Genomic DNA, 144,179 nt, shown 5'->3' with positions numbered 1-144,179 from the left:
AACAAACAAACTCACAGAAAAAAAGAGACCAGATTTGTGGTTACCAGAGGTGAGCATAAGGGGAGGAGAGACTGGATGAAAGTGGTCCAAGCATACAATCTCTAGTCATAAATATACACTAGGGATGTAGTATACAACATGATAATCAACACTGCTTATGTTACATACAAAAGTGATTATTAGAGTAAATCCTAAGAGTTCTCATATCACAAGGAAGTCTTTCCTATTCCTTTACTTTTGCATCTATATGAGATGGTAGATATTCACTAAACTTACTGTGATGATCATTTCACAATGCATGTAAGTCAAATCATTATGCTGTATACCTTAAACTTATACAGTGCTATGTATCAATTATACCTCAATAAAACTGGAAGAAAAAAACAAAGAAATCATGCACCCGTGATGCTGCCTGAAACCCCATAAAGTGTAAAGTGGCTTGAGTGAAATGACCTTATTTAGAAAAAACTCACATACACATACATTTATATACTTACATTTTTTAGTGACCTTATATAAGAATATACTCCAAGCTTTAAATGAAGTTACCTCCAGGGAATATGACTGAGACAAAGTGAGTTGGCAGTATGTGAAAAGAGAGTTTAATTTTCTGCTTTATGAAACTAGTTATAGCTTAAATCTTTATATCTGGCAAATATCTGTTTTATAGTTCAAACATGAAAATAAACAGATTTCAAAAATTATGTTTCAAATAAAGACATGGGAAGCAACTCACAATGTTTTCTCAAGTGAAAAAAATACAAAACAACATGAACAATGTAAAAATACTTTACAAACTTTGTAAAAATAAATCATATATGGCATAGAATGTAACAGAAATATAAAGAGCCAAAAGGAATGAAAATATATCAAAACATTACTGGTTAGTTCTGAGTGGTGATATTAAGATTCTTTTTTTTAAATTTTTCTGAATTTCATAAATGTTCTGCAATGAACATAGCATAACATAAAAAAATAAATGTTATTCTTAATACATTTAAATTTTTTTCAAACTGTCAGTTCAATAAGCTAATGGTATTTGCTTTTCTAATGCTAAGATGTATACACTCTGCCAACACTGACACTCACTTTAAAAGCTAAGCAGTGCTATTCTGAAGCTTGAGATGTCAAATTTCTACAGACAAGCATCCTTGTAGCTCGCTATAATGTGCTTGTTCTAATAAAGACATAAAATATTAGACAAAAGAAGTGACCTTACGTGGCAGACCGACATGCAGCTAGCGTAGCTGAGGTCCAAAGAGTTAAAGTGGTTTTCCAAAAGCTCAAATCTTTTCGTTTAATGGAAGGACTGAGACGAGAATTGATTCTCCCAGTCCAGTGTTTTTCCATGACATGAGACTGCTATGTTTTTGGATGAGAATCACTGAAACCACAACAAAAATAGCACTTTAAGAAATATACAGCAAAAGGGCAAATGAACAAAATTTGTACGTAGCTTCATGGAGAATTGTTAAATACAGCAAAACTCCAGGTTCCACTCTCAAAATGCCATTGGCTTTTCTGAAAATTCTATCTAGAAAAAAAAAAATGATTAGATCGGACCTAGAAGAATACTTAAAGAAAACTTGATTTTTATTTTAATAGTAACACAATTCAAAACTTAAATGAAAACATCTGGTTTCACTTTCTTTACTGATTATGATAGCTAGAGATTCTGAGACATCAAGCATGACTCTGTCGTTTATTTGATATGCAAATAAAGTTCTTGGCTTGAGTGTAAATCTCATACTTTCAGTTGTGCCCCTTGTAGCTAATTATTTTTTATATCCCCCCCTTGGGTCCAAAAAAGTTAGAGGTAGGGTTAGTCATTAAGAAATGCATCCTTCCCACAAAATGCCTACAGGCACTATTCCCCCCCACCAAAAACAAAGTAGAATAAAAGTAGACTTTAATTAATTAGAATCCAGATCACTGGGATAACTGCCAATTCTGCTTTTTTCCACCCTTCCACAAAGGTTGTGACCGAAATCTCAAGAGGAAAGGCCAAATTTGGGGGCAGGGGGTGGAGACAGGGAAGAGGCAACCGCGTGGCAGAGGGATCAGTTTATACCATAGCGAGGAAACAGCCACTCGTTAAGAGCTGAGTACTGTGCTAAATGAGAGTCAAAGATTACCAGGTTCAGATGAGAAACTTGGGGTTGTTCCCAAAGGGATCAGACCCCCAGAACTGTTCTCACACTGCCTGGCTCTCACCAAACACCCTCTACACATACACACACACCAAAACAAACAGAAACATCCAAAACTATCAGCCGTCTCATTAACCAGATAGGTTTGGGCACTTTCACCCTGACCAGTGAAAACCTTGCTTTGGTTCTGTGTATCACAACACAAAGTGAGTAATTCTAGATCTCAGTGATAAACTACTACTTCTGGGACTTGCTGCAACACATCCTCACCCTTCGAGGGCTTCAGGCCTCTCTTTTCCTCCTAGTTGGGATCTGTGCCTGTATTCACTGACAGTCTCAGGGTACGAGAGTATGACTGTGTATTCATTCACATCAGGCAACATGACATTTCAGAAAATGGGGGCCTAGTAGGGCCCTCTCCCTCAGTTTCTATTTCACCAGACCTAGATATAAAATTGATAATTCCATCTGAACCAGAAAGAGACACTGAGAAGAAAACCCAGATAATAGAGTACAAATATATACCTTTCCATAGTCAGTCATCTCACTTCACAATACTCCTAAATTTAGTGTAGAGGAGGAAATATCCAAAATATTCCTTCATTTATTTAAGCAAACAGATATTAAAACAATGGGGGAAAAGAAATGACCCACAAATCACAATTAATTATTATTTAACTTTTTAAAAATAAACTAACCAGTACATGTAGCTAGAATTTTTAAAAATATGTCCTTCAACCTCCTTTTATGAGATGAGGGCAAATGAACAGTATTTCAACTGGCAACAGGATATTAAAAGAGGCAACTGCCAGGTTATACCAACTAAATTTGTATACATCAAGCCCAGTCCCCACATTTCCATGTCTGATGCTGCACGGTAGCAACTGCTGCTTATAACCCATTGAAGTTCACAGTAATAACTGTGATGTCCCAAAATGGCTACTAAATAAACCAACTAGATTAAATTCTCTAGTATCGTCATGCTGATCGAGAGATCTCATATTTTTTCTCAGATTTTAATTGATCATAAACTGGCAAGCCACATACAATAACAAAGTCCTATTAGTTTAAAATAGCCCCGTCCTGAACATTTAAAACCACACTGACTTAACCTACTACGAATATGACAAGTAAAACAGAAAAAGAGACCAAACCACACTGACAAACCAGGAAGCTATATTCACTACACTGTCTCATCATCTAATATTACATGCTGAAATATTTAAGTATGTCCCGACTTTTACATCCGTCCAGATCTCACATCCGTAAACAGACATAAACTATTTTCCAAGTGCAGAAATCAAGCTGGTTTCTTTTATTCTAGCTTCCTGAGAATTCTGACCACTACTCCCCACCTCCCTCAACTACTCATACATTTTCACCACTTGAGACATTGCAGGGTGAGGGAAAGAGAAAGAAAGAAGTCTCATGACTTCTGAAATTGGAAAGAGGAATTAAGTTCTGAAAAGGAGAAAGAGAGTGGCAGTTTTGCTTAATTCAAGGATTGAGTAAAATATTGTTGTTTAATTATTTTTCAAAAGATACACTCCAGTGTAACAGATAACTGAAGTAATTACTTTTTTATTTCAATGACAGTATTTTTCATTTCTAAGATTTATAATCAATTCTATTTTGTATTTACCTATTTTGTTTCATTTTTGTCTGGTATTGATTAGTAATTTGTTGGTGTTTAAAAATGGGGAAAAAAAGATACACTCTTTTTGGCCATCTCTTTATTTGATTTATAAGAAATGAAACTGTAATGTAATGAAACTTGACCACACACAAATCACTTTGCTTCACATACCTGACAACATCCCACCCCCTCTCACCCCCCAAATCACAGCTCAAGTGATAGAACCTCCTTTGTACTCTTAAGTATGAAGGAAACTAAATGTTAAAATGAAGAGTCTAACACGGTGGAACTGGGAAAAACACAAAGTGGAAATTTATCCCCTTTGCAAAAATAAGTAAAGTATATGTTAAGGAAATGGGTAATTCAGGGAACCAGAGTATTTAAATAAATTCCCAGATGTTTGTGCTGCTGTCTGAACATTTTAAAAAGGAAAGAGCTTTTTCATGACTTCATGACTCCTCTCATTTTGAAGATGATTTCAAAGCCCCCAGCATTCAGCAGAGAAAGTCTATTCTCAGAGCTGTCAGGCTCCTGCTGCGTCTCGGGCACCACCAAGGTTCCAAGAACCCACAGAGAAAGTTCAGGCCTGAAAAATGTCTGATTTTGACCTCCCAATCCCCAAGTCTGTGTTTATATAATTCATGATTAAGGTGGATTTATGAAGCTCAGATAAAGTCACATTTCATATTTCCCAATCGATATCTCAAAACAAGTAAACCAACAGTACTTTTAACATTACCTGCATGGATAGGACAGTCATAAATCCTCACACCTTCCCCTGCACCTCACATGCCTCCACTGGGAAGCTTTAACTACCTCTGGCAGTGCCAATGGATGTGGTTAAAAATTAAGCAGAAAACGCCCAAATGTGCACACTCAGCTACATGATGTTCACTGTCTAAGACTCAAAAATTTTTTTCTCAAACAATTTTCACCCAATTGAGCTTGCCTTTCTTGCCTGTAAATTGCAATACTGCCAAGTTACAAGTTAAAGGTTCTGCCAATTTTTCAGTTTTGCAAGCAAAAAAAAGAAAGTCAGTGTACTTTCCCTAAATGGGTAATGTGTGTATATTGAGTTAACACTTGGTTATAGCAGTATACCACAATGACATATGGAAATCTTGTTCAAAATTTCCAAAATAACACACACACACACACACACCACTTTTGTGTACAGATTATTTAAAGAAAAAGTCAAACCCAGACTGAACTGAGAGGACTGGGAAAGATATTGTTTGTAAGCTATAAGTGATAATATCCATTGCCATTATTGATGCAATTTAGGCAGAACAATTTACCACCCTCCTAGATCTTTATTCTAACATGACTCATATCACACATGTGGTCAAGTGACTAGTTTCAACCTCCACATAAACAAATTTAACTTCTAGAGAAGTCCCCAAAGCAAATTCACAGCCAAAGACAGACTCAGTTCAGAAGTGGTGGTGGTCATGGTGGAAAAAGTTCTTCTGGGGTTCTTCTCATTTAGGCCCAAGCATGAAGCTCCGAAATCAAGATGAAAACACTCAGAACACCCTGCAGGCATGAGGCAGCAGCCACAGAACCAGCTAACCAGCCTTCCTCAGACAATGCTGCATTTTAAGAAAAGAGCAAAATATTGAGATAGATTTTTAACTGTAAATATCTGAAAAATATCTCTACTACATCCAGGGCTTTAATAGCCTCCCTTTCTTCCCAAAGCTAGGAAAGTGGTGTGTTCACTATCAAATAACCAGTTCAGACCATAAATAGCCAGACTGTCATTACAGGGTGAGTAGCAAGAACTTGCATCCATTGTCAGCAGGAGTCCAACCATTCTGGGGGGTCAAAAGCCTTAAAAAATATGCATTCCTTAAATACTGAGACACAGACACACAAAGATTAAAGGACACTCAGCGTCACGCTCTTCAGACTAGTGGAAAAATGGAAAACAATCCAAATGTTCAACAATAAGAAATTAGTTTGACAAAACATGGTACTTTCTTTCATAGATTATAATGTAGAAATTTTAAAATGATGTTTTAGAAGAATACTTAATGACATAGGAAATATTCATGTATATTATTTAATATAAAAGCAAGTTTAAGACACATTAGGATGTGATCCTAATTTAAGGAAAAAAAGACTACTGTATAGGGCTTCCCTGGTGGCTCAGTGGTAAAGGGTCCAGCTGTCAATGGAGGAGACACGGGTTTGAATCCTGATCCAAGAAGACCCCACATGCCGTGGAGCAGTCAAGCCCATACATCACAACTACTAAACCTGTTCTCTAGAGCCCGTGAGCCCCAACTACTGAGCCCATGGGCCCCAACTACTGCAGCCCAGGCACCCTAGAGCCCATGCTCAGCAACAAGAGAAGCCACTGCAATGAGAAGACTGTGCACCACAACTAGAGGAAAGCCCACCCAGCAACAAAGATCCAGGATGGCCAACAATAAATTAACTTTTTTTAAATGTTTAAAAGACTACTGTATAAAGATACGATTGGAATGATAATAGCATTATCTCTGGGTAATGACAGGAAAAAGTAACTTTTATTTCTTTCTTTGCACTTTACTGTATTTTCCAAACTTTCTATAGTGAAAATATATTATTTTCATCATCAAGTGAAAAACAAATTTTATTTTTAAAATTAATCATGTGACATTCTTACAGAGAAATGGTTTCCTTTCGTCATTTCTGTCCTATCCTACTACCACCCTCACATACAAGTCAGCCTGCATTTTGCCAGTTTTCCTGACTTCACCTGGGTTCTTTTCATGACTAAGTCAAGTGGAAACAGTCCTAGAGGAAATTAGACTGTAAAAACCAAATGCTTCATAAATTCATGTTCAAAGAAGGCAAGTAGGACCATTACATGGCCAAAAGAATTTGCAGATGAAAATGAGCCACTGAATGTATTATTTACTTTAGTCTTTACTGATTAAAAAAAAAAAAATACAAGCTTTGCATTTCTCAATTACATTTTGAAACAGAAATGATGACATTTTACTCATTTATTCACTCAGTCATTGTCTTAATCCATTTGGGACTGATATAACAGAATACCAAATACTGGGTAATTATAAACACAAGAAATGTATTTCTCACTGTTTTGGAGACTGGGAAGTCCAAGGTCTTGGCGCCAGCAGAGTCAGTGTCTGGTGTAGGTCAGCTTTTTGGCTCATAGACAGAAGTCTTTTCACTGTAGCTTTGCCTGGTGGAAGAAGCAAGGAAACTCTCTGGGGTCTCTTTTACAAGGGCACTAATCCCATTCACAAGGGCTCCACCCTCATAATCTATCATCTCCTAAAGACCCCATCTCCAAAATACCCACACATTGGTGTGGGATTAGGTTTCAACATAGGAATATGATAGAGAGGATACATTCAGTCCATAGGAATCATCAAACACTGTGCACTTACGTGCCCACACAGGGCCAGGGCTTGGAACACAAGCCCAGTCCTTGGCTTATGTCCCTCACAAGCTGCTGAATTCACAGCTGCACTTGTGGTTTTCAGAGAACCCACCTCTTCCTCACCCATCCTTTTCTTCAACCACAGCAGTTCTTTATACGTCAGGCTTCCATTAAAGTTTCATTGGAATAAAAGATTCCTTGACCTAAAAAAAAAATAAAAGTGCATTTGGAACTCTCTACTCTACTCTTATTTAATCAACTAGATGGAGTTGAGTGGCATACACTCACAAATTTTAAATGAACTCACGGGTAAAACTATCAGCCAAAATGTTCCCCAATATAATGTGTTATAATTGTATGCCATCATCATCATCTGTTTTGAAAATTTCCTGTCAAACTTTCCTACACTTTAGCACACTGAATTCCCTAAGTGGGTTTGAATTCTTAACTTTTGATGGTAGGGTATAATCACATCCCAGTTAGGCACTGGGGGACTGTTTTCCTTTAGGCCACTTTGACTGTAATCAAGTGGTCTAGTTATTTTCTCCAAATTCTGGTCTAGAACTAGAATAAGAGCTATTAGAGAATTTGTTTAAAATGAAGAGTCAGGCCCCACTTCTAGAAAACCTGATTCTACAAAAGTGAGTGGGATTTTATGTTTTTAATGAGCCATTTCAGTATTCTTGTCTGGAGAATTCCATGGACAAAGGAGCCTGGTCGGCTACTGTCCATGGGGTCGCAGAGTAGCACATGATTGAGCGACTAAACACTTTCATTTTCACTTCTCAATGAGCGGCCCAGGTGTCTTCTAGATCGACAAACACTTTGGGGAGACAAAGGTTCTAGCCTTGGTGAGGGAGGTGCAGAATACTGTTAGATCTCAAGGAGACCTTGGGCCTCTCTCTTAGCACATTTTCATAATCTACCGTTTATATATTCTCTTTCACCCACTAGATTTGAAGACCCTTTCTGAAAAGTAACTTGCCAGTTTGTATCTACAGGCTCAAGGCAATTGTCTATGTCCAATAAATGTTTGGCATTACAAGTAATTAATAAAACAAAGAACAGCAATAATTCATCAGATTCTGATCCTATTGGGTTAGAAGCTTTTTTTCCTCCATCAATAGATTATTAGTAATAAACCTGCTACTAGAGTTTATATTATTTTTCTGTTGTGAGAGTCAATTAAGCTAAACAATCAGGATTAGCTTTAAGGAAAAAAAAAAATTCTTACAGTGCTTTTGAGTTTTAAGAGTGCTCCATGAAGTAAACAGGATAAGAATAGTTATCCAGCTGTTTTAGTTGAGGACACAGGCCAAGGAGGGATAAAATGACTAGCAAGTACACACAATTTTTAGTCTTTGCACAGTCAAGAATGCAGTGTGTTTTAGTGAAAATACATACTCTTTATTGCTGTGCTTGAACTGGAGCTCTGCCATTCACTAGCTGTGTAATCTTGAACAAATTATTTAAATTTTTCTGAGCCTCTATTTTTTTGTGCAGGTACACTACGCACAGGGACAAACAGCAGGCTTTTCTGAAGGAGTAAATGTGTCTAGGAGGTTGATGCTGGGCACATCAAACCAGGGAGAGTGACCTAGAGACTACAAACTGGGAAACAAAAAGGGAGTTTCCATTTAAATATAAGATAGAACGCTATACATGTGTGTTTCTCTGTATAATAAAACAAAACTAATACAGCAGCATCTCTTTATTCTGAAATTTTTCTAGCAAGCAAAGATGGTAAAGACAAATTAATCACATGTGTGGATTTAGTCTATATAAAACATTCCTACGTATTGTGAGCTCCTTAATTTTTATATTAGCAACCCTGTAATAACTAATAGACACTATAAGTTCACCCAACCTTGTTTTTTTCTACAGGGATTGAAAGCCCTCAGATGTGAATTCTCTTAACATGATTTTCGTTTCAAGGCTCATCACCCTCTGGGTTGGGAAAAGACCTCATGAGAAGAGTCAACAGAAAACAGAGTTGAAGTCAGATAGCTCTGCCACTTATTTGTCAAGGACCTTGCATAATAAACCCACTAGGCCTCAGTTTCCTAATCTATATAATGGAAATATAGACACCTACTTCAGGGAGTTGTTATGTGGGTTAGAAAAGGCAATGTATGTGACGTGCCTGTGAAACACAGCCGGCACTCAAAAAGACTCTGATGCTGGGAAAGATTGAGGGCAGGAGGAGAAGGGGACTACAGAGGATGAGATGGCTGGATGGCATCACCAACTCAATGGACATGAGTTTGGGTAAACTCCGGGAGTTGGTGACAGACAGGGAGGCCTGGCGTGCTGCGGTTCATGGGGTCACAAAGAGTCGGACACGACAGAGCAACTGAACTGAACTGAACTGAACCTGCCCCTGCCAAAATGCTATGAAAGGATTCAACAGCTCCAATTAAAGGTACAACACCTAGGTATTTTCATAATTAAGCACTGGGACGTTAATGTAACATTTCTTAAACTCTAGTTAGTTGCAAGACTTTTCCTTTGTCCCTCTAGAGCAGAGTTACTAACTTAGAGCAGTCCTGAGACTCCCAAATGTCAAGACGGCTCCAATATTTTCTGAGAGGATAAGGGCTGTGTCAATGCATGAAAACTTTCTCTTTCCTCTGAATATGCTCCAAATTTCTCCATGGGACTTCTCTGAACTACTATGAGCTAACTGCCCCACTCCATGATCTGGTTTCTGAGAGTTTAAAGCCTGCCCTGCCTTCTGCCCTTTATATATCAGAGATGCAGAACAGCTTGTATTTATTTCTCTGTATCTTCCATTGTATTGCAAATTCATGTGGTTAGAACAGTGTCTTCCTCACTACATTAGGGTTCACTTCAAATATCAATTTTCTAACTTCAATATTCACAAAATTTTCTACTAGATGAGTTCTCTTAAAATCAGTTTTTAAGGTGAATTCCCTGGAAGTCCAGTGGTTAAGACTCAAAGGCCCAGGTTTGATCTTTGGCCGGGTAACTAAGACCTCACAAGCCTCAAGGCATGATCAAAAATAATTTTTAAAAAATTTTAAATTATTTTTAGGGGCTTTTTATTTTCAAGGTCTGAAATATTACCATGTAGGTAGAGTAAGCATAGATATGTTTTATTAATCTATACATGCACCTATATTGGGCTTCCCTGGTGGCTCAGATGGTAAAGAATCTGCCTGCAAAGCAAGAGACCCAGGTTCAATCCCTGGGTGGGAAAGATCCCCTGGAAGAGGAAATGGCAACACACTCCAGCATTCTTGCCTGTAGAATCCCATGGACTGAGGAGCCTGGCAGGCCACGCGGCCCATGGGGCCACAAAGAGTTGGCCGCGACCCAGCAATTTACAGTTGCACTTTCACTTGCCTCAGCAGATGGTAGCACAGAATACCAGGCCCCTTATTAAAATAAAAGTGAATCCTTCAAATCTTAACACCAGAAGGGAAATCTAGAGGGTATCTAATCTAAAGCAGCACCAAGGCCTCCTCAGCATCATTTCCTGTGCCACCACCAGGACAGACCCATGGTGCACTGCTCTCCCTTTAAACTCCTCTCTTGGGTCCAGGCTAATCACCCACACAGTCCTTCCCTCTCTATGTTCTAGAAATGTTGAATTTCTTGTTGCTGTTGTTCAATCCCTCAGTTGTATTAAGACTCTTTTGTGACCCAATGGACGGTGAAACCTGTCAGGCTCCTCTGTCCATGGGATTTTCCAGGCAAGAATACTGGAGTGGATTGCCATTTCCTTTTCCTGAATTTCTTACAAACAGCCCTAAACCGTCCTGCTCACTTCATCATATATGCATCCACGTGTCCCTTTTCACAGCATATTTTAATTGCCTGTCTTTTTCTCTATATAGAGAAAATTGGATGGTAAGCTCTGTGAGGACAGGAACTGTCCTATTCATTATCCCATTCCTGCTCCAGGCATATAGTAGGCTCTCAATAACTATCTGTTTAAAGGAATGACATCCTTTTGGCAAGATTTTCAGAAACACTTGACTAAAGAGTAAACAGAAAACAAATGGGAAGGGATTAAAATAAAAGAAACAGCCAGGAAAACAGAGATTTGCCATCCTGGTTTGGTCTCTGGGAGCTGGGGCCTTGCCTCACCCACCTTTAGACTGGGCATATCCACCTTGTCTTCCTAGTCCAAGCAGCAAGGCTCCACAGGCCTCTTTTTCTCAGGGAGGAGGCTGCCCTTACCACCCCCAGCCCTCCACACACAGCTCAGGCCCTCCCAGGCCTCCCTGCTGTCCTCCAGGTAGGCCTCCCACTCCCATCAGGCCAGTGTGGCAGGGAAGCCCACCTCCCCGCACAGTGCCAGCGCGGGACCTGCCCCGCAGGCCCAGCAGCGTGTGGGACACAAGGCCCCAAGAAGGAGGCACAGACCTAACAGGAGGAGAAGCGTGAACGGGCCGGTGGCCAGCTCACGTGAGGTTAAAGAGGAACGGCTCAAATTCACTTCTACAGGCAAAAATACCTAGAGGATCCTAAGAAAGCAGTCGGCCTGGAGCTCACCGCAGCTCTGGGAAACTTGGGTCATTCTTTTTTGGTGGAAGCAGAAACCTGACTCTGAACTAACCCCTTCTCAGAGGCCGCTGGGGCCTGGAAATACCCCTGTGAATTCTCCGCGTCTAGGCCGGGGCCTGGGGGTTCCCTGCTGTCCGGCCATCTGCAGGGGCCTCCCTGAGGGCCAGGTTGGCCGCGGCTGTACGACCTGCGGCCAGACTGCGGCCCGCACCCCGAAAGCGGAGGCCGCCGCGTCGCCCGGGCCGGGAGCGCCTCGGGGTCGCTCGGGCCAGGCCCGGCGTGGCCGCTGCAAGCTCTGAGGCTCCTGCGACCCTCACCCCGAGCGCCTCCGCTGACCCTCCGAACCCGCGGAAACAGAGAGCGCCTCCCCGCCCCTCTTTCCCCTCCCCTCCAGACTGGCCTGCGCCTCGAAGATCGAGAAGCGGTTCCCCCTGCGCGCCTCTCACTCCAGGCCGAGCTGGGAAGCGCCTCTGACTTCGCCGCGGCGCCGGAGCCCGCGTGGGCTGCCCTCGGCCGCAGCTGCTCTGTGGCCCCGGCTCCGCGCGCGACGCCGACCCCGCTGCCCCGCGCCCCTCAGTGCGAGGCCCGGCCGGGACCCCGGGGGCCCTGGGAGCCCTGGCCCGCCCGACCCCTGACCCTCCAAACCAGTGAGCCCTGGAGTTATTCCCGGCCGCGGGGGTGGTGGAGCATGGGGACTCTATTCACGTCTCGATTTGCAACACTAAGGACCCGTCCACCCCAGCGAAGGCCAGCCAGTGACCCCGCCGGCCCTTCAGGCACGGCGTCCAGTTTGCGCGAAGTCCAGTAACCACCAACTGCTACTCTCTGGGAAGGATTTTGAGTGGGAGCGGGGCTGAGCCCCAGACAGCAGCTCCGGGCCGGACTACAAATTTATATCTTATCCGATCTGACCTGGATCCGTGGCTCTGAACTTAACGTGACCTCGGCGGCCCGCCTTGGGCTCTGCACTAGCGGGAACCTTGGTGCAGGGGAGGGGCTTGCAGACCACTGGAGGGCAAGTCGGGGAGGTATTTGTATGGTGGGCTTCCGTACGGGGTATTTTTCTAGAACGAGATATATAGATCTCAAAAGTAAAGACCTGGTCCCGAAGCACGACCACGCCCCTGGGTCTCTCCACAGATCACCCCGAGCGCTTGTCTGAAGAGGAGACTGGTGCCCCAGGTTTTCCTCCCGCGCGACGCGTTGAACTTGGGCGCCGCTCTGGAGAAGCGCACGCTGTGCCCACGCGCTCACCTCGGCGCGAGCCACGGACCAATTCGGCCCCCGGGTTCTCCCGCTCCGCCGACGCGGCAGCCAGGCTCCAGGAGGCTGAGACCTGCCGCAGACACCGAGGTCACCCATCGTGACCCGCCTCGTCGTCATGTAGGAGAAAGGGCCAAAGGGCTGCTCGGGACACTTTTAAAAATACTTAACAATTTGAAAGAGGAGCCTGAAAGCGGAGACGAACGTGCGGGAATTCTCTGTTGTTTAAAGAGCAGTGCAAACTTGCTAGGAAACTCACTACGACGTGACTGTTTACTCCGAGCGAATGGGCCCCAGAGAAAATATGCCCGGACCAGATGACCGGGCGAGATCCCCAACGCCAGCCGCTCCCGGCGACTCTCCTCCCGAGAGTCCGACACCCGGGAGGGACGTGTGGGCAGGTGGGTTTCCTCCGCCCGTGAGTGCCACAGCCTCCTTCTCTATTTTTCTCATTTTATTTTTTTTAATTGAAAAGAGAGAGAGAGCACAAGTCTTAAAAGTGGATAGCCGAGTAGCGTCCGGTAAAATTTGCGCAATGAAAAATATGAGGTCGAGATAGATCAGTGTGTGGGTGAAGGCTGCTCTAGCAGAAACGCGAGAAATGAGCAGGAGCCCACAATTTTCGTTTTTACTGTAGAAATCGGTAAACGAAATCGAATGGTAATGGTTTGCCTATTACGACCACTGAGAAAGTTTGAAATATTTTAATGTTTCGGATTTATATGTGTGTAATCACTATACTTTTTATTTTGTCTAGCTATTTCCATTAAGTTTTAATAAGCTGTTAAAGTTCCCTGGATAAATTTTGTGAGGTTTTTTTTCTTCTTTTGAGTGAGTGGAGATTACATGAACCAGAAGCGAAGTTTGAGCATAATTTCCTTAGCCACTGGGAAGTCTGTATCTCCTGCCAAAATTTCCAAGCATGTGGAGAAAAGAAGACGAAATACTCATTGAGTACCTACTATGCGCAAACACCCTGGTAGGGCTGGCTTTACAAATTTTATTTCATAGTAATAATTGTTGATCAATAGGTGCTCTTTTTAAAAAGACCAAACCCTTTCTTCTGCATCCAAGACCTCAAGTGGACAGCTTCCATAATTTTATTTTATTCGCAAGAATTTCGTTTTTATTACTTCCTTCTTCGAAGTGACATTATTGCCAAGATTAATGGAGAGATCCATGTTTAATGATATTAAAGCCTGTTGGTTTAACTGATTACATCGTTTAGTGCTAATCCTGTGGTGGGGGCGGGGGCAGCATAGGTGAGTCAGCACTCGCCGAATTTCTCCTAACTCTTTAGGTCCGTGTAAAAATAAAGAAATCTTTATTATGTTTGGCAAGAGAGGAAACTTGAACTAGGAAGAGAGCGCTGTCACTGAAAGCAATGGGGGATGGGGGGAGTGGGGAGGGAAACATGCAAACCAACACTTTTCCGTCTCTGTGGATCAAAGGAACCGAAAACAAGACTCGTTTTGTAAGGACTACGCAAACACTGTGGCTTATACAGACCACTGACAGAGGCTGAGTTAGACTAGAGGCTTCGTGTGTTACAAAGGATACGATGAAGTTGAGTATCCGGAGCTTTAAAAAAAAGAGAGAGAGAACCGAGTTGACAACCAGATGAAGTGGGAAAGAAGGGGAGGAGAATACACCCAGGAGCCTGAGCAGGCAGGTAAATCATCAAAAATTCAGTTCCTGCAACTAATGAAAAAACCAATCTCACTGTAGTCCAGGGGAAACGGTTCGCTGACGCAAGGCTCGATGGTGAGTCTATTTGTCGTGCTTCTTTTCCGGACTATCAAAAAAAGTTATTTCGAGATTCAGCCAAATGTTTTGACTGGGAGACTGAAAACTGGACGAGGCGTTTCCTGCCGTTACGTCCGAGCCCGCAGCGGGGCCCAGCGCTCAGCGCGCCCCGAGCTGCGCGCCTGCCGCCCGGGGCGGCTCAGAAAGGACGCTCCCCGCTGCCCTGGGAAGAAGCGAGCCCGAAGTCAGCCGGCGGGGGCTGCTCGGCTTCCCCGCGGGGCCTGAACTGCAGCCTTCCTCCGGAGTAACACTCCTCTAGTTTTGTTCTGGAAGGGGAAATGGGCTCAGCTCTTGGAGAGATCTCAGGATTCCCAGTCGCTGGACAAACCTGGAAACTCTGGGAAGTACTATACTGAGTTTCTCCGGTTCCCTGAGTCCCTTTCTTTCTTCGTTTCTAGGGCTAAAGGGCCGCTTGCCGAGGAGGGGTGCTTCTTTAGTTTTTTTTTTTTTTTTTCCACTTAGACTGGAGACGCGCCGCCGCCCGCTCCGAAGGCGACTTGCCGACCTCAGCGCCCTGGGCTCGCGCGGCGCACCGCCCGCCCCTTCGCGCCCGCCCGGCCCCGCTCGCAGAGTGCGCGCGAGGGGGAGTATCGTCTCCTCGGGCCGGAGCTCGGTGCCAGGACGCTTTCCTGACATAACCCGGCCCCAGGGCGGGCCAAGTCGGGCACTAACCATTGCTTGGCTTCCCTGCTGCCGCTCGGGTCCCCACTACAACCGTCAACTGCCTTTGAAACCCACCCCCAATGGCAGACACTCTGGCCTCACACCTCCCCTTGGTCCCCGCTTTCCCGGCCCTTTCCGGGGATCCCACACCCTCACCCTACTTCTCCCGCTCGTCGGGGCCGAACACTGGCACCTCTCCTCGCGCGCATTCCGCCGCGCCATTTTAACCCCTTCGACGTTTCCGCTGCGGAGGGGGCGGAAACGGAGGAGACCCATCCTCCCCACCTCACCCCACCCCCGCCCCACCCGCGCGGGCCCTCGCCTAAGGCAGCCCGGAGGGGATTGTGAAACAACCCGGTGGCGGGCGGGGGTGGGGGACACGCTACCTCCGGGCTCTCCAAACTTTGGCAAAATCTCGGGAACACTGGTGCTCCCCCACGACAGTTTTCTTCGCCTCGCGGCGAGCGCGGGGTATCCGAGTTTCTCGGCACTAACGGCAAAGAGCTCTCCCTTTCCCCAGCCCCTTTAAGGACATCTGATCTTCAGTCTCTTAACTTTCTCCTCGGGTCTAACAGCTTCATCAGCCGCGGAGAGCGACCCCAGGCGAAGCCGGAAAGGGAGAAAGCCAGTGTGTGGGGCTCACCCAAACCCGGGCGCCCAGAGGTTGGCTGAGGCCCTGCGGGTCGAGGCCCCGCGCGCTCTTGAGCAGGAGGGAGCCCCGGGGGATCTGCGCGAGGCACGTTGCCGCGCCTGAAACAGGCGTTCCCTTTTCCAGATCATATTCCCCATAAAATCTAAAGCCAGATACATCGCTTGGGCAAGTTCCCATTTCACCGCGAAAAGCACAGAGTTGTTTCCAAACTGGACTCCAAATCGAGGTTTCGGGTGCGGGCTCCAGTGGCCTGGGCAAGGTTGCGGTTTCGATGCCTCAAGGGACTGCCCGGGCGGGTAACGTTTTAGATACTATAGTCTGAATCTAGCCCAGGCAAAGCATCATTTGCGAATGCGGAGATTTAATTTTTAAAAAAAGGGGGGGGGGTGCGAAGTAAAGACAACTACGGGCTTTCAAAGCTGTGTGTGTACTTTTTAAGTAAGGTGGAGGAGAAAAGATCAATTTCATCTATAGACGCCCAGTTTAGCAAGATAACCTGATGGAATCTCTGTTTCACAGAAATAAGTTACAAGGGGGGGAAACTTGCAAGAAAGTGAGAACAGTGGCCACATATGAAACCAAAGGGCGAGCATGGTGAAAGCAGGCATTCTAATCACTCTGTTGAGTCAAAAAAATAGCTTTTGCTGAGGTTGCTTTTCTTTTTTTTTTTAAAGAAATAGAAGACTCCTTCCCAAAGTAATAGCCTAAGGGTCTATTTCACCTGCAGGTTTCCTCTCATTATTGCATAAAGAAATTTGGGTGGAGTGGGCCATGTTTTTCACAGAACTTTCTGGTATTTGCAGTTGTGGTGAACAGGGAAGGAATAAAAACGAACAGAATTAGTCTGGGATTGACTACCCCCTGTTACCGGCATAACATCAGCAGGAAATCAAGACTGCCTTCCCGAGGTTCACTTATAAGAATTCAATTTTGCATCTTTTAAAATTATAGCCGTTTTTGAGTCCTTTTGGTGAAATGAATAACCAGCGATGCAGTACCTAAACAATGCACACAAGCACACAATTCCAAGTCTTATTTACGGAGTGAAAAGGTGCGGTGCCAAAGCGCCCCTGCACGGGTTGAGGTGTCACGGCTGTGGGCTGCGCCGAGTATTAGGTGCCAGTGAGAGAAAGCACAGACCCAAACTACTCGCACAGAAAACTGTTTCCACGTTTGACTCATTTAGGATCAAATGGTATTTTTAACACTTGCCAAAGCCCACAGCTATTGCGACAAGAAAGGTGGCAGGCAAGAATGAAGTTAGTTGTTTATTAGGGCAAGGTGGGGCTTTTCGCGCTTTTGGCTACATAAGTGTACCCAAGTGACAGGGACAAATGTATCCGAGTGACAGGGCGAGCATCTTGCAGGCCAGTCTCCCTGTGTTGGTTCATTGCAAGGGAAGGTGGGGGGAACAGGACGCCTTTTAGCAGATCAGACTCTGGCTGTCACCTGTGACGGGTGGTAGTGGGGGGGGTGGTTAACTTCATCCTCCTCTTAACTGAGGCCGCGAAGGCCGCCCACAGAGGCCGCGCCTTGTCCAAATCTGCTCAGGCCGCCTTTGTCCCCGCAGAGACTACCGAGAGGGAGGGGGGGCGGGCGCGGAGGTCGTCACCAAAGTTTCCTGAAGTCTCTATACGGCGAAGAACTCTAGGTTTTGCGGGTAAGCAGGCTGCCTATCCAATCTGAATGGAGTGACAATTCCGTGGGCCTCCGGCCCCCGGCGGCCTCCGCCCGCCCCGGCCTCTCCCCCGGATCAGTCGCCGGGGGCCAACGCTCGCCCCCGCGCCACACTCCTGGGCCCCTGGGTCCCCTCCGCACCGTCCCAATCAGTCTCGAATTTCAACTCAAGACCCAGGCCAAACTTTCCCTTTGGGGCTGGTATATTTTCACACGCGGACGCCTTTCCCAGGGGAGAAGGAGCGATGGCGCTCCCGGCAGCTCCCGGGGGCCCTGTGAGGACCACCCGCCACCCGGTTTCCACGCAGCCCCCGCGCCCACCCTTGCCTCCCGACCCCAGACCTTGACCTCCCACGGCCGTGCTCAGGGAAGCCGCCGCGACTGATGCACCCCGGGTGCTTTCGTTTTGCTTTCGCTCCCTTCTCTCCGCAGCTGGGACGACTGCGGAAGAACAAAATAGGGGTGGAAAACGCGTGTCCTGACAAAAGTGATGGGGACACCGCGGTTCGGTCCCAAGCTGGCCGGGGAGAGGGGGAGGCTCAGGCTGAGGCCTGGGTACCCCTGTCCCTTGCATGGGCGAAAAGAGCCAGGAGGCCCTGGCTTGTTTTCTTCGTGTAAAGAAACGTTACTTGTAGATACTGAAGCAACAAAGTTGGCGCGGAAACGAATTCGCCTGCTTAGGAGGGCTGTGTCTTGCAGATACAGAACAGGCAGAGTAGAAAGGCCGGAAGAGGGGCGGCCGGAGCCTTTCACTAAATTGGAAGGAAACTGAGAAAAAAGGTTCGAGAGCCGGAATCCGGCTCCCACCCCAGGCTCTGAGTACCATCAGGTGTGAGGGGGACCAACGCCCAGTCCCATTTGCTGCTCGTCCACTCAGCTCTGCGCTTGGGAAAAACCCAGCAACCACTGCACAGGCTCGCTTCACTTTATCTCGCCTCTCTCTTTATGGTGAGCAAAGCACATGTATCCTAAACTGATAAACTCATGGCCTAAGGTCTCCCCCTTTAAAAAAAAAAAAAAGCCAAACCTGGAAAGGTTTACTCAAATAGAGGCAAACTTGTTGCTGCCCCGAGTGGCCCGTGCGAAAGCTCTCCTAGGTTTGCACGCGCCCAGCGCAGGGCCAGGAAACGCCGCTCCCGGGCAAGGGCCGGGGCAGAGTCCCGCCCTCCTCCCCCGGCGGCCTGCACTTGAGCCCGAACGAGGGTGAGTGCAAGGAAACAGTCTCTCCAAACTCCTTAGAAAATAACTCTTGCAGACTGTTTACCACACTGTCCAGCTGCCCGGAAAGGTCCGACGCGTTTCCTGCACTCGTCCCAGCTCAGTTCGAACTTTACTCCACCCGTGATCTGAAGGGCTAAATTATTTTTATTCCGACTCTGGAAAGTTAAACTAAGATCTAAATAAGTCACTATGGTAAATGACCGGAAGCTGCGAAGGTAAATTACACTCAAACCAGCTACTTGCACTTGGGTGTGTGTGTGTGTGTGTTTTTTTTTAATAAGGCCTTCCTCTAGTATTGACCGCCCTCCTTGTTTACATCGAGCTCAGGAACAGCAGCTTTAGGCCAGCGAGGGAGCTCAGTTTCATTTCGGGGCGTATGGCGGGGCCTATCACTTCGTCATCAGGTTTGAGAAAAAAGTTCGAATGTTTTTTGTCACAGATTTAACTTCCAGTAACTCCTCAGAAACTCCAGTACCCCCACGGCGGCTCAGGTCTGCAAAACTCCTCGGTCCGCAGATGTCCGGGAGGCAGTAAGTGAGCTCGCGCGACGCCCGGCTGCACCTGCGGAGGAGGCAGGGCGTCTCCGCGCGTCTCGGAACGGCCGCACCGTACTTCCCGCGCTCCGCCCGCCACCCCGGCGTCCCTCGGTCCCCCGCCCACAGCCGATCGTGCGGGGTGGGGGTGGGGGGGGGACTGGCATCCCCTCGTCTGGGGAAGCGGCCGCGCGAGGGCCCAGTCCGGCCCCCGGCTCGCAGCGAGGCCCGAACGCGCGCACACTCGGCGACCAGGGCGGTGGCGCTCCCGAGATCCGGCGGGGTGGTGGTGGTGGGGGGAGGTTTGAGGAGGGCGGAAGCGCGGATGGCTGGCGAGCACTCTCGAGAGTCGCGGGCCCCGGGTGACTAGGGTGCGGGTGCCCACGCTGTGCGCGACGCCTGGGCCACTGGCTGGAGCCCACGGTCCGGGCGCACAGCTGAGCGAGGCGGCCGCCGCCACGGAGCCTGGCGGGCGGCGCGGAGCCCCGGGGAGCTGGTTTTCCCGGGCGGGCACGTGACGGGGTTGGCAGCGCTCTGGCCAGGGCAGGGAGGAGGGGGAGGTGGCGAGCGGGAGGCCGGGGGCGGGCGGGCGGCTGGCGCGCTGTGTACTTAGGTCGTGTGCTGGGGCTTTTCTCTCCCAGGAGCCGGCTGGAGGAGGGGAGGGGGGAGGGGCCACCGCTCCGCCTTCTCCTTTTCGCAATGTTGACGCAATCTATAAATAGTGGAACAAAAGGACCAACTTCCTCGGAGCTTTGCTGAAACTGCACAAAAAAATCGAGCTGGGGGGTTCCCTGGTCCCTGGCGATGGGGCGGGGAGCGCGGCGCCCGGGGGAGGGGGCGGGCGCGGCCGCGCGGGCCCCGCCGAGGGGGGACACCTGGCTGAGGCATTGCCGCCGCCGCCGCCGCGCCTCTCCGCGCGAACCCAGGGCTCCGGTCCCTGCGCGGGCTCGAGAGCTCGCCCGGATCGGGGGGTCTTCCTCCTCCGCCGTTGACAGGTCAGTCCGCACCGCCCCTTTCTACACTGGGTTTTCTCTTCCCTCCCCCAAGCCTCTACTTTTAGAAGGGAATAAAGGGGGGAAAAAATAGAGCGAGGCGCAGCAGTGACAGCCACCCAATCTGGAAGCCCAGCAGTGCACGGCGGGGTGGCCGAGGGGCTCTGGAGATGGTCAGCGCCTGGCCCCCCTCGTCGTACAGCCGGTGGCCGCGCCGTGGCCGGAGACGAAGCAAGGACTAGCTTGCGCCGCCCAGGCGGCGAGGAGAGTGGAGGCGGGAGCGCCGCGGAGGCGCGAGCGAGCGAGCGAGGGAGCGGTCGACGGCGGGCTCCCCGCTGCAGCTCCCGCCTGGGGTACCGACCCCCCAGGGGCGACGCGCCAGGACCAGGGGGCTACTGAGCTCAGCTCGCCCCCTCGGAGCTCGGACCTAGCGTCCCCACCTCGTCCCGCGCAGCTACCGTGGGAGGGCTGAGCGGAGAAGCGCTGTCGCCGCACGCCACCGCACACCCCTGGCTCCGGTGCCCACGCGACCCAGCGCGCCGGTGATTGGTGGGGGGCGAGGTGAGGACAGAAGGCAACGCTTTCCTCCGGGGCGCCTGGACCCGAGCGCGAGCGCCCGCCGCGCCGCCGTGGCGGTTACACTGGGCGCGGGGGAGGGGGCGGAGCTGGCGCTGTTGACAGCCGCGCTGGAGCGGGGAGGGCGAGAGCTGGGGAGAAGCGGGTGGGGGAGGGAGCGCGCGCGCGCGCGCGGGATTCGGCTGGGAGCGGGGGGGGGGGGGGGTCACGTGATGGGCAGACGCCCCCGCTACAGGCTGACAGGGGTGACGTCACCATCCCCTGACTGCAGGGGGTGGCACTTCCGTTCCCTCCCCCCGTAGCCCCCGAAGCAGCGGCTGCAGCCATTTCGAAGTGTGGGAGTGGGCGGGCGGGAGACGGGCGGAGGGGGTTTTCGTTGCCGCCCCAGCTCCTGGCTGCGTCCCCAGCTGCCCGGAGCCCCGGGCCCGGGCCCAGAGCAGTGGCCGAGGTCGCCCTCCCCCGACGCGCCCCATTGTGTGAGCGGGCGGGCGGCACCGCGCGGAGGCTGGTGCCGGCCCCCTGCGGCTCCCAGCTCCGGAGGGGGCGGGGACGGCCCCGGACGGTCGGGGCCAAGTCTCGGCCGCGTCCCGAGAGCGCTGGGCGCGCTCTGGAGGTCCGACTCTCAACTCCAGGCTGGGACTTAGGCTGCCGTGCCCGCGTTATCCAGGAGCCGGGTGGCTGGGGACCCAGCTCGGCGGCGCAAGCCTAGCGTCCAGCCTCGCGGGTGTGTGACAGGCGTTTGTCACCGTTTCGGAGGACTCGATTCCAGCAGTCGTTATAAAGCTATTTGGGGAAACTCCGGGTTTTGGTGACTCAGCGCGGTAAGCGCTATTTATAAGTTGGTGCATTAGTAGCAGGGAAATACACTTCGCTCAGATCTGTCCGCCCAAGGAGGGAAAAGAGCTCTGTTTCGAGGCAGCAATTAAGGCTTAACTTTTTCTGAACGAGTAAAAGGATTGAGTTAAAAGCCTGTGCTGTGAGAGAAAGCAGATCTCACAAGTACACAAGTGTATCTCAAAAAGTAGGAGCGTCTTACTGGGTAGATGGAGAATTTTAAGGACACATCACGATGTGTTAAACCTTTTTGGGGCGGTGATGTTGCGTGAACCATGGAGAAACAACTCAGACAAATGACCCAGCAATCCTAGTACATGGCAGAATATCAGAACTATGTTTATTAATTTCAGTATTTGTTAAATACATAACACCATTTGGTGGCTGGGCATAAGATAAAGGAAAATGGGATGATGTTGAAAATTCCTGTATGAAATTCTCTTAACAGGAAGGTGTTTCTTGTATTTATCATCAAAACTCTGGGGCAAATATAAATGACACGTTTGCTACCCAATCTCTCCCTCCTAAGAAAGCACTACCAAAGTGTATACTACAGCCTGGGATGATTCTTCAGTGTGAGCGCTGCACAATTTATTAGTCACTGCTTGTTTTACAGGTTTTACTTCACGGTTTTATGTTCTTCCCACCTCCACCGCAGTTTGGAAATCCAAGAGGTAGACGCTAAGAGAAAGAGCAGTTGCCAGCCTGACTTCAGGAAGGCAGGAATTCACACCCAGCTTGCTTAGCCTGAGCAGCTTTCTGTAGGTAGCTGACCTGAGGTGCTTCTTAAAAGAAAGAAGACGGTTTCCTGGATGGGCAGAAGTTAGACCAGCTAAGGAAAGAGTTTTCCCAAGCTGAACAATCAAAGTAGCAGGTACAAAGGCCTGTAGTGAACAACTACAGCCAAGTAAGAATGGGTGGGCTGTGAAAAGGGAGAGAAGGGAGGCTGGATGAAAGGCCAGGTCACACAGGACTTTGTAGTCCATGCTGGGGAGTTTGGAATGTAGCCTGAGACCTACAAGTTTTTAGCTTCTGGGGTACGCATACCCTTTTGAGAACCTAGAGAAAGCAATCTGGTCTCTCTCCAGAGTAAAAAGCACCTACAGAGTAAAAAAACCTCTACTACAATTCAGCATACAATCTCAAGTGTTTACTCTGTGTGTAAATGATTATTGGGCCTCAGGATTTAAACCTACAGAAAAGGGAAAACTATAAAAGGATTTCATTTTTTTAATGGAAATGCATGGTCAGGTATGAAAAGAATACAGGTCCTTGAAAAGATTACACCAGTTGGGGTCCTGGAGACAGGAAGATGGAAAATAAAATAGCCTGTGATCTAAGAATCGATTTGGGCCACTGCTGTATACCTAGTGGCAGTGGGGAAAGGAGAGGGGTTCAAGAAAGCCAATTTGAAAGAGTTGGTGGAATGGGAAAGTGACTGATGGGCCAGATCAAGGGATCCCCATTCTGGTCTGGGCTGTGGACTGGGAGGAGAAATGGGCCTCTGGTTCAGGAGGAGGAACTCTGTTTTGCTTCCTTGAAAAGGAATGAAAAGCTGTGGCTGAAAATCCACTGAAAAGGCTGTGTACCCTTCCAGAGAAAAAGAAAGCACCTACCCAAAGATTTGAATTCAGAAGGGAGATGAGGGTAGGAGAGGATTAAATCTTGCTTTCCTCTCTTTTTAAAAAAACTATGGATAGCTAGAGAAGAAGAAAAGGAGAGATAGATGGAATCAAGCTTTGCTTTTGCCCTGCTCAACCACTAAATCTTCAAGGAAAGGGACGTTGGCTAGAATGAATTCCCATAAGGGTGGTATTTGTTTCTTATGGCCCTTCAAAAACCACACTTAATCATACACAATTAGTACCCAGAAGGGCTTAAGATCTCAGTCTGGCTAGGGAAACAACAAAAAGTGAAGGGAAAGGTTTCCCAGTTGTCACAGCTAACCTGAGCTAGAGATTTAATGGAAGCAGGGACTCAGATACAAAACAAACCACCCCCAGAACTAATGGTTTAAAAACAAGACTTGCTCATGAATATGCAGTATGGGCAGGGCTCTGCAAGACTGCTTGTTTTCTAGTCCACAGGGAGTCAGCTGGGGCAGCTCATAGGCTGAAGGCTTGCATCATCTGAAGGGGTGTTCACTTCCCCATCTAGCAATCCCTGCTCACAGATGGCTAGGATCTTATATAGGGCTTTCAGCCAGAACACCTGCACATGACCACTCCTTGTGGTCTGGGCTTCCTCACAGCATGGCTCTGGGTTCCCAGGGTCCCAAGACTGAGAGCCAAGTGAAGCTGTAGAACCCAATCCTACAAGTCCTGTCCATCACATTCTGTTCATCTGAGGCGTATCACTTAAGGCATACAGATTCTAGAAGGAGAATCAGACTCTGCCTTTTACTGGGAAGAGCGTCAAAGAATTTGCCATGTGTTTAAAATCACCACACATTTTAACTTCAGATAAACAGATTTAAACAATACATTGCATATAAAAACTGTTTAAACATAACAAATCAAATAAATATCCTTTTTTGATATTAGAATGGAATATAAAAACCCAAGTATTTCATCATTACAGCAAAGCTAACTGAGCCAGTCTAAGTGGGCAATCTCATCATCTTCCCCCCTTTTTCTCCTTCATGACCATTCCCTCCCCTCCAGGTCAGGCCTCCATATACAGACTCCTGTCTCTCCAAAGCTAGGTAGGACACTCCCAGTGGCTGCACTTTTCAAAGAGATGATCAGGTCCTAGAAGTTTTTCCACTGCCTCCTTAAACTGTCCCTGACTTTGGACATTACTAGATCATTGGCAAGACTCTCAGTGACTTCTCAAAGTTTAAAAGACAAAGCCTATGGAGATTATTCCATTAAGTAATTTTATAATAAATTCATGTTACATAATTAAGACAGAATGACAGTTCTTAAAAAGGGTTATATGTTTTTAGATATCAGGATCTTTTTTACTTGGGCTTGTTGATTCATAAAACTCAGTGTACTTCTAAAGAGATGGTTGAGATTTTGGGTATAAGAATCTGCATGTTTCCTTGAAGTGATATAAAACTTGATTATTACCATACAAGATTTGAATAGCTCTTCTTTCACTTTTACAATGTCTACTGCCTGAACTTCATGACATACTATTATTCAGTTGGTAAAGGAGCTTAAGAGTTCTCTAAGGAACTGAAAATACCTTTCTCTGCTCGATCTTTTCTTTTCTTATAAATAGTCTTTTCTTATAACCTGGTATCTTTTTAAATTCTCCCAAAGCTGATATTATTACAGTTTATATACCTTTGATGTTCTCATAGAAAACTTCCTTTATGACTTAGAGAAGGAATAGTACTTAGGCTGTTTTAATAATTCATACTCTCCTAAAGGCTGTGCTCTATATACATTTTGGTAATTTTGCATAATTACTTATAGTTCTATTGGGTCAAAATCACACTGTGAATTCATGATGTACAGGTTTTAAAATAAGCACATTTAGGTAATAAGCAAATGTACATTTATGATTGCTTTGTGTTATATTTCATAATTTTGAAGTAGCAAGCTCTTTTAAAAAATAAAATGAATCAATATCTTTGTTTTTAAACTTCCTTATACAGCAATGATAAAAAAAGAAAATTGACAGTGTTCACATTAAACTAATAGACTTTGTTATCAGGCCCCAAACTGTTGCTAATTCTCAGTGACTTCATAGCTACCATGGAGGCAGCCCAAAGGAGCTTAAGTAAACACTTTAAAATTACGTAATGCAGTTCCAAAGGAGGAACAACCCCAGCCAAACTGTGCCATATAGTTTTACAGATGCAATTTTGCTGTATGCCAGAATGCTTATTAACCTATCTATAGAATGACTTCATAGCAAAGATAACAAGTAAGGAAGTTGGAAGTGAGCCAGTCTGTTTCTAGGCCTCTTGAATGAAGGCAGGGTTGTGGAAATTATTTCAAAGTAGTTATCCAGTGAATGTTTTTCTTAACCTTATAGACTAAGTATTTCAAAGCATTCTGAAAAGTTCTATAGTAAAAATGGCACCTTAAGCAATAAATTCAATGTGATTTCCATAAATACGATGTTGCTGGTTGATAGTAATAATGCTCTACTACTACATTAAGAATTGAAGACTACATGTGTCTCTTCCCTCTTGGACCTCCCTCCACCCCACCCCTACCTCCAATCCCAGCCATCTAGGTCATCACAGAGCATTGTTTTGTGGTCAGAATATGGCCTGTACAATTTTTCCTTTCTTGTACTGTGTTGCACTTCCTTTGTGCCCAAGAAATAATTGATTGCATATATATTTAATGGAAATGTAAAAAGAAGCAGTATTCTCCATTTCTATAATGGAAAATCAATTTATATATTTATTAAGCTTCTTAAACGATCATAATAAAACTTTCCTGTTTCTAAAAAAAGAAGAAAATTAAATACAATCTTACTTTTTATTAAGTAAAATAATTTGGATCCTTTTTTATGTTACTTTTTCCTCACCTTTCTATGTGTTCAAAATATAATTTATCTTAAATGCTGCCAAAGCCAATAACAAAATATATTTTCTTCAATATCTTGGCAAGGCTCTGTAAAGAACTGCAAGTCCCTAAAATGGCAAAGTTATTAATATGAGTGTATGAACAAAATGCAACTTTATGTAAATTACAGAAAGGGTCTTTCCATCAGATTGGCAGAGACTGAAAATAAGTGCTAATAACTGTTACTAAGAATGTAATTTACACACCCATCTATTACTATATTACCTTTCTGGAGTCAAAAATGTCCAAATCTTTGATACAGTAGTTTCACTTGCAGAAACCAATCCTGAAAAAAAAAAATCAGATATGAAATCAAAGATTTATATATGTTTATGACAGTATCTATAGATAGGAGACCATCTGAATATTCAATAGTAAAGGAGTGATAAAATAAACCAAGGTACATCAATCTAATGGAATTTTTGTAACCACTAAAAATACTGAATACCACAGAGAAATGCTAATGTTTAATGTACAGATAAATCTTTTAGGTTATAAAACTATTTCTCCTCAAGGGCTAGGGGGAAAATATACCAAAGTATATTATGTAATTATGGTAATTTTTACCTTATTTTTTTTGCATTTTCTAAAATGAGCATATATTTTAACCATCAGAAAAAATCATTAAAAGATTTCTTCCCAAATATATAAATCAAATGACACAGTTACATTCTTATAACACTAAGATATTTAATAGTTATACAATAGTTACTTTTTACATGCATCTTTTTATTTTGCATATTTATAACAACATCTGCCAGTGAATGATCTCTGTTTATAAAACTAAATCAGATAAGATACAAGCAAATACAGAGTATTATGTGAAGGGTATAACTTGAGGAGTAATATTTGGTGGAAAAGTTGATTTGGGGAGAACTTTGGATAGTCAAAATCCATCTGGGAAGCCATAATGGCTGGACCAATTTTATATCATAACTTTTATAACAATATTTTTTATTTTCAATTGTGGTAAAAAAATACAGTTAAAAAAACACATAACATAAGATTTACCATCTTAACAATTTTAACATGTACAGTTCAGTAGTATTAAGTATATGTGCAGTATTACATATAATAGTATTTTAAGGATAGTGTTTCTGTTGGTTTCATAAAAACAATACATGTTCATTTATAAATAATTCAAACAATATAGAAAGTTACAGGAAGATTTTTAAATCTCTTCAGATCCCAGATTTTACCATCAGTATTAAGTGATCATCATGGCAGGCATATTTCTATGCACTTATACAAATAAGATAATCTTATTTAAGATGAGAATGTGTACACTATTTTTAAATTTTTTAAATATTAAATTTAAAATTATTTGAATATGATAGTACTATGATAAGCTGAAGGAATTGCTGAACTTCCAGAACATATGTTTCTTTGCAACAAAAGATCTTATTTCCTAAAAATATCCAGTTTAAAAAATTAAGAGTTTGGAGATTTTTTTTATCTGTATGTTTCCAATTTCGAAACATAATGTGCTGTGAAAAAATGTATTTTTTTTGTCATTATTTTAAGTGAAGGTTTTAATGTTTCTGTTTTGTAACCTTAACTTCCTTTGGTCATTTGGTCATGACCTCTATTTTAAAATCCAGTGGTCACAACACACCTCAATTCTTAATTCCTACTTACTAATTTTGATTCCTCACTTATCTGCTCTTCATTAAGTAGTTTTGTTCTTGTTTTCCTAGCAGGGATTCACGGATGCTGTTTGCCTTTCTTGGTCAATTTCTGAGTGACACTTACGTAGATATCATAGTTTGGGGTCCTGCTGGCTTTGCCTTAAAACTATAAACATTCTTGCTTTGAATATTGCTTAGAGGAAGTCTAAGGCCAGCATGGTTTCCTCCCTCTTATATGTTACTTAGTTTTCAGCCTAGAGGTCTGAAGTGAGTTCTTCCTTCATTCTTCATTGTTAATAGCTTAACCAGTATATACCCTGATAGTGAATATTTGTCCCTTTTTCTTTGAATATTTTATTCTGCATATTCAGTTCTTTCATAATTTTGTGGAAATTCTGTTAATCTTTTTTTCCTTCTGTTAATCTTTAAGTGGTTTTTCTGATTCATTTGTTGCATTATGTACTCAGGGAGTGGAATCCAGCTATATTGTGCTGTCTTTGTCTCAGTTGCATACTGTCTTCTTTGCAATTACTTTGGTCCACTTTTCTTTCCAATTTTCACTGCAATTCACTATTAAATTCATTTGATGACTGGAATGTATTGAGTGCCAGCATCAGTGGTAAATGAGATCACATCCCTTCCTTAGTATGAAGCAAAGGAGCTTTTACTTGAAAATAGGGAAGGGAGAAATAAATATAACAAAGTCAGGTAATGATCATAATAGGAAACCCAGGTGAGGAAAGGGAGAGTTGTGGGCAGGAATCATGCATTTTAGATAATGCAGTGAGAGCAGGTCTCTCTGAGATGACACTTGAGAATAAACGTGAATGAAGCCAGGCAGTGAGCTAGGCAACGATCTGGGCAATGCAGAGGCAGAGACGAACAAGTGCAAAGGCCCCGTGGTGGAAACACAGTGTGTTCAAGACAGAATGATAAGAGCCAGATGAGAAATCAGAAACTGGTGAGAGATGAGATCAGAGAATCAGACAGGCCAGGTCACAAAAGGGGCTGGAGGCCTGAGGCTGAATTTTGTTCTGTGACAAGGAGAGGGGGACCATATGTGCTTTAGAGCAGGGGTCCCCAACCTCTGGGATCTAATGCCTAAGGTGGAGTTGATATAGTAATAATAGAAATAAAGTGCACAATAAATGTAATGAGTTTGAATCATCCCCCAACCGCCCCTCACCTCCGGTCTGTGGAAAAATCCTCTTCCACAAAACTGGTCCCTGATGCCAAAAAGGTTGGGGACCACTGCTTTAGAGGAGGCACTCTGGCTTTTGCTAAGTATTTCAACAACAGTAAATTGAGCATAAAAAATTGATCAAGTGTTGTCTAATGGAAAAAGGAAAGGGGGAGCACTAAGATAAGAGAGTAATAACTTCAGGAAGTCATCTAGTCCTGGATTAACCGAGGAAGACCTGAAGTTACTAGAACCCAGCTTCCCAACTGGCTCGAGGGTAAAGAACCCACCTGTCAACACAAGAGACTTTAGAGATGCGGATTTGATCCCTAGGTCAGGAAGAGCCCCTGGAGGACACGGCAACTCAATCCAGTATTCTTGCCTGGAGAATCCCCATGGACAGAGGAGCCTGGAGGGGGAACAGTCCATGGGGTCGCACAGAGTCAGCCACGACTAAAGCAACTTAGCTAGAGCACGAATGCGCAGGAGCCAGGAGCAGGGACTCAGAGCTGGAACCCTGGCCTGGGGTAGGAGGTGCTGCCCACTTGCTGTCAGCTCTGAGGTACGCTGAGGCTGCTTCCAGGAGAGTGGAAGATCGTTGAAATTTGGGGCTAACTGCTGCTGGTAGGGTGAAGGTATACAATGGGCAATGCTGGCAGGTATGGAAAGTCAACGACGAGGAGGAGCAAGTTCTTTTTCTGTCTTCTTTCTTTTAGTCTTTTATCTAATGCCTCTTACAGACTGTAGCAAGAATTCAGCTGAAAACAGTAAAAATGTAGCTTGCAGAGTCCCAGCCACAGCAGCACAAAATGGAGTAGGGAAGGGTTTATTGCTAAAAGTTAACAGTCTAATAACTGCAACAAAGAGGAATTCAGGATGACCTCTAGGTTTCTGTCTTGAGCAACTGGATGAAAATAATGCCATCTATTGACATGGGAAAACTCAGGGAGAAGTAAATTGAGAGGGAGAAGAAAATCGGTATGTTTGAGTATGTTATTGCCAATTTACTATTTAAATAACAAACAAATGCAAGATTTATCATTTTTCCCAAGTCTATTTCCTTTAGCCAGACTAGACTACTCAGATCTCTTATTCGTTAATCTTTGTATTCCTTTGCTTTTGTTTTTTAATTTCTTCAGTTTTTGATTGGAGGATAGGTGCTTTACAATGCTATGTTGGTTTCTGCTGTATAACATGAATCAGCTGTAATTATACCTATATCCCCTCCCTCTTGAGCCTCCCTCTCACCCCTGCCTCCATACCCTCCACCCCCATGCACCCCTGTCATCAGAGCACCAAGCTGGTATTTCCCACAAGCTACCTGTTTTACACATGGTAGTGTATATATGTCAAGGCTACTCTCTCAATTCATCCCACCCTCTCCTTCCCCACCCCGTGTCCACAAGCCCATTCTGTACCTCTAACATGTCTGTTTCGAATGAATTAATTTTGAGGTCCTTATTAGATATATGAGTGGAGTTCATGGGAAGGGAGTTGGATATAAGTTTGGAGCTCAACAAAGGTATTAAGGATAGAATACAAATTTCAGGAGTCCTGAAAACACAGACAGACAACATTTTAAAACCAGAAAAACTGAATAAGATGACTCAGGGAGGGGCAGGGAATGAATATTGATAGAGAAGAAAAAAAGGGGGGTGAGGAATATGCATGCCTCGGAGTCCCAAACATTTGGGAAGAAGAAAATGATCTGGCAAGAAGGTAATTGGTGATACCAACAAGAATAGTTTAGGTGGAGCTGTGGACATAATAATCTAATTTGTATGGGTTGAAGATATACAGTGAGGAAGTGGAAACTGCAAGTACAGACAACCTTTAAAAGTCTACTATAAAGCAGAGCAGAAGAAATGGGCTCCTCCTCACCATGAAAGCAGAGGGGGATATGAGATCTAGGGTGATAATATTTTTAGAAGGGGAAGTAGTATAGTATGTTTGGAAGTGGTGGTGGTTTAGTCACTAAATTGTGTCCGACTCTTGTGACTCTCGGACCCGCCAGGCTCCTCTGTCCATGGGATTTCCCAGGCAGGAACACTGGAGTGCGTTGCCAGTTCCTTCTCCAGGGCATCTTCCTGACAAGGATCGAACCTGTGTCTCCTGCATTGCAGGTGGATTCTCTACCACGGAGCCACCAGGGAAGTACTGACTGGAAGAATCCAATAAAGAGAGAGAAACTGAGGATGCAGGAGATGGAGGGGATAATCACAGAACACAGTCCTTGACTATGTAAGAACGGGTGGGCTTCAGGACACGAGTGGAGGGGCTTGCCTTAGTTAAGAGCAGGGCTAGCTAACCCTTTACAAAAGAAGAGAGAGTTTATATGAGTACTGATGAAGGCAGGTTGATAGAGTGTGGGAAAGATGAGTTTCTCTTGTGAGAGCTTCTATTTATCAATAAAATCAGAGTGTGAAGTGAGGAGCAGGGAAATGTGGGAGGTGTAGGAGAGAGGAGACGCGGCATCATCATCTTGATGAACTGACTAGGGGATGTGCTGCAGCTGCCAGTCTGGTTTTGGTGATTCTGATTTCCAACCATGCTTACTTCATTTCTTGCAGTTCCAAATTTATTTATTTTGAAATGATAGTATTACTTCGGCCTTCACTGGCTTAGGTAGTAGACATTTTCTTTTTCTTGCTGCTTCTGGTAATGCTTTTAAAGGAGTTTTTATTGTTCTTTCTTTTGCACAAACTGTTTTATCAAGTATTTGGGGAGGAGTATTTTGTGATCTGCCTTCACTCCCCCATCTTTATCTGCAAGGCTATAATGTTTTTAAGTAGACTGCACTTCATGTTTTTTTCAATTCACCCTATATATAGTAATGTGACAAAAGAAATCATAGTAATATTACATATTGTCGTCTTATAACAGCCACTGTTTACTGAATGCCTGTGAGCCGTGTACTATACTGGGCATTCACACACATGATTTCTAACTATAACAACCCTACGAGGTAGGTATTGTCGCCAGTTATTTCCACAAGAAACCTTTTTTACTGGTGGTGTCAGATCACAGAATCTTACTTGAAACTCATAACTAGCCAATATAAACAAAGTAAGAACCAATTTTTCTCCCTTTGTGTCTGTAAAAAATTAGCACTTAAGAGGCTGTTCTTTTTGAAGTACAAAATAATACTTTGCAAAAGTGCACCACACAAACTAAGGGAGATTTTATGGACAGCTTTTTGACACCAGACTGTATCATTAATCTCTTGGTGGGAGAGTTGCTAACTGACAGATTCAAGGAACTTGATAAATTAATTGAGGTGTCCCTTCTCTAACCATATCATCAGCAAACATACTGAGAGCCTGCTATGTTGAAATAACTAGTAAATTATACTAAACCACTATAATTTTACAAGTTATAGGATATGTATCCGTGTTTGTTTTGGAAACTCCATTATTTGGATTTAAGTAATATCAAACTTTTCTTCTGGCAACAATATTTACACTCATGTGATGATACTGAAAACATATCACTGGGACATAAACACATATCTATGCCAAGTCATAGGTTTCTTTTTCTGATTATAAAAGTAGTACAAGTAAATAAAAATTTGAAATTATATTTAAAGAAAAAATATTTTTTCTTTATTTTAGGAAAATATAGATAAAACAACCAATAATTCCTTTATTTAAAGGTAACTGACTTACAGTTGACATATTTCCATGAAGTTTTTTAAGCATATGAAGTTTAAACTGTTTTCCTCAGTCACTGACTTTTTTCATAACAATTTATCAGAAATGCTTCCCCAAGTCATTTAAAACTCTTTAAAAACATTTTCAATGGCTGCATAAAGATCCTTGTGTGGAGCACGGTTTCCTTAGGTGGTCACTTACACTATTTTCCTTACTTATAAATAATGTTGCTGTGAACTTTTTATGCATAAGTACATTTTAGCATTTCAGATTATATCCTAAATTAGGATCAATTCTTAGAAATAGACTACATGGCCAACATTTTTAGGCTTCTTCATCTGTAAAAATTTTGCTGTTAAAAAAAAAATCTCTTAATTCTCTACATACATGTATATTGAAAATAAGCCTGAGTGAAAAATGTATGAGGCCTACCTTTTAAAACTGAGATTAATATTTAAATTTAGGCTCAGTGTTTTTGTTTTGCTTTGTTTTTAATATCTTACCTTTAAGGAAAAATCCACTCTTCAAAAAATTATTTACTTCTTTTCATCAGATTTAAAATTTACACGTAATTTGAGATAGGAGTTAAAATGTTTACTTCTTTCAGCCTAATGCTTCTATTTTTCACGGTATTAGCATTTCTTTTTTCCTAATTTCCAAATATGCTCTCCCAACAGTGCTGCCTCCAGACTCATCAGGTTAATCTCACATGTACACCACTAATTCATGGTATAAGTGTACACATGCATCTGAGGATAAAAACCTAAATAAAATTACAGATCATGGTCATTCTCAAATATAGCAAATTTGGCACAAGTGTTTAAGAGTACCAAATCTTATAAACTGTTATAAAACAGTTCAATGGTACTAGACTGAAATGCAGAGCTATGAATGGGGCACATTCACCCAATTCTAAAATTAATTTACAGTGGTGAAGGAATCACAAAATTTGGAAAAACCTCCAGAAGAAATCAAAGTAAATAAGGAGTACTGCTTTTTAGTACTACCATTTATTAATTCACTCGACTAATTAAAGATGTTCAATACTTACTGAACATCTTTTATATGTCAAACACTTGCTAGGAGGGAGCAAAAAGATACAGGCCTGCCTTCCTGGAAGATAATATCCTAGTGGAAGAGACAGGCAAAAGCAAATGAATAAGTAAAGGTCATAAGTTGTAATCTAGTCGCTTCTGTTACCCAGTATTATTCCTGTGAGACAAAGAAGTGATCTGGGTACTACCCCCAAAAAATTTTAAAGCAGTACTAAGAAAAAAATTGAAGATTTAGAATTATTAAGAAATGGATCTCTACAGATATTTTGACTCTTATTTATGACTCATCTTATTTAAAATATTTTAGTTATTTTATGACTCATTCCCTTGTACCCTGCACATTCCCTTGCCAAAAGTATCTGGTCTGACCCTACCTCAGTTGTAGCATGTTACAGTAGAAGGTGTGTGTATGTGCTCAGTCACTCAGTTGTGTCTGCCTCTGTGTGACCCCATGGACTGTAGCCTGCAAGGTTCCTCTGTCCATGGAATTTTCTAGACAAGAATACTAGAGTGGGCTGCCATTTCCTTCTCCAGGGGAATCTTCCCAACTCGGATCAAACCCACGTCTCCTGCATTGGCAGGTGGATTCTTTACCACTGAGCCACCTTTAAAATGTGCCAAATTTGGGGAGCAAGGAAACCCAGGTTTTAGCAAGTAGCAATGCTGATACTGAGATCTTTGGTAAGATGTTTAATTTTCTGGTGTCAGTTTCCTTTGCAAAATGATGAATTTTGACTAAATGATGGCTAAAATCCCTTTTGGCTTTAAAATTCATTGTCTATGCATCTGTCTTAAAACCTTTCTTCCGTTATGCTCCTATTTATACTGGGGGTGGGGAGGAAATGGCATGAGGAATACAGAGGTTGGAAAGAATAAGATTGATTCCTGCTTGATAGCAATAAAGAATCTATAGTTTATAATGATCATTTCCCCATGTTATTTAATATTTTGAAAACATGTTTTTAACATCTGCATGGCATTCCAACATATGGATATACCAAAATTTATTTATGTATGCCTTCGTTTTAAAAATTGTTTTCCAGGCGGGGGCGCGCGGTGGTGTGGCACAGCCGGCCGAATCGCGGGCAACGGCCCGCTCAGCCCACCCACGCTCCCGCCCGAAAAAAAAAATTAAAAAAAATAAAATAAAATAAAAATTGTTTTCCTAATTTCTGCAATTATCTAAAGATATTTAAAATCCATACTTTACTGGTACTCAAAAGACTATGGCAGGCTCTCACTCTGTCTTGTTCCTTTTGCAGAAAAAAAAGTTACTGTGATTCCTTCTCATCTGCTCCAGCCTATACATGGCTTTCTCTTAACATAAAAACCCCACTTTAGACAACGATCTACAGCCTGTCCTTTCTCTTTTCTAAAACAGCATCACCCCTGAGTGAAGGCCCTATTTCTGCAGCTCTCCCAAAGCAAAAGAATGGGAATTAAAGCCAATTCTGTGCCTGCATCAAGTCTGGATAATGTATATTTTTAGTTTTAACCAAAGCTGAGATCCATGAGATTAAAATCCCTACCAGCAGACAAATAGGTAAAGATTCATATTTGTGAGCTATAACAAAAATGTGATTTAGCAGTAAGTCACATATGACTTAGTTAACTCTGGCAAAAGTTAACTGTGACTTGGGTGATTTTGCCATGACCCTGAACTTGTTAAAGTATTAATTGTTATTATGTTGAAACATTAGAACGTAAGTATACAATTAGGAGAAGTCAAACTTAAATTTTTAACTGCTAAATTCAGCAAACAACTGCACAATCTGCTATTTAGGGTTGGGTTTTGTTGTTTTGTTTTTTTTTGTAATATGGTATATATTATTTCAATAAATGTCAAATTCTGCACTGCTTTGATACTTCACCCACAGAGTAAAGGAATCAGGGAGGTGACAAAGTGCTTTATAATTACTCTAAAAAATACCCTGAGTGAGTTAAAAATCTTTCCAGTTTAATAGTTTTTGTCTGGGAGAAGAGTAAAACCTCTGTTGTACCTCTTGGATGCACAAGTTAAACATCTTTTTTATAACTTCAAGTTACTTTTAAGCACCTTATAGTATCAATTTGGAATCTGAAAGAATACTCACATTAACAATAATTCCTACCAATAGCTATGGACATTGTAGTCACAGATAGTAGAATTTTAGTGAAGGGATCTTTGGGGTCATATAATCCAACTCTCATCTTACAGATAAGGAAAATGAAGCCCAGAAAAGTTTTTATAACTCATAACAGTAAACTTGGCAAGCAGAGGGGAAGAAGGCTCTTAACACACTCTTTTGGCCTAATGCATGCCAGAGGGTAACAGGTTATAAGAAGAGTCTGTAGTTAGCTACAGTTGAACAACTGTAAGAAGAAGACCTGCTTTGGTTCCTAAATACACATTTTCCCCTTAAGATTCTTACTGGATGATCCATTCCACCTTGATTTATTACCACAAACACAAAAGGGAAGTGTCTTCACACAAATTAACGCGCCTACAAAATAAAACCCAAGAGAGAAGCTGGAGTTAGACTGGCAGAGCTAGAGTGTTGCACAATGTCTGGGGAGGACGTTTACACATGTCCGTATGTACACATGCTGCAGCCTCTCCATTGTGCTTCAGGAAGTGGCACTGACATACGCTACGGGCATAAATGTTGCCCGCAGGAGCTGCACATCACACAGGGACACTGCAAATAGAAGCTCTGTATACTGAATTAATTAAAGAAGGCTAATCGCCAAAACAGATCAACACCAAAATATATCACGGCTCAAGGACATTTCTTGCTAAAACAAACACGCACTGCAGTAGTTTTCAAGGTCTTTCTGTACCGCCACCTTCAGAACCAGAGTTCCAAGATCACCCAAAGGGTCTTTTCTCTTTCAGCCTTTTCAGTAGGAAAGTGAGTTTTTTAGGGGAGAGGCTTCCCAGGTGACACCAGTGGTAAAGAATCTGCCTGCCAGTGCAGGAGATAACAGGAGACGTGGGTTCAATCCCTGGGTCGGGAAGATCCCCTGGAGTAGGAGGTGGCAACCCACTCTAGTATTCTTCCCTGGAAAATTCCATGGACAAGGAGCCTGGAAAGCTACAGTACACGGGGTCACAAAGAGTTGGACCCCAACCAAGTGCACATGCACGCATGCATGCACACACACACATGCATACACACACACACACTCTCTCTCTCTCTCTCTCTCTCTCCAAGTAGCACATGTTAACTTCCATTCTCATTCTACTGGCTGTGACTTGGTCACATGTCCATAGCTAACTGCAAGGGAGGCTGGAGACAGACTTATGTGTATGGCCCAGAAGTGAGAGCATGGATTTTGATACCTAGTTAACATCACTGCCCACTTGGGTGCTCACTCTCTCCACATATATACATACACATACAAATTCTTAAGTCATCACCAAAATTAAATTAACTCATATAATTATGCTTCAAATAGAATAAGTTAGTAGTGGAAGAAAAGGCCTTTTACTTAAGAATTAGACTCATCTCTACCCTTTCCCTCCTTCAGTTCAGTTCAGTCACTCAGTCCTGTCCAACTGTTGGCGACCCCATAGACTGCAGCAGGCCAGGCCTCCTTGTCCATCACCAACACCACCAGCTCCAGGAGTTGTCAATGGACAACTCATGTGCATTGAGTCGGTGATGCCATCCAACCATCTCATCCTCTGTCGTCCCCTTCTCCTCCGGCCTTCAATCTTTCCCAGCATCAGGGTCTTATCCAATGAGTCAGTACTTCCCATTAGGTGGCCAAAGTATTGGAGTTTCAGTTTCAACATCAGTCCTTCCAAAGAATATTCAGGACTGATTTCCTTTAGGATGGACTGGTTGGATCTCCTTGCAGTCCAAGGGACCCTCAAGAGTCTTTTCCAACATCACAGTTCAAAAGCATCAATTCTTTGGCACTCAGCTTTCTTTATAGTCCATCTCTCACATCCACACATGACCACTGGAAAAACCATAGCCTTGACTAGATGGACCTTTGTCAGCAAAGTAATGTCTTTGCTTTTTAATATGTTATCTGGGTTGGTCGTAACTTCCAAGGAGCAAGCATCTTTTAATTTCATGGCTGCAGTCACCATCTGCAGTGATTTGGGAGCCCAGAAAAATAAAGTCAGCCACTGTTTCCCCATCTGTTTGCCCTGAAGTGATGGGACCAGATGCCATGATCTTAGTTTTCTGAATAATGAGTATTAAGCCAACTTTTTCACTTTCCTCTTTCACTCTCCTCAAGAGGCTCTTTAGTTCTTCTTCGCTTTCTGCCATAACGGTGGTGTCATCCGCATATCTGAGGTTATTGATATTTCTCCTGGCAATCTTGATTCCAGCTTGTGCTTCATCCAGCCCAGCATGTCTCATGATGTACTCTGCATATAAGTTAAATAAGCAGGGTGACAATATACAACCTTGATGTACTCCTTTTCCTATTTGGAACCAGTCTGTTGTTCCATGTCCAGTTCTAACTGTTGCTTCCTGACCTGCATACACATTTCTCAAGAGGCAGGTCCCTCCTTCAGGCAGAACTAATTGTTAATTAATGCGTAACAACAGTCAACTGAAATCTCAAAATGAGGGAAAAAAGCAAATGTTTGCAAGAATTACCTTTTTTATACATCTATATGTATAAAGACATATATGTATGAGATATAGATATAGATTAGAAGGAGGTTGGCTTGGTTTCAGTATCCCATCACCTACTCAAATTCAGGACTAAGACTTACAACTGGGCTGTTTGTTTTAAAGGCACAAGACCATCAAGTTCCCTTTTAATTACAAATAAATGGTGTCTGAAGAATATTCAGCTTTTTACACAACACAGATAGTAATTCTATAAATAGTAAATTTAGTGTGGGTTTTTTTTTGAGTAAGTTGCCATTTTAATCCTCAAAACTGTTCCCAATTACTTAGTTTTTCAGAGAAGTACTGCCTGGCTGCACTTCTGAAATCATAAACAGGAAGTATGATATATAAATGTCAGTAAAACTAAAATTCAGTCCTATGGTTTGATGTTTTTCTTCCTCTTATATTACCACATTAATGTCTGATTTTATGTGTATTGTACTTAGACCAATTACATGAAGGCAAACAGTAATTCATTACCTGATCGGATTTCTTTGGCAACCTAACAGTTTTGGGGGGCATGGAAAAAATACATGGAATAACCTAATTGTTGTTCATTTTCATGGAGGAGGGAATGGAGATGACCGAGAAACTGCTGTTGATTTTCCATTGTTAGAGACTGCTTTCATGTGTAGGTTGCACAACTTTATTGTTGCCAGAAGACAGTGTAGATGGAGAAAGAGGCCAGAGAGTGAATGACTCTTTAAATACTTGAAAACCCATTACAGAAAGCATTTTTACAGTTTACACCATCTTATTCCGATCTTCAGTAACTCCTTGAATGTGTTTCCCTACATTAATTCTGTTGTGAGACAACTAAGGAGTTGTTTAAGTAGTGCAAAAATTCAGGATATTATCTCTGACTTCCCTATGAAAAAACTATGGTTCTTTCTAAAGTTAGTATTTTCTATGTAACACTATTTCAGTGTTTCTGCTACCTGGACTTTTCTATGGAAATGCCAAGAAAAAGATTAAAATTGACCAGTCCAATTTGTGTATTACCTTAAATATTTCTGGAGAAATGTTACCAACATATAAATGCTGCTATAAGTCTAAAATGTTTCTCTTTAGGAAACTGTTCCTGACTTTGTTCTTAAACCAAACACTGAAGGAATGAATTTACTCAAAGTCACACAATATATGAGGGGGAAAAAAACAAAAAAAAACCCAGAACCTATGTATCTAAACTCCCTTTCAAGGCAGATCACACAGACGCAGAGAATATGTTTCAGAAGGAGGTAGCCCACCTGTCTATTTGAGGGTCTACCTTTCTGCAGCGCATGAGCCACTGCTGAACTGCACATATGGTGTTTAACACCCGAGGCATTATCTTCTAGTTGAAAATACAACATACATAGAGTAGACACAGGAATATGTGAAAAGTAACATATTAAGAATACACTATTCAAGTACAAGCTACAAATAATTGCTATGGGGATGTGGAAAATGAAGTAACTTAAAACTAGATGGATAATGGACAGAAGTTTAGTGGAATCAGAAAATTTTACATAGATGTTTTGAAAGTGCTGATGGGTTTGGATTCCCAGAGAGAAAAAATAACCATTCATGTATTCATCAAATACCATATTTACTAAGTGCTTCCTATATGTTATATGCTAGGCACTGTTCAAGGCACTAGAGATGCAACACTATACAAAACTGCTACAGAGCAGGGCCAGGCAGGTCATCTCACAGACATGATGGGAATAGAGAACACAAATAAGAGAGGAGAGAGAAATTAAATACTAGGTCTTAAATACTAAAGTAAAAAAAAAGTATTAGTCACTCAGTCATGTCTGACTCTTTGCAACTCCATGGATTATGGCTGGCCAGGCTCCTCTGTCCATGAAATTTTCCAGGTAAGAATACTGGAATGGGTTGCCATGCCCTTCTCCAGGGGTTCTCCCCAAGCCAGGGATCAAACTCAGGTCTCTGGCATTGCAGGCAGATTCTTAACCATCTGAGCCACCTATGTGCTTAACGAAAGTGAAGTCGCTCAGTCATGTCCAACTCTTTGCGACCTCATGGACTGTAGCCTACCAGGCTCCTCCATCCATGGAATTTTCCAGGCAAGAGTACTGGAGTGGGTTGCCATTTTCTTCTCCAGGGGGGGTCTTCCCGACCCAGGGCTCAAACCCGGGTCTCCTGCATTGCTGGCACACACTTTACCATCTGAGCCACCTGGGAAGCCCAAGTATTTATGTGCTTAAATACTAGGATGTTTCTAAATGGGAAAAAGATGTTTGGTGTGCCTTGAACTCCTCTTGTCATTATGGTCAGAACAAACTGCTTTCCCTTCTCAGTTGGTCAGCTCTCTTAGCCTCTTACATATAACTTTATTATGACCAAACTAACACAAGTCAAATAAACACTACATGCATAAAGATTCCTAGCTGAAGTGTGCAGAGAGCAAAAAGGGAAAGAATGGCTAGTGGGAAGTTCAATTTTATGGCTCCTTTTATCTTTTCAGTGGTTACTATCATATATTATCCATCTCTTGCCAGAAACATCTCCCACTTGGTTTTTGTCTGAGTTGTGATTCAATTCCTGAAGGTTCTGCTCTCCTTTCAGGTAGAATCGCTGAAAGGAGACTCCATGTAAATTCCTTTTTGCTACTGATACTTAATCAGGTTTTCTTTATTCATCCAGCAATACTTCTCTACAGACTGTTTGATGGAAAGTATTCTGTGTTTTGTGTAAGCTAGTGGGGAAGAGGATAAGATGGGATGGGGGGCTAGGGAGACTACCAAGAGGCTGCACTATAAATGACAAGAGCTTGGATTAAATGGGCAATTTTCAAAATTTAAAGGAACGTATTAAGTACCAATGTAGAGAAGTACTAGAAGAACTAACAAGTTTAGCAACTGTTTACCTATGGGAAGTAAAGAAAGAAAGACATAACCTAAGATTGCAAGTTTGAAGGTTCCAAAATTTGTGTTGTCACCAACAATAGCCAAGAAATTTGGAAAAAATAGCTTGAAGGAAAAAAATGAAACTAATATCAGATCTAAGCAGGATATCACTAGAAGACAGAGGATTCAAGCTTTCTTGATAACCTATTGGGCCTGTTGATGTACATGTGAAAGTCATTATTATATAGAAAACAGATTGAAACCCTATGGGCTAAAAAGGGAATGCAATAAACAACATCAAATGACTGTGTATGATGAGGTAGCACTTTCAAAAGAAGTAATCTGGCTTTGGAACTCTTTCCTTCAGGTAAATGATGCTCTTTACTAAACATTCTCTCCCTTTTAGCAGACCCCTTAGTGAGTGAGAATAATAAACTTAATAAAATTAAAAGACTTTGTTTCCCTGGACTATCTGTAGATAGTAAGTAGGCAGAGCTAGGATTAAGTCCAGATCTGTTTGATTCCAATGCTACTTAACTAATAATCTACTTTGCCTCCAAAAGTTACCTAAAAACAAAACATAAACAAATAAAAATTGTTTGGCTATCCTAGATCTTTTGCATTTCTATATGAATTAATTTTAGAATCAGCTTCTTTTTTTTAAGCCTGCTAGAATTTTTATTTGAATTGTATTGAACCTTTAGATCAATTTGGGGAGAACAGACATATTAATATAAACCCATGAGTCAGGTAAATCTCTCCAGTTACTTAAGTCATCTTTAATTCTTCTTAGCGCTGTTTGCTCTTTTCAGTTTTCAGGACTGTCATGCCTTTTTTCAGATTTATTCATAAGGACTTCTTATTTTTTATGCTACTGTAAATGCTCTATATTTTTTACATTTCCATTTTCAATTGTTTGGTGCTAGAATGTGGAAATATAAATGATTATTATATATTGATTTTAAATCCCACTGTCTTGCTAAACTCAAGTTATCCTAGTAGCTCTTCATCAGTTCCACCAAGTGGAAGAGATGCGTGATTTATTGTTGTTTAGTTGCTCAGTCCGACTCTTTGTGACCCCATGGACTGTAGCCTGTCAGGCTCATCTCCCCACGGGATTTCCCAGGCAAGAACACTGGAGTGGGTTGCCATTCCCTTCTCCAGATCTTCCCAACTCAAGGATCAAACCCGCATCTCCTGAATTTCAGGCAGATTCTTTACCACTGAGCCACCTGGGAATCCTCCTAGATGGATGATTATATCAGTTTTATTTCCTCTTTTCCAATCTGAGATTTTTTTTTTTTCTTTCCTGATTGTACTGGTCAAAACTTCCAATACTGAATAGAAGTGGTAAGAGCAGAAGTCCTTATATTGTTCCTAATCTCAGGGAGAAAGCATGCCATCTTTCATCAGTAGATACAAGGTTATTTTAGGTTTTGTGTAGATACCTTTTCTGACTGAAGAAATATCCTTGCATTCCAAGTTTGCTGAGTTTTTTTAAAATCAGGAATGAATACTGGGTTTTGTCACACGTTTTTTCTGCATCTATTAAGATGATCATTTTTTCTTTTTTAGTTTAAAATGGTGAATTATACTCACTGATTTTTCAATGTTAAAACCAACCTTACATTCTTGAGATAAACCCAATAATAATACTATCCTTCTTATATATGGTTGGATTTTATTTGATAAAATTTTGTTTAGGATTTTTACATTTATGTTTATGAGGAAGACTGGCCCGAGTTTTCTTGTTATGTCTTTGTAGTGTTTGGGTATCAGGGTAATGCTGGCCTCCAAGAACAAGTGTGGAAGTATTCTCTCCTCTTCACTTTTCTGTAAGAGTTTATGTGTAACTGGTATTATTTTTCTTTTCCTAAATGTTTTGGAAGGATTTGTCAGTGAAGCCCTATGGACCAGATGTTTTCTTTGTAGGAATATATACATATATAATGTATTTATTTATTTGGCTGCGTCAGGCTCAGTAGTTTTGGTGTGGGCTTAGCTGCCCTGAGGCATGTGGGATCTTACTTTCCCAACGAGGGACTGGACCTCTGTCCCCTGCATTGCAAGGTAGATTCTTAACCACTGGACCACCAGGGAAGTTCCTGTAGGAGTATTTTAAATTAATAATTCAACAGAAAAATGACGATTCAGGTTATCTATTTCTTCTATTGTATCTATTTCTTCTTGAGTAAGCTTGGTAATTTATATCTTTCAAGGACTTTGGCCATTTCATCTAAATTGCTATTGTTGTTTGCCTAAAGTTGTTTATAATATCCCCTTATCATCCTTTAAGTACCTGTGGAATTTGTAATGATGTAACCTTTCTTATTTCTGATTACCAATCTTCCTGATACATGTCTTATCTCCCTGCCCCCCGCCACCAGTCTGGCTAAAGGTTTATCAGTTTTACTGACCTTAACAAACCAAGCTTTCATCCCACAGATATTCTCAACTGATTTTTGTTTTCCATTTCAATCTAAATTATTTCAATTTTTTTTTTTTTTTTTGCTTCTTTGTGTTTAATTTGCTCTTCCTAAGTTGAGGTCATTACTTTGAGGGTTTTTTCTTTGGTATATTCTAATACAGGCATTTCATTTATTCAGAATTCAATAATGTGTTTTTATTCTCCTTCAGTTCAAAACTCTTTCTGATTTCACTTTTGAGTCCTTTAATCAATGGACTATATTTGTTTCAAAATATTAGGGATTTTCCAGTTAGCTTTCTGTTACTGATTTCTTATTTAATTCCTTTGTAGCCATAACATACTTTGCATGATTGGGATCCTTTAAAATATACTGGGACATATTTTATGACCTAAAACAGAGATCAGAAAACTTTTTCTGTAAAGGGTCAGGAAGTAAATATTCTAACCTTTGCAGGACAAAAAGCCTGTCAAAAATTTTTTCTGTTTTTCCAAGAAACCTTTCAAAATATGAAAACCATTCTTAGTTCACAGGGCAATATAAAACCAGGCTAGATTTGGCAGTAGGGCAATAGTTTGCTGACCCCTGGCCTAGAATATGCTCACTCTGGGTAAATGTTTCATGTATACTTGAAAGGAAATGTGTATTCTGTTATTTTAAGTGAAATGTTCTAGGAAGTCAACTAGGTAATATTGCTGGATAATGTTATTTAAGTTTATTACATCCTTGCTAGGCTTCAACTTTTTCAAGCAATTATTAAAAGAGGTGTACTGAAATCTCTGACTATAATCATAGATTTTTCTTTTTCTCCTTACAGTTCAGTCAGTTTTTGCTTCATATATTGTGAACCTACTGTTATGTGGGGCATAAACATTTAGGATTGTTATGTATTCCTGATTAACTGGCCCATTTACTATCATGAAATGACCTTCATTATCTCGTATATTTTTCACTTTGAAATCTTACTTTTTTCACTATGTTAATCTAGCCACACCAGTTTTCTTTTGACTAATTGTCAGCATCAGCATGGAATTTTCCATCCTTTCATTCTTCACATTGTTGTGGTTTTGCATATAAAGTGTTTTGCTTTTATCCAATCTGATAATCTCTGCCTTTTAATGAGGATTTTTAGATCATTTACATTTAATGTTATTATTGATATGATTAGATTTGTCTATCATCTTGCTGTTTTCTGTTTGTTCTACTTATCCTATGTTCCATTTGTTTATTGTTCCTTTTTTCCTTTTTCTGCCTTTTTTCAGATTGAATTTTTTACGGATCCATTTTTTCTCATTTGTTGGCTTACTATCTAATATTGTTTTTTTTTTATTCTACTGGTTGTTTTAGGGTTTATAGTCTGTATATATAACTTATCAGTCTACTTCCAAGTGATATTACACTACTATATGTACAGCAAATATCATACTTTTATTTTTCCCTTCCTGGACTTTATGCTATTGTTTTCATATATTTCACTTGTGCATGTTGTAACCCCCATAATATATTGATATTACTTTTTTTAAACAGTTGATTATCTTAGAAGTAAATAGAAAAAAATCTTACATAGTTACCTTTTGCAGCTCTCATCATCCCTTTGTGTAAATCTGTATTTCCACCTGGTATCATTTCCCTTCTGTCTGAAGGACTTCTTTAACTTTTCTTGTAGTGTAGTCTGTTGAAATTTCACTCTGTGAATTTTCAGTTTCTGTAACACTCTCAGTTTAAATGTGGGTAAGCATTAATCAATCAATTCCCTGCCATATACCACTATAAATAGCCTTGGCTACACTGTAGGAGAAAGAACTGAAAAGGAATGTATTGTACAACCATGAAATAGCCTAGAATCTTGCCTGTACAAGTCCAGCTTTAGGCAATGGGAACTTTCAGTATTTCAGGTGTTAAAAGCTGAATAAACTTGGATCATCTTCTAAAATACCGATTTTACTCAGATTTTGAAAAAATTATAAGCATTTTATTTATATTAACCATAGGACTATTATGGTATATAATGCACTTTCATTTTAAATTAAAGACAAAACACAAAACTAAAGAAAATTCTATCTTGGGACCCAGATTTTGGGGCAGTTATTCACTCTTCTCTGCCATTAACCAAACTTTTGTGGAAAAGTCTGAGGAGCAGTGGCTTTGATGATTATTCATGATTTTTTAAAACCTTTCCTAAAATTGGATGCTGTTGACAAATGTAGGTTATCCATAGAGATTTTTATTTAATTTGAATATGTATTTCTAAATTGATCACTATATCCTGTTATTCAGCTCATGAATCATTTCTTATTGTACTCATAAAAAGTGTACTTGATTCCAAGTTTTTAAAACACCCATCACTATTCCCATGAAGAAGGACTTTTACTTACCACTTCTCACTTTGGCTGGTCAGTGTGCCTGCATCAGTCAGAACCTGCAACATTGTCCAATTTTCTGATTCCAGTCCAGGATAGAGTAAGAATGCACATAAACAAGCCTGTTAGAAATAGGCCTAAAACAAAGATAGAAAAAGTGTTAGTCGCTCAGTCACACCTGACTCTTTGCAACCCCATGGACTGTAGCCCACCAGGCTCCTCAGTCCATGAAATTCTCCAGGCAAGAATACTGGAGTGGATAGTCATTCCCATCTCCAGGGGATCTTCCCAATTCAGGGATTGAACCCCAGTCTCCTGTATTGCAGGCAGATTCTTTACCATCTGAGCCACCAGGGAAGCCCAAAAATAAAAAGGCTCATTATGAAGACCTACCAGAAAATCCAGTTCTAAGATTGCACCCTAAGGAAATAAGTCAAAAATTTAATTATTTTATTGTTCCTTTTACCAGTAGAGAAAAATTGGCAGGAATCAATAAAAAGACTCCCAAATAAGAAACTGCTTATTTTACAACCTAATATTCTATAGTAGAATACTTATTCAGTCATTAAAGTATATTATAGTTGAATACCTTTTGCTCAGAAATACATATGAGCAACAAACAGACATGGAAATTTATTCACTCCATTTACTCCCTTAACACCTGCTTTCTTACCTTATTTTAACCTCAGTTCTCAACTATTCCATTTTCCTTCAAACCACAATCTTTCACATACCTTCACGTCATTTCCTATCCAGCCTAGATTCCCAGGCTCATCAATCTCTCCTGCTTATAACCTTGCTCCCTCTCCCATTCCTTATAGCATGTATTATACTTTTACTTAAACTCACCTATGCATTTATCTTTTATGTTTCCTTTATCAGAAAAAAAATCAAAAGTATCAGCCATGAATCTCCATTTCAGTCCCACAATTTAAGTTATACATGTAACCATCTTCGTCTCCTCTCTAATGTCAGAGGAAGAAGTATCCTTCCTTTTCTTTTCCAGCTCAGTTCCTCTACTTACACCGTTGATCCTGTATCAGTATTTAATATTTCTTCATCTCTTAAGGTCTTGCTTTACCTTTATCCCTCCTTTTTTTTTAAATCCCTTCTCTTTTTAATCTCCCCTTTCTGCTGTCTCTCCCCCACATTTTATGTTAAACTCTTTTCATTGTAGAATCTCCTCCTCTATCTTTTAACTTCCTCCCTACAACTACCATTCTTTAATTCTATTTTGAATAAGAGATGAAAAGTTTTGGAAATTCCATGGCAGTCCAGTGGTTAGGACTCAGCGCTTTCACTGCTGGGTCCCTGGGTTTGATCGCTGCTCAGGGAACTAAGATTCCTCAAGCTGCATGGCGTGACAAAAAAAAAAAAAAAGAAAGAGAGCTGAGGAGACTTGGAATAATGTAAATTTAATATAACCTCTCTCAATTTCAATATACTTTTCAACTCAACACAAACAGAATTCTGCTACCATCAGTACACTGAACATGCACTGCAAACATTCTGGCAAACAATACTAATAACAAAATTGCCATCATGTTTTTCTATTGATTCCACTCGTGTTTACTGTCTGACCCTCCTGACTTCTTTCCTTCTGAATCTTCTCTCCCATCGGCTGCTCACAGCTCAGTTGGTGCTCCCTTCCCTTCCTCCGTTATTTCTTATCGGTTCTTTATCTTCCTCCTCCTAACTTGCCCATTTACTAATGCTGGTTCTCATTTCTTCTCCATATATTCCATCTCTATGAGCAATGGCATCCCCTGATTTTAACTAACACCTATTTAATGATATCTGCCTTCAGCCCAGGCATTTCTCCTCAGCCTCAGACACGCAGATGCGAGCTCCCTCGTGAACTTCTCCACATGGACACCCCACTGGCACTTAATCTCCCATATTCAGTATGGCTTCACTGAATTTCTCATCCCCCCCTTCCTAGTTTTCCATTTCACACTTGTACACATACATACATACATACATAGACGCCCCATTCCTCCTCCATTTGTCTCTATTCCAGTAAAACTGTACTGCACAGCCAAACTGGGGACCAGGGAGTCATTCAAGACTCTTATCTCTATTTCAGGCGTAACATCCCAGGGCAAAATCTCATTATTTCCCTCCATGGCTATAAAACTACACAAAAATACTTCCATTTATTTAAAAAATAAAAGCACATTTTCGAACACTCCCTCTAGTATTTACACTGTGAAACAACAATCATGTTCTTACTAGCAAACCATGAAGGTTTTATGTTGTTATTTAGTCACTAAGCTGTATCCAACTCTTTACGACCCCATGGACTGTAGTCCGCCAGGCTCCTCTGTCCATGGGATTTCCCAGGCAAGAATACTGGAGTAGGTTGCCATTTCCTTCTCCAGGGGATCTTCCCAACCCAAGAATCAAATCCAGGTCTCCTACATTGGCAGGCAGATTCTTTACCACTGAGCCATCAGGGAAGCCCTATGAATGTTTATATAGAAACATACATAGCTTGCACTACTTCCAGATACTAGAAGCCTTGTTAATACCCCTGTACCTAATGGTGGTTAGCACACAGCAGTTATTGCTTAACTCTCTGTTCATTTTTGAATAAAGTAAATGTGACATATTTGAAATTATCTATAGTAATGATTAAGCTGCATTTTACACAGTTCAATAAATGACAGGACTCATATACTATTTTATAATTAGGGAGGAAATGTTCAAAAGTAAGTTTGCAGATCCACTTTTAAGGGCAAATAAAAGTTATACATAAAGTATCTTTACATCAAGTAATTTAGAAGAAGCCTTGAACTTTATTATAATTAACAACTAAAGCAAAGAAGAACTAAAGAGCCTCTTGATGAAAGTGAAAGAGGAGAGTGAAAAAGCAGGCTTAAAACTCAACATTCAGAAAACTAAGATCATGGCATCCAGTCCCATCACTTCATGGCAAACAGACGGGTAAATAATGGAAACAGTGAGAGACTTTATTTTTTGGGGCTCCAAAATCACTGCAGATGGCAACTGCAGCCATGAAATTAAAAGACACTTGCTCCTTGGAAGAAAAGCTATGACCAATCTAGACAGCTTATTGAAAAGGTGAGACATTACTTTGCCGACAAAGGTCCATCCAGTCAAAGCTATGGTTTTTCCAGTAGTCATGTATGGATGTGAGAGTTGGACTATAAAGAAAGCTGAGTGCCAAAGAATTGACGCTTTTGAACTGTGGTGTTGGAGAAGACTCTTGAGAGTCCCTTGGACTGCAAGGAGATCCAACCAGTCCATCCTAAAGGAGATCAGTCCTGAATATTCACTGGAAGGACTGATGCTGAAGCTAAAGCTCCAATTCTTTGGCCACCTGATGTGAAGAACTGGCTCACTGGAAAAGACCCTGATGCTGGGAAAGATTGAAGGCAGGAGGAGAAGGGGACAACAGAGGGTGAGATGGTTGGATGGCATCACCGACTCAATGGACATAAGTTTGAGCAAGCTCCGGGAATTGGTGATGGACAGGGAGGCCTGGTGTGCTGCAGTTCATGGGGTCGCAAGGAGTCAGACACAGCTTGAGTGACTGAACTGAAACTGATATGTGCTAACATTTTTCACATCTAAGGATTAAACTTTGGGAATCTCAATTTTATATAATAAGAAAGGAAACTGAGTGTAAGTAGAGATAGTGTTAAGGACCATTAGATTTAGCTACATGCTATAAGAATTTCTTGCCAGGAAAAGGTTTCCTATCTACTGTACTCTATCAGTGGTTTTGCAGTTTATTAGAAGTACTGCAGTTAAGTCACACCAGTTTTGGGTTGTTTTGCCAACAGCATAAACATCTAATTGTAAAAGCCCCGTGTTTATAAAAGTACATTCTCCAAAGGGGAAAAAAGTTCTTTGGTTAAGTATATGTGTGCTACTTCCCTACATGAACATTGAAATGAATTTAATCTTCTGTTTCACTTCAAACATTATTTTTCTTTAAGGGTTTCTTTAAAATTAGCTATGTGGTCTGCATATACCATCTAAGTTCACTGGGTCAAAAGTTAACAGTATGGGGTCATCAAGTAAATTAAATGTTAACAGCAAAAATTAAAGGACTTAAATTAAAAACATAGGGCCTAATCCTACGATGAAGAAAAGTAAGGGAAAAGTGTTCCCATAAGAGCTATAAACTGTTCACCTATTTAAAATAAATTACTTCTTCAGAGCTGCCTTAAAAAGTTAATTTGTTTAAAACACATATGCATTTCTTTGCCAAAAGAGAACGTGAGGTATTTTATTCTCCTTATTTCCCTATATATTTCGTCTATAAGAAATAATTTTTTACATATCAATAATAGAAATGTAGCATGAAGCCGAACTGGTCACATGGCCTCAAGTCATATCTCCTAGAGCCCAGAGAGTTCCAACTTGACTTCTGTTTACTAGAAATGAGTAAGAAATGAATGTCAATAGATTCTTGTCCTCTTCAACTTCTAGGAAAAGGTTCTTTCCAAGTCAAGAAAGCCTCTGAGAAAGCCATTAAATGTTTTTTACTCATCGTAAAGTTTGTTTATCGTGTGTGCCTACTCAGTCGTGTCTGACGCTTTGCAACCCCATGGACTGTAGCCCACCAGGTCCCTCTGTCCATGGGACTTTCCAGACAAAAATACTGAAGTGGGTTGCTGTTTCCTCCTCCAGGGGATCTTCCTGACCCAGGGATCAAACCCACATCTCCTGTGTCTCCTGCAGTTTCTTTACCACTTCACTCAATGTGAAGTTTGTTTATTATGAAATCCCTTCAATTTTCCTTTGACACAGAGTCAAGAATATACCCATTTTTATTATTTACCAGTCTTTTATATTATTTAAATTGTTCCTTAAATACACACATTTTAATGGCTAGACAAAAAGTTAACCAACACCTGTGTATTTCAGGCCATATGGTACATGATCTACCATTTGGGGTGTCACTTTTTGAGATGGGCTCTGTTAAACTGGAGAATAACCAGAAAAGGGAACCAAGAGTATGAAGTGTTTAAAATCATAAGCCACTAAAGAAACTATGGATATTTGGAGAGTAGAGGTTCAGTTGTCCTCATGGTTGAAAATACTAATGGTCATACTTAAAGGGTTATCACATATAGATGGGAATGAATTTGTTCTCAGCAGCTCCAGGGCGCAATTACAAATAGGTGTGCTTTAACTAATAAAGTCTATGATTCCAAACATGAATAGGCTAACTCCTTTACTAAGAAAATTTAAATTATTTTAAAACAATATTTCAGAACACTATATTTAATATATCATTTAAGGTCAACACTTTCACACTAATTATTTGGAAGGTAGATAACTGAAACAAATGGGTTTATGCCTTTCCAAGTATCCTTATTGTAATGGGTTGGGAGCAGGGTAATTCATACTTCGTTAGTAAATATTACCATTAATAACTGTAAATGAATTTTAATTCAGTCCTACAATCTGTGGCCAAGAATACAGAAGCAAAACAATTTCTCACGTAGAGAAAAATCCTAACAGAATCAGAGTTGAAAATATGTATGCATCTGTCCTAAGTCACTTTCAGAAACTGGGGCTCAAAACCATGCAAAGCAAATTTCCCCAAACAGAAGTATATCTCCTGATCCATGTGTAAATTTTCTCCCATATAACTAACATGGATATACCCTAAAAACAAACTACTCTAAAAGTAGTTTCTTTTTTTTTTTTTGCCTTTGATGACTTTTAAAGGGTCCTCCCAAAATATTTATGTATAATAAAGTACTACTTATAAACTGATACCTAATTAACTAAAGCATATACTTATGAACCATTTAAGTTCCTTCTGAGGAGGACTGTATCATTGTTTTATCAATTTAGTTATGAGGAAAGACTATCAAAGTTACTTCACAGAACAAAGATATTATCAATATTTGAAATAAAAGACACACTTGTACTTTAAAAAGGGAATGTAAATGGGTGAATATGTGGGAAGAACTCATCACATTACCAACAAATTTCAGTGAATGTTGTACAGGTTTATGACTGGAGAACTAGATGCTGTATCTAATGAAACAGCTGTTGTCCATCTTGAGGTCTGACACTTCACAGACCTAAAAAAAGACAAACAGTACTTTCAATGAATTCGTTAAACAAAAAAGTACAAAAAATTACCTAGATTTGATATTTTTACCAACATATACAATATTTTTATCAATATATGTGGATATACAAATATATATACACTCATCTGACTAAAGGCTTAATTTAAAATTTCCAGGTAAATATTAAACTTGAAAAATTAAAAGCTCATAGTAGAAACTGAATAGCCATGGATAGATATATGACACAGATAAGAAACACCTTCAAAGCAGCCATTATTCTCAAGTGTTATTCTTTTTTCTTTCTTTATGAACTTTTTATTTTGTATTGAAGTACAGCCAGTTAACGACACTGTGACAGTTTCAAGTGAACAGTGAAGGGACTCAGCCCTACAGAGGCATGTATCCATTCTCCCCCACTGCCCCCCATCCAGGCTGCCACATAACATTGAGCCGAGTTCCACGTGCTATACAATAAACCTGAATTCTTTTTGCCTTATTATAGTTCTTCCAGTTTACTAGTTATAATACTCCTAGCATTTTTTTAGGGGAAAAATCCTAAGCATAGCTATTTTTAGCACAGTGTTTTAAATATATGATAATTAAGTACAAAACAGTCTTAAAACAGAACACTTTTTCCATAAGAGATACTCAAAAAACATCAATTTATTTCAATTAGAAAACAGCCTTCAGGATGGACAGGTGCACACTACTGTAATTCAAATGGATAACCAATGACGACCCACTGTATAGCACAGGGAACTCTGCTCAACTCTGCTATGTTTATGGCAGCCTGGATGGGAGGGGAGTTTGGGAAAGGATGGATCGTGTATGGCTGAGTCCCTTCACTGTTCCCCTGAACTATCACAGCACTGTTAATTCGCTATACCCCAATACAAAATGAAAGGTTAAGAAGTAAATTTTAAAAAAACAGCTTTTACAATCAATATAGAACAAATATTTAACATTTTATATTCTTACCATTTTAATTTAGATTATAAGAACACACAGAACATAATAAGACAGTAAAAAAAAGGTAATTCTCAAATTTGTTCAGGTGGCAGAATAACTGGTGCTAAGTATCATTCATTCCCATTAAATCTTTATTAGGAGATACAAGAGACCTGGGTTCGATCCCTGGGTCAGGAAGATCCCCTGGAGTTGGAAATAGCAACCCACTCCAGTATTCCTGCCTGAAAAAAATCCATGGACAGAGGAGCCTGGCGGGCTACAGTCCATGGGTTTGCAAAGAATTGGACACAACTGAGTGAGTAAGCAGAACTGTGCTGAAGACACAGAACAAGGACAGAGTCTAGGCTGTTACGAAATTCTCAAAACCAGGAATTACATCTCTATGTTTGCATATTCACTACCACAGCCACATATCAACACACACGTAAAGTCACTGTTTACATATATTATTCAATATTTTCCTACTTCCACTTTAACAATTACCATATATTTGGTGGCTTAAAACAACAGAAATGTATTATTTTACAGTACCAGAAGTCAGAAGTCCCAAACAGGTTTCAATGGGCTAAAATCAAGGTGTAGACAGAGCCTCTAAGGAAGAATTTGGAGCCTTTCTGGAGCCTCTAAGGAAGAATCTGTTTTCTTGGCTTTTCCAGCTTCTAAAAGTTGCCTTCATCTCTTGGCTTGAGGCCTGCTTCTATCTTCAAAGCCAGCAATGGCTGGTTGAGTCTTTCTCCCATCTCAACACTCTGACACTGACTATACTGCTTCCCTCTTCCACATCTAGAAAAACTGTGAAATTATATTGGGTCTACTCGGATAATTCAGGATAATCTATTTTTAGGTCATGTGAGTAGCAACCTTAATTCTGTCTGCAACTTGAATACCCCTTGCCACATAATAACATGTTCACAGATTCTAGGGATTAAGATGTGGACTTTTGGAGAACCACTATCCTGCCAACCATATAAATGAACCATTTTCCTCTGCTTTTCTTCAGGATCTCCATCGACCATCATCTAAATCTAATAAAATTACATGCAAACAGTTCACACGTGCACACAATTCCAGAGACGGGGGACCTGCAATTATCAACAAATTCTGAACGTTTTAAGAATCACTAGACTAGCTCATAGAATATCCATGTTCCACAGAAGGATTGTTTGATAGTATCAACAATGCCAAATTTTAGACTGGCTTTTTAAAGTGTATATTTTTAGCTTTGATCAGAAAACCTTGATATGGGTTGAAAGTTTTTTCTTGTATTTCCCCTCTATGTATTTTTTAAAAGTAGTCCTAATCATCCTAATTATACCTCTACATCTTGCAATTATAAATAGTTTTCCAGTTGGTATGCATCATTTTGTGATGCTGCTAATAGTAAATCCAGTGATTTTTCCACAATTTACATAATAATCTTACTACTATTGGACATTCCAACCCAATCCTCCCTTTCTGCTACTTAGTACTGTATTTAATATTCTGGGCATCTTCCTATATAGATCTTTTCCCATGGTTCAGATTTATTTCATCTAGACTAGATTCCTGAAATTGGAATTTCTGGCAGGAAAGATGAATATTTCTATCACCCTTTTTATTATTGCTAAATTACTTTTCAAAAGGCCTGCTTTAAGCTATATTCCCACCAGCCTTTCCTCACTCATACCATCAATGTGAGGAGTTTTTTTAAATGGCTTTTGTGCACTGAAAAGAATATTCAGAGGTCATTTAAATTCTTATCAAAGTCATGAACTAAAAAACTTAGTTCTTCCTTGACTTTTAAATTCAACTTGAAGCTCTGGTTAGTCTTTGTAAATTTTACCAGCAATCACTTTCAAGGAGGCTTTTAAAGGTCTCTTAAATATTTAGCTTTTAGAATTTTATAACTTCGATAACTTCTGCTTTCCTTAAGTACTTAAAGTTGGATTAATAAACAAAACCTCTCCAAGAACTTATTTAAAAAAGAAAAACAAGAAAAACCTGTATTTGTTTTTCTTCTTTCGCTGTGTATTTGTTAACTTCTGTTTTTCTTATAGACCTCTTATTAACCCTTTATCTGCTTTATATGTTAAAAAATATTTTTTGATTTGTCATGTTTCTTTACCATTTATAGCAAAATTTATCCTGTGTACATACATTTTTTGTGTAGCTAACAATGTTCTCCAAGATTCTGTGGTGAACCTTAATCATTCTACATACCTCCTGCAGTGATCTCATTCAATCTCGCAGTTTAAACTACCGTCTACAACTACAATTAGTCAAGTTGTAGTAAATAGATAAAATTCTAGTAAATCTATAGATAACAGCGCACACCAGAACTTCCCCTAAAGTTCCAGACTTCCAAATCAAAACACCAATCCTAATATCCAGTTATCTCTCCAGAGGATGGGAGGATTGTACTTAACCCAAAGGCATATAAAAATCAACATTTCACATCAAAATCCATCAAACCTGTTCTGTGTTTCCCTATCTCAGGAAATGGTACACCAGAAACCAAGGAGTCCTACTACATGCTTCCTTCTCTCTCTCCTCCATATACAAAGGCTCCTAAACCTCTTTAGTCTTAGCTTCAACTTTCTCCATCCTAGCTTACTCTGCTTTAACCATATGGGCACTGAATTTACTGGTCCTTTTGGCACAGGACATGAACATATGCTCCTCTCTTGCCTAGAGTGGCCTTCTGTCTTTCTGGCCTACCTAATTCCTAAGTCTCAGTTTAACTGTCCCTCCTTGGAAAGGGTTAGTTGCTCAGTTGTGTCTGACTCTTTGCAACCCCATGGACTGTAGCCCACCAGGCTTCTCTGTCTGTGGAATTCTCCAGGCAAGAATACTGGAGTGGGTTGCCATTCCCCTCTCCAGGGGATCTTCCTGACCCAGGGATCGAACCCCAGTCTCCTGAATTGCAGGCAGATTCTTAACCATCTGAGCCACCAGGGAACCACCCACCCCCCTCCAACCCGCCGCCCTTAGAAAAGCCTTACTTAAATCTCCAGTGGTAAGTCCCCATTGTGTATGCTTTCACAGCATCCTGTATTTTTCATGGCATCCTGTACTTAGCACAATGGTAATTTGTATGATTATTAACTTAATCCTCATTTCTCTTAGTAGACTACACCACAGAGAGAGGAACTGTGGCTGTTTTTCTCACCCCTAGATGCTCAGGACCTTAAACAAGACATAACAGTGTTAAGTAGCTCACTCGTGTCCGACTCGTTGTGACCCCATGGACTCTTGCCCACCAGGCTCCTCTGTTCATGGGATTCTGCAGGCGAGAACACTGGAGTGGGTGTTCATTCCCTTCTCCGGGGGATCTTACTGACCCAGGGATCAAACCCGGGTCTTCTGCACTACAGGTGGAATCTTTACTGACTGAGCCACCAGGGAAGCCCTACATAACACAGCTGCTAAGTCACTTCAGTCGTGTCCGACTCTGTGCGACCCCATAGACGGCAGCCCACCAGGCTGCCCCGTCCCTGCGATTCTCCAGGCAAGAATACTGGAGTGGGTTGCCATTTCCTTCTCCACATAACAGAGTAGATGCTAAACAGTTACCTGTAAATAGTTACACATTAAAACTGAAGAAGTCAAGTCAATTTTGTTTATACTTCATTTCACCATCATTTCTAATCTGCGCTTCAAGTATTTTTTATCTCTTGCCTGGATACTATTGATACCATAGCCTCTGCAGGACTTTCTATCACTGCTCTTGTACTTTCTAATCTGTTCTCCAGTACCCTTGTTAAAGTGAATTTCTAAAATATAAATCTGATATTACTCATTGGTTTCAGATTTTTCAATTGCATCAATATAAAAGTGACATGTAAGGCCCTTCATGGTTAAACCTCTATCCACTTGATCAGGCTAATTTCCCAACTCCTCCAAAGGCATCTAGACCACAAATCACACAAACTACCTGAATCTTCTTGACCTTGCCAGGTTCCTTCTGACTCTTGTTTTCTTAACATTCCAATGATTCTGCTCAAAATGCTTTGAAAGGCCTATTTCTGCTCTCTCTTTTACACCGGGACAATTCCAATCCTTTAAGTCTTCACCAAGGAGATCTCCTTCAGGACACAGCTCAACCACCACCTCCTAGAAAGCTTTCCTGAGCCGCCTATCCCTAACCTGGGTGAAATGTTCTTCCTATATACTTCAAATTATAATGTTAAAGAATTTATCTTTCCTCTATTGGATTTTCAGCTCCTTGCTAACAGGGATTACGTATTTCTCACCTCTATATATCCTGTTCACACGTTTGACTAATCTGTGCGCCACTACATATCAAACTCATCAAAACATAGCTACCTTTTGAGAACCAGTATCCTCCCTTCTGAGAAATCATCTGATAAATAAAAAAGAAAGTCAATTAGAAAAGCATAAAAATATTCACTTCAAGATTATTTATAATAACTAAAAATTAGAGACAACCTACATATCCATCAACAGAGGAATGGTAGACTCTACTAAATGATAATGTAGCAGAGAAATTCAGAATGAGATTGTAAAACTAACACAGTAACTCATGCTTCTTACATGTTTAGTGGAAAAAGACAAAACTAGTTCACATTGTGACCTTATAAAATTATTTGTACAGACATTTATTAAGGGAACATGAAAATTGCATGAGTTTGTTAATGTGAATTGTGATTTGACTTTATTCAGAACTTTATAAATTGCTATATCTTCTCAATTATAGTTATAACAAAGAATTTAAAATTAAACCCATGTTATTAACAGATACATATATTAGTATATGCATATTTTAATGTGCATATACACATATATATTTCCTAACTCTGTCTCCTAAAAGGTCAAAAAAGCAGCAATGAACCTAACCTTGGTCTCTAATATGATCTGCATTAAGAGGAAACAGTGTTCTTTAAAGAAAAAGCTAACTCCAGGGCTAGGGCAGGAGCTAGACTTGAAACATCTTACTATACCAGAAAGCAAGTAAGTATTCCCAGAAAATGATGTAGGCACATCACAAAGGCATAGGACCCAGATTAAAGGTGCTCCCACTAGCTGAATCTAGGACAACTCAAACACCAAAACTAATCAAATACAGACTTTAAAATAGAGGTGAAAGGTCATGATGTGTGTAACTTACCTTGAAATGGTTCAGAAAAAAATACACAAAATATACACATACAAATATAGATAGAACACAAGTAAACAAAATACAGAAGTGGAAAAACACAGGAATTCATAAGTTAATTGCAGATAAATAAACAGAGGAGAAGAAAGGGCCCTCTGTTTGCAGTAGAATGCTGTGGACTGACTGGTCAATATCAAAGGACTTAATAGATTTGTTGAATCATGTTACAACCATCATTGTAAAACTGTATTGGCAGTAACATATCCTAAATTTAAATGGGAACTTTGATGAGTAGGATGTATCTTTAGGTATTTCCCCAGAGACTGCTTATTTGCCAGGAAGAAAGAAAAAAAAAAAAACCCAGTTAACCATACATTGGAAAATTCTGGCCACATAAAGACCAGATAATCAAAATGAACATCATCAGTGAGAGACAGACGGCTATCACATGCTTCCAGAAGTGGTACTCAAAAGGACGCATTATCACCTGTGCCATAGTCAGGTTAAGAATGCAAAACCTCAATTTAACTTAATGAGGATGCATCAGACAAAAACAAAATAAGGAATGTTCTCTCTAAAAGGAGGGTGGAGGGAGAAACTATATTCTTTAAGAATGTCAAAGTCATAAAAGATAAAGAAAGGCTGTGAAAGTGTTCCAGTAAAAGAAGCTAGAATCAAGACCCACTAAATGTAGTACCTGACCCCAGACTGGCTCCTGTATTGAAGAGGGAAGTGCTACAGGGACCCACCTACAAACCGCCTATATCAATGGTAGGTTGAAGTATTTTTTCAATGTAAATTTATGAAGTTGATAGGAAATACACACAAGTATTTAGGGATCAAGGGCCAAGATGTATGTAACTTAACCTCAAATGGTTCAGAAAAAAATTGCATATAAAGAAACATATATATTTGGAGAGAGACAGAGAATTTGCAAAAGAGCAAGTAAATGATACGAGTCTTCTCTGAACTATTTCTATTTTTGCAACTTTTTGTAAATTTGAAATTATTTCCAAGTAAAAAAAGTTTTTTTTAAAAAATTAAGTCCACCTCAGAAAAACAAGACTAACAGGAAAATAAAAGCTATTTATGTAGCTTTTACATCTGTGCAATTTGCATCTATGCAAACTGTTTTTAAAACATTCACCAGTGTATACTGCGTTTTCAGGTTACTGTTCACAGTGTTTTCTCAAGAGGCTTCATTCTTCCTTAAAAGATGAACAGACCTGTAACTTTCACAGTTTATCTAAAGCTAATATATTGAAGCCAACATTCCATTAGTTGCAGCTTACTCTTAAGAAACAGCAGGAGGGAAAAAAAAAGCATCGAAATTACAAGACCTCTGCTCTCCACACTACCCATATTTACCATTCATTTGCTGGTGATTGCATGGCAGTTTCCAAAGTAAAACCTCAAATTTTAAATTATGACTTCAGTTTTACTCTTATGACAAGTCAAAAAGAGTATGCAGAGAAACAAACTTAGGTGGGTGAAAAGGGGTGGGAGTACGGTGACTTAACTCTTCACTGTATTGAAGATGAAAGAAAGCTGAAAACTTCTGCCCCATTGAGTCCCTAAATAATTGAGTTGTTTCTTCTCATCAAGTGTATCACTGTGTGAAGTATTAAAGTTCAAGGAAGGTGTTCTTACTAGTTTTTTTACCTGTGAATCTGAAGATCTGAAGTAAAAGTGCTTTTTTTTCTTTGCTTTCAAGTTCAGTTCGGGAATTTGCACCCCCTTGTGGTCAAATATAAAATTCTTCATTTTCAAAACCATTTTTTTTTTCCAGTTGGGTTTTTTTGTTCAGGCATAAGAACCGGGTAACTTGACTTTGTTTTCTCCCATGTTAGTGAATCAAGAAACTTTAATGAAGGATTTTTAAATCCTTTTTTGTTAAATAGGATCTGAAACAAACAGGACTTAATTCTAAAAGTGACCTCTATATAAACTTTAGTCTGTGCAAAATGGAGACAGTAATTACACCTACCTCATGAGTTATTATGAAGATTCAAGGAGAAAATGGATATACATGCTTAGCTGACATACAGTACCTAGTATGTACTCAATAAATGTTATTATTTATTAATATCAGCACTTTGGAATTCTGACAGAATAAATCTTAAAAGTGGATGTACTGGATAAAAATTTTACTAATTCATGATATTCTAGTACAGTCTTGCAAATAAGTTCCCCCAAATATACCACTTATCCAGACTGCAGCTAACTGATTCTCTCCACAGGTATATTGTTAAATTACAAACAATATGTGTTCATCTCTAGATGATAGAAATTTGGATGGTTTTTATACTTTAGAGTGGCCTGAGTTTTCCCCTTTTCTCCCTTTAATAATTAGAGCAGTAAAACTACCCATTTTCATAGGTTACTCTTATGAAATGGCAAAACAAAATTAACATCTTTATTCATCTGACAGAAATTATCACTCCATTTGACAAAAATAATTTGCCTGTGATTTATCATTTTAAGAGGCTCTTGAACACAAATGCTAATTCTTAATGGCCCTAACTGTAATCTGGTCTTTAAAAAACCTCTAAAGAAACCATCTTCAAAGATTAGTGTTAATGACTGACCCACAACAATAGCTAACATTTACTAATATACCATGCACTGTTCAAATATCTTTATTAGCTCATTCACATCCTTAAAACAACTGGATGAAGTACTAACATTAATCCTGTTACAAAAGATCAAACTGAGAAAATAGTAGGGTCACAAAGCTAGTAAATAACAGATGAGCTCCAACCCAAGCAGTTTGGTTCCAGAGTTCATTCACTTAACCAGTGCACAAAAAGTACCATAGAGATGTAAGTCACATACTTACTTGCTGATACTTGATGATGTCAAATTATCAAATTATTAAAATCCATTTCTCTTCTGATTGTACCTCAGTAACACAAACCATTGGAGAAGGAAATGGCAACCCACTGCAGTGTTCTTGCCTGGAGAATCCTAGGGACGGGGGAGCCTGGTGGGCTGCCGTCTATGGGGTCGCAGAGAGTCGGACACGACTGAAGCGACTTAGCAGCAGCAGCAACTCAAACCACGCTACCTTCTCCCATTTCCTTCCTTCTTAGGACTTGAGGCATTTTCACACTCGTCTCATTTAACTCTCGCAATGATGTCTGTCTGTATACTCCCAACAGTTATGATTCATCACAAGTTGTTTTACAATAAAAACTAGAAAAAAGTGTAACAATGCCCCAGATATTTAACTGTTGGATTCTTTAGAGAATTCATAATAACTTGGGATCAGGAAAAAAGCAACCAGTTTTAAAATAATCTTAAAATGTAATCATTTAAGATTAAAGGCAGTCTTTTTTTTTTTAATCTTAACTAGCCTGGCAACAGGTGAAATAATTCTCTCAAGCAAGTGAATAGTTTTAAAAGGTTTTTAAAGAAGGCATTCAATATTGATAGCTTATCATCATTTACTGTCCTATCACAGTGCCCAGTTTTTTTTGACACTGAATAGATCTGCCTAGGTCTTGTGCTTCTATTTAGTAGTTTTAAGACTTTGGGGCGAGTTTCTTAATCTGAGTGTCAGGTATCCTCTTGTGTAAAATAAAGATAACGCCTACTTCACACAGCTGTTGTGGGCAATAAACATCATTCCGTAAAGCGTTTAGTTAGCACCATGGCAGCCCAGAGTACAGTCAATACAATGTATCTAGTTGTTATTACTTTACCAATGTGTGGCACAATAGAAACCCATCTTTGCTAGATTAAGCTCCCTTTCCAATCATTTTTTTAATCCCCCTAAGTGATCCCCAAAACTGCCCATAACCCATTCACCTCTCCAAACCCCGGCAGAATGTTTAAGAACGAGAAGACAGTGAGAGACTAGATTCAATCAAAAGTTGCACAGCAAGGTAGAGAATGACCCGGCCTCCAGAATCTGACAGATGCGGACTCGTTCACGTGCTTGCTACCTGTGCTACCTTAGGGAAATTACTTAAACTCTTTGGGCCTTGGTTTCCTGGTCTGCAAACGGAGAATAATAGCAGTACCTACCTCATAAAGTTGTTTTGAGGCTTAAAGTGCGATAGCTCCCGTGAAGCGTTGACTTAGACCAAGAGCTCTGCACACAGGCGGGGCTGCTCTAAAGTACACGTGTATCCATACACACGCTCCCAGACACATTCCGTTGTTAGTTTAGACACTGGCAATAAGCTGTTTCTCTTTTCACCTAAGCTGCACCCCTGTTTGTTTTCCTCAAACAGTAGAATAAATGCCTATCGACTGATAATGTCACCTATGGACCCTCGGGCCCAGAGTCCCCACGGCCCCTCCAGCCCCGCGGCTGAGCACGGGAGCTGCACGCACGCGCAGGAAAAGAGGTAGGACTACTGCGGCTGAGTAAGCGAAGGGAGAGCGGCGACCACGCGGGGATTCTGCGCATGTTCAGGCGAGGGGGTTGGAGTAGGAGTTTGCGCATGAGCAGAAGTGTCGGGAAAGCTAGCGTAGTGGGGGTTAGGAGGCGGTATTGACAGCTGTGGAGGCAGCCCGCGTTCCCGGCATGCCCCGGGGCGGCGGGGTTGGCTCTAACGAATTTGAATGAGGAGCCTCAGCGCTTTCGGCGCCATTTTCGAGTGATGCCTGATCTCATCAATCTAGCGGGAGAGACGGGGTAACCTGTCCGAGACTATAGCGCCTCTAGGACTCGGCCGAAAAATCACTAAAAAAATCCCAAAAATTTATTTAGAGCAAAGGGCACTTGGCGGAGCCTCGTCAGGGTTGGCGCAGCGGGTAAGAGCCTGAAGAAGTAGCAGAGCGGGACTCGGGAGGTGGCAGTGGTGGGACCGGCAGGCGGTGGGGGGTGCAGGGAGTGGGGCAGTGGGTCCGCCTTCAATTTAATCGCAAAAAAAAAAAAAAAAGTGGAAGGAGATAGGGTTGGGGGGTAATTGGGTTGTCTGAGTGGGCGGTGGCGGGCGGGATGTGGCGGGAGCGCGGAGAGTCGCGGGCGTGGGGGGAGGGGAGCTGCAGTTTGAGCGGGACGCGGACGCGCTGCGGCTCAGCGGCCGCCGCCCAGCAGATCTGTCAGCGGGACCCCCCGCCCGGGGCCGGGGCCGGGGCGCGCTGGGGCTCGGCCGGCCGCGGCTCCTTGACAGGAGGCGGGGGACGGGCTCCCCCTCCCCCGCCGTGGGCGAACCGAGCCGTCTTTTATCGCAGTTTCCCCGGTCCGCGGCGGCCGTCTTCCCGTGACAAGAAACTTGAGGTCGGCGGAAAATTGAGGACCCGGCGTAGCGGGTGCCTCCAGTCCGACACGCGGACAGTCCTCCCCGCGGGACCCAGCCGTGTGTATTGTCGTCTCTGACGCCAAAGCCGGAGATGCCCTCGCGATGTGAGTCTGTCCACGCCGCCCTCCGGCTCCGCGTCCCTGGGTCCCGGCAGGAGTAGCACTGACCCGCGTCTGGCTTTTCCAATTTGGGCAAGATGGGGCGGGGGCAGGCTTTTGAGGTTTTAGCGGGCTCCTAGGAAAGATGCTGGACTTTCGCTTTTTGCTCCGGATTTTGGTCGTTTGCTCTCACGGTGTCGTCCTTTCTTGGGGGGGTGGGGGGAGTGTTCTTGGGTGAGATGAAAGATGGGGCTTCGACCTTGCGATTTCCTTCTCCGAGCCGCACTTTTCTTAGAAGACTTTTTCCTTCTCCAGCCTTTGAAACATGTCGCAAGGGAAAAAAGGCAATCTTTGAAACTGTGTTGATGTTTTCCTCTCGAAAAGTCTTTCCCCGGAGAACTTAACGGTAATTTTGCAATCTCCACCTTTTCTTGGGAGCGCTCTTGACTTCGAGGCGGAGGGGAAAGGGCTGTTATTTGCCTTTCCCTTTAGTGATTTTTTTTCCCTCCTCGTAGTTTCTACCAATTTTTGCTCGACTGCACTTGAATGATTTGAGCCAGTGACGGCTTTAACTTTAATACTTTATAGGTAGATAATGGCCTTTGTAAAATTCCTCATTAAAAATGTACTGGATCTTAAATCCTTTTCTGCGCTGAAGGCACCCTAGATTAACCCTTTCCTGGTGTGATGTATTGCGTTTGGGGCGCGCGACTCTGGGTTGCGAATATACTGGAGTTGATTTTTGCAGCAGCTATTCAATTGTTCGAAAAAGAGGAATAACGCTTTCAGTCACACACTTCTTAGGACTGCCTGCCTAAAGTTTACCTACCCCCGCCACCCCGCCCCTGGAATTGATGTAACGATTGATTGAGTTCTTATTTCTGTAAAGATTGGGGGACCCGCCCTCACTTAGAATCTTTCCCCGAAGAGAATAGGAGAGCGCAATGTGATGTTTTTCAAATGGTGTCTAACGGAGCTCCCAAAATACCGAACTTGTTACCCCCTGATTGGCTGGAAGGAAGCGGGACTGGGGGGGGGGTTGAATGTTGAACACTAGATTATAATTCTTGACTTTCAAAAAAATTACACTTTTAGAAAACCACGTAATGAAACGTTAAGACGAGGAGTGTAGTAGTGATGTGTAGTATTTTTTTCGTCCATAAAGGATTTTCGAGTGATTTTGAAATGTATATTAAAAGTAAAACCTAGAGAAGACAATTTTCGCAAAATTGTAATTCTGCTGGCTGAGATTACAAGACTTTTATAAATTTGCCCCTGTTCTCTATTGGTTAAAAACTGAATTTGGGTGGGTTTTTGTTTTTTTTTTTGTTCCTCTGACAGAAAATTTTCATCTTAAGCCACATGTATTTGTCAGATGCAGATTACGGAAGAATTGTTTCTTTTATTTCCATGAAAAGAAACTTCAATTTTCTTAATGTTAAGAATGAGCTTTTCCACATTTCCCACAGAAATTGAAATATATTTTTTAAACGTTTCACAGATAATTTAAAATATATAGGTTTTTCTAATTTAGCCATTGCAATGGACTTAAAACCTTATTTACAAGAAATATATGTTGCTTAATTTAGACTACACAACAGGTAAGTAGCACAGGTGCAGTGTGTATGATTTCATTCATAAATTCATTATGAAGAAATGTATAGCATACAACACTGTGGATGTGTTGTGTTTTATTTGGTTGATTTTCAGTTGGTTTTTGTTTGATGTTGCTTGAGACAACCGTCTATGTATTTCTGTTTATTACAAAGCTTGTCATTCCGTTTTATTGTATCTTGATAAAAGGCGGGTGTGGTTTACAAAGAAAATCGGTAAACTCACTGATAAACAAGATAGCCATAGATGGGTTTTGAAAGATTTTTTAATAGAAATTTATACTTTTTATGAATAGTAATTGAAATTTTGAAACTTAAGAGTTTGTATTCTCACATTAGGTCAAATATACATTGTTAGAAAATATTCAGATGAAAAGATCCTAGAAATTTTTTGTAAATCTTTGTAAATCTATAAATATAATTTATGTTAATAAGTGGAATAGCTGAGTTTATAAATCATACTATTTTATATTACCTTCAAAACAGGAATTAGAACGACACAACCTGTGTTCATCACTTTTTTTCAGAGCTGTTTATTTTGAATCATCTGTTGAAAATTTCGTAAGAGATGCTAATTATCATCTCTAAAATTTGCTTTAATGAAATTGTATGAAACTATTTCTATTTTTAATGTAATTTTACCTAAAATACCAGAGTCAGTAGGTTTTGCTGTTTTAGGTTTTGAGCTTTAATTTTCATTCAAATTATTATGTGACTTGTAGAATTTTGAGGGTGGGGTGGGGAGAGACTTTATAAATTCCACCAGGCTGGTTAAATTTAACCATACTTTTTTAATGTTCTGGTTTATGGGGTTTTTGTTTGTTTTAGGAGGTGATAGGTGCGGGATTGTTAGGTTTAATAAGCCATCTTAAAAAGAAGTGAAGAGATTCCTTTATTTTAAATAATGCACTGAAGCTTGAGAACACACTAGCACCTAAATAAAATCCACAGCATTCACAATATTTTCCCATTTACGTGGTGCTAGTAAGAGGAAGATTTTGGTTTTAGGCTTGTGGGCATGTAGATATGAATTCCAACAGATGTATATTAAGTATATTAACTATATTTCTCTGCAAAAATGGACAGTTATTTTTATTTTTTATTGTAAGGACTAGAAAAGTCTTACATTACCACAGGAAAACAATGGTGGGGAAAGGTGTTGATACTGTAACTCAGCTCTTTTTAAAGCTATGTTTGCATGTTTTGGGGCAGAGGGAACTAGAGAAGGCAAGGTATCAGTCTTCCTGGTAGCATTGATCTTCATTTGTTTGCCCTTCATTCTGTTTTATAAAAGTCCAGTTTTACACTTTGTGTTAATGCTGATAAGTTGTCTTAGTTGTACATTTACAAAATGTAGCCTCAGGTGTTTGTGTGTAGCACAGCTTTTTTCCCAATCAAATTAATAATTTTTAATGTTCATCTAGAGCTAAGGATGAAAATTTCAAAATAGCTTTCATATTCTGGAGCCCTTCTTTCATCATGCTTTGTGTACTGCATTTTTGTTTGTTTTTGGTTTTGTGGAGACATACATATTTTTATCTCTGTAAAGCAATATGTAGTAACTGTTCAGAATGTCACAAAATAAGTTCAATCAGAAATATTAGTTAGTTGATTTGGTTTACAAAAAGAAAAAGAATGCCCAGTGACTATATTAGATATTTCTTCTACATGATACATAAGCTTTCTCCAGTTAAAAACAGTATAAACTTACACACGATTTTGAATTTTTATTCTATGAAAAATTTGCCTTATTTTAAAGTACTGGCCTAAAATTGACTGTCCTTTTTTTTTTCCTTTTGTTAAATGAAGCTTGAGTAATCCTCACTGATTTCTCTTTTAACCCTTTTTTAGAAGAAACAGATTATTTGTCTGATTATAACTAGAAAACACCATCTTAGAAAGAATTGTCAGAGTATTACTATACATGTAGTTTTACCTTGTTTTAATTCAGCAAACTTAGAAACACTATGTGCCAGGCAACAATTTTGGCATGTAATTAGAATTCAGACTATGACTTTATGAGATTTGGTAGCCTCAAATCCCTTCAGACCAAAGGAAATCAGTAATAAACTACCACTTTTCTTACAAATAAGTGTCAATAATGAGATTAAGCTACTTTTGCATTTTTTACTAGTGACAGTACTAGAACTTTAAAATCATTATTAATATTAACAGAAGTAAATCAGTTGTAGAGTATCACATTACTAATATGTGTTTATGGATTTTTCTTATTATTTGCATGAACAAATGACTAGAACCTTCTTAAGAATACTGCTTTCTGGTAGGGAAATGATTTTCTCTTGCGTTTTTTTTTTCTTTGCCTGTATTAAAGATACTTCAAAGCATCTTTCTTTTAGAAGGACAAGTTTAAAGTATTAGAATTGATATTAAATAGATATATGAATTTTAGTCTTAATATTTTTTATCAAATTGTGAGACATTAAATACACTTTTGTTTAATCCTGTCCCATTTCACTGAAGAGTCTTTGTACTGGAAAGACTTGTCGTAGGTTCAAAGTGTAAAAAGCTGTGTTTTGTAATAGATTTGAATTTTAGTATTTCAAGATTTTTTAACATATTTTTTATCATAAACATTTGGTTTAATATTTGTCTTCTGTCTGAACCTCTTTGTACTTTATTATTTAGTATTTTATTCTTTCCCTACTGTTTAAGATCTTAACATTTGGCATGGAATACATATTGGTTTCTTCTATTCTGTGATTTTTAAAATTAAGATAGCTTCATTTTCTATGTACTCACATATAGAAAACTGTATCTTTTGAGGAAGACTATGTGGAAATCATTCTAATATTTTTAAATGTCATGGTTTCAGGATTAGTGTTTTTGAGTTATATATGTGTGTTTTTTGTCGTTAAACAATCAGATATTTGCAGAGGAATAAAGGGTTGTTTTATTTTAAATAAAAATGGAAAACTCGGCATTGTGGTTCACATATATGTATTATAAGCCTTTGGTAATTGTTTAATATTTTTATACAGTTGATCATCACTAAGTTATTAAGATTCAGGTAAAACAAATGAAAACACCCTTACATACATTTAGTTACACCACCTCTACTTGGACACATTAAACAAAACAGTAGCTCAGCATTCATCCATTTATTACTTAGAAATACTTTAATTTGTTTTAAAAGTAAATTCTAAATTTTCTTCTGTTAGATTGTAACATCTTAAAACATTTGGAAATAGCAGTGTTTTTATTCACTCAGGCTTGACAAAAGACTAAAGTTAAAAATAGTGGTAATTTCTGTCATTAAAACATAATTTGGAAGAAAAGTAGTTAAAAATTTGTCTCTATCCCTTGAAAACTTCTTAAACTGTGTGGATTTTATGAGTTTAAGAATCATAGACAAACTATATTTCTGTTTTTCTTATGGAGTCCTCTTGACCAGTCTTCTAACGACTACCTACATAAACACACACATTCATCTACACTGCTTTCAAAATGAATGCCCTAAAGAGAAATGAAAGCAGAAACATATTAATCTGATTTGTTTGAAGAGGCTTCGGATGATAAAGCATATCACAGGTGTTTCTAATCAAGATATTTCTATTTTTAAAACATTATTTTCAAGTTAGGGTTTCTTTGAACATAGGCAAGATTGGGGTTGTTTTGAAGATCTTACCTCTGTGTTCAGGGATCAACTGTGAAACTGCAGGAGGCGGAAATCTGTTGAGTGTCTTCATGCTATAATACATGACATTTTTATTGCAGGTTTTGACCTTTAGGAGAGAGCCAGTTCTGGAGAACAAGCTAACTTCTTTGATTGAACATGTAATGCATTGGAACATGATAGGAGATTAAGGTATACTAATGAATTTTAAAAGCATACAATTTTATATCCTTGCAATATAATTGAGCTAGACAGTTTGTAAAGCTAGAACTTTTTGGTAAGCTAAAATCAATAAAGATTTATTAATAGAAATCATCCAGTGAAGTGGCCACAGTTGAGTTCTCTTGATTTATTAAAACTTCATTTTTTTTTTTAATATATATAATTAATGTTCTTATCATTTGGTCTTTGGTCCAACTCCAAGTGAATTTACTTATTCTGAAAATGAATGTATATATAATCTTTGTTCTTAAGGTTATTATTACATTATTATATGTAAAAGACTTAAATAGTGGATTTTTCATATTATAAAATGGTAGATTTAAATCAAATGGAATTTGGTGCTTTGCTTTGCTCTTTGACAGGTATAGTAGTAGATGGAGCCTGCAAAATCAGATAAAATTAATGAGAATATTTTAAGAGATTTGAAATATTCCAAGTACTGTCCTAACCAAAAGTGGCAATTTGGTTGAAACTGAAAAACCCACTTTCCTAAGCAGAAACTAGCCTCTTACTCATAGAACTTTGAGTAAAATACTTAAATTGTTCATATCAAAAGTTGCAAACTGTTTAAAAATAAACTGTAGGATTCCAAAACTTACACTGGCTTGTTGTCTTTACCTCCAAAATACTTTATCACAGGTAAAATGATTTATACTTTCCTACCATGTTTATTTGCTTTGAAAGAAGATTTATTTTATAGTTTTATTTTGAAATTTTCAGATGCTTAGCTAATAAAATTTTGGCTGTCTTCTGAATTGTAATCTGGTGTAATGAGGACTCATTGAACAGTATTACAGTGTATTCTTTGGTTAATTTTTGAGTAGTATTACATGAAAAATTATTAACCATAGTGTTTTTTAAAATTCTATTTGCTAAATAAAGTGAGGTTTGCTAAAAAAAAAATAACACTAATTTTTTCTTTAAATTTTTTCACCTGAAAAATGCTTACTTTATGTGTTTAAGATACAGGAAATTACAAAGGTTTGTTTTCATAAGAAAAGTGTAATTTAGTCTTAAGAGTGAAGTGTGTTTATCATATGGTCCTAGAACTGTTTTTATCTTTAAGAAGTATTTTTAAAAAAATGTTTTAAGTATATTATCAGATGTGTGTTTTAAAATGTTTGAACATTGAGATACATATCAAAATAAAAAATCAGATATTTGTTTCATTTGATAATCCAGGAATGTGAATCTGTTAACAGTTATCGATAAGTAAAATGTTAAAATTTGATAGAAATCAGTTTGATATAAAAGTGAAATTCAGATATTAGCTTCATTGTACTGTAAAGTGGTTGTTTGAGATAAATACAAGATGCAGAAAGTCTTTATAACTTTAATTTGAGAATGTTATTTTTAAAAAAGCAGCTTAATTTGGATAGAATGAAAATGACTATAATTTTTTCCCCTATAACTTAACCAGTGTATTCTAAGTGAGAGAATATTAAAATGAAAAGTAAAAAATATAATTTCTGGGGAAGAGTGAAAAAATATAATTATCTAAGGGGAAAAAAATCCAAGTTCAGCTTATCACTTTCAATCCAGATATCTTTATATACAGCCTTAAATGGGGGAGGAGAGACAGCTTTTGAGTTTATATTGTGAAAAAGATGTAAATCCACACAGTTATTCCTAATTTAGAGAGTTTATGATTTGTGATCTCTGAAATTGTCAAAACTTACTGTTTGGATACAAGTATTTAGAATTAGAAAACTGTCCCATCTATATAGCTTATATATAAACTTCCAAATTTTTAGCTTAGTTAAGAATATCCAAAAGAATTGTGCAGATATTAACCGTTTTATTTGGTCAGTTCTTCAGAGTAAGAAACTTGAACATAATTAGTAGTGTGTGTTATTTTAGGAGACAGGTTAATAAGGGCTTTTACTGCTGTATGTGATTGGCTATCCTTTACCCCTGAAAGGACATTTTGCAAGAATTTTGGCTGTTTTAAATTTACAAACCTGGTTATCTAACTAAGTCTTAACATGTAGCTCTTTATAACAAGATATGATGAAAAGGATTTATCATGTTATATTTTTTCAGTGATAGATTTGTCTTATTTGTGAAATATTTATATTTTTGGTTAAATGCATTTTCAGGATTAAATAACGTTTATTTTCAGGAAAATTCTTAGCTTTTCATAAAATACAGTTACACTGTCAGTGTTCTAGTTTTATTGAAAGAGTTATCCTTGGGGGAAAAGAATATTTGGATAAGCTAGAATGGAAGCAATTTAACGTATCTACATATGAAGGGACTTGAAATTATTCATTATTTGTTACTGATATATAATGCTGGTATATAAGGATAGCTTATATTTTAAGCAGTTTGTCAGCTGTAACCATTTTCTTTGAGGTCTACCATGTTGCCAAGGATTCATTAAAGAGTAGATAAAATTTCTTAATGAAAAAATTTTTAATGTTTATTTGAAGTAGCTTTGTATGTGTGTGTATCTTATGTTTTCTTTTTTGACTAGCAAATAGATCCTTAATCTGTTTTCTTCATATAGACCTAATGCATCAGAATTGTATTTTCTGATGAGTATTTTCAAAAAGCAGTATTAATGTCTGGACTTAATTTTTTTTTTTTTAATAGCATTTTGAAGTAAAATTTCAGTTCTCAGCACCACAAACCACTTTTTATATTTCATTAACATATGTGATTTGGCTTAGTTTTACTTTCCTATTTTCATGGTTAGAGTCACTTGGAAGAGAAAAATGCCACCTGATTCAAATGTAGTTACTAAGACTGATTGGCTAATAGTTTTTTTATTACTGTTTCTAAATATCTTAATTTTTAAAAATCATTAATATTTGCTGTTACTCTTTTTTATTGAAAGCTTTCATACTAAAATATATTTAATAATTTTATCTGTGATCCTCAGCATTTTTTTAAAAATTTTTATTAATATTGTTATTGAGCTGCTGCTAAGCAGAAAAATTACTTTTTCAACTTTGATAAAAATTAAGATTGAGGTTTTTAACAAAATATCCAAATTGTAACTATCACTGTTTCTTATGCTTTTATTTTAATCTCACACCTAGCCTTCTTGACTAGCTATTTAAACTTACCAGCCAATTCTTGCATTTAAAAAATAATTTACAGATGTCTTAAGATGTTAAAGAATAAAAATTTCTTTTAAATTTAAAATTAAGAGTCCATAAGTAGAATCACTTTTAAGTTTAAAGATAATTTGACAGAACAAATATTTCTGTCATCAATTGATATTATGTACTTACTAAGTTTTTAGCTTTGTATTACACATTCAAAGGAGGTTAATTACATGTGGAAAGTTATTATAATAATTGGAGTTTTTGTAAAAACTTTTGGGGTAAAAATCTTACTTGCTAATAGTATGTGATGTCAGACATATGATGCTGATTAGATATGTGGAACCTGGGAGACTGGAGCTTTTTATAAGCATAATGTAATTTCATCTCCTGATTAAAGTTTAGATACTTTCCTATATTCTAGAAGAATGGCTAGGAAAGATATTCTTTATGAATTCACCCTGAACCTTGTTCAAACTCTTCTGAGAATTTTGATAATTGAGCAGTTAAATATAAACTAGTAACTGAAGTGTCATTAAGGAAAAAAATTAATGATACATGTAGATACCTTACAGGTTTCCTTTCTAATCAAAACACCAATCTTGTCTTTAATTCTCTCTCCATCCCACTTTTTAAAGAAAAAATTCCTTCTTACCTGATATTATCATGTAGTGATATAAGCAGACCTGCTAGATAGGTTGAGCTGAACCAGTTTTTCTCTCTGTGTGCTAAGTTGCATGTGCTTTTCTCAGCCTGCTGCTTCAGTAGCAGCAACAGTGAATCAGCAAGTATTACCAAGAGCCCTTGTTCTTGCTCTTTACAGTTTGGAGCAGGGACTGGGAGATTGCTGCTGCTTGTCAGCTGTTGTACAGAATAACATCAATATGTAATAATGGTGACCAACGGAGCCTGCACCCACCAGCTTTTACAGACCAAGTGGGAAGGGCCCAGCTCTCAGTGTAACCCATATATAGTATAATGAATACATTTTTTGACAAAAAGGTATTTTCTTCCCAAAACAGCTTAAAGAGAACAGTTAGAGGCTTATAGTTCTCAAGACATTGTATTTTACTATTTACTCTGGTTTTATTTTATTTTTATTCAGTTAATTACATCTGTTTGAATGGAAAACTGTCTTGATTCTGAAAGTATTTATGGTATGTTTCATGCTTTTCACTTTTAAGCTGGTAGGCTAGAATAAATTATTAATGGTTGTTGATAACCCAAGTTAGGTAATACACTGAGGAAAGAAAAGTTGACTGTAGTGGCATAGGAATGTTTATTTCACTTTGGGACCATATTCTAAGCCCATAATGCCTATATTTTATAGCCCAGTCTAAACCAGGCCAAATTTTTTTTATTTCACTGTAACTAAAAAGAACAACACCCTGTACTGCTTGGGCTTTGTGTATAAAGACAAAGTGGGCTACAGGTGGAAGCCCATAAATCTTTACTTTTTTGTGTTAGTAAAATAATGTCTTATATCTGAAATTAGTATTTGGAAAGTTCAGATTATTCTCAATCTTTTGGAAATAAGACTGTAATTTCAAGTAGTATAGAAGAGTGGTTTTTACTTTTAATTATTTGAATTTACAATGTGCATAATCTAAATACTGTCTATATATTTTTCTCTTCTTGTTTCCAAATTCCAGTAGGTTGTAGCTAAAGGGAAGTGAATATTGGATTTCTATTAAAGTTACAAGATTTCACTTGTAACATTCTTGGAAAACTTATAAATGAAGTTTTTAGCATATAAGCCTAGTGCCCCAGTTCTTAAAGTCCAACATTGATATAGCATTCATTCTTTTGGAAAGATAATCATGGGGTATCTTTTTGTTTGGTTGGTTGATTTTGGGGTTTTTTTTCCCCCTAATACTACAGTGTTTTCATTAATATGCTGATGTAATTTAACAGACAACATATTAATTACTATTACCTACCCTTAACCAAAAAAGTGAGTTACATAATGCTTTATATTGGAAACATCTTGTTAGTACTACTAATTACTGTGTAAAGTGTCTGTGGACCACCTATACCAGAATAACCTAGACTATAGCATTTTTCCGGATGTGTTGAACCAGAATCTGTGGAATTGGACTTAGGAATCTGTGTTTTTTACAAGTGCTAAGTGAGATGTTTTGTTGGGGGTTTTTTGTTTTGTTTTGTTTTGTTTTCCAGAAGTATAACATGTGAGAACACTGCCCAAAATTATTTAGGGGAGGATTCTTCACACCAATAAGCCATTTACATTATCTGCTTTTTTTTCCCCTATGAGCTCAAAAACTAATTATGAATCTTATCATTTCTTACACAGTGGCTCTAAATTAAGTCTTGGTATTTTCTTCATTGTTAGATTTTTCTTTTATATCATGAAAACTATGTTTTTGTTCAAGTTCCTTGGGCCAAATTTTAAGTTTGTTTGTTGGCATATTTAGTATACTTCTATTTAACCTGTACTTGATGAAAACAGAAGGAATTGATCACTTGAATTTTTTAAATTTCCATTTAGATAGTAGCTATTTATCTTAAATGTACTTCTAAATATGTATTGGAGAAAATTCAGAAAGGGAACCTTTCATATGCTGCTTGTGGGAGCATTTGGCAACACCCTGCTAAAGGATGAAAATATACATAGGCTTTAGCTCAACACTTCCATTCCTAGATGTTTTATATAAACTCAGACATTTGTAGTAAAGGCTTATTTATTTTTACTTTTAATAGAAAAAAATTGAAAGCAATATAAATGTTAAGCAACAGAGAATGGCAAATTGTGACATAGTCATGTGATGAAAAATGTTTGTTATCCAGCTGTTAAAATGAGAGCCATGTGTATCATCACAGATGAATGTCTTCTAATACTTGAATTTGTAATAATAGTGTAAAAAGGATGCGTAGGAATTAAATACCAAACTCAGGATTATGATTATGTCTTGGAGAGGGAATGGGATCCAAGGTATGGTACAGAAGGGACTCAGCTATATATATAGTCTTTTATTAAAAAAAATAAAAGCAAAGTAAGTGTGACCAAATATTAGAATTCAATACAGCTTCATTGGAATGCCAAGGGTGGGATATGGGGATTCATTTTACTATTCTGCTGACTTTTCTGTGGATTTGAAGTATTTATTTTTCAAATAAGTTTTAAAAATGTACTGTCATTTTAGGTGAAGATACTCTATAGTAAGATGTACAGTTGGAATACTCCATTAAGAACATGGATTTGGGTTTATTGTATTCTGTGTCTTGTGTTTAACAGTTAGTTGGTGTATAAACTACAACTTACAACCATGGCCCACAGAAATCAAACATTTTAACCAACTTAAGCTGCTGGGATATTTTAAAATTCTTTTATTTTTAAAGATGAGCTCTACTGTTTCCTTTCTTTGCTTGCTGGCATTTAATCTTCCTACTCTTATAAGTAAAGGACAACCATGGAAACAGTTTCTCTTTTTTTATCACTACTCTTTCATTTACTCTTTAATTCAGCAGTTTCATGACTGTGTTTTCTTTGGTTTTGACCATAGATCATAGCATACTGTTTTCAGAAATTTCTTCATGCATCTTGAGCTCCAACTTAAGCTTAGTATTTATAGTGTATTACAGTAGAATTCCTAGAATTGGGTAATATATGGATTTGTACTTTTCATGTGTATGTGTGTGAGAAAAAGAGATTGTTAAGTGTGGAAGTATGGTATTGAGTTTATCTTAAAATATCTGCAATTATATGATGTCCTCCAGAAACCTCAGTGTGTTCCAAGCTAGACATTGAAGTACGAGTTTTAGTTACAGATTCAACTTTTAAACTTCAAGAGGGTAGTAGTAATAGATAAATGGATTTTAAAAATTAGTGATAGTACTCTGAAATGAAATATTAACATATAAATGCTGTTAGGTGTTTCTAATCTGTGTTTGTCCTGTGCTGCATAAGGACTGAAAAACGATGATTTTCAACTTGTTGAAAATTTTCTAACTTATATAATGTGATCAAAAGTTTTTGAGGCTTTCTTGTTTTTTTTCCTTAGGTTATTAACAATAGAATGAAGACCATAGTATAACAAGCCCCCTACTTAGCCCTCCAGTTCTTACCTTGTAAGTATTAACTGACAGTCCCCCTACCATTGCTATAAAAAAGTTACTCTTTGGCTTTATGCTTTGGTTTATTTCTGAATTTTTCCCTACTATCCTAGAATGACAACTTTCTAACTTTTTCTGGCCCCCAACATGTTGAAGTTTGATATTAACTTACTCCGTTTTAGAGCACAAATAATGCCATTGCCTTGGGTAAGTTTTCTGTCTTGGAAAGGATTTTACAACTCGGCCCTCTCATCTCTATATCTGAGAATCATAATTTTAAACCCTTTTCCTTCAAAGGAACTTACAAATAAGGAGTAGTCTTTTATTATCATCAGTCAGATTTACTAACAGTTATTTTATGGTTTTAGAAATTGGAATGTCCTCTCCACCTGATAGTTTTTTCATTTATCTGTTTTTACATTTCACTAGATTATACTTCTGACTTTTTGTGACGTGCTTAAAATTTAGCTGTTAAACTTCAAGAGGTGAGAAAAACAGGAAGGCAATCCCTTTTCCTTCCTTTTATATATACACATGCGTACCTCCTTCTTAGAATAAGAAACATTTTTACCTTGATTCATTTTACTTTTGAGAAATTTATAAATGCTAAGGGAATAATTCTAATAGATTAGCTAAAATTAATATCATATCCCTACAAAAACTGTCGAAAACAAGGTTATGATAAATGCCCAATATACTTATTCGCTTAAATTTGAGACACTGAAATCAGTTACCAAAAAGGTTAGTTATGTATTCCTTCAGTTAATTTTACATTTGTAAACAAAAAACTCAAGTGCTCCTGTTTTTGTTCTTGATATTGAGGGATGGCCCTATTTAAATGAAAAGTAGTGCTTCAGATGCTTCTCTTACATTACCTCATACCATTGCGTTAGTGACCCAGTAAATAATGTGTATGTGTCAAGGAGTGACTTTATCATAGATCAGCCATTGAACTCAGTAAGTAGTTTTTAGGGTGGGAATCAATTAAATATTGAAAATATAATAATAAACCAGGTTGAAGAGTAGTAGCCAAATGCCATAGATCACTTCTTTTTCTCATTTTTTCTTTTATATTTTTGTCTCTGGAAAACTAGAATGGAAACCTTTGCAAATCCCCAAAGAATCCTATATAATCCAGGCTTGGGTTTCATAATTGGTCCCTTGGAAGCCAGCTCAGCTTTTTCTTCAACTTAACTCTTAGAAAAAAGAAATCTTTTCAATTGGTTTTGCACTCTTACTATAGACTGGAGGGCAGTACACTTTTCAAAACAAAATAGATAGCATTTAATTTCCAGTAGATTTGTAAGTACTGATGATGTCACATTCTTAAGCTCATTTCATCTGTTTTGTAAATGTCTAAGCAAGCAGCCTTTCTTGAATACTCTCCAGTCTCTTTTAAAACATAGGTCATATGCTGTATTTCATAGTTGGAATGCTTTCTCTTGTCTCTTTTAGGTAATATGCCTGGAGTTCCTTTTAGTCTTAGATACTAAAATAGTGATGTTTCCAATTAAACTATACCCAGAAAAATGGGCCTATAGTGACAGCGGTCATTGATTCTTCATGGTTGTGTGTGTATTCATTCTCGCTCATGTTTATTTTAATGTCGTTGTTTCTTTAAGATATTTTTTTAACTGTTTACTTGTGGAACATAGATGTTCCAGAAGTTATGGAATATTATTGTTTCATATGTTTGATACTGTAAAAAAATGATAGTGTTTTGGATTCATTTCTACAAGTTAAGTAGAGATGAAATATTTTTCAAGTTTGGTTTTCAGTTTTAAACTCTTAAACTTTTGTTGCTTAACATAAAATATTCAGAAATAGTCACACTTCTTCCTACTTTTTTCCTTTCTTGAGCTATGTTTTTTATTTTTATATATTTCTGTTTTGTGAATTTAAAATAACTTAGTATATCATTTGGTGCAAAATAAAATAGCATCTTTAGGTTCATTGTCAGCAGTTAATATTATTGCTTCTGTCTCTTAATCTGCCACAAAAAATTTTGATCTTGACTTCATAAATTAGGAAGATCTCTTGGAGTAGGAAATGGCAACCCACTTCAGTAATCTTGCCTGAAGAAATCCCATGGACAGAGTAGCCTGGCAGACTACAGTCCATGGGGTCACAGAAGAGTCGGACACAACTTAGCAACTAAACAACAACAACAAATAGCACTCATGAGGAAATTTTAATTATCTTGAATAATTTTGCAGTGTGAATATTTCTGGGAGATGTGTGCCAAAAGAGGAAAAAAACAAATTGCTCTTTTGGCACTTGGGTTAGTAAAGGATATTATAATCTGAAGCAGAAAATGTTATAAGGGTGCTAGGTACTGTCAGCATTTGGTGGTGAAGAAAGATTTGCAAACTTAATCATATCATCAACTGATATTCAGTAAACTTCAAATCTAAGCTTTTAAAGCTGTATATATTGTTTTATAATTTGTGAACAGAGATAGTTCACGCTATGTTAACAGCCATTTTCCAGTCATTGTTCAGATAACTTTTTGAGAAGCAGACGGTGCTTAACCAAACACCAGGTATTCCTGTCCTCAAATTTTGTTTATTTGACATATATATGTTTAAGAGAATGGATTAAGTTTGAGCTTTAATGATTAAGGCAATGCTGTGTTTTTTATCTCACTAGAATTATAGCTAAAATTTGAATTTTAACACCAAAACTATAGAAAGGGAGTAAATTCATTGTTCTCTCACCCTGGACAACTTCTCAGCTCAAGATGGATGACTCGAAGAATAATAGAAAACTTATTATGAACTTACTTTGGATATTTTCTTAGGAAATGAAGGCAAGGCAGAATTCAATAGCACAAGCCTTGATTTAAGTAGGAAATAAGTATACAAATCTAATGAACTCTATTAGTAAATAGCTAAAATATTAGTATAATAGGGATTTCAAGTTCTAAGCAATAAATATAGTAGGTAATATCCCGAACTGTTCTCTGCAGTTTTGCCATTTGCCTATTTGTCTGAAATTTGAGTCTACAAAATTACCCCTCTGTAAAAATAGGAATAAATTGAATACAGATTGACATAATCATATATCCAGTTGTCTGCAATCACACCTGACTTTTTGCCTAGGCTGTCAGTTGTACTCTTCCTGTTATTTCTGATAAGTTTATTAAAATTGCTTTCAGTTTTATTTTCCTTAATTTGGTTCTACAAGCTGTTTCTTATGCCTCTGGAATTTGGTGCCCTATAGTCAGAACTTAAAATTGACAGTTTGTCCTCCAAATCCTTAATAAGACAGGTTAGTAAAATGCAGTGAATTTTTTTATTAAGTCAGTTTTTAAATTGATCTGTATTCATCTTATTTTAGCCCTCAGAATATTAGAGTTAGAACCATATTAAATAAACTTCTTCCTTAGTGTTATAAATTGTATTTATATCTGTAATAACTCTGTAATAATAGAAAATAAAATTCTTGTAAAGGAGAAGGTTTCAGTTTAGCATATAACTTAATTTTGGGCCCTAGATTTGTCTTCTAAAAATAGTTTTTGTATTTTGAGCTAAACATTCCCACGTCCTTACACTGGTTCTCACAATATGAATTCTAGACCATTAGTATCCTGAATATTTCACTTTGGCTCTGCCACATTTTGACAGTATATCTTTTAAAATACTGTATATAAAACTGAACCCAGTATACTCAGTGTGGTTTGAGGTACAAAATACAGTATGTGTCTTATGAATAAGATACTTACAGTAATGTATCCTGATTCCACTTTCTCTTTGTCATCAGTACTGTTGGTTCATGTTGAATCATAGGCCACTGAATCCCTAAGTCTGCCAGAAGTGTGTTTCAGATCCTACTGTAAATTTGAATTCAGCAGGTTTTTGTTGAATACTTGTTCACTTCTCGATGTGCTCATAAAAGTTTAAGATTTTACAGTCTTAACACCAGGTTCATGAAGTAGCCATTAATAGGTCCATTTTACAGAGAGGAAACTGAGGCTTTGTGTACTGAAATATTTTATCCAAGAAATTGACTCATAAGGGACAGAGCCAGAATTCCATCTTGGGTCTTCTGGCTCCAAATTCACCGTTCTATGTAGTTGCTGCCTCAGTAAATTACTTCTACTGCTCATTTTGTTGATAAAGTTAGAAATGCAGAAACTGACCAGTGACTTCTACTGGAGGATGATTCAAAGTTTAGGAGATATGTTTAGAACTTTTTAATATCTTTGTTAAATACAGTAATGCTTTATGTAAACTATATGAATTGAATTTAGAGCAGTGTCAGATAGAAAGTAAATGTACCTAAGCAAAAATATTAATGAAAACAAAATTAGAGTTGCATATCACTTACAAAGAGGTGAGGGGAAAAAATCATTAACTTATGTTAAAGTGCATAATTTTTGTTCTTTTGAAATTCTTGTTGTCTGTTATCTGATATTAAAAGAAAGCTAATTTAAGTTATGTAAATATTCCCATTTACTCAGATTCATTTTCAGATTGACTTAAGCGAGACATTTATTTTACCTCACCTTTCAAAATGACTTTTTTTCTTAGAAGATTGTAAGAATGAAAAGTTGATACCTCAAAAGCCAATAGAGATACTTGAGAGCCTGCAGGCCAAAATACAAACAACCAGACGTGGAGCTGAGAGCTATTGTGTAAAGATTAAAGGACAAGAACTGAATGGTTCTGTTTCCTGAATTTATTTGGAGATTTCTTTTGGTTCTAAGTCTAGTCATCAGAGTTCCTTCCATAACTGCTTGGTGAAGATGTAGGCACCATGATGTCTCCAGTGGGCTGGGACATAGGAGTGGAGGAACGGCAGGTTTGTGCCAGCAAGCATTGTCACGTAGCTCGTCTTAATTTGCAAGGAGGATAAGTATGAAATAATGAAACCAATTGTCTGCTCAGCACAGTATTCAATCCTGGGAATAATTGGGTTCAAAACTTATTATGAATGGATAGTTCAATTCTTCAGAGAGGCTGAAGTAAGAATCCACTAGAGAAGATAGACTTAAGTTGTCCTTAAAAGTAGGGATAAATGGAAGGGGGCTTAATAAGTATTTTAGCCTCCAGTAGTAGGTTTGGTGAAGATTCAAAGATCAGGTAGGAATATTCTTAGCGGGGAAAAGAACTGGAAAATAATTTATTACAAGTGTCAGTTCTTCCAGGAGCCTTCACGTAGTGGGAGAGGATAGTCACTACTCAAATGATGAGTAATTGTGTTTTTTCCACTTTCTACTCACCTGGTGACCACAGTAGCATCAGGCTTGATCGGTCTTTGATCTACTCAAATAGTTCGTACGCTTCTCTGTTTATAGGGACCCCTTTCCCCTAAGTGTATAAGCACCATACTTTGAACACACTAACAAAATTATTAATAACCTCTTACTATAATGATACCTAGCTCCTGTTAAAATTTCTGATTATTTCAAAAAGATCCACATAAGGCATTTGGCTGTCACGGCTCTTAAGAGAGATGTTTTAACTTGAATTGTGGAGTGTTTTCATTGGCGAAAAATAGGAAACACTGGAGAGGGCCTGGTTGTACATTGATACTAGGCAGAAAAGTACACACTCCACTTGGGAAACCAGAGATATATTCTTGAATGTATGAGTTTTAAGAAGTTGTATTAGATAACTAAAGACAGGAAGTCAGGCTGGAATGCAGTTGTAGATACCTTGTACCTAGACCTGATTTTAAGGTATGAAATTATGAATGGCAAAGAAATTGATGAACTATAATCTCAAAGAAAGCCAATTCGTTTTATTGACCAACTGAATAGATTGACAGAGGATAAAAAAAGAATAGTAATGGGTAAGTATTCATAATTTGAATGTAAAAGAGTAATGAAAGAAAGTTAAGATAAACAGCATATTTATTTGTGTTCTCATCAAACTTTTTATATTGCATTTTTTGGCTGACATGGTATATTTATAATTCATATCTAGGGAGTAGAGAGAAGTCAATCAAAAATTAAAAACTGTTTAAAAAACTAAGTGATTTAATTTTGTATATAAGGATACTATTGTTAGGATAATGATAAAATGATAACATTTTGAGAATACTATATATATAGGGCTTCCTAGGTAGCACTAGTGGTAAAGAACCTGCCTGCCGATGCAGGAGACATAAGTTCAATCCCTGGGTCAGGAAGATCTGGAGGAGAGCATGGCAACCCACCCCAGTATTCTTGTCTGGAGTCCATGGACAGAGGAGCCTGCAGGGCTACAGTCCATAGGGTTGCAAAGAGTCGGACATGACTGAAGCGACTTAGCGTACATGCACTATATGTATATATGTATACTTATGTATATATATATAGTACTTGTATAAATACATATATCTCCTGACTTTTTTGAAATAAATTTAGATTGAAATCCATTTCATGCACAGTTTCTAGGTAATCATTAATTTCTTCATCAGAAAAAAAGGCAACAATACAACTTTATATTCACTTAAACTGAGTTTTCTTTGGATTATAAAACAGGCTTTCTGGATTATATCTAAATATTGCTTCATTTCAAACATGTTCTCAACACTGAATTTTAAATGTATCTTATCTAGTTAATAAAATCTTTTTTTTTAAGCATTTGTATCCAAAAAAACAAGAAAAGCAAATTTTAATCTGTTGTCTGTGAATTTTATTTTCTCCAGGTATAATGTCTATATATCATACCACCTGTGCAGTATTCCACTGTCCTGAGGAGGAGAGTCAGTCTGTGCCCCAGGGGCTATGTATCACCAGCTTCTTAGAGGTTTATATGCATAATTTGAAGCATACTTAGAGTAATTACTGTTATAAATTGTGTTAATGCCAGATTAAAAGTAAAACTATTTGAAAAATCTAAAGTATTTTAGTGACACATAAAGGATATATGTAAACAGCAAAGTAGTATAAATATTTCCATGACACATATTAGCATCTGAATGTCCCTAACATGTGACAATAGAAACTGTCTATACAGTCAAAGAAATTTTGAATTTAAAGTAACCCTTTCTTGAAGGCATAATAAAAAACTAACTTTGGCACCCAAAAGTAGGCAATGATTATAAATGGAAAGGAAAAAATCAGAGCTTATCAGCCTAGGAGATTATTGTTGCTGTTGAACACAAGTAAAGAGAGATGTACCTCCCTTTGCTGGAATTGCTTCACTGGACTCTTTCACTTTATTAATATGTTTAAATAAAGGATTTCCATATTTTTCTGGCATGTGGAAAGAGTTGTTTTCTAGTATTTTAAGTTTTTCAGGCTTTTCAAATAGAAAGCTGTGGTTTTTAATTATTTCAGAATTAAAAATAGATAGGAAAAGATCTTTGTGTTTATTAAAGCATCAGTGATAAAATTGCAGTATTTTCGCAGAAAAGGAGTAATCTTTAAGGGGTGAAATTAAGATGAGAGAAAATTGCAAAGTTGGTTTGCTGATAGGAATGATCCAATAGAGAAAAAAATTAAAGTTGTAAGGGAGAGTGCTACAGGAATATCTTTAAGTTACCAAGAGAGGATAAAATCTATGAAAGGGGCAGGTTTGGTCCTATGAACAATGGTTGTTCATCCATAATACAAAGAAGAAAGAGTTACATGGGCACAGGCACATATATGTGTATTGCTGTAGTGGAAATTGGCAATATTTCTCTTCTGATAGTTCCTGTTTTCTGAGTGAACATGAGGATGAAAGGGAGATGTTGGAGGTTTGAAGGGAGAGAAGAGACACCTGTCTGATGTTTTTCTAGAAGAACGAAGGGACCAAGATTACCAGATAGCTGTGAACCAATTTTGGGTATAAAGGATTTAGAAAGTAAAATTATTTCTGTTCACAGATGACATGATACATGTAGAAAAACCTTGATCATAACACACACACACATATACACAAACCTGTTGTAATAAGCAAAATCAGCATTCAGAAATCAGTTGCATTACTGTGCACTAACAATGAATAATTCAGAAAGGAAATTAAGAAAACAGTTCCATTTACAGTAACATCAAAAAGAATAAAATGCTTAGGAATAAAATTAACCCCAATGGTGAAAGACTTGTGTACTGTGAACTATATAACATTGCTAAAAGAAATTTAAAAGATACAAATAAATGAAAAGATATCCCATGTTCATATATTGGGAGTCCTAATTTTGTTAAGATGAAATACTACCCAAAGTGATCTACAGATTCAGTGCCATGTGTATCAAAATCTCAATGACATTCTTTGCAGAAGGGGAAAAATACATCCTAAAATTCATAGGGAATCTCAAGGGACACCAAATAGCCGAAAGAATCTTGGAAAAAAAGAACAATGTTGAAGCTCTCGGAGTTACTGATTTCAAAACTTAATATAAAGCTATGGTAACCAAGCAGTATGGTACTGCTGTAAAGTCAGACATATAGACCAATTGGAATAAACGAGAGAAACCCCTAAACATAAACTAGGGGCCCCAGACCCCTTGCACATAATATGTTTAGGTGATTTGCAGCAAATGTGCTGAGATCTCTAAATGGGAAAAGAGCAGTCTTTGCAACAAATGATTTTGGCAAAACTGGATATCCAAAAGAAAAATTAGATACCTCACACCATATACAAAAATTAACATGGATCAAAGACTAAATGTTAGAACTAAAACAATAAAACTCTTAGACGAAAACAGGGGGAAAGCTTCATGACATTGGACTTGTATTTCTTATATGTGACACCAAAAACACAGGCCTGGTGCAAAAGCTAAATTGGACTTCCATCAAAATTTAGAACTTCTGTGTGTTAAAAGATACTATCTGTAGAGTGAAAAGGCAACTGACAAAATAGAAAATATTTGCAAGTCATGTGTCTGATAAGGGTTAAATATCCAGAATATATCAGGAGCTTCTGCAACCAAAAAAGAAAAACAAAAACCTCAGTTAAAAATTGAGCAAAAGACTTGAAGAGACATGATATGTGTTGGCAGGGATGTAGAGAAATTGGAACTTTTGTACATTGCTGATGGAAGTGTAAAATGATAACAGCGCTATGGAAGACAATATGGCAGGTCCTTAAAAAATAAGAATTGCTATATGACCCAGTAATAAATAATGGGGTATATACCCAACAGAATTGAAATCAGATTTCAAATAGATATTTATATACCATGCTCATAGCAACATTTATTATCATAACCAGAAAATCAGACAAAGCAAATATCCATAGATTAGTGGATAAATAAACTAGCATATACCCAATTGAATCTACTCAGCCTAAGAAGGACATAAAGTCTAATATATGCAATATGGATGAACCTTGTTAAGTCAGCCACTGAAGGACAAATACTGTATGATTCCTTCTATACAGAGTATCTAGAATAGGCAAATTCAGAGAGAGAAAAAGAGTGGTGGTTTCCAGGGGCTGAGGTAATAGAGAAATGAGCAGTGTTTAGTGGGTACAGTTTCAATTGGTTCTGGATGGAAAGGTTCTGGAGATGGATGGTGTGATGGTTGCACAACAAAGTGAATGTACTTAATGCCACAAAAGTAGAATGGTAGAATTTATATTTAAAAGCAATTTTTAAAAATAATAAGTGAGACATCCTAACTGAAGTTTTTTAAAAGGTTTGTAAAGTTGTTTACATTTTGCAGTATTCACACTTAACTTTTTTCAAGTTTGGCACACCTGGCTTAGTTTCAAATACATAGTTTTAGAGGAATTCCCTGGCAGTCCAGGGGTTAGGATTCTGTGCTCTCACTACTGAGGCCCTGGGTTCACTCCCTGAGCTAAGATCCCATAAGCCATGTGCAGGCCAGAAAGAAGAAATTAGCTACATATACTTTTAATGGGAAGATTCACAAAAGTGAAATATGTGACGGTTATGCTGTGCATGTACAATTAGATATTATTAGGGATGGGCACATTTCAAGTGCATATCACCTGTCCAGAATAGATGTAGTATGGCTTTAGCATAGACATATTAGTGATTAGAAAACTGGAGTAAAAGAAGCTGCCAGACTTGAGCTAGAGTGGTGGTAGTTTTCTGGCATCTTTTTGAGAGGAGTAATTTCATATGTATGTGGAAACTGTTTAGAGTATACTTCCTTATCTGGTGAAGAGTGAGAACCAGAGAAGAAGATCAACAGCCACAGGTTTCCTGTTTTATTTCTCATCTCTGGATACAAAATGAACTCGTTTTTCCAAGACTTCATTTATTAAAGTTATTTCCTATATAAAGTGTTATCCAACTCTAACAGAATAACTAATAGATAATTGTTGAAGGTAAAATAATATTGGGGTTTTTCAAACAAATTAAGAGAAAGTTAGTTTTAAGCCTTCTGTATATTTTTACTGTATTATTAAAATATTTCACATGATCTTTTTTCTCTTTAAAAGTACATTTGCATTTCAGTAGCTTAAGTTTATTGAAGCTTAGCTTTTGTGTGTCATTTCTTATTTTTCCTTTGACGTGAAGTCTTACCTACTTGATGAAGATGTCATTTGAGAGGTGTACTGCAAGGAGTTAAATGCTGTTTGTAGATAATGCTTTTACAAAGGTAAAGACCAAATTTTATGAATTCGCTTTTTGTTTATAAAAGAAAAATAAAACTTCATATATTTTAATACATTCAAAAATTTGACTATTTAACTATTGACTTAGCAAGTTAACACAGGGAAAAAAAATGATTTTCTATTTCTCGTATTATATGGCTTTGTGTTCCTAACTTAGCAGTGTGCTTCGCACGTATTAGGCTTTCCTTAAATATTCACTGTAGGAATAAGTTTTATTACGCTGCTCAAAAGTGTCCAAGAAATAACTATATCTGCTATGTTAATGTTAGAATCTTTAAACATGGCTTTTTAAATGTATTTATCCTCTTTTTCTGAAAGAAAAATTTTTTCGTGTCTTTAGGTGCTCATGTGTTTAAAAAAAACAAAACCTTGGAGTAAAGTAGCAGCACATAATGGTTTGTGGATTTTGAAAAGGTGCAGGCCATATTGTGCTGCCTCAAAAATACAAGGATCTGATCTTCTGAAGAACATATATTTCTTTTTATTCATAGCTTTTATGATAGCAATGTCAGCAGTGCCTTAGCAGCACGTAAATATTGGCGTTAAGATTCTAAAATTATCTCCAGTATTAACTGTGCTGCTGAAGTAAGGTTGGCCATACTCTACAGTCATATTTCAGCATATATTAATATTTCCAATGTATTTTCAGCTTTATTGATAATTAATTTTCAGTATTACTTATAGTCTTGTTATATTTCATATGATTGAATAAAAATAAGTTAGTACTTTTAGATGTGTATTAAAATAGTGTATTGTAATTTAGTAATTGTGTTAAATGTGATCAAGAGTTTATTGAAAGCTCATACAGCATCAAATAAATTTATTTTAATGTATATTTATATTCAGTTTAAATATTCAATTTTTACTTCAGAACAGAAATACTACTTTTCCCTTTCTCTGCTTAAGAGAAATTAAGACATTTGCTTATCTCACAGATAAATATATATTGTAAAATATACATTTTGAACAGAACTTAGAGGATAATTTTTAGTGATATTTCTAAATGTTCTGTTATAAGAGAAAGGGGAAAGTATCAATATATGTGAATTAAATTCCTGAAATCCTATGTTTCAAAGATGCGCTTAATCATAACTTTAAAGGTAGGAAAGACCTTACAAATGACCAGTATATTTGTTGGATAGCTCAAGAAATGGGAACTCAAGTTATTTGCTACACTTGCAGATTAAGATATTAACCCTGTGTCTTCTGACTTTATACTGTCATATTGGTTTTTTTCTTGTTTGTACTAAAAAAAAATTTTTTATCCTTAGCCACAAATTCTTGTGTGTAAGTAAAATAAAAAACATGAAGGCCTTGTTTAGTCTTTCTAATATCTAGTGTTTAACTTTAGCATAATACCTACAAAAATTATTATGATAGTTACTAGTTTTACAGTTGCAAACAATCAAAATTTTAATTAAAGTTTGAAGGAAAATGTTTTCTTTACCTTCTGTTCCTTACTTGTTGATGTTTAATAAGTCATTAAACTAAAAATTGATGTTCAGGATAAGAAGAGTGTGTTTGTGTAGTGTACCATAATCCTGGTCTTACTTTCTACAAGAAATATCTCACTCCTTTAAATTGTAATCCAGCAGAAAATCTATAAAATACAAGCAGTTCTTAGAAAATCATTTCTATTTTAATTGTCTATTTGGAAACCCTTAAAGTATTTCAGATATAACTTAAGGAGTTGTGTTTGAGCATCTTCTGTTTAATTTCAAGGTAAAGAAAATTACTTATTTTAAGAGAGTTCTCATTTTTAAGAAGAGTCTCACTTTTTTCCAGCAAGATTTTTCCCCAGAATAAAGAGGTAATACACTATATTGGCTAGAATCAAATGCCAGCTTTTACATGGAAGTAATACTGCCTTACGGCTTTTAAAAATCATTCATCAAGCTTTTAACCTGTTTCCTTTATTTCATCTCAGCCATTTCATCAAAGACTGTTGCAAATGTATGATAATTTTTGGCTTCATTAAAAATATTTCAGGAACTAATATGTAGATACTTAGAAATAAGAAATATTTATTGAATGAGTTGTAGAGTTTCTCCAGTATTTTACAGAACAACCCCGGAATTAAATTTCTATTTTGATTTTGTTTTCCTTAATGTATTTGAAGTCAGATTTTAGAAAATTATATTTTATCTAATCTGCCTCCTAAATGCATTTTACTTTTACTAAGTAAGCCTTTATATCTAGGTGCTCAAGATGTGAAAAAGGATCACTTGGGGCTAAATAAAAACTTGAATCATGAGAATGGATTAAAGAAAAAATTGAAATATTGGGAGAGTAAGAAAGTATAGAAAAACTGTTGTATTGAAATTTATTATAACAGTATGCAGCTCCTTTCCAGTCTCTTAACAGAGAACAGGAAATAGCCTGTCAGTACCTAATGAAACACTCATTTAGGTAACTCAACAGGACTTAAAATCTTATTTATAAGGGTTAATATACTTCCATCTTTGTGTAATTTGTGTAATTTGAAATACAAAGAGCAAATGGTAAAATAAAAGTTATACCCTTTCATGTTAGTCTTAATATGGACATTTATTTTGCAAAGAAGAAATAGTTATATATGGGTGTATATTAAGATGTCATTTTTTCTGTCTTTGGAAAAAAATTCTAATCTTTTTCATTCAAGTTTAAGTTGATGCCAAATAATTACAGTGTTGAGCATCTTAAATCAGTTACTTGGAGTATGGATTGAGTTTGGCGCTAACTCAGAGGACTACAGGCAAGTATTCAAGATGTAGCCAGAGGGATATTTTAGTAGGTGAACAATTCATTTCACGTACTGTTTTCAAATTCAGGTATCTTAAGATCACATATATGTAAATGTAGAATTGAAAATTTGGTCATAGACTATCATATTTAACAGCAAAGATTTTCTTCAATTAGTCTTGTGTCCTTTTAATTGTTAGAGAATTAGAAGTGTTTTTAAACCACCAAGTATCATTAGTGGTATACTTGGTTAGTCATAACTGGATTAGCAGGATTATACTTTAATAAACTTTGACCTCTAAGTGAATGTATTTATTTAGAAGTTGACATTCTAAATCATTTTTTTTTTCCTTTTGCAGGTGGATATTACTAGCCCTTATTCATGGAAAAAGTTTTATGCTAAGTGTTGTTTCTCATTGAGTATTAGCAAAAAGGAGAAAAATTAATGTCCTAATCTTTTGAGATTAGATTTGGCTCCAGTAAGTAATATTTAGACCAATTATTGGGTTGGCCAGAAAGTTCGTTCTGTTTTTTCCATAAGCTGCCTCTAGTAGCACTTAACTGTCTTTAAACTTAATATGAAACAACTTCCCTAGATTGTATTGTATACAATTGTCATATCAGAGTGCATTTGAAAAGAAACTTAATTAAAATTGGCAAATTTTTGTGTAGCTATTTTAATATTGAAGATGGAAGAAAAAAGCAACATTTTCAGCATATTATGCTTATTATTTCAAAAAAGGTAAAAATGCAACTGAAACACAAAGATTTGTGCAGTGTGTGGAGAAAGTGCTGTGACTGAATGTGTCAAAAGTTTGTGAAGTGTCACACTGTAGATTTTCTCGCTGGATGATGCTCCACGTTCAGGTAGACCAGTTGAAGATGATAGTGATCAAATTGAGAACAGTGTTATACCATGCAGGAGATAGCCAACATCCTGAAAATATCCAAATCGAGGGTTGAAAATCTTTAGCACCAGCTTGGTTATGATAATCGTTTTGATATTTGAGTTCCACATAAGTTGAGAGAAAAACCTGCCTCACCGTATTTCGACATGCGTGATTCTCTACTGAAACATAACGAAAACTTTTTGTTTTTAAAACAAATTGTGATGAGTGATTAAAAAGTGGATTTAAAACACTGTACAATAATGTGTAATGTAAGAGATCATGGGACAAGTGAAATGAACCATCACCCAACCACACCAAAGGCCAGTTCTTCATCCAGAGGTGATGTGTATATGGTGGGATTGGATGGGAATCCCCTATTATGAGCTCCTTCCAGAAAACCAAACAATTAATTCCAAGTACTCTTGGTAGTTAAACCAACTGAAAGCAGCACTCAATGAAAAATGTCCAGAATTAGTCAACAGCAAATGCATGATTTTTCATTAGGATACTGCAAGACTGCATGTTTCTTTGATGACCAGGCAAAAACTGTTGCAATTTGGCTGGAAGGTTTTGATTTATCTGCTCTATTCATCAGACATTGCACCTTTTTGTTTTCCATTTCAAGTTTTTACAAAATTCTCTTAAAATGTCAGTTCCCTGAAAGGCTATGAAAGGCACCTGGAACAGATCTTTGCTGAAAAGATAAATTGGGGAAGATGAAATTATGAAGTTGCCCGAAAAATGGCAGAAGGTAGTGGAACAAAATGAGGAATACATTGTTCAGTAAAGTTCTTGGAGAAGTGAAAGATGTGTCGTTTTACTTTAAAACGGAAGGAACTTTTTTGGCCAACCCAAACACTTGCATGTCTGGGAGACCGTCATCAGTACATTTCCAGCTAAAATTTTTTATTTTCTTACCTCTTATCAGGGATTTCTTATTTTTGTTTGAGCCGCTTTAATGGAGAATTAATTTCTCCAGTAGAATTTAAGAATTTATGTTCTTACCTTGCTTATTTATAAAATGTATCCCAGAGATTTCTGATATCTTTTTTTTTTTTAGGCTATTTGTAGTGAAAAAATTGTTGGCAAAATAAATAAATTTAAACTCGCTATGTTAAAATTACTGTGCAATGTGATAAATTAGTTGAGTTTTTGTTTGTATCATACTGAAACTAAATTCAACATTTATAACTTCTATATGGGTCTGTTTCTTGATTATTAATACATGGGATTCATATAAAAATATATGAATAATACATTTATATTAACACATTGATGAGTACAGGTTCCCCTTAATTCTGCTTAACTTCAGTAATCTGTTACTTACTATATTCTTATGATTGAACATTCATGTTTTGCAAAAATGTAAACTGCCTAGAGAATCTTGTTTATATTTATGCTGTAGGGTTAGATTTTGAGAAATTATTCTGAGGAAAAAAATTTAAGCCACCTTTACACTTAATGTTCTTGAATTTAATTAACTTGTTATTAAAGTTATTCTGTATATCATTTTATAATTTAACCACTTAATATTAATTAATCTTTAGGAAGTAGTAGGAATTTTAAAATCACTCCAAAGGTTTTATTTCCACATCTCATTATTTTATAATCTTTAGAAATGCTTATATTTATGAAAGTAACATTTTTAGTGGTATTAATTCTTACAGCACCACTAAAACTTTTTTTCTCTTTGGACTTTAATACATATGCTAGTAAACTGTAGAATAATTTTTTTAAGTTTTCATGTGATCACTTAAAAATAAATACCAATTTAGCATGAAACAACAAAGCATTGCCCCCTAGTTAGAAGTGGAGAAAGTGTAGGTACATCATTTCTTAAGATAATTTGTACATTTTCACATAGTCTATGTAGATTTTTATATTGTATTTACATAAATGTCATTCCTGGCTTATGTTTAACAAAGAGCATTAAATAGATTTGAAGCATTTATATAGAGAGGACTACAAATTTTATTACAGGCACTCAGGATCAGCACTGAACAAAGCAGATAAATTCCAGCCCTCATAGAGCTTACAATTTTGGGAGTGAGGCATGGATAATAGAATACACCAAAAACTGATAGGTGCTAATAATGTGGTATGTCAGGTGGTAGTAAGTTCTATGAAGAAAAATAAAGCAAGGGAAGTGGGAGGAATGGGTTAAATGGGTTTGGAAGGCAGGCAGGCAGATGTGTTTTTCAATAGTGTGGTCAGAAAATGCCTCACAAAGATAACATTTGAACAAACACCTAAAAACTAAAGGAGCAAACCACTAGGTTTCTGGGAGAAGAGCCTTTCAGGAAGTTAAATAACACCTACAGAGACCTTGAGGCTGAAACATTTTTGACGTTTACCAAAAAGAGCAGCAAGAAGGTTTGAATGTCTATGATCAAATATGCAAGAGAGAATAATAGCTCAGAAATTAAAGTTTCTAGGAGCCAGATTTTACGGCTGTTTAAGCTCTTAGCTTAACATACAAATTTAATTTTCCTTCCTTCTTTAAAACTACCTTAAAAAAAAAAAAAAAAAACTACCTTGATGGTTGTGTGAGCCTCAGCCTATTTGACCTTTGTAGATAAGAGTATTTTTTTTAGATCTGACTCAAGTTAGAACCTCCATCTGAGACCATTTAGAACATAAAATGTTTAAATGGTTTGTTAATAGGTAATATGTGTGATGATCAGGTTTTTATGAATTGTGTTTTGATGGCTCTGAAATGTTTACTTGCTCAGTTTAGCCTAGTCAAACCCAGCTAAATGAGTAAAGGACGCATTTGTAATTTACTCCAATGAACCAGAATTGTCTGATTCCTCCATTCTAGTAATTGCTGCTATTTTTCTCACTTATTCCAACTCTGTTAGCATTTTAGCTAAGGACTTATTTGCCCGAAAGTGTTCATCCCCTATGGTATGTCCCACTAATTTAATCTTCCTAATGCACTGCTTTTGCATATAGGATAAAATTCAGACTTTTTGTACCTCATGATCTTGCCCCAACCTTCTTGAAGTTTTTCCTTTTTTTTTTCAAGCAAACTAGTCCTGCTCCATCTGCTTTTCTATCTAATTTCAGTGCCCTTATTTATGCCCTTTCACCACCCCAGTTCTTCCCCAACTTATTCCTGTACAGTTCTTAAATGCACTATGCTGAATGTTCCATGAGTTTAATAGTTTGGCATTAACCCTCCTTCCCATGTTACAAAAAATTTATCCCTGTAGCTCTTAACCTTTTTCTCTCACTTAACAAAGAAATAGAGCATTTCTGTCATTAATTTTACCTCATTTATTCATGTATATTTACCTTTTATAAATGTATTGACAATATAAAGAAAAAATTTAAACTTAAGAAACAAAATGAAGAAAAAAATTTAAACTTAAGAAACAAAACAAAAAGCAGGTAGACTAAGACATCCAGAATTTCAAAACACCCAAAGTTCTAATATTAATTTTATGCTGACAAATGATACAGCTGATTGTTTTCTCAGTTATATGAAAATATATATACCACATACAGTGGACTAGTCATATTTTAAGGATTTTAGAACACTAGAATTAAGTCTTAAAAGAATATGGATTCTCTATTTCACTTTTCTAATATGGTAATAAGTGTTGATAAATAGAGCCATTTAAGAAGTAATCTATATGTTTATTATAGTATTATTTATAATATTAGAGGATTGGAAGAGTTTTTAAAGTGTCCAGTAATAAACTGATTAACATGCTGAGTGGAATACTGTGCAGCTATTTAACATAATGAGTATTTAATGAGCTAGAAACTTCCTGGTTACGTGAAAAACGTTACCACATAGTATGAATCATTAGAAGAATACATATGCTAAAATGTTATTACTGGTGTACTATGGTGTGAGGTAAATCTTATTTTTTATATTATAAATAAACATGATTTGGGGGATGGTGTTGGGAAAAGATCCTTGAAAAATTAAAAAAAAAAAAATGCTTGAAGCAGCGTTACCACCACTTAATCACCTCCTTTTTGGAAGTCCATAAATGGAAAACCTAAGTTCTTTTGGGTTCAGGAACTTTAGAAGTGATAATGAAGAATTAACTGTTTTGGGAAGAACTAAACAGGTAATTTCAAAAATCAAATAACTAAAATTCGCCTCAGGGGAGCAGTCTAGTCTGTTTCCTAAAGGAGGGTTGAGAAGGAATTCGAGTCACTTGAATTCTTTGTTGAAAAGTGTTGTCATTTCTCCTGTCTTCCAGCCCCCAAAACCTAAAGAGGTAAGTATAAGAAAAGGAGTGGCTATCTATTTTAATTTTAGAACTATATTAATAAACTAAAGAAAAACAAATCTGGTTTATAGAGATTTAATAGCACAGCAAAACTGACTTTCTGATCTTAAAAGGATTTTGTCTTTTAAAAAGTTTTTAATTTTTTCCCACCATAAAAATAATGTATAGGCACAGAAACCTCGAGAAAGGCAAAAAATTCTGTTTAAAAATTATATTTTTATCATCCAGTGAGAATTACTATTATTAACAGTATGTTATTTTCTTCTAAATGTATAGTTGGATTAGCAAATTTATTTCCTAATTTGTAACTATGCCAGGAGCTGGAAAGAACATCACCCTCTAGAAGAGAGACGAAATATGCTGCTGGTTCAGAAAGTTTTTCTTGACATTTATCTAAAATACAGGTGACCCCCAAACAATGTGGGTTTGAACTGTGGGAGTCTTTATTTTTCTCAATAAATGCATGCTACAGTATTACGCAATCTACAGTTGTTTGAATCTGAGGATGCAGGACTGTGGGCATAGAGGCCGACTAAAGTTACGCGGGTGGCAGTAGTGGTAAAGAACCGCCTGCCAGTGCAGGAGACGTAAGAGATGTGGGTTTGATCCCTGGGTCAGAAAGATCTCCTGGAGAAGGGCATGGCAACACTCCAGTATTCTTACCTGGAAAATCCCATGGACAGACAGGAGCTTGGTGGGCTACAGTCCATGGGGTCGCAAAGAGTCAGACACGACAAGCAGCTTAGCACACGAGCACATAAAGTTACATGGATTTTCAGGTACAAGGTGGGTCAGTTTCCCTAACCCCCTTGTTGATCAGGAGTCAACTATATAGGTAAAACCCACTAATTTTATCATCTGTCCCATAATATTTTACTGTAAAAAGTTTTAAGTTTTTGAACTTCCCTCAAGATATTTGAGTAAACGAGCACAGAAGAAAATGCATCTTGTTTGATATCTGGCTTTCTCTTCCACACCTGCCTGTTATCCCCAGTACCTTTCCATTGTTTGAGAGCCTTTCTGAGGCAGGGGAGGTCATTGAAGGGTTTTAAGTGGGAGAGAGAAATAATTACTGAAAATGTACTGTTCAAGATCTGCTGAAGAAAGTCTAAGACCAGTATAGTAATTAAACCCTGTGCTCTGTTTGTACCCCAATAATCACATCAAATTTATCAAAAAGCTGAGCCAGTGTTCTAAAATTACAGAATTCACATTCAATATTCAAAAAACATTTACTAAGAAATTTGGACTGAAACATGACTATGGTTATCAGAATGTAAACATGACAACATGATATATTCATAATGTATGACCTGTTACAGCAGCCCGTTTAGAGAGCAAAAATTGTCTCAGTTTTTCTCACATTTCAGTATTTTATAGTTTAAAACTCTTAAAAGTAGTTTATAGATTTAGAATATGACAATTTAGCTAATCAATTAAAGAAACTTGGGAGTTTAAAAATCTGACTCTGAGAGGAGGGGTACAGGTGTCAAGATAGGCCCTCTGTTACGCTAGTTTTGTCACCATTTTAGTTGGCATTGTATCCTTGGGAAAAAAAAAAATAGGGAAAGCACCCAAAAGTAAAGGCTCAAGTTTATCATAAGCCCTCAGACCATTTTTTGAAGTTATAACTCTTGAGGTGTATTTACTTATAAAACTCAAGGAATTTGGATCTTTAAAAATTAATGACTAAATTTCCACATAGTTATATTCTTCAGAAAAAATTCATGATGAGTTTCCTTCTCTTAAGATATTAAATTCCTTTAAGACAGTAATAAAGGGAATTGCAGATGTTTTTTGGGTAACCAAATTAGGTGATTTGAAATTTAGGTAAAGGTCCAACAAGTTTCAAAACTAGCATGAAAATTTTTCATTTACTTAGGCTTATAATTTATTGCTGTATGCTAATAAACATGTTCCCCCAAACCACTGTTGATTGAAAGTCTTGGTGTAGGTGGCTTGTGTAGGCCACATGCAGATTATGGATGTGAACCAATTAGAGGGCATTCAGAGATCTGAAAAAGTAAGAGATGGCAAATGTCCTACGGGGTTCTTGAAGGTATTGAGAAGCTTGCTTGAAAAAACAATGTTGAGACCTTTTTTTCCTGTATTGCAAAATACAGAAGGGCAGAACTGAGGAGATAGATTTTCAGGGGGTGCAAATATAAAAAGTAAGAGATTTCTACCAACTGTGGAAGTGTATATTATGGAAATGGACTGTTTTACCAGAGACCCCAAGAGGGATGAAATTGGAGGGAGGAGTAAGATTTAAACATAACATTTGAGAAGAAAATCAGTACTTCAGCTTGAACAAACTTGCCTTAAAGAGCACATGTGCTAACTATCTTTGACTAAAGGACACTAGGGAAATTTCTGGATTCTTTTTAGGACAGTTTTTACTGAAAACCATTATTAACAGAACTGAGTATATAAGAAAAATTGAAGATCAAGGTTTAGAGAAATACGTGTCACTTGTCTTAAAACTATGAAAATGTTAATGAGTTACTAAAGTTGAAACGTAAATTTTAAATACTAAAAACTTACAAGTTGGCATTTGTTTTCAAGAAGGATTACTTTATCAAGGCTGTTGAATAAATCCAGTATAGAACTGGATCATTAAGTTTTCATTTTCCTCTTAAAACTTCAAAGGAGAATAAAGTTGAAGACGTTGGACAAACAAGAAGGGGCCAATTCTAGAGAAAATCAGAGTTTTGAGAGGGCAGTTAAGTCATAGTGTCAATGGGACATTCTTTGATTTTTATATTCTAGGGTGCTTGGATTTTTCGTAAGATTGCAGGGCCATAACTTGGGCTTAGAATCTATGCTTTTGGAATTCTGTTTATGTAGTTAAATACAGGGAGATTCAGCTTCAACTGGAGATTTTACTACCTTACCAGACACACAGCAGGTGCTCAGTTATTAAGTGTTCCTAGGAAGATCAGTCTCACTCCGAAATTAGCACTGAATTGAGTTGTCATCTGTCATCAAATATACAGGAAACAATTCTGTAATATATTTGCTAGTCTTTTGAGTCCACATCATAGTTGAGGCTTGAGTAAATAGTGCTGTGAATTGGCTGAGATGATTTTTACGACATCTTTTAATGCTGGCTGCTTAGTTTTTAGAATTCAATTAGTTTTCAGACTACCATGGTTCTCTTCCAAATTTATAAAGAGATTCTTGATAGGAGAGAGTTGTTAATACAAAACATCAGCCCTTGCGCACTTGTTATTGTTTACTTGTCCCTCTGGGAATAGGCCAGTAAATTTTTATTTTGAGTGGTTGTTTTAGTAAAAGTAATTGAAATCAATCAAATCAAAATATTGAAATACCTACCCCTTGGGTTGTGGATGTGATTTCCTTTTAACTGCACATGGAAACCACTCAAGCTTTAGGTGCTACTAGTGACAGAAATTACCCCTGACACATTGTTTTTATCCTTTGCCAGAAACCTTTACATTTAAAAATCCTTTCAATTCTCATAAACCACCTAATGGAGGACGTACATTGTTACTCCCATGTTGTAAGGAAACTGAGTCACAGAGAAATAGATTGCCTACTGTCACATAACTAGTAAAAGGGGGAGTCAGAATTGAAGCTCAGTTTGATTGCAGAGCTCATACTTACTGAGCTACAGTTAACACGAGACAGAGGAGACAAAGTTGAAATTAAGCCCTAAAATGCTCAAAAGGATAGTTACACTTTCCAAAGAATGTTAAGGTAGATTTGTATGTATGTGCAGATACTATACTAAGCACAAATTAACTCCTGAAGTACTCCATGATGGTGCTATCACACTGCAAGGAGACATGCTCTGAGAATGGTGTTTTGGTAACACTGGACTTGGGTGTGTATGTGTGTCAGCTCTTAGTAGCAGTGTCTGCCCCTGAGAAAACTGCCCCACCTAACTGTCCAGAGTAAGTCTACAAATCAATAGGTCATACTTGGTTGTACTTCTTTTAAGGCATCCTAGCATCAAACAGCATTGCTATCTCACTTCACGTGTCTCTTTAGAAGCTAATCAAAATCTAAGAGAAAATAGAGCTTTTGTAACTAGAAGGCTGCAGACAAATTATACATTTACATTGTAAACTTATTTTGCAGATTACCCTAAGCTGTGAAACATACCATTTTCTTTGTATTTCATGTCAATTTAAAGGGCTTCTGGCCGGCTTAATCATCATTAACTTCATTCTGTCCTACAGAGCAATTCTAGGCGGTATAGCAGGTGCTCATTGAGCCTTCAGAAATGTTCTTGGGCATTGTCTCAGAAGGGCAACCTCCTCCCAGCCTCTTCACATACAGACAAAGTTAACAACTCCCTTTTCTGTTGTCATCCCTATAGTCGTTTCGTTATTGCTTATGTTACATCATATTATGATTGTTTTCCTTATTTCTTTATGATTATCCTGTAAGCCTAATAGGCTTAAGCCCAGACTGTATCTTAACCCATTTGGTGAGCCCATAATCTCATACAGCACTCAATATCATGTTAATTCCCTGCATTATTGTTGAATGCATTGATACCAGTATTAGGATGACTACTCAAAACAACTGGCTTGTTAGATAGCCAGAAGTTAGATCCTTTCAGTAGAATTCTGCTAAAATGAATTAGATCAAATCTATTTCCAGATCACCAGTATCACAGTTTCATTGAAGGATCACAGGGAAAGAGAAATGAGAAACATGAAATAGTTCTTCCCAGCTAATAGCAAGTTTTATATTTTATACATAAAGTAAGTCTGTGAAGGCTCTTTATCTCTTAACTGAGATGATGCATTAGTTAATGCATAAAGAATTTCACAGAGCATGTTTTATCTTCTAGGTAACAGACAAATTTTGACAGTGTATCTGATGTAAGTCTTAGGAAAACTGTGTGTGGTAGATTGAAGTGGCTTCCAAGATGTTCTTCCTGAAATGTTACAAGAAAGCATTATGGAGGTCAGGAATTCCAGTTAGCTCTGTTTCCATCTCGAGATTTGGGGTTTTATAAAATATTAAGTCATTTTAAAAGTATTAAAATTATTTGATGGCTATTTTCCCCACTTTATCAATCTCCTGACTGACCCTACACTCCATTGCTTAAGACAGCCAAATCCAAACCAGCCTTGCTTAGACCAATGAAGTTATATTAGCTTGTATCTTCCAGAAAAAACATCTATTTCTGCTTTATTGACTACGCCAAAGCCTTCGAGTGTGTGGATCACAATAAACTGGAAAATTCTGAAAGAGATGGGAATACCGGACCACCTGACCTGCCTCTTGAGAAACCTATATGCAGGTCAGGAAGCGTTAGAACTGGACATGGAACAACAGACTGGTTCCAAATAGGAAAAGGAGTACGTCAAGGCTGTATATTGTCACCCTGCTTATTTAACTTATATGCAGAGTACATCATGAGAAACGCTGGGGCTGGAAGAAGCACAAGCTGGAATCAAGATTGCCGGGAGAAATATCAGTAACCTCAGATACGCAGATGACACCACCGTTATGGCAGAGAGTGAAGAGGAACTAAAAAGCCTCTTGATGAAAGTGAAAGAGGAGAGTGAAAAAGTTGGCCTCAAGCTTAATATTCAGAAAACTAAGATCATGGCATCTGGTCCCATCACTTCATGGGAAATAGATGGGGAGACAGTGGAAACAGTGTCAGACTTTATTTTTGGGGGCTCCAAAATCACTGCAGATGGTGACTATAGCCATGAAATTAAAAAGACGCTTACTCCTTGGAAGGAAAGTGATGACCAACCTAGATAGCATATTAAAAAGCAGAGACATTACTTTGCCAACAAAGGTCCATCTGGTCAAGGCTATGGTTTTTCCAGTGGTCGTGTATGGATGTGAAAGTTGGACTGTGAAGAAAGCTGAGCTCCAAAAAATTGATGCTTTTGAACTGTGGTGTTGGAGAAGATTCTTGAGAGTCCCCTGGACTGCAAGGAGATCCAACCAGTCCATCCTAAAGGAGATCAGTCCTGGGTGTTCATTGGAAGGACTAATGCTGAAGTTGAAACCAATACTTTGGCCACCTCATGCGAAGAGTTGAGCCATTGGAAAAGACCCTGATGCTGGGAGTGGTTGGGGGCAGGAGAAGGGGACGACAGAGGATGAGATGGCTGGATGGCATCACTGACTCGATGGGCGTGAGTTTGAGTAAACTCCCGGAGTTGGTGATGGACAGGGAGGCCTAGCGTGCTGTGCTTCATGGGATTGCAAAGAGTCGGACACTACTGAGCGATTGAACTGAACTAAGAATTCAGCCAGAACAACTATTTATGACTGTTTCTACCTCATCAAGAAATAGTTTTCACTTTCATCTTTGCCACTGAGGTCATAGGGTGTGACCTTTTTTCCTAGCACTGTCTTTGCGTTCTTTTCTTGCTGATCTCCCAGACTTTTTAACTTTAACCAGCTTCCTGAACACACAGTACCCAGCCTCTAAATGCTGCCTGCCTAACTTCATGGCATTCAGCTGCTTGACCCTGAAGTGGGAAATCATCTGACTTCTGGACTCTACTTTGATTTGGAGGACCCAAATATATTCCCAAATTAATGAAGTTCTAGCCTTACAATACTCTGCTTGCTCTCAGATTGATTTCACATGATGGTCTCTCTTGCTCTTCATAGTTAAAATGCCTTCCAAACCAGGCATGGCCTACCAAATATTTGGGTGTTTTATAATTAACAAACCTGTTCATTGATAATATTCCTGATAGATCTCCACTCTGAGATTGTTTTTATTTTTAAGATGTTTTCTAAAATTAATTGCTCACTGCCAGTAATACCCTCTTTTTTAAATAAGGAAAAAGCCTAAGATACTGTTGCATTAGTTTAGGATTTTGAAATCAAGATTCTAAATACAACACATGTCAACAGTTAGTTACCTTTAAATAGATAATTGTTCAATGGAATTTATCCAGAGACCTGCGAAAGGAAGCATGGGAATGATGAAATCAGCCTATAACCTTTTCTTCAATCTAGGACTGCATAGTTACTTGCCACAGAGAGATCTAAAATTGTATGGAAATTCTGTATTTTGGCAAAGTTTACTTTTCATCTTGTTTCATTTTCTGTCTTAGTATGATAACCTTTTTATATGAAACTGCTATTTAAATTTTTGTAGTTTTCATTTGTTCATGTGTAGAAATGTGTAATTTTATGATTTGTGATATCTGATGTATTTCAAGTAACAATTTCCTTATGCATGTAAGAACTTTAAAATTGAACTGAAAACATACCTGACATGGAGTAGATTTCCCATAAACATTTAAATTAATACTGAATGAATCAATCTGATTTATTTAACATTGTGGCAAGTCAGAATTTTTAGAATTCTGTTATCAACAGTCTTACAACTTTACATCCTCTGTTTTCAAAATGTTTACTTTTAATATCCAGTAGTTTTGTATTTAATTTCTCATAGTTGAAAATGTGAAACTTCTAGAAACAAAATTTTTCTAGATTAAATCTTTTTAGACTATGTGTTTGGTTCTGTTACTGGCTCCTAAGGAAAAGAACAAAAAGAAATAATTCAGGGTTAGGATTCCTGCAAGAATTAAAAATAATGTAGAAAATCAAGAAATAAATTAGAGGTGAAAATGTCCATTAGATTAATTTGATGATTCTAGACATGAGAATCTGTAAGTTATTTTCTCTGATTTTGTCCTCGTTTTTAAAGTCTCAAACAATGAAACTTCCATCACTTGAATCTCATTCAGTAATGTATGTACAGCTGTTTATTCATTCAACAAGTTATTTTGTTCAGAGACATTTGCCTCTGGTACTAGTCTCTTCAGTCTCATCAAAATGAATTTGGTTTAGATGACAGTTAAGCATGTAGGAGAAACATACGTTTTCCCACTAGTTTAGAAGATCATGAAATGAAGCAGAACAAAAAGTTATAATTTAGTATAATAAAGTTCGTATTTGGGAATATTGTCCTAAAGAAGTGTTTAGTACCACTTGGTTATTTTGCCAGGGGAATGACAATGTAAATAGAATCTTAAACTGTTCCTATCCTAGAGAAGTTAAATGTGGTCATATTCAAATACTTAAAAATTGGCTTGGCTTAAAGCTGTGTGACCTTAAGTAAATTACTCTTTTCAAGTCTCAGTGTAAATTGTGTAAGTTGTAAGCAAAAGGTCTGTCTTGTCCTAAATCTTTATAATCCTAGGACAGAGTCAGTCTACAATGTATTTATTTTATAAATCTGTACACTGACATGTTACTCATTAAAGAAAAAGTTACATAATCTTGCAGACTTAGGTGGAAACCTCAGTTATCACCTTAGAATTTTGGATATTATATATTTACCTTTTCCATTCTAGAAAAAATTTTAGATTTTTTTTCCCACCCTTTTGTCAGATTGTAACCTTGACTATAGGAAACATAGCCAACAGAAAGAAAAACATCTCCATGGAAACTTGGAGGAGAGGCACGCACTCATTTTTGAAAACTAAGAAAAAAATTTAATGTTTATCAGATAAAGCATTTAATTGAATTAATGGGACAATATGAAGTACTGGATATTTAGTCAACTGGAGTTTACAATGACCTTAAACCTTGTTTGAATATTTTGTAAAGCAGTAATAAAAATTTCAGTATATTTTCTTGTCTTAAACAGTATGCTGAATATTAAATTTTATGTAAGGATCAAGTCATATAAAATATTATAATAGGTATAGAAGTTTCAAGAGTAGTATTTAACATGTTTTAAGCCATAAAATCCAAAGGGTGTTTGATTATAATTTTTCTTAAAGTTGACTTCTTTTTTCTTGAAGTAGAGTGCAAGAGACAAATTCAGGTGGATTCAATTAGAAGAATTCCAGTTTCCTTTAAGCAAAATTTCACTTTATTTCAAACTGAACAAAATTATGTTGTATTCGTAATTTGACAACACACTTGAAAGGTGTACAGTCTAAAGGATTCAAATTTCAAACCTTTCAATTATAATCTATTGGCTGCAAGCAAGGCCACAACCAAGTATGAATACTTGTAAATCTCTCCTATTGCCAGAAGTTGTATCAGAAGGGACTGGATTATCAACAATGGCTACTGGTGTTTTGTTTTGTTCTGGGCTGTGTGGCGTGAAGGATCTTATTTCCCCAATCAGGGAACCCATGGCTCAAACCCGTGCCGCCTGCAGTGGAAGCACGGAGTCAAAAGCACTGGACCACCAGGGAAATCCCAAGAATGGTGACTGGTTTTGATCATGGTTATGTACATAACATATTTATGTATGTTATATACCTTACCAAAGTAGAGCAGGACAGTTTTATTCATATGCAAATCTGTTTTTGAATAGTGTAAAAATCTGTCATGGTGATAATTTGAGGTCTATACATGAGAGTTAATATAATTTCATCTCATCAAAAAGCTTATTAAAATAATTCTTAAAATGCCTTAAAAGTTTTCTGTTTACATTTTTCAAGTGAGATGATCTTTTATTATTAAAGACCTATTCTATGCCCAGTACTTCACAATAGTCTAAAAAAGATGGTCACTGTCAGCAAAGAACCTTTAGCCTAGCTGATAATATTGTACTGACTTACAAGAAACAATTAGAGAAGAGTGGAGTGTAAAGTCTGTCTTATGGACCTGAAGTGCAGTAGAATCTCAAAAATAATGTGGAACTAGACAATGGAGAATACTTCTTAGAGTAGGTGGAAAATAAGCTCCTATCTATTGAAAAATAGATAGGATTAACTCAGTGAAATGAAAGAACTGGAGACTTGGTGCAGAAAACATGAAGAAAGTCATGATCAGGTAAGGAAGAGTAGTTACAGGTTTAAAACAGATTGGTCTTGAGGAGATGGTAGGGAAATAAGTGTACATGTTTGAGATTGTTTTCCTTCCTCTGTATAATGTGCCTTAATTTCTAATTGAAGAAAATGAGAGTATATTCAGATTGTCCACAGTCCTTTGAAAAATCAAAGTGTGATGATCTGAAGGAAAATAAAACATGAGTTGTAAGAAATAGTAGAAGGAAGCCTAGGCTTAAGTTAGACTTTGGGCAGTGTAGGCCTTTAACTCAGCAAATCAAGTGAGAAATCTTGAGAGGAAGGGGTTGCATGGCCAAAAGCCTACTATCAGGGATACTTTTTGCCCAGTTGAGATTGACCTTACCACTACAGAAATGATTATGAATTAATACTGTAGTACTGTTGTTAAGCCAAGTAAACACATTACTCCTTTTCCAAACCTCTAATTTTCATCCACCCTTATTAGCTCAAATTATTTACTCTTAGGATGTGCTTTCTCTCATCTTTAGCTATCTAAATATTTTTAGGCTATCTAGCCCCTGCATGAAATTTTCCCAGTTCACTTTTCCTCCTCATCTAGAAATATTGTTTCTCTCTTTTGTGCTCCTATACCTGCCCTAGAACAATTAATACATCCTTCTTTATGGGCAGAGGCTTTTTTTTTTTTTTAACACATTAACACAGATTAGTTTATTTGACACCTCTCCCAGGTAACATCTTAACCCAGTTAAAATGCCTAAGAAGTGATTCTAATGAAATCTGATCATGGGAAGGTCCATCTATTTTATTTTTCATTATATACTCTGCAAGATGCTTGATAAGTGGTAATTGATTGCTGAAAATCAGTAGTAATTTGGAGACAAATTAATATGTTCCGGAAAGGCTGAATACCAGCTACATAAATATGAAAATGCCCAGGCTCTTACCTGGTAATTTAGAAGTTCTCCGTCTTTAATTGTTTCACTTATCAGAGCACCTCTGTTCTATGCTGCCTATTAACATTCAAGCCTTAATTAACTACCTTGCAGAAATTTCTTTTTAAAATTTTAATCAAAGCCAGAAACCTGTGCATAGGGGAATGAATAGTTGGAAAGCCTATGAAATTTTGAGGCTATTAGTGATCTAACTGATCATCTAAAACTTTCCAAGAAAGTATAATTTAGCTATATCCTATTGGCTTTTATTTGTTGCCTCTCTGAGGAAATGGACTTCCCTGGTGGCTCAGCTGGTAAAGAATCCACCTGCAATGCAGGAGACCTGGGTTCCATCCCTGGGTTGGGAAGATCCCCTGGAGAAGGGAACAGCTACCCACTCCCGTATTCTTACCTGGAGAATTCCATGGACTAGTCATGGTGTTGCAGAGTCAGACATGACTGAGCAGCTTTCACTTCACTGAGGAGATGAGGCTCTCCCAGTGGCTCAGCCGTGAAGAATCCTCCTGTAATGCATGAGACGCAAGTTCGATCCCAGGTCAGGAAGACCCCCTGGAGAAGGAAATGGCAACCCACTCCAGTATTCTTGCCTGGGAAATCCCACGGAGAGAGGAGCCTGGAGGGCTACAGTCCATGGGGCCTTAAAAGAGTAGGACACAAACCTGAGCAGCTAAGCACACATGCACACACTGGGAAGATGGGAGATGCAAGTAGAATGAACAGTCCTTACATTAAAAAATACTTTTCAGAAAAAAAATTTCCAAGAGCCATCATTACTATAATCACAAAAATAACTGTACTGAACATCTGCTACAATGCCTTAAAGTGACTAGAATTAATGGTCTGCTTCTGAATCCCTCTGCTTACTAGAGCTACCTTATTGACTGCAATGGGTTTTCTTATAAACTTTCATGGACAATTTTATAAAAGACTATCCAAGTCACTTGAAAAAAGCTTTCAGAAAGAAAAGAAAAAATTGTGGATCAAATATGGAACTTTTGTTTTCTGCTAGGACATTTAAGTTTTATTTATAATGTGATAAGGATTTATTTTTATGTACCCTTAGAGCTTTTATATAAAATCTATAGGACATTTTTGTCTGATTTCCGGAACCTATATATAAATTACATTTTTTGAAAAGTCTAATGTTGCTGTTTGGTTTGATTTGGCTTTGAGGGAGGTTGGCATATTTGCCAGACATATTTAGCCAGAAGTCAGGAATTCAACCAGCAATTAAATAATTATTCCCATGGTGAAGCAGTTTCCCCTCTATACTGATGTGCTTTATGACCTGTTTTCTAGGCACTTATTTTGACATCACCACTGCCCCCATCCAAAAAAAAAAAAAAAATCGTATCTTGTGTACCTAGACCATGTGGAGAAAGGACTGGGACCAGAGGCAGAAAACAGACCCTGACCGTACAGAGCAAAGTGCCAGACAACAGCTCGTTCTAGTGAAAGGCAATAAACGCCACATGGGATAATCTCCTCAGTTCAAAACTGTAAGTAACTTTAGGGAACTGCAGGGGCATTAGACAGATGTCTCTGCTGACTCAGTAAAAAAATGTCTTCATTTTGTAATTTGTGGCCTGTACGCTTGTAAATTAAGATGCTTTGAGTTGTCAACTACTGGACTTTTCTGGTTTGTGGGTAAGATCCTAAGCCAAAACAGAATGCAGTATTCCCCCAAAAGTAACTTGGGACCTTTGCCTTAAGACCCGAGGCAAAGGTCACATGAATTTAGATAACTAGGTTAGAACTAAGTCGTTGGGCCTTTGCCTAGATATTAGGCAAATTAGGGGACTTTAGTCTTGATAGAGCAAGGAATAGGGAGATATTATGGCCTCTTGAAATCAAAATAATAAAAACAAAATAATGGAATTTTTGGCAATTAAATGCAGCTATACTGTGTACAGAAGGATTCTAAGAAAGTCTGTTGGCAACAAAACTGGGCATGTGACTACTGTGGTGATCTAGGAGTGAAGAAAACCTGAACAGAATAGTGACAATGAAAATGGAGATAAGAGAATAAATTTAAGATATTTCAAAAGAAAAAAATTGTACAACATCATAATGAGTTGAATAAAAGTGGGTGTCAGAAATAACATTTTCTATCCTGAAAGACAATGATAGTATCACTGAAAGAAGAGAGTTAAGAGAAACTAATTTGAGAAAGAAAGATGTTGAGTCCCATTTTTGTAATATTGAATTTAAAATGATATCCAGGCATTCTTTTGGAATTTCTTTGATTAAAAGTCACTGAATATACAGAACTGGAATTCTATGTAAAAGTCTGGCTGGAGAGGCAGTGTCAGTTACCCATTCAAAGCTGATACAGGTAAACAAGCTAACTAAAGATCTTTATTAAAAGACAATATATCCGTTTCTTTTAGAAAGAAGTACATAAACACCTCCATTTATGTAAAAAAAATTATTTGGGTATATAGTCTTAAATAAACATTGCCAAAATGGAACTAAAACCTTTTTTTTTCTTAGAGTGTCATATCTCAAGCTTCTTCCTTTAGGAAAATTCCTACACTCATATCAGTTATGAAAGTCAATAACTAAAATGTGTTACTATTCTTGAACCTTCCCTGTGCTTCTATTCACTAAACAAAATCTTTCCCTCTGTTACACTGAAGGAATGAAATTGAGAACTTAAAGTCCAAACAATTCAGTCAGTTAAAACTATAAAATTGACATAACTTTAATTTCTCAAATGGAAAAGCATGTAATTAAATTGTGGGAAATGTGCTGGTCTCCAATTTCAAGAAACAGTACAGCACAAAGGAAGGCCTGGCATTCTGGCTGAAGAATTGTAATAATAAACAGAAATTTGAAAACCAGGAAGACAAGTTTTCCAAGAGAGCAACTGTGGCATTTCAAAAGAGATACAACAAGAAATTCCAGAAGATGGTCAAAAATAAGTTTAGATAATTGAGATTCCTTATTTAAATACTTGTTTTTGATGGAGAAAAACAGTTAAGAGGAAATTAAGCTGTCTAAGAGGTCGAAAACATTTTCTCCTTTCACCCTAAATTGGGTTTGCTTCTGAAGAAAAGTGTTAGCCAAAAAAAATCAAATAGAGATTCAGTACTGCTTAAATTGTACCCAGAAGTTTAAAAAGTGACCAAGCAAAAAAAATTTTTTAATTAATTGAAAGTAATATTCTGGTTTTCTAGGAGTTAGACCTTGCTTTATAGGATTCCTATTTAGGAAGTCAAAGTATCTTGATTGGTCTACCTAGTAATTACATGCCCATCATGAGACAGAAATATCATATTACTCTACATTTGAATTTCTAATATATTCTACTTTAATGATATGTAAAGAAACCTAAAGTATTAATCTATGCTTCCAAAATAGCCTTTTAAAAACTCAGTAATATGTCTTCTGAATATACTAGAATCTTTTAGACCCTTTTACCTAAATCTTTGAACCATTTGATTAATCCAGATTCAGTGAACCTATGTCTTCAAGTCAGGTTATCCAGAACTGGAAACATTTGTTTCTGTGTTTCCATCCTAGTTACATCTGACTTGCGTGCCAGGTCTGATGACTTCTACTATCTTTTCATGACTTCTAAATTATGGAGGTAAGTCAAGATTTAATATTGACTGTAGTCACGTAACATTCATTCTGAATTTGTATTCCTTTAATATTTATTTAATTACTAAGCATTCTTGTAGCAATACACTTTGATTAGCATATTATGGTATATTCTAGTTTGGCTTGGCTATTTTAAATGTATAATTTTGCATAACTTTCAACTAGTTAGTATTTCTTTATACATCTATGCTTTCATATTGATTTTTATGTGGCTACCCATATAAACTTCTCATAGACAAATACCATAGGTTTCTTTCTGTAGTCTTTAACTTGAATCAACTCATTCTGACTCTTCATGTAAAATATCCTCATTTGTCTTTAAATCTACTGTAATTCTTGTTTTTCCAAGTGGATGTTTACTGAGACTATAGTGTTCCAAATTTTTCACTTCAGTTCAGTAAGACTGTTAGATGTCTACCACTGCTGTTCAGTTGCCAAGTCGTGTACGACTCTTTGCAACCCCATGGACTTTTGTTAGCTGCCTCCTATACAATATTACAAACCTCTGTCCATCATTCTTCAGGGACTCTGTTCACCGGATCTAATCCCGTGAATCTATTCATCACCTCCACTGTATATTCACCTCCACTGTTTGGCACTGTGGGGGAATATAAAGACCAGTATGAAGCACAATCCCAGTCCTCATCTTAAAAGAACTCATGGAACCGCAGACATTGCAACCAGACTTTCTTGGGGCGTTTTTACAAGAAGGGTAAGATAAACCTCTCCTATTTGGCTTCCAATGATATTCAAATTCTTACTAGAGTGTGAAATGAGAAAAGTAACATGAAATAGAAACAATTGGTAGTTTGTGTGTTTTACTCAACTGGCAGAGTGAAAAAAAGCCACTTTAAAACAATGATTTCTGGATTTGAGGTGTTGGTGTGAAATCTGAAGGTGCAGAAAACTCTGTATGATTAAGTCTTAGGCACATTTCAGTTTGGGGAGTAAAGTCCTATTTATTCTGCTGTATTTTGTTGCTTATTTATTGTGTGCCATGCTTAATACTCATTTCCCATTCACCATGTAAGGGGTTAGCTTTTTATCTATTAAAATATTTGGAGGGTTGGATTGACCTCATTGCTTAGATAAATATTAACGCATTTTCTGAGCTTAATAATTTTGAGATGATGAGTCTCTTGGTGAAATTTGTACAAAACATTTCATCTCTAATAGATCCAATAGAAGGCCTAACAATTCATGAAGTATAGTTCTGGGACAAAGCTGGTGAGCAATTATGTTTTTATGATGATGTTGATAGTCCATAAATTAAGTATTTTTAGTAATATATTTTCATCTCATCTCTTTACTTCTTAAACTTTTGCTTAAAACACTAAGTTTGATGTTACATTGGTGTTTTCTATGGGTTCATTAGCTCCAGGAAGGTAATAAAATTTCCCAGATTTCCTTTTAAAAATTTCCTCTGAGTGGCTTCTACATTGCTTAATGTGCTGTTACAGAGTCAACTTCCCCAACACAGAAGAAAAATAACAGTAGAATATGGGATATTTAAAAGTCTTAGCAAGTCCTTTATTATTTCAGCAAGGTCTCTGGTAATGTGACCTTTTCTGTTGTTCTTGATAGAGAACCAATACAAAGACGTATATAACTAAGCTGACATTTGTTAGATGTAAACAGCATACAAGACAAATTAGAAACAGCTTACAATTCCCTAAGTCATATATTTCTCAAACTGCTTTCCCTTGTCATTTATATGACTTCAGACTCCTGATTTCAGATATATTTTGAAGTGAAAGTCACTCAGTCGTGTCTGACTCTTTGCAACGCCATGGACTTTACAGTCCATGGAATTCTCCAGGCCAGAATATTGGAGTGGGTAGCCTTTCCCTTCTCCAGGGGATCTTCCCAACCCAGGGATTGAACCCAGGTCTCCCGCATTGCAGGCGGATTCTTTACCAGCTGAGCCACAAGGAAGCCCAAGAATACTGGAGTGGGTAGCTTACCCCTTCTCCAATGGATCTTCCCAACCCAGGAATCTAACCAGGGTCTCCTGCATTGCAGGGGAATTCTTTACCAACTGAGCTATCAGGGAAGCAGCTCAACTTAAGTTTGACTTTAACATAATTCAGAATCCTTTGCAATTATGACTTGTATGTTAAATGCAAGAATAAAATTCAACACTAGAGCTCCTTTTCAGAAAATCTTTTTAGGAAGAACTTCCAGCCACTTAAAAGGTTACATTGTTGAGATTCAAGAATAAGCTAAAATCCTTAGTGCCTTATCAGAAATGAAATTTTTGGTGATAGAAAGAGGCTGAAACAAATATAAGTGGGAGAATAAGGGAAGTCCAACTAGATGGACAAACCATGCTTGGTGATGATTCCTCCGTATGTATCTGAGATGGACTGATAACAAGTCTGTGATTTGATCGCCAGAGTTTTCAGTTTGGTTGACCAACACAAACTTCTGCCATTATTTTCTTATAATTTCTTATGATTTTCTTATGATCAATTCGGTCAAGAAGTTAAGTGATACCCATATGAATATGTTAAAGTCTTCTATTTTCCCTAAATCAGGCAAGAGTTTAAATTTGTCTATGGTGCATGTAACACATCCCTGTTTGCTTCCAGCCATATGCCTGCCTCCCTTTCTAAAACAATACCCAGTATTTTGTACATGGTGATGTCTCACTCATCATGCCCCATTCTTTGTTGGAGTGAAGACAAGAGACTTACTGAGATGATCTTGACAGATGTGTCTCCAGATATCACCTTTAAAATATTTACTAAAATAAAAAAACACAATCCACTCTGAAAGTACACTTTTCCTAGTCAATAATATATAATTTTTAAATTTTGATAATTTATCTCATTCTAAAAACCTCTGGATTGTGAACCCATGTCTTTTGAGGAACTATTTAATTAAAAGCCTAAGTTAATTTAAACCCACTGTCAATGTTATGAATTCTATTTATAGTAAACTCTAGAAGGGAAGACCGTATTTTGCTCCTTGCAGTATCCTCAGTGTCTAGAAGAGTATTTGGCACACAATATCAATAAATATTTTCTGACTGAATTAATTAAATGTATGTATATTACATGTTTCTATGGGTAATGTTTCTATTACACATTAAAAAGAACATTTCATTTCTCATCTCAAGCTAGTTTCTACAAGTGTGAATGACTAAGAACACATTAATAGCAGTTTAAACATTCCCTGTCTTATTCCTTGCCAATCTGTAGTTACAGTATTTTTGCTTCACTATTCTTTTAACCAGTTATCAGTCTTTAATAATCTTATCAGCAAAGCACTATAGAGAATTAAACAGTGTTACATAATAAAACCATGCCAACTTTACCCAGCTAGTTAAATCACACACTGCCCAAAACTTAGCAGAATGTAAATATTGTACCCTAGAATATGATGAGAAAACCAGACCACAAGCTTCCCCAGAACTAAGATGGCAGACTAAAACAACTAAGTGGACTTTTCTGCGGTAAAGAGAAGAAGAGTGCTACCAAGAACAAAACACTCATTCATAAGGCTTTTTTTTCTTATTTGGGTCATTATTTTTCAGTTGCTAACTTTACCATTACTAATCTTGAAGTATTTTGCGCTTTTCCATTATACATAACCTCTTGAGGTACTACTAGGAGACTTTTGAAAGGATCTTTCTTCCCTATAGCTTAGTATACAAATCTATAAATAATTACTAGAAATTTCTGTAATGTAATTCCTTTACTAAGCGTAAGGATTTCACAGGAAAGATGGTACGGTAAAATTTGGATCAGTTTGAGATAATAGGCCATCCTATGCCAAAGCAGTCCCCTGACCCTGGCACATACACACATAATCTTTCAGGCATGGGTTTTCCCTTTCTACAAAAGACCTACCTGGTCTGGTGAAAAGTAAGTCTTCCTCCCACATTTAAACTGCATTCACTTAGTTCCTTCTCCACAGGTGACCCGTATCTTTGCTGAAATTCCTGAATATATATATATATATATAAAATATATTTTTCTACAAATGGAAACTACATACTGCACATAAAGTAAAAATATATTTTTTCACTTTATACATTGTCTTACACTTTGATTTTTTTCAACTTACAAATGTTTGACAATCCTTCCTTCTTAGTTTATAAATTGCTGTCTCATTCGTTTTAAAGGCTGCACAGTATTTTTCACTGTGACCCATTCTCTATTGATGAACTTTGAATTTATTTCTAATTTTTGCTGTTATGATGATACAGTTTCTCACTTGAATGTAAGTTCATTAAGAATAAGGATTTTTGTTTTACCCTTGTTTTAAATCGGAAAACTTAGTGTCCAGCAAATGTTTAACAGATGTTTTTGAATGAATGAATGAGTTTGTACTTTTAAAAAGTACTCAACTGCTTCCACTCAACATTTTTTAACCCTTTTATGTGCAAAGTACTTGGTGCTCTATTTTCTGGTTTTTGTTTTTCAGTGTTTAAACTATGAAAGTATGACACATCTACAGGAGACTTGGAAAAAGAACAAAGTTACATATCAGTTCAGTTCAGTTGCTCAGTCATGTCCAACTCTCTGTGACCCCATGAACTGCAGCACGCCAGGCTTCCCTGTCCTTCACCAACTCCTGGAGCTTGCTCAAGCTCATGTCCATTGAGTCGGTGATGCCATCCAACCATCTCACCCTCTGTCATCCCCTCCTCCTCCTGCCTTCAATCTTTCCCAGCATCAGGGTCTTTTCCAATGAGTTAGTTCTTCGCATCGGGTGGCCAAAGCATTGGAGTTTCAGCTTCAGCATCAGTCATTCCAATGAATATTCAGGACTGAATTCCTTGAGCATGGACTGGTTGGATCTCCTTGCTGTCCAAGGGACTCTCAAGAGTCTTCTCCAGAAAAAAAAAAAAAAGAGTCTTCTCCAACACCACAGTTCAAAAGCATCAGTTCTTCAGTGCTCAGCTTTCTTTATAGTCCAACTCTCACATCCATACATGACTACTGGAAAAACCATAGTTTGGACTAGATGGACCTTTGTTGGCAAAGTAATGTCTCTGCTTTTTAATATGCTGTCTAGGTTGGTCATAGCTTTTCTCCCAAGGAGCAAGCATCTTTTAATTTCATGGCTACAGTCACTATCTGAGTGATTTTGGAGCCCAAAAAAGTAAAGTCTGTCACTGTTTCCATTGTTTCCCCATCTGTTTCCCATGAAGTGATGGGACCGGATGCCATGATTTCAGTTTTTTGAATGTTGAGTTTTAAGCCAGCTTTTTTCACTCTCCTCTTTCACTTTCATCAAGAGGCTCTTTAGTTCTTCTTTGCTTTCTGCCATAAGGGTGGTGTCATCTGCATATCTGAGGTTATTGATATTTTTCCCAGCAGTCTTGATTCCAGCTTGCGCTTCATCCAGCCTGGCATTTCACATGATGTACTCTGCATATAAGTTAAATAAGCAGGGTAACAATATACAGCCTTGAAGTACTCCTTTTCCGATTTGGAACTGGTCTCTTGTTCCATGTCCAGTTCTAACTGTTGCTTCTTGACCTGCATGAAGATTTCTCAGGAGGCAGGTAAAGTGGTAAGGTATTCCCATCTCTTTAAGAATCTTCCAAAGTTAGACATAGTTCCACTATATGTTATAATTATTCTTTTAAATAGATAATTAAAATTTTTAGTTGGAGCTTCAGTATCAAACTCTCAAAAACTAACAGAATGAGCTGACAGAAAAGAGAAGGACATAGCAGACCTGAGAAATACTATGAACCAAGTCGACATAAGTAAGGTTTATACAATTTTCACACAACAGCGGATACCAATTCTATTCAAGTTCCCATAGACTATAAACCAGGAGACACTGGAACATATTCAGGGACATAAGACAAGGTGCAAAAATTTAATGGTCTAAAAGTATTGAAATCATATAGTCTGTTCTCTTACCACTGCAGAATTATGTTAGAAATCTATATCAAAAGATATTTGAAAATAACCCACATATTTTCAACTGTAATGTAACATTTACCAAGAGACATCTTTGACTTAGCCATTGAAAGCCTCAATGAAGTTAAAAGACTGAAAAAACACAGTTGATTGCAGAGAAGAAAGCATTTAAATGAGAAATTAATAGCAAAATGAGTAATTAATATCAAAGATACTATGATAACTCTATGTGTTTGGAAAATAAATGTCCACTTTTAAAGGATGAGTGTATCTAAGAAGCCATAACAAGGAACATTAGAAAATATGTGTAACAGAATAAAAATGAAAAGAGAATCTGTTGCATGCAACTGAAGCTGCTCAATGCAACTAAATACAATATGGAATCTTGAGTAAGGAATGAAAACAAATAATGAACATTAGCATAAAATTTTGTGAAATTTAAACAAAATCTGTACTTTAGTTAATAATACTGTATCATATGTTAATTTCCTGGATATTTGATACAACATAGTATTTCTTTATATTCTCAGAATTGAATTAGAAGTTTCAAGCCTCATTCAAAAAAAAATTTTAAATCACTAAGATAGTAAGCTTTTTAGACTTTTTAACAGTAGTACTAGACACCAGAATAAATGGAACTATCCAACCTTTGAGTGAATATAAATTAGAAATCTAGCATTCTATTCATCCTTATTCAAACAGCTGGGACCAAAAGTCATAAACTTTTTAGCCAGGCAAAAATTCATAAGTTTTCTAAAATATGTATATTATATATATTACATAATGTACATAATATTTTATATATATACAAAAGAGCTTTTATACTATACTTGGTAAAACCTTGAGAAAGAACAACAAGAGATGGAGAAGTTGGAAAACAAACTAAATTATATGGGAGCACTGAAATAGAAAAAGTGAAACAAATGAGATAAAAGTAAAAGATCATATAGTCTAGTTGTTTTTAAACGTGGCTGCTCAGTAGAATCACATCTAGCGCTTTGGGGGGGAAGAAACAATACCTGGGCATTTGTATTTTTTTTTAATTACAAGATAATTCTAATGTGCATCTGGATTTTAAAAAATAATTACAGCTTTTTCTATTAAATGGTAGTTTTAGTGATATAGAATTCTCCTACTTTCTGTTGACCAATCATGATACAGTGGTATTAAGATGAATAATAGTTACATAATCACAATAGTAAAAGATGTTTATCAGTTTTCACAATCAATAGCCAGACAAAAAATGAAAGATAATTACAACTGGAAGCCATAATGGAAGCATGATTAACCTAACAATATAAAATAATTACATACAGTTTAGGGAGTTAAGTAGAGTGATGTGATAACTGAAACTGCATACATGCACATGTTTTCATCCACCCCACCTGTCTATGTCTTTTGGTTGGTACATTTATTCCATTTACATTAAGGTAATTATATATATGGATGATCTTATTACCATTTTCTTAATTGTCCTGTTTATTTTTTGTAGGTCTTTTCCTTCTCTTGTGTTTCCTGTCTACAGAAGTCCCTTTAGCATTTGTTGTAAAGCTGGTTCAGTGGTGCTGAATTTTCTTAACTTTTGCTTGTCTGGAAAGCTTTTGATTTCTCCATCAAATCTGAACAAGAATCTTGACAGGTAGAGTATTCTTGGTTGTAGGTTCTTCCCTTTCATCACTTTAAATATATCATGCCATTTCCTTCTGTCTTGTAGAATTTCTTTCAAGAAATCAGCTTATAACCTTATGGGACTTCCCTTGTATGTTGTCATTTTTCCCTTGTTGCTTTTAATATTTTATCTGTCTTTAACTTTTGTCAGTTTGATTATTATGTGTCTCGGTGTGTTTCTCTTTGGGTTTATCCTGCCTAGGACTCTCTGTGCCTCCTGGACTTGGTTGACTATTTCCTTTCCTATGTTAGGGACGTTTTCACAAATATTTTATCAGGTCCTATCTCTCTCTCTTCTATTTCTAGGACTCTTACAGTGTGAATGTTGGTACGTTTTATGTGGTCCCAGAGGACTGCTAGACTGTCTTCAGTTTTTTTCCCTTCTTTTTTCTATATTCTATTTTGCAGCAGTGATTTCCATCCTTCTGTCTTCCAGGTCACTTATCTGTTCTGCTGCCTCAGTTATTCTGCTATTGATTCCTTCTAGTATATTGTTCATCTCTGTTTGTTTGTTTTTTAGTTCCTCTAGGTCTTTGGTAAACATTTCTTGCATCTTCCCCGTTCTGAGAGCCTGGATCATCTTCACCATCATTATTCTGAATTCTTTTTCTGGAAGGTTGCCTATCTCTACTTCATTTAGTTGTTTTTCTGGGGTTTTATCTTGTCTCTTCATCTGGGACATAACCCTCTGCCTTTTCATTTTTATTAACCCTCTGTGATATGGTTTTTGTTCTGGCGAACTGCACGATTATAGTTCTTACTTCTTTTGTCTGACCTCCAGAGGATTAGGCTAACAGGCTTGTGTAAGCTTCGTGATGGGAGGGACTAGCAGTGGGAAAAACTGGGTCTTGCTCTGGCGGGCAGGGTATGCTCAGTAAAACTGTAATCTGATTGTCTCAGGGTCTGTGCTCCCTCCCTATTAGTTGTTTAGTCTGAGGAGACCCAGCCCTGGAGTCTACAGGCTCTACTGTAGAGTTAATGGTGACCTCCAAGAGGACTCAGGCCAGGGGCAGCACTTCCAAGGACTGCTGCTGTCAGTGCCCCCGTCCCCGTGGTGAGCCTCTGACAACCCACACCTCCACAGGAGACCCTCCAACACTAGCAGGTAGGTCTGCTCAGTCTCCTGCGGGGCCACTGCTCCTTTCCCGGTGGACCCCGGTGCATGCAAGATTTTGTTTGTGTCCTCCAAGAGTGGAGTGTCTGTTTCCACAGTCCTGTGGAAATCTTGTGACCAAATCCTGCTGGCCTGCAAAGTCAGATTCCTTGGGGATTCCTAGGCCTTTCGCTGGATCCCCAGGTTGGGAAGCCTGATGTAGGGTTCAGAACCTTCACAACAATGGGAGAGCTTATTTGGTATTATTGTTATCCAGTTTGTGAGTTGCCCACTCAGAGGATTATGGGATTTGATTTTATTGTGATTACATCCCTCCTCCTGTCTCATTGTGGCTTCTCCTTTGTCTTTGGATGGGAGCTATGATTTTTGGTGGGTTCCAGTGTCCTCCTGTTGATGGTTGTTCAACACCTAGTTACAATTTTAGTGCTCTCATAGGAGGAGATAAGTGCACGTTCTTCTACTCTGCCATCTTGAACCAATCCCCTCTTTATTCTGTGCTCTTTGATTTAATGATTTCCTTTCTAGATGTTTATCCTAATATTTTAAATGACATATATATATGAGCATTCCTACAAGAGGACTCATTAAATCAAAGTACTATATGAACATTGAATGTTAGTATTAATAGAAATTATATTCAAAAGCTTTTCACCAGAGTAGGTGCTAATTGTTAACAAAGGTATTTCTTACCAAGTGTTTAGCACAATACTTTTACACATAGTAGAATTAAAACTATTGAGTGGATCAAGCTCACATTCAAGTGAGAAAAATTTGTTTTCATGATGGCATGTAAGTCTATACAGAGGAAAGGGCTCCTTACTATGCCTAGGAAAAGAGGAAAACAGGCCTCCAAGAAGAGATGCAATTGAAAGTGGGTCACCCATCTTCCATCATTATCATCAATGATAGTTACGGAGTGACTTCCATGTGCCAGGCAATGTGCTGAGTATTTTACATTATCTCCTTTAATTTTCACATATCCTATAAGGGAGATATATTTATTATCCTATAAAGGATATTTATTTATTATCCTCATTTGATAGATTAAAAAAGCTGAGGCACAGAGAGTGACCTGCCCAAGCCATATAGCTAGTAAGTGACTGAGTTGGGACTAGAAATCAAGCAGTCTAGTCCAATGCTCTAGTCTGTTCCCACTCAGCCACCTGCCCCAGACTCAGCACCTCCATGTCCATGTGCTCCAAGTGTGACATGAAGGTATACTGTGCTGAGTGGGTGACCTCCCTGGGGAAGGACTGGCATCAGCCTTGCCTGAAGTGTGAGAATGTGGAAAGACACTGACTTCGGGGGGGTCATGCAGAGCATGAAGGCAAGCCCTCTTGCAACCACCCCTGCTACACAGCCATGTTTGGACCCAAAGGCTTCACACATAGTGGAGCTGAGAGCCACTATTTCAAGTAGACCCAGGTTTTGAAGATCCCATCTTCAACTGCCCACTGGGCTGCTGCCCTCCAGGCTGATGGCAGGCCTTCCCCATAGGCACCTGGGGCTCCCCTGCAGACCCCCATCCCCTCAATAAACCCAGATACTTGGGGAGAAAAGAAAGACATCAAGCAATCTGATTCCATAGCCCCATTTTTTTTTTTTTTTTGCTACATTGGGTCTTCATTGCTGCACATGGGCTTTCTCTAGTTGCAGTGAGGGCTGCTCTCTACTTGCGGTGTACAGGCTTCCCATTGCAGAACACAGGCTCAGTAGTTGTGCTACGTGGGCTTAGTTGCTCTATGACATATGGGATCTTCCGGAACCAGGGACCAAACCCATGTCCCCTTCATTGGCAGGCAAATTCTTAACCACTGGACCACCAGGGAAGTCCCTCAATAGCCCCTTCTTGAATGCTTTATGTGTTCATGAAGAAGAGAAAGGGAAAAGAGGCATTGAAGGTAGAAGGAACATACACCAAAGCACCAACTGCATGATGTTGTTTAGAGAGCAGCAAGTAGTCAGTGTGGCTTGAGCATTAGGGTACGGTTGCCCAAAGATGGCATGGTGGAAGGCCAGAAAGATAGACTGAGTAACATATTTGACTAACATATATTCCCTATATGGAATTTCCAAACAGGAAGATGGCTATTGCTCTGGCATGAGGGTAGTCCCTGATTTCAGTGTTTTGTTCATGGCAAGCGTGTCAGGCTTTTTTATCCTTTCGAAACTATAGCATTCAGTTCTGTCTTCAGAGGATACTGTTCTGGTGCCAACCAGACGGAAGCCTTCCATCAGTAAAGTGTCAATCAGTAAGCCGAGAACATTAGTTCCGTTGGCCAGTTTTCGGTTATCAGGTTTTATGGAGACATACCTAGGACACACAGAAATGTTCAATTACAAAACATCCCTTTAATAACTAGCAAAACTAAATATATAAATTTGATTTATAACTTCAAATAAAGGCATAATACCATTTTTCTCAAGTTTTTTTAAAGATTTCATTTATAAATCTAAGCCAATAATTTCAGGCTACTGAAAATAGAGACCCTACTATAATCTCCAAAGTCATTTTAATTCTACATTTAGTAATATAGTTAACACTGATGAAGTCTCACTAAGCAATTATTTTCTGGAGCAAACAATTTCATCAAACAATTAAATTAGCTTGATTGTTATATAATGTAATTTTAACTATGTCCAATTTTTCTTTTTGACTAAATATTGTTTTAATTAATTGATTCAATCATTTTGATAAACATTTGATACTTTTACAGTTTCCCCTAGATCTAATTTTACTCATTATCAGCACTGACATTAAAAGTTTTCTCCTGTGACTTTCTGTTATCGAAAGCATTTTTTCAGGTGAGGTTTTGCAGATATTAAATGTCAAGATTTTATTGTCAATTTTCCTCAATAACTATCCATAGTTGAAGAGTAAAACATAGGATCTAAAAGGACTCTAGAGTCAAAATGACAAAACTTCCTATTTTCTAGAAAACTCAATAGAATTGATACACATAAATCAAGAAAAAATATATACCTTAACTTTTCAGATTGACTGTGCTGTGCTGTGCTTAGTCGCTCAGTCGTGTCTGACTCTTTGCGACCCCATGGACTTAGCCCGCCAGGCTCCTCTGTCCATGGGGATTCTCCAGGCAAGAATTCTGGAGTGGGTTGCCATGCCCTCCTCCAGGGGATCTTCCCAACCCAGGAATCGAACCGGGTCTCATGCACTGCAGGCGGATTCTATGCCATCTAAGCTACCAGGGAAGATTGCTTTAATAATGTCAACATAATAATACATTGCTTTAATAATGTCAACATAACATATCCACAAAGATACAGCTGTATCGCCCCTTCTTTATCGACCATCCAGGATGTTTTTTATGTCTTTGTGTCCTCCCACATGACATGAGTTTGAGCAAGCTCCGGGAGTTGGTGATGGACAGGTAAGCCTGGCGTGCTGCAGTCCATGGGGTAGCAGAGTAGGACACGACTGAGCGACTGAACTGTCATCCCACCATTTGTTTATGAAATGTGAAAAAAAAAAAAAAGGCTAACTTAAATTAGTTCCAGGCTGCCATCTAAACTGTCTGTGATTTTATGGGATAAAAAGAGCCTTGGGGACACCCCTAGCCTCCTTTTAATTATGATTGATAGGCTGGTTATTGTAGCTCACATTTAGAAACTCACTCTAGACAAAGAAAAGAATTCAATAATAAAATGTAAGAATTATGAAACTACAAAGTACATACCCAAAAAATGTTTATTATGTTTAATACAGCAAATTTTTAACATTAGTAAATGACTTCATCTACCTACAAGCCCCAGATCTTAATTGTAGAGCAGAGAAACATTTGTCAAAGAAAAAATGTTACAGAACATCTGACAAAATTAAGATGCAAATAGTATTGTTGTTGTTCAGTTTCTAAGTTGTGCCCAACTCTTTTGCAACCCCATGGACTGTAACCTTCCAGGCTCCTCTGTCCGTGGGATTTCCCAGACAAGAATACTGGAGTGGGTTGCCATTTCCTTCTCCAGGGGATCTTCCTGACACAGGGATCGAACTCACTTCCCCTGAATTGGCAGGAAGGTTTATCACTGAGCCAAGTGGAATGTACTTGCAGGAAATCACTGGGCCTAAATATCAGATTCCCTAAGATGCCAAATTGAGAAATGGAAGATTTCAAGGCACAAGAAAAAGAGAAAAGAAACCAATGGGAAATGGAAAATCAAAACTTCTTTTAAAAACTTAAAAGGCAACTACACGTCTCCATTTGAGCTAGCTTAAAAAGGAAAAGATAGAATATGCTACCAAAGACTCTAGAATCCTGTGACCATAACTTGAGCTTGATAATGTGGTATCATATGAATGGCCCTCTACAAGATGCATGCCAAATATTTTTAGTACTATGAACTTAAGGAGATAATAACTGAGCAACTTGCTAGGTTACCAAGACCTCAAAGTGATAAATCACATTAGTAGAACGTAACTGAACAGCTGGATGATATATTAGGCTCTGAGGAGCCATTCAGGCTTACTTCTCCACTTTTCACCTTCAAAAAAAAAACCTGAATGGACAGATTCAGACCAAGGAGTGAGCAGGAAATAAAAATGATTACCAGCTAAGTAGGATATACCTAAGGTGGGCCTCTTAAGACCAAGAGTTTTCATCCGATGACCTAAACTCCCAATAATGTCACCGGATTTGGGTTATCTCGGTTCAGTTCAGTTCAGTTCAATTAGTTGTGTCCAACTCTTTGCGACCCCATGGACTGCAGCGCTGCAGCCAGGCGTCCCCGTCCATCACCAGCCACCTGGAGCTTGCTCAAACTCACGTCCGAGTCAGTGATGCCATTTAACCATCTCATCCTGTTGTCCCCTCCTCCTCTTGCCTTCAATCTTGGGTTATCTCCCTCTACTCGGAAGTTGGAATTATAGAAGAAAAAAAAAAAGGTCACAAACTACTTATCAGCTGAAAAAATTCTAAACTTCAAACACTGAAAAGAATACTATTTGGTGATGCAGGAAAAAATCTCATCTTAAAAATAGCTTCTAGTTTTAGAGTTATCTATTTTGGAATTTAATTATAATGCCATTCTCTTATTAAGATGAAAAAAATCTGATTTGTAAAACACAAACAGTAAACGTGAAGGGGGAAACTATTGTCATTGTACACACACAAATATCCCAACTTGAGTTTCTGTTTTTCAAGATTACATTTTCTCCAAATGTATAGTTTTTAAAGATCACTTAGTATTTCCAGGATATCTTTTTACCTTGCATGTTTGTTTTTGAAATCAATTATACCATTTTTCTTTATGTTTTTAACTTTTTATAAAGAGATCCCTGAAGATCTTAATCACGCAGATTTTTAAATAAAAACTGGTAATTCCCCTTCTGTTTATTTTAGTGTCCTACCAATTGTGCACAGAAGTATCTTAAAACATTTTGAGGTGAAGATAGGGTCTTAGGTTTTCTCCACAATCAGCATGTTAATTTAACTGGATCCCTTTCCCCAAAATGACATTTCATGAAAGGCAGGAGATTATAAAGTGTGAATACTTAAGAATTGTCATACTGCCCAGGGTTTTTAAGCTGGTATGCAGGACCACGGGGTATGTTGTGGGAGAGGTAAACACTGTTCATTCCTGGTGTCTACTGTAAAAGTTAATATCCCAAAATATGTCTACCTTTACCCCCAAAAAAGTATATTTTATTTAAATACTATCAGTAAAGAACATATACAGACTTTTTTTCCCTCCTGAAAATTAAAGCCAGCTTTCACAGTTAGTAAAATAATAGTGGGACCCCATTAAGACATTTTTAAGGGGGAAAAGAAGTGTCCGTGACAGTAGAGTGAAAATCAGCCTGAGGGTCCAGCCAAGAATAACAGGGGGAGAAAGTGAATAACTGACTCAGAAGCAACTATCCTTAATATACTGACAGCCTATCCCAATATTTTGAGTTGTGCAAGAGTGCCAACGATGTAACAGGAGACCAGATTTGCCATGGGATATATCTGCCTTAATGATGTTTAAGAAATAAAGTGGAATGGAGAAAAATTAGTAGCCAAATCAGAAGGGCTGAAAGAACAAATATACATAGAGTGTAAGGAAATCAGGACAAACTGTTGAGCCTTTACTATATGCCAGCAACCAAAAGAAACCCTTGGGGTAGAAAAAGGCATCTCATTCCATGGGAGTGGAACATAATCTATGAAATTATTTCCTCCTACAACTTGAATGACCATAGACCCAGTTTTCCCTGGACTATTTTGATTTATTCCTATTGTCCCATGTAATAACAATTCTTTCTTTCACTCTGAAAAGTACCCCAATCTGGACAATAATTATCTTGTCATTCCACCCAACTCTACCGATTACCTCCCCCCCTCCAAAAAAAAATTATTTTCAGTCATCATTTTTTCTAAGAAAATTCAAGCATGAGAAAATTTCAGTTTTGAGGGGAAACATTAGGAACTGGTATAATAGAATAGAGGCTTCAAAGTACAAAATACCTGATTCCTGTTTGGTTATCAGTAGTGCTGTCAGAGCCGCATTGGAAAACCAGGTCATGGTAAGATGGTCTTTGTGGAGGCAATGGAAGTAACGTCATCTGAGAAGGGAAAGAGTTACTACTCGAGGCTGGTGCAGAAGGTTGTTCTATAAACACTGCAATCCTCCCAGTTAGCATCTCAATTGTTTTGCTGCAAGAGCCAAACACCCTGAAGAAAGCCTGAGTATTTCGGCTTAGGAAATGTACCTCCACAAGAGCAGGTCTTGGCTGTAACATGTGTTCTTGGTTTAAGAGATCCACCAGAGGATTGAGTTCATAGAATAGAGCCTCCCTCTGAAGTCTAAGATGGTCTGAAAAGTCAGTGGGTAGTAGAAGTTGGTGGGTTCTCAAAAAATCTAAGATGAAACTAAATAAAACACCATCTCTGTCCACAAAAATCTGGCCACCAACCATCTTGAATTCTTGGTCTCTGCCATCTAACATTCTCGTCAACCGAGAGCCAGGAAACTGCTTTAAGGTGGAAGACCTTGTGGTGAATACCTTCCCTCCCACGTTCAAAGTGACCAGTTCCTGACCACTCATTCTTCTCTTGCTTCCAACTGAAGGCCACAAACCATCAGACACAGCCTTGGGAACCTGTAAATCAACCTTAACCACAATGTTAGTTATATATGATTAAGAAATCTAGGGGAGGGGAAAATAACAAAAACAGAGACCTAGATTTCCAGGTAACTACTGTTAAAGCAAATAGTGTGTCCATAGCTGTGTTTACAGATTTGAGAGTTACTTGGGAACGTGCAGTATACAAAATGAAAAAGCAACAGATGAGAAACTGGATAGTTTAAGGAAACTGCCAACAGGTCTGAGAACAGGAAGCAAACAGTATCCCATTTAAAAAGAAAAATCCTTCATGAAAACCTCTTGTAAATATGTATTAAAATATATTCTGGAACCAGAAAACCATTCAGCCTCTCCACAGCTCGTATCTACTCTTGAGTCATGACAGAGACACTATTTCTAGAGAAACATCTCAATTTCTTACGACCCCTTTAGAAATTTAGTGGCTAAATCCTAGATTGACAGTTGGGGATGAGGCAGTCATTACCTCAAACAGCAGCTTAAGTTGACTACTCTTCTCATAACTGCAAAGGTTCTTCTGTACTTGAAATTTAGTTGCCACTTTTTTTCCCATCCCTGCTTATATTACCTCCTCTTAACCAAATTAATGTACTGGGGTGAACACCCTCTGGATTGTCAAGGAATGTCTTGCCCCATGACAGAAATAAGTATGACTGAAAGAGGTTCTAAGTCACTTCCTGTTTTCATCTGAAGCCTAAACAAGGTGAAAAAAAATTAAGTGTTTCTGTTCTGTGGGAGATAGGGCATCTTTATCTCATGTGAGCAGACAGGATAGCACCCGTGTTTAGCTGATTACTTTATACTTTGTAATAGCTGATAGACTGCTTCATCTGCTGTCAAATGAGTCTCACTAAAGTTCTTTAAACAAGTGGATTGGTTGGTTGTACAGTTGCCATTGTATTTTGGAACAACACTTAGTTGCCAGTAAAAAGGAGGCCTTCCCATTTCCTGCTTTAGCCATGTGTTCTTTTTAACCCGTGCCTTGGCTTGCACAGTCTACTAACACTTCTTTAGTTTACCACCAAATTCCTTTGGTGATAATTACAAAACTTAAAAGCAGATAAAAGGCAAGCTGAAATAAATCTCCACCCACCTGTCAACTTAGCATAAGAAAATGCCAGTTTTTGTTTACATGAGATTTACATTGTATTGAAAAAGGAAATCAACCCTCTGCAGAAAAAGCTGCAAATTCAGTCCATCTTATCTTATTCCTTTTTTAAAGAATGTTCACTCTCAAAAAACAAAAAACAGTTGCTTTACAAGAGTAGTCTTTATTACATGCTTAAAAACAATTATTATTACACTGCCTCATCAGTACAATATTAAATCATGTATTCTCTTACCCTCTCCTTTCATAGCACAAACACAACCGGTACTGGGGATAGGATGCTAATTTCAAAAGCACCTTAAAAAGGAAGGCGGGCTGGAGACTAGACTATTAAATTTCACTTTTTTCTCTTTATGCTACCTAATTTCAACATGTATAAGACATTATTTTTGAAAGGAATACTTTTAGAGGGCAATATCTGACTGGAATCTTAACCAAATCTGAACTACCACTCTATTCTAACAAATTTCTAACAAAAGACACAGAACTATGTACTTGAAACAGATTTTATAAGAGTTTATATTTGCACACAAATTCTGCCACATTGTTCAGCACCACCAAAGTAAAACTCTTCAATCTTTCACTGAAAATGAAAAGCCCATCTGTCAACTGTTCCCAGTAAAAAATTGATTGTTCTACAAAATCAGCTGATCTAGTCAGGTAGGAACTAAAGTTTGAAAGATTATCTTTCCAAGTTGCAATTTCATCAAATACGGACCATTCTAGGAATATGGCGGGACTGAAGAAAACGAGAAGGCCAAGCAGAATGACCACCACAAATAACGGATAAAGTCTCCAGGGAATCTTGCTAATGAACGAGCCAGTGTCTTGAGGCAAAGACAGTTTATCCACATCCACTAGTTTTATGTCTTCCCACTGACTGGTATCAAAGTTCTTCATCAAAGGGCTTGAGGGCAAATTTGAGGGAGGCAAAGGAGTTTCCTTGATGACTTTTATTTTCTCCCTGAACTCCTGCATCTGTTGCAGAAATATGATGGGTTCTGACACGTCTTTGAAAGCCTCAGCAATGTTAAAGGCCATTCGCTGTTCCTGCAAGATGGTGTTGAGTTTGTTGATCTCTGGGTCATAGGCCTGCATCACTGCAAGTTTCATGGTCTCAAAGTCAGACAGGATTTCATTCTTCTTCTGATCTAACGTGTGTTGTAACTTCTCAAAAAACTCCTTCACTTTATCTGAATCTTTAGTCAGCAACTGTAGAGACTTCCTTTTGCTAGTTTCCAAGGTATCCAAGCGAGAAAGGGCATCTCCCCGACGCCAGGTCTCAAAGCTCTGGAAGAGGGACTCAAAGGCGTCCCTTTCCTGAGCATAGGCATCTTCGATAGAACAGAAGACGTGCTTGGTGTGCTCACCCCGAGTCGCACAGATACCACAGATCAGCTGCATGTCAGTCAGGCAGAAAATGTTGAGAGGCTGTCCCAAGTGTCCTTTGCACACTGGCATTTTGGGAGAGATCTTAATCTTGTTATACTTTTCCACAATACCCTTCAGGGAGTAATTAACCTGCAGGCTGTTGACTCCAGTTGCTGAAGTTTCCTTCCGGCACGTGGGGCACTTAAATGGGGAGGATCTCCACAAGGAATTCCGCACATTCCCCTCTAAGATCCCTTCTAAGCACTTTTTGCAAAAGTTGTGCGAGCAAGGCAAAACCCGGGGATCATCAAACAGACTGCAACAGATTGGGCACGTGAGGTCTTCTTCAAGCAGCTCCATCACATCTCCTACCAGAGAGAGAGAAACATTTTATTCTATGCCAGGAATCCCCTCCATTTGGGCTATGAAATAATTAGAAGAAACTAACTTCACGGTCATTAAAAAATGCTCTTGTCACAGAAATAACCAGTCAAACAAAGAAAATAAGAGAAATTTGGGACGGGAATGCACACCAAAGCAGATTTCATCTGCTGGGACTAGAACACACTCCTTATCAGTGGGGCTCCCGGTACACAAGGCCTTTGTGTGGGCTTTCCAACACAGTCATTGGCTGAGACAGGGCGAGGACGAGGACAACTGCAAGTTGAGCCAGCAGGGCCCAAATGCTTGTTTTAAAACCGAGCTGACTACTAGCTGTCAGAAACAAAGCCACTCAGTGTCTGAACAGAATGAGCTCTTTAGTCTGGGCCCACAATTATAAAATGGTATGCTATTTAAAGAAAGAAGCAGAGATATAAATCCAAGCATGTTCTCTCAACGGAGACTTTTATTAAAAACTGGCACATTTTCCTATTTCAAAGGCAAGATTACAATTATTAAAATCAGGGGTAAAAACATAAAATGAGAGAGCTGCAATTCATTCTTCCCTAGAGAATTAAATGGATATTTTTTAAAACCACTGGGACAGTAATCAAAACTGTTTGCACTGTCTGGAGCAATCAGTTCTCAAGATGCAGTGGGGAGAAACCTGGGCGTCCCTAAGGCTCTTCTAGGGCACCTGTGAGGACAATACTATTTTCATATAATACTGAGATGCTCTTTACCTTTGGCACAGTGTTGACACTGCACTGTTAAGAAAGCAATGGTTAAGAAGATACGGCTGGGGCCTTAGCAGGAACCAAACAAGACCACAGGTAGCCCCAAACTGGATTCCTAATGTATTCTTCAACACCACATACTCACAGTTGGGGCAAAGGTGAGGGCAGCCAGGTTCATTTTAGAATGTTCTTAATGAAAGAGTAAAATTTATTCATTTTACTAAGTCTTAATCCTTGTGTACATGTCTTTTTAAATCCTTCATATAACAAAATATGAAGCAACCACAAAGTATTTCTATTGCATACCAGCAGATACTGTCTGGAGGAAAAGCAATTAGGCAATTTAGCCACACGCTAATCAGCTGCTTTTTTCAGGGAACACCATTTCTATAATTGAAACAATGAATGACAAACTATGGGTGTGGAGACTTAGGTATCTGGCAGACAGTTTTCTGAAAACAAACAAAATGAGCCCATCACTTCAAGGGAAACAAATGACAGTGTTTCTTGCCAATGATAAAAAGTTGAATTTTTAAGTGAAAACTGGATTTTGGCAAACATAGTTGCCACTTAAGAGCTTGATAGCTTACCATTAATTAAAGACTTTTCTAATGAAACAAGTGGTAATATTAACATGCATACTGTTTTACGACAGAGATCTTTATATAATGAAATATGTCACTGGAGATCTACAGGAGAAGGAAACGGCAACCCACTCCAGTATTCTTGCCTAGAGAATCCTGTGCACGGAGGACCCTGGTGGGCTGCTGTCCACAGGGTCGCACAGAGTCGGACACGACTGAAGAGACTTAGTGTGCATGCGTGCATTGGAGATCTACATTACACAGCGAATTAACTGGTTCAAATCACCAATGCATGTTACAGGTCATGCCTGGGTAAAAGATCAAAAGACCAATATGTTAAAAAAAATATGCTTTCAGATTTCATACTTCAACTAACTTTTAAGAAACTACCACTTGTTGAGTTTTGGTATGGTATCAAAGAAGAGTGATAGTTTTCCGAAAAGGCCATTAAAATATTCCTCCTTTCACCAACTACGTATCTGTGCCAAGCCAAATTGGATTTTCTTTGTATATTTCAACCAAAATAACTGATTGTAACAGATGTAATGCAGAGATACATAAAAGATTCCTGTTGTTGTCTACTAAATGGCGATTCTCGACAGAGATCTCTAAATATGTAAAACAAGGCCACCCTTCTCACAACTGTTCTGAAAAGTTATTTTTCACAAATTATTTATGTTAACATGTGATAGGTTTAGCATTGTCATTTTAAATGAATTACCTTAAATTTTTTTCTCAGTTTTAATTTCAAATACACATGTAAATAAAAGCTCTTGGGAGCCTCAGCTTTCAAGTCTAAAGGGGTCCTGAGACCAAAATATTTGAGACCTTAAATAGAATACTAATTCTAGAGAACTAGAGAATACTAATTCTCAATTCAAGTTTATTCTTTTAAAATGTATATTTTAAAACTCTTATCCCTAAAGTTTTAGAAACAAAAATAGCATTAGTCGCCATTCAGTTTACTAAGATAAACATATCCTTCATAATTTATCACATTACCACCAAAGTAATAAAATTTATAAATAATAAATAAAATAGGGTCTACTAATCTCTATGTCATCTTATAACCAAAAGTAAGTAAACACTTTTGACAGTAATTTTAAGAATCACAGGGGGGTGGGGGAAAAAAAAAAAAAAGAATCACAATTGGAGCTACAATGTAGAAGACTTAAAAGATAAGCTGAACTTGCAGGACCAATTAGTTTATGGTCTTAGGTTGTGAGAGATATATGTATAATAAATATACAATACATATATATGTGGAACTGGGGCTTCCCTGGTGGCTCAGTGGTTTGATCTCTGGGTCAGGAAGATCCCCTGGAGAAGGAAATGGCAACCGACTCCAGTATTCTTGCCTGGGAAATCCAATGGATAGAGGTGCCTGGTGGGCTACAGTCCATGGGGTCTCAAAGAGTCAGATATGACTTAGCAACTAAACAATAATAATGTAGAACTAAAGTAGAGTATTCTGTCAAAATGTAGTGTCATATGGCAAAAATGGTGATGAGCTTATTTTTCTGAAAAATCTTTTGTGACATGACAAATCACTCTTTGAAAAGCACTGGAAAAAGAATGGCTTCAGAGACTGAGGTTAGTGTGCTGAAAGGTTATCAAGCAGTTAGAAAACATTCTGACTCTTTAGAGCAAAGAAAGAAAACTTTTCATGATCCTCCACCACTAGTCTATCACCTCCCCTGCTCTCTAACATGTTTCACCTAGAATTATATTCTGGAGTAAGCAGTAGAAACAGGAAAGTAGTGGCGGCAGCATTCAATAAAGTAAACCTAATTCAGTCTTCCTTGCCAGGTTAATATTTCCAGAGAATCCTATCTAAGCATGTTAAATAACTAAAAGGGAGAACAAAAGATACTAAGTTTTGTCATGAGAAGGAGAAAAAGGCACCCAAGACAAAGAAACTTTGAAGAAAACTGAGGATACTGCAATAGAGGCCAAGAAGAATTTTAAGGCAATCAAGTATGATTTAAAAAAAAGGAAAATGTCACACACAGGAAAATTTAGAAATAACAGTCATCCCAAAGCCATAATCAATTTACAGCTCTTAAAATGAACCAGAGAAAAATGTTACTATTTGGAAAGTCCCTTTTCTAAAAAAATTGCATCAAAACCATAGCAGATCCTGTTGTTCTACTTTTAGTGATACAACTTATAAATTTTAGTTCATAATTTAAAGATTTTCATTTTAATCCACATTAAAACAATTTTCTTTTCTTAGCCTTATACTCAAAACCTTTATGTCAAAACTCTGTGACCACGTCCCTAGCTGACTTTTAGAGAAAACTGAGATATATTAGCCTAACAACCCAAGAAACCATGGCAAGTTTGCTGCCTCAGAAGTTTTAAAGGAAAACAATAAGGTTTTTAGCATAAGAGAAGGGTATGCTTTACAGTAAAGGAACTTACAGATTCTTTTTTTAAAAAGTGTGCTAACACATAAAAATCTAAATAAGTCACCTGAGCTTACTTCTTTGATGAAACTAAAATATATATCCCCTTTGTGTGGGGACAAATATAGATGTCAAGAAACTTTATTATGTGAACAAAATTTCTGTTCACCAGTCATAAAATTTCAATTTAACCAATCTCAAATTAAGTATAAAAAGGCAAACAAGTTTTCCAAGATTCATTTCTTCTTTTGAATTAAAAACTTCCCAAGTTCCGTTTATTTTGGCTGCTCCACGCAGCTTGTGGGATCTTAGTTCCCTGAACAGGAACTGAACCTGGGCCTGCAGTAAGGAAATCACAGAGTCCTAACCATCACACTGCCAAGGAATCCCTAAAAACCTCCCAAGTTCTATACCAACAAAGAAAGTAGCTGAATATATAACTAGTTACCTACCACCTCCTCTGGTTTTCAACTTCATTTGTCTACTCTATTTATACTTTAAAATATATTTTAAAATATATATATATTTTTTTTAATTTATGGAGAATAAAACTCCTTTTGGTACATAATTCTATGAGTTTTGACAAATGCAGTTGTATAACACCACCACAGATTTATCTTTAAGCAAACTTTCAAAATATCCACTCAAGGAAGACTACAAAAACTGTTTGATCAATACTATCTTGAGTGGGCATATATTACTAGCAACAAGAGTCTTTAATACAACAACCGGAATATTTTAAAAGATAGAAAAGCTAACAGTTACGGGCTTCCCTGATGGCTCAGACAGTAAAGAATTTGCCTGCAATGTAGGAAACCCAGGTTCGATCCCTGGGTCAGTAAGATCCCCTGGAGAAGGCAATGGCTATCCACTCCAGTACTCTTGCCTGGAGAATTCCACGGACAGAGGAGCCTGGCAGGCTACAGTCCATGGTGTCACAGAGAGTCGGACACGACTGAGGACTAACACAACCCAAAGGAAAGGAGCCATAAAACAGAAGTAAAAGTTGACTTCTCCCTCTTGGAAGCCTTTTTGTTTTTATATGATCAACTCAAAATGATTATAAATGAAGAGGTGTTCATTTTATTCACTCTTAAAAGGTAACTTTAATAAAACCTTTTCTTTAAAAGAACCTTTCCTATTAAATCTTTGCACTTCATTAGTTGACAACAATATAAAGTTCAAAATAATATCCATGATTTTCTTCCCAAATCCCATTAGAGAATAAAAAGATTATACCTTTTATCTTAGAAATTTAAACCTAATTTCCATCCTGATTTGAGGCATCTTTGAATTCAGAAATTTCAAAGCAGTATGTAAATACCTAACAAGTAACTAGATAGAAAATACTGAAACTCACTTCACAGACAAAACTAAATTATGTGAACTCTACTAATCAGCCAGTCATCAATCAACCTTATTTTGGAACAAAGTATAGAATAAAAGAGCTCACCTTTTAAAAAACTATGTCCTCTCATCCAACTAGTTAATCTTATTTCCAAGTAGTATACTGATAATTTAGTATGAGATCCACTAAATGGTTTCTTGAAACTTACTAAAGATGTATTAACAATGATTGAATCTAGGTAGAGGATGTAAGGATATCTACTGTAGTGTACTTTTAATTTTCAGTATATTTGAAAATTTTCACAAAAGTTGGAAAAAAAACTCAACAGTGAGACCAGTTGTAGGAAAATCGTATTGAGCTAAAAAGGTAAAACTTCAGAAACACTAGCTGACTATGATAAAGCTTCATAAAGAGCTTAATCTGCTATAATATTTTTTAATCTTTTATAAAATAAAAAGTATCTTATTGGAAATCTCTGGATCCAGGCCTATGAGTAGACTGACATACTCATTTTGCTCTCAACCTATGACCTTGGACAAACCACTTACACATGTTAGTTTTTCTCCTCATTGAAAAACTTTTGAAAGTTATCTAATAATAATACATGAAAACTATTTACCAAGTTGTTTTTTTTTAAAGTACTCTTTATCAGTGTGTTATTACACTTCATTCTGGCTTTTAGAGACTGTGCCAAAACATGATCCAAACAGGATAATGTGAGATTAAGAGAAAAACAAAATTTCTAATAACCTAAAAAAGGAATATGAAAACATACCATGTATAGTATCTAAAATAGCTTATCTAATTGTTACATGGCCCTTGCAAACACTATATAATTTACCTTTGTGTCCATATAAGACATAAGTAACCTACCTTTTCTGGCATTGCCTAGAATAAGTAGCAGTAATAAGTAATAATAAGTAAAACTTCCCCCACAGTATTTCTAATAGGATTCCTGATTAGGTCAAAATAAACCTAGTATAGAAGGTCTAGCAGCTTGGAAGCCCTACCTAGTCAGAAACTTCACAAGTTTTTGGACTAAGATGAGATCTCAAAAACCAAAAACTATGTCAGTACCTTCATAGTCCAGACAAACTTGGAAAAAATTAGTTTTTTCCTCTCCTTCATTCTCTTCTCTATGCCACTCTTTTTCCTTGACTCTTGTTTATTCTTCTTTTAACTCATCTTCCCCATTCTACTTCAAGGAATATAATCTTTTTGATTTCCTCTTATCTAACACCTTCTCTCTCTCACCTGATAATCACCCAAGATATTATTCTGTAATCCTGTTAATCAGTAGCATTAAATCAATAGTTCTAGGATTATGAGCTAGATCAGGTATCACTATCCTATTTATGAACAATTATTTAGAAATCTATGAGGACATCTAATGGCATGGAATCCCATTCTCTCCCACCCAGATGAAATCAATTAGAATAAAATGAGGGTCTGAATTTCAAGGAAACTTAACATATGGCCTAAATTATTCTCCTAGTCTGGTACCAACCAGACTCAGATTATTTATCTTTACCTGTTAAGAGTTAAAATTAACTTTAATTGGAACTACCGACAAAGGTTTTATGAACCAGACATGTCTGGTTTCTTTTCTCCCAAATAAATGTAAACAGGTTTAAATGAAGGTGACAAAATTTTACCCCTAGAACAAATCTTCTTTCACAACAATAAACTTGGCAATCATTAGCCTAAATTATTATCCCCAACAGATTGTTATCTATTAAACGTTTTCATCATCTAGCCCTGCATTTGAGGTTAATGCCAGCTTTCAGAAAACTACTGTCAATTCAGTACACAGCAAGCTAAATCTATCTGGGAAGTGAAATTACTTAGTGTGTAATACTGTGCCAAGAGAAAAAAGGTTATTTTGTGGCTAACTGATCAGTACTACCTACCAATAAAATTGGTCTGAACCAAGTTCCCTTTGTTCAGTGTAGAATTACATACACATTTTATTCTAAGTAAAACTCATCTAGAAGATATTTCAAACAGAAAGCTAATTATGCTAAACTTTAAGCAATTTCCAGGTTGGCTATATTCTATCCACTCTGTTGACAGTCCTCCCTCCTATTCAGTATCTGCACATATTCAGGAGAACAAAGAAAGAGCTCCTCTGGGAATTTTAAAGGGGTGGCCAGGCTATTGCCAAATAGGATACACTTGTGGTGCTTATTCCACAGGAAAGACAATGATTTAAACTATCAGCAAAAATTTTCAGTTCAACTTTTCCTTAGAAATGTATCTACATCTATAATGCAAATGAATTAGAAAGCAATCCACATTAAGGGAATTTGCTTGGATTCCCTTAAGAGCTTAACTGGAGTGTAACTATTCTATATGTCAAAGGACACCTATTTTTTGCTTAACTGTTAGGGGTACTATTCCTCTAGTACCTAAGAGTTTCAAGGCAAGGTAACGGCAGTAGCAATGTCTTTCACGAATACAAAGATGGATAATCCAACGATCTAACGCTGTTTTAAAAGATGAAATACTAAGTCAAAAATCAATTCCTGCCCTAAATTCCAAAATACAGCACATTTACAGAGGTATTATCATACAAGGTGTAATAAATGCCTTACAAAAGGATGCAGAAAGCTGACACCAGATTAACGTTGGAGAGGTTATCCATACAAGTGGATTTTGTTTTTCTACAATTATAATTTGTGATTACAGAAAATTCAGGAAATATAGAGAAAAAAATTACCCATGGTCACATTGCCAAGAAATAACCATTATTATTATTTTGGTGTATTTCTTCTAACATTATTTTGGCATATTTCTTCCAATCTTGTGTGTGTGTGCACATACACATATTTTAACAGGACTGGTAGCATAACACAACTCTGTCCACTTTTTCCACTTGTTTTATTACTTGCATTTCCCCTGTTGTTCCCCTATTCTTTCAAAACATGATCATCTATCTTATGGATATGCTATTTCCTACTTTTTATTTTGGGGGAGTTATAACATTTTAATGAACAATGTAGCAAAGTCTGAGTCCAACACTCTAATTATTTCCTTAGATGGTTCCTTTAAGTGTATTGTCAGGTGAGTCAAAGAGTAGAAACATTCTCAAGGCTCTTGAAAAGACCACCAAGTTTCCCTCTAGAAAAGAGTATACCACTTTCTGAACTCTGACCAATGATGCATGATGATGCTCCACCTCTCCAAGTAGTTCCTGACCTTACAACAGAACCATACTTTTATAGAACTTAGTAAAAAAAAAAAAAGAAAAAGGCATACTTTACCATACCTACCTAAGTTTAAAGTCTAAAACAGTTTAAGGCAGTTAATATTAGTATGTGTCTGCATATTACCAATATATAGTATATGGTGCTAAAAGTTATGGGATAAGAATAAAGCAAATACTGGGCTTAACAACACCTTAGAGGTCATTTAGCTAAACACCTAACTTTACCAGTGAAAACACTGAGCCCCACCCTGCACTGTTCACAGCAGGCAAGGCATAGGGTCTGAGCCGCCCAGTTATGGGACTTCAGCACTGTCCGAAAAGTGGGTCAAGAATTCAGGATCCTCGCTCATTAAATGGAGACATTTAATCATGAGTTCTCTAAACCCCTTCTAAAATGCTATCATTTTTACAAAGTAGGTTGTAACAGGTTCTCCAGTGAAAGAGGGTAAAGAGCACTGAAACTGCATCTAACTACCTAGCTTTCCAAGCACTAGTTCTACCCTTCATGGAATCAGGATTTTTACAATACCTACCTCATAATGTTCTTGGAAAGATTAAGTAATGTGTGACAATCTTGTAAACTATTGACCTATATCAGTGTAAGGTGATTTAATTAACATATGTGTGTATAGATACGGTATGGTTGGATGGCATCACCAACTCAATGGACATGGGTTTGGGTGGACTCCAGGAGTTGGTGATGGACCGGAAGGCCTGGTGTGCTGCAGTTCTTGGGGTCGCAGAGTCGGACACGACTGAGCGACTGAACTGAACTGTAACTACTCATTTACAGTGTTATGTTAGAGCATGAGTGTATTAACCAAGAAAAGTCCTAAGACAGTTGGACTCTGTTGAACTATAATTTTAAGGGAGGGCAAAGTAAGTGTTACATAGCATAGCAGGTGCAGAGCACCGTTGGTGGAGATGGGCATAGCTGAACAGCTGTGGCAGAAGTAGGGCCAGGTAACTAATACATGTAGGGAATAAAAATAACCTGGTGTTACAGAAAGACTTGCCAGAGAGGCTTAGTATGTCAGCTGGTGCAAAAAAAAAAAAAAAAAGACAACAGTATTTTTAGGGAAAGACAGGAGAGTATGAAGAAATATATCTTCTTACTGTGCAAGACAGAAGTATAAGCAGTTAATCAACAACTCCATCAAGTTCTACCAGAGGCACTGGCTATGTAAAAGAAATTCTGCTTTTAAAATACCTATTATATAAAGGTCTCTAGGGTCAGAAAACTCAAGCCCTGTTGTACAAACCCAAGCAGCAGTGACACAGGAAATTGGAAAAAAAAAAAGACAAACCCTATTTAAAAGCAAAAAGTTGTTGTAGCCTCTTTTCCTTTGCAATACAAATCTTTGGATTATGTTTCAAATAACTGTCATATAAAGAATGTCTAAGTACTGAATCTATTTTTCTGGGTTTTGACAAAATATGAAAAGAACAAAGACCATTTATGAGGGTGGGAACACATACACTCGACAGAGTTCGATTTTGAAAGGTTCTGGGCCTGAAGAAATTGGGTGCTTTTTTGCTTAATGTAGGGAAAAGTATTGTAGCTTACCTCTGTCACTTGCAAGCCAGGAGTACTGGTCGGGGTTACTGTTTCCCAAGGCAAAGCAATCAGGTTTTGGTTTCTTTTTTCTTCAGGTCGTGACTGGTAATCAAAACGAGGTTACTGCAAATAAAGAACAAAGAAAGAAGAGTGTTATACGTTTATCTGCACAGGATCCTTAGTCTTGACCCTCAACGTTTTTTTCAATCATCTCCCCCCGCCCGCAAAGAAGGCCAGCCGGCAAGGACCTGGAGAAAAAGCCAGGAGCCTGGGAGAGCCTGGCGATCTTTTGTGCTAAGGAGCTTCACGGCGAGGGCGCCCTCCCCCGGCACCAGGCACCTCCCCACGTTCAGTACCAGAGGGTGGTGGTCGCGCGCTCAGACTCTGGTTCACGGTCGCCTCTTCTTTTGTAGGCGATCCCGAGGAGCCGGCGGTGAAGCCAGGAGCGCTGGGTAGCGGAGCAGATTTCCTGGAGCCCGGCCGCGCTGGCCCGGCCCCCGGCCCTCGGCCGCCCACCCGCACGCCGTTCCCCCCACCTCCGCTTCCCGGGCCCGGCTGCTCTCCGCGGGGACCCGAGCGCAGACCGAGCTCTCCGCCAGCCCCCACGCACGCAGGTGCCCGCCCAGCCAGGGCAAGTCCCCACCCCGCTTCCCCAGGAGAAGCCGGCCGGCGCGTACTTATCTCGGACCTCCGGGGCCGGTGGCGGGGAGTCGCTGGGAGCCGCGCAGCGGCCAGTCCTCCGGCCGTGGGTACCGCGCTTTTACGAGGCGGGAACGGCTGCAAAATGGACTCGCGGCGCCGACCGGCCCCGCCCCGACGCCCTCCTTCCCCCGGCACCTCGGTCCGCCTTCCCGGCCGAGCCGCGCCTTTGTTCCGCCTCCCGGGGCTCGCCTTTCCCCGGGGGAGGGAGGCCGCGGGTGAGGGGAGGCGGGAGTCCTTCCGGTATCTCCAACCGCCGCCTGCAACCGCCACCGCGCGCGGCGCGCGGGGCCGAGGGGCGGGCTCCCGGCGGCGCGGGCTCCCGGCGGCGCGCTCCGCTCGCTTCGTGAGGGCTGCGCGCGCCCGCGGGGCGCCGGGCCGGGGACGCGGATCGCGCGGGTCCGCGGGCTGGGCCGGGGCAGAGCGCGGGCGACGGGAGGCGTCGTGGTCCCCGGTGGAGCCGCCTGGGAAGGAAGCCGGCGCACAACGAGATGGTTGGGTTTGGATTGTTGTACTTTTTTTTTTGTTCGTTGCATTTTTAGGAACAAAAAAAAAAGCCCAACCCTTCACACCGCTTCATCTGCATCTCTCGCGACCAGCAGCTCGGCCTCAGCGGCTTGGGGGAGACTGAGACGGCTGTCCGCCTGCACCCCACAGCCCGGGGTGCGTGGGATGGGCGCTTGCGCTGGGACCAACGCCAGGGCTGTAGCCAAGGGCTCCAGCCAGAGCACAGTCAAAATAGTTAACTATTGCCGCCCCCGCCCTCACCATCTATTTCTTTGCAAGCTTTAGGCTGAACACGAGGGACCCAATTCAAGGTTTCTTTTTAGGAAAAACACCACTGCCCTTTCCTTTGGAGAGAAAGAACTTAAATACAATTAGCCGCTAGCCTGACTCAGTATTCTGACGTCCAGCCCCCTATATAGGGACCTTCTCTAATAGCAAAGGCGTTAAGCACTTACAAACGAGCAATTACAAGATTACAAAGGTGAAAGAATGGCTTCTCCCAAACTTGCAGCCTTGAGGGATGTGAACCAAGGACAAAAATCACAGAATATGCCCTGGGGTTGAGTTCACCCCCATTTGAGGAAGTCTGTGCTTTGGAAATAGAATTCCTGGGGGAAAGGATTGGTACTTGGGCCCAGTCACTAATACTGCTTAGCTCAATCGCTATAAAAAACTCCTCCCCACTCCCTTCTAAGATATCCAGTTCCTGACCATGCTTGGGTCCCATAAAACCCAGTTTTGTGTGTATCTCTGTTAAACCCAATTTTGCCTTTGAAGAAGATGTTGCCGTCAAATATAGTCACAATCTGAAAGTTGAGAAATATGATTTATTCAGTGGGAATTTTTAGGACTTCAAGTCTGGGAGCCAGCATCTCAAGTGACCCTGAGAGAACTGCTGGGGGTGGGGATGGGTAGGGAGGTCAAGTTATATAGAAGTTTGCAACAAGGGGCAGGTAGTCTGAACATCGAAAGAATTTTTGTGAATTAAAGAAAACCAGATATACCTCAAGGAATTTAGTGTTTTCTATGTACCAGAAGATGCAAGCGTCTGGGCTCACTGAAATCATTCTTTTCATATGCATCTCAGCTATCTGGGGCCATATCCTGTTTTTTTCTCAGTGCTCACCATAGGGAACAGCTGCAGCCTAATGGCTGCCCTGAAGCAGGTATTATTTTCCTTCCTGGTGGCCCTGAATGGCTGGAATCACTGATGACTGTGACATCCTTGTTTATTGATATGGCAGGAAATACTCCATTTCTCAAAATAGTTCCTATATTTATGGCATTTTGTCTTCATAAGAACACTGTGGAATGGCTATTGTGATCTGCAACCTGTAGATGAGGAAACGGATGAAGTGATATTTCCAAGACAAAAAACAGGCAGAACAGACTCTGAAGTCAGATTCCAGGTACACAGTCTTTCTATAGCCAGGTAACTGTCAGTACGAAAACTGCATCCCAGTCTCCTACTAAATAAGTGTTATTTAAAAAACACCTGTTTGTATAAACATTTTGAATTACCCTAATATTAAAATGATACAGGAGTGAAAGGTTATTAATTCATAAATCAGAAATTAGCCTTATGTAATTATGTGATACTTATGTGTTATCTGGTTGGTGGTGGTGATGGTGGTGATTTAGTCACTAAGTCATCTCGGACTCTTGCGACCCCATGGGCTGTAGCCCGCCAAGCGCCTCTGTCCTTGGGATTCTCCAGGCAAGAATATTGGAGTGGATTGCCATTTCCTTCTCTAGGGGATCTTCCCACCCAGAAATTGAACCTGGGTTTCCTGCATTGCAGGCAGATTCTTTACCAACTGAGCTGTGAGGTAATCCCTCTGGTTGGTGGTAGATATTAATAAATAAACTTCTGGCCAACTAAATGAACACATTGGTTAAATCTGCATAGAAATGCCTAGTTTTAAAAATTAACTACTATGAAAATGTTGTGTATTAAACTCTCAAGTGTAGAAAAATAGGGAAGGAAGAATAACCTATTTTCCTTCCCATGGCCCTAATTTTGTAAAATAGACAATCAGGGAATCACCACATATAGTACTACTAGAAAAAGAGAATTACTGTTGGATTAAAACCTACATTCAAAGCTCCGTCCTTCCTGGAAGAGCACAATGTAACTAGATCTCATTGGAGATAGCACTAAGGGATTGTCAAAATGTTTGTCACCCTGGAATTTCCTTCTATTGACTGTTCTTCAAATAAATAGACTAAGCTTAAGATTGGAATTCTTACGTTAGCATAGCAAGTGAGATAGAGTCTTATGTAGGTTGATCTTTCATGAAAAAAAAGAGTATTTTTACAGGTAGAATTCATTTTTTCTTTTTTTTAGTATTTTAATTTATTATTTACTTTTGGCTGTCTTCGGTCTTCGTTGCTGCATGGGCTTTCTTTCGTTACAATTGAGTGGGAGCTATTCTCTGGTGGCAGTGTGCAGGCCTGAGGTGCTTCTCTTGTGGAGCTGGGGCTGTTGGCACACGGGTTCAGTAGTTGTGGTACATGGGGCTAGGTGCCCTGCAGCACATGAGGTCTTCCTGGACCAGGGCTCAAACCCATGTCCCCTGCATTGGCATGTGGATTCTTAACCACTGGACCACCAGAGAAGTCCCTAGAGTTTCTAGTGTTATATATTTGAAATATATATATATTCTTATTGTTTGTGATTTATTTCATGCTGTTGCTTTTGTCCTAAGCCTTGGCAAAGTTAAAATTCACCAGCATTCCTTATACCTATCAAGACACATGATCAGATGTTAGATAACAAAAGAGACAGCACCAAATTTGGTGTACATCGAAGTGTAAACTGTCAAGAGCTGGGAACATCTAATAATTAAGACTGGAGCAGTTATGTGCAGGAGAGGGGCACTGGTGAGCCTCCTTGGATATACTGGAACATTTCATTACTGTTCTATCCTTCACTTCCCAACAGCCGCCAAAGTCATGAATGCAAGCCCCAACATTCCCCAGCAAGAATTCCTGGCAATACAAGGTACTGACATCGCAAGGTGTAGCAAAAAGAGCAGTGACTTTGGAATCAGTTCTGCCTCCAAACTCGAGCTCTGCATATACAAGTTGTTCAAATTACTAAGCATCCCTAAGCCTCAGTTTTCTCTTCTGTAAAATGGGGGTCACGTTTCACTTGATTGGGAAAATTAGATAATGTACAAAGCAACCAGCGTGGTATCTGACATAGAAGTGCTTAATAAATAGTTGCTACTGCCGAATGGAAGAAGAAAACCATGCCAGGCTTGAATAACAGTTACTTCGGGTTTGTGAGCGTCAAGCACAACCATCTTAAGCAGAGGTAAACTGCCTATACAGTAGAGGAAAGTAAAGCATTAGTTGCTCCGTTGTGTCCGACTCTTTGAGGAAGCTGGCACCATAATTTCTGCTTTTTTACACCCAGTCCAGGATGGCCTTTTAAAGTCACAGGTCCTTCCACTGCTGTATCTTCTTCCTTGTGCTTAGGGGAAGGAGAAGAAAAAGAAAAAAACATCTCACTTAATGAAAGGAAGACTCTGCAGTGTTTTTTTAAAGCTTTACAATTTCAGTGAAATTGTTGGAACATCCAAAACATTTCATTAAAAGGGAAAAAAAAAAAATCTACCTGTAAACATACGTTTATCACCAAAGACAGAAACTTACCCAAGACTTGGGTGAAATTAAAGGAATTAGTCCTTGGTTGGAAGAGAATTCCAGGCTCCATGTATTTCAATTGCACAGTGAAGATCGTGCATTAAATGGAGCAAACAGCAAGACCAGTTAGCTTTGGGAGAGAACGAGTGACACTTAAACAACAGTAAACTTAGCCTTTAGGTGTGCCATTTCTTTAGATGGAAAGATAATTTATAAGAATAAAGGAAAATGTCAGAAGTAATTAAGATGATATTAATATTTATGGGCTTCCCTGGTAGCTCAGTTGGAAAAGAATCCACCTGCAATGCAGGAGACCCTGGTTTGATTCCTGGGTCGGGAAGATCCACTGGAGAGGTGATAGGCTACCCACTCCAATATTCTTGGGCTTTCCTGGTGGCTCAACTAGTAAAAAACCTGCCTGCAATGCAGGAGACCTGGGTTCGATCCTGGTTGGGAAGACACTGGAGAAGGGAAAGGCTACCCACTCCAGTATTCTGGCCTGGAGAATTCCATGGACTATATAGTCCATGGGGTTGCAAGCAGTCAGAAAGTCAGCAACTTTCACTTTATAATTTTATACTCAGGACTGTGCTGGGCACCAAAGACAGTAAATGAGGAATTTCCCATTGGTTGAAGACACTACTCTTAAAAGCATGAACTAGTGTAGTGGCTGCTTAAGAGCCAATGTATAGTAATAGTGGCTGCTTAAGAGCCAAGACTTCCCTGGTGGCTTAGATGGTAAAGTGTCTGCCTGCAATGTGGGAGACCCGGGTTCGATCCCTAGGTTGGGAAGATCTCCTGGAGAAGGAAATGGCAACCCACTCCAGTATTCTTGCCTGGAGAATCCCACGGATGGAGGAGCCTGGTAGGCTACAGTCCATGGGGTCGCAAAGGGTCGGACACCACTGAGTGACTTCACCTTCACTTTCTTTCAAGAGCCAATATAAGTGGTGAAGGCAAGATCAGAGGAAGGCCTGGAAGCATCATAAAGATTTCACAGGGGAGGTGGGAGTCCAACAGAACCTTTAAAGATCACAGGATTTGAAGATGAGAAAGAGGAAGAGCATTAGAGGTAAGGAACACAGTTCAGGGTGACAATGAACTTCACTGATACTAAGTCAGTGAGGGGCATGGCTTAGTTTGGGGAAAAAAATAAATTCTGAGGCCAAATTGTGGAATGTTTTGATGTCAAGAGTTGAACTTCATTCTGTAGGAAATTGGAAGCCATTGGATAATAGTATATGACACTACCAAGATGAAAGCAGAATTGTAGGAAGACCCATCTGATAACAGGAGCCAAGACCTAAGGTAGAAGAAGTTTCCTTTATTTTAATACTTTTGAGGTTATTGAAAATTATAGATGTTTTTAAAATGCAGTCAGGTACAACTGAGTGACTAAACAACAACAACAATGTATATAAAAGTACAACATATGTTTAAAAAAAAAGGAAAGTACAACATGTGAGTCTAGGTTAAATCCCATTGAACCATTTAATTTCAAATATATTGCTTATTAAAGTTCTCAATTTGTAAATAAAATGGAAGAAGAATTAACCATGACAAATATCCTCCTAAAGTCCTCTGAGGGGAAATTATACGTGTATATATATATTTACATATCAATTCTATATAATTTATCTTACTATAATGACCTTAACTATATTGTATGACTAATGTTAGTATATTGCTTAAATATTAATTACAGTTTAGAGTACGTCCACACTAGAGCTTTAAAAATCATTACTTGGAAGTGTAATGCTCTGTTTTGATATTTTAACTGATTACATTCAATTATGTTAATTTTTTCTAAATTTAATTCCCATACATGTAGAATTTTTTTCTTGATAAAGAGTCATTTTATGGGGGCCTTAAGAAATGATTCAT

The 144,179-nt window shown here is 38.2% G+C and overlaps 2 protein-coding genes, 3 long non-coding RNA genes and 1 pseudogene across 14 annotated transcripts; 3 read left to right on the top strand and 3 right to left on the bottom strand.

The window, feature by feature from the left end:
* Window positions 1–26,122: 26,122 nt before the first annotated feature.
* Window positions 26,123–62,524, bottom strand: LOC122447636. 4 transcript variants are annotated; one of them, XR_006271320.1, is made up of 5 exons: window positions 62,391–62,524; window positions 52,204–52,306; window positions 46,251–46,372; window positions 45,447–45,563; window positions 26,123–26,751 (listed from the first exon to the last, which is right to left on the bottom strand). It is a non-coding gene; the product is annotated as an uncharacterized LOC122447636 (long non-coding RNA). The 4 variants fall into 4 exon arrangements; XR_006271318.1 differs by having other exon boundaries at window positions 45,447–45,547; XR_006271321.1 differs by lacking the exon at window positions 26,123–26,751 and adding an exon at window positions 38,284–38,344.
* Window positions 62,525–62,729: 205 nt separating this feature from the next.
* LOC122447635 lies at window positions 62,730–82,145 on the top strand. The gene is made up of 4 exons (XR_006271317.1): window positions 62,730–63,125; window positions 63,549–63,720; window positions 64,030–69,153; window positions 76,256–82,145. It is a non-coding gene; the product is annotated as an uncharacterized LOC122447635 (long non-coding RNA).
* Window positions 82,146–87,274: 5,129 nt separating this feature from the next.
* On the top strand, window positions 87,275–138,053 carry LOC122447634. Of its 2 annotated transcripts, none has more exons than XR_006271316.1 (5): window positions 87,275–90,009; window positions 106,660–106,859; window positions 108,886–108,952; window positions 109,490–109,678; window positions 111,558–113,532. It is a non-coding gene; the product is annotated as an uncharacterized LOC122447634 (long non-coding RNA). The 2 variants fall into 2 exon arrangements; XR_006271315.1 differs by lacking the exon at window positions 111,558–113,532 and adding an exon at window positions 137,534–138,053 and having other exon boundaries at window positions 87,277–90,009.
* Window positions 117,644–119,297, top strand: LOC122447633 (annotated as a pseudogene).
* Window positions 119,214–125,848, bottom strand: KCNRG (potassium channel regulator). Of its 2 annotated transcripts, XM_043478336.1 has the most exons (3): window positions 124,343–125,848; window positions 124,098–124,195; window positions 119,214–119,947 (listed from the first exon to the last, which is right to left on the bottom strand). In XM_043478336.1, exons 1-3 carry the CDS (start codon window positions 124,676–124,678, stop codon window positions 119,722–119,724), a joined length of 660 nt encoding a protein of 219 aa, XP_043334271.1. In that variant the 5' UTR covers window positions 124,679–125,848; the 3' UTR covers window positions 119,214–119,721. The 2 variants fall into 2 exon arrangements, with proteins under 2 accessions (XP_043334271.1, XP_043334270.1); XM_043478335.1 differs by having other exon boundaries at window positions 124,098–125,848.
* Window positions 125,987–138,263, bottom strand: TRIM13 (tripartite motif containing 13). Of its 5 annotated transcripts, none has more exons than XM_043478334.1 (4): window positions 138,127–138,176; window positions 137,795–137,886; window positions 137,448–137,561; window positions 125,987–127,582 (listed from the first exon to the last, which is right to left on the bottom strand). In XM_043478334.1, exon 4 carries the CDS (start codon window positions 127,572–127,574, stop codon window positions 126,351–126,353), a length of 1,224 nt encoding a protein of 407 aa, XP_043334269.1. In that variant the 5' UTR covers window positions 127,575–127,582; window positions 137,448–137,561; window positions 137,795–137,886; window positions 138,127–138,176; the 3' UTR covers window positions 125,987–126,350. The 5 variants fall into 5 exon arrangements, with proteins under 5 accessions (XP_043334269.1, XP_043334268.1, XP_043334266.1 ...); XM_043478333.1 differs by having other exon boundaries at window positions 138,116–138,165; XM_043478331.1 differs by lacking the exon at window positions 137,795–137,886 and having other exon boundaries at window positions 138,127–138,263.
* Window positions 138,264–144,179: the final 5,916 nt, after the last annotated feature.

This window comes from Cervus canadensis, chromosome 9 (genome assembly GCF_019320065.1).
Source record: "Cervus canadensis isolate Bull #8, Minnesota chromosome 9, ASM1932006v1, whole genome shotgun sequence".
NCBI classification, from domain to species: Eukaryota; Metazoa; Chordata; class Mammalia; order Artiodactyla; family Cervidae; genus Cervus; species Cervus canadensis.
Note: the sequence above shows the minus strand (reverse complement) of the source record. Positions and strands in the feature narration are given on the sequence as shown.

What these genes read in the sequence shown, in the direction of transcription:
- TRIM13 (XM_043478331.1), bottom strand. Translation starts at nt 127,574, where the DNA reads ATGGAGCTGCTTGAAGAAGACCTCACGTGCCCAATCTGTTGCAGTCTG.
- KCNRG (XM_043478335.1), bottom strand. Translation starts at nt 124,678, where the DNA reads ATGAGTGGTCAGGAACTGGTCACTTTGAACGTGGGAGGGAAGGTATTC. An exon ending in GATAACCAAACAGGAATCAG is followed by an intron (nt 119,948 to 124,097) that starts GTATTTTGTACT and finishes TGTGTGTCCTAG; the next exon opens with GTATGTCTCCATAAAACCTG.